Here is a 144,179-nt window from a genome sequence, read left to right as displayed (position 1 = left end):
TGGAGGCACTGTGATGGTCATATGATCACCTGACTTCACAAGAGGAAATCTCTGTATTGAGGAACCAATATGAATATCATGTTAGAATCCCAGAATCCTCCTCACCTCTCCGGTCAGGTCTGTGTTTTATTAATAGAGATAAGAGTGATGTCATGTGACCTCCCAGAATCCTCCTCACCTCTCCGGTCAGGTCTGTGTTTTATTAATAGAGATAAGAGTGATGTCATGTGACCTCCCAGAATCCTCCTCACCTCTCCGGTCAGGTCTGTGTTTTATTAATAGAGATAAGAGTGATGTCATGTGACCTCCCAGAATCCTCCTCACCTCTCCGGTCAGCAGGTAGATTATCTCCAGGGTGAGGTTTAGTATCTTCTCAGTCATGTGACTCCGGTCCTCCATCCTCATTGGTGCCGTCATTTGATCTATACAGATCTCCTTGTAGACGGAAAAGTAAGAATTATTTGGATGGTATTAGTCACACAATAATAGGATGTGGATGTGAGGGGGTAATAGGAGGGTTTCTATACATATAAGAAGTACTCCCCCCATGGGAACACATTTAGTTTGGGCTGTTTAGAGTATGATATTTTTTTTGGGGGGGGGGGGGGCTCCTGGGACCCTCTTGTCCTGTCAGATCATATATTCCATTTTCCCTGTTGGGTTTGTTTGGTTTCTGAACTGGTTTTGTTTATTTTTAGATCTGCAGACAAGGAATGATAAATACAATCCTTTCATTGACTTGTTTGCTCTGAGGCAGTGCTGTAAGGACAATATTAGGTCATCATGATGTCCAAGAAGGGGAACGGCTAATCAGGATAATTGCCAGAACTCCGGCTGCAAGGCTCCAATCTCCGGCATCCTGCTGACTGACAGGAGTGATGTTGCTCTCTGCAATAAGAGAAGGCATTGGATTGGATAGCAGGAGGTTTCTGATGGTGGAGTACAGAACTGCGGGGGAGGAGTCTGTTCTGTGCTCTCCAATAGCAATTCAGTGTGGGTAGGAGGAGGACGACCGGGGGGAGGGGTTTGTTCTCTTAGTCTTGGTGTATTTTGTGTTGTGGAACATTCTTCTTGACCAGTGATATGGTGAGGTGAAGCTTCCTTCACTTACTGAAGAGAAATGTCAGAGAGACGACTCAGTGCAAAGTGTCACATGAGGAAATCCTGGGAAATAATTCCCGACTAATAGATATAAATAAATCGATCAGCCAATGATTTGATAAATGATTAATAAATTATAAATTGTATACGGAGACAACGGCGGTTACAGAATGGAGGATAATAATGGAAGGAATATGACATCGCATATAACGGTCTCTTTTCATCATCAAGTCCTGTGTGACTGAACTATTGTCTTATTTCCACTTAGAACTTTACTATTGTCCGGCTCCGACCTCTGATCATTGATTTTGGTTCAGTGGAATCACTCCGATTAATCACTACAGCCTTATTGATCAATCAGCTGCTGATTTGGATTATGTTCAGTGTAAAGGATACACAGCTTGTTATTATCTACAGCTTGTAGGACTTTGCATATCTGCAGTTGCAGATGGCTCCCTGTTTTCATCTCCCCCTTTTCTCCAATCCCCTGGACTCATTTTGTCATTTTACCCTGCAATTTCTACCACGGACTGTTATATGCAATGTCACATTGCTTACATTGTTATCCTCAATTCTGCAATAGCCGTTGCCTCTGTATACAATTTATAATTGATTAGGCTTGGTGGTGATGTTCCTTTTACTGTCTATTACATTTATAGCGCTATTTGATGAATTTTGTTGGTGGTGTCTTGTCGCTGTCTTATGTGTGTCTTTGTCTTTGTCCCCAGATCTTTTGTCTTTTTTTTGTGTAAGGTGTGGAATTACTGTAATTTTAACAATTGATCCTTTTTCAATAAATTAAATTAATAATTTATCAAATCATTCACTAATCAATTTATTTATCCCTATTAGTCGGGTATTATTTCCCAGGATTTCTTCATGTGACACTTTGCACTGAGTCGTCTCTCTGACACAGAGCACATTTTTCTTTATGTTCCCATTTAATACAAGTGTGCGGTACAATACCGGTGGGTACCTTATGTACCACAATGTTTTGGTTCCCTTCCATCCCCCTTTTTGTTATATTCCTTCATTTGCTGGCAGGAGTTCTTTAAGAAGGTCAGAAAAGTAAGTGCAGGTGGGGTGGGAGGACCTTCAGAGACCAAGAGCCCCTATGAGCCCTGAAGCCCCCTCTTACCTCAGAGCCTTACAGCCTGACTACCCCCTTCAGAGCCCCCACAGCCCTTCAGCCCCACTAACCTCTCAGAGTTGTTCAGTCCTATTACTTCCTAGGAGGCCCAGAAAGTCCTTCACCTACACTTCCTCCTCAGGGGTCCCAGAGTCCTTCAGATGAGGTAAACTCTTTAGAGGCTTGCAGAATCCATTAGTCACACTACGGCCTCAGAGACCCCTCAGCTCCTCTAGTTTACTCAGAACCAGTGGCAGAACTATTACGGTCACAAAGGTCACACTTGCGACAATGGTGTTCCGCTAATAAGCGGGGGGGGGGATCACTGAGACAGCAAAAAAGGGTCTTGTTGCCAGAGTAAAGAGTGTCAGAATGAGGGGAGGTTCCCCTGGTGATCACCAATTAGGATTGCTGAGAACAGAGTGTGAAGCACATTCAGCCTTTGCAGAGCCCCCTTGCTGTGTCTGATCTGCTCCCAACACGGGGGCACAGCACCCTCCAACATCAGCCAACTCCTCCCCAGACACAAGCTCCAAGTTCTCCATACCAGCCAGGTGAGTGCCTGTATGAGGTGTGGGGGACCTCGGTGTGTGGGGGAGGGGCAGGATCAGCTCTCTGCACATCTCAAACTCCTCTCCTACCTCTGCCAGCTGCTCTCTGGAGTTTCTGCCCAGCCCTCTGCCCTCCCCATCTCCCTCCCAACACCTATGTGCCTCTTCCAAGGCTGCCCATATTATTGCCCCTTCATCTGTCCCACCCATTCCTATCCATCCTCCTTATCTCATCTCTCTGCCACCCCTGCCCATAACCCCCTCTGACTGGCACCCCAGTACAGACCCCCCCATTCATGCACCTCATCTCAGCCTTTGTCATCACTTTGGAATCTCAGTGGCTGCAATGTGCCATGTATGGGGTCACCGAGAACAAAGAGCCTCACTGGGCACTGCTGGAAGTGATCGGCGGAGGTGAACCCGGTGTGTGTAAATAGAAAATAAGATTTTATTACCTCCTTTGCTGTTACTTTCAACAATGTCTTCTCTTCCCTGCCAAATGGAATGTCTTGTCTTTATTTCAGATCACTTCCTGTCTGTAACTGACATCACTTCCTGTCTGCATTCCATAGAAACTTCCTGTCTAAATATGAGTGAGATCACCACCTTGTGGAGTTCAGCAGAACTGCAGCCCCTAGAAATGTCTCATAGTAACCACTCCTGTGAAATATCTTACAGAGCTACTACAGAAGTTCAAATATAACGCAAAAAAAAAATGTAAGGAAAAATATATACAGTTCATATGTAACAAATTGTTTAAAACCTATATTTTTATTACAAGTAGAAATGTCTTAAAGACACAGAACACAAGGTCACAACAAATGTATAGCTAATTAAACAGATACCCCCCAAAACTGATACTTTTGGTGAAAAAAATACAAAAATATATCTAAAAGCATAAATATATATATCTACCAATCCACTCATATTGAAGATGTTAAACATAAATTGCAATTATGTATTGGTCAGATAGGAATGGTAGTGGAGATCTCTCAAAGTAAGAACACTTCCTTCAATGCTTATATAAATAAAATAATTAAACCTGGAGTGAAAAAAGCTGTAAAGCAATAAATAATATATAAACTGAGTCATCCACTTCATCCATAAAGTCTTTGTGATTCAAGATCTTCTAGATCACATAGGAGGAGGACTCATCAAGGATTTCATACATTTGTTTGGAAGGATAGAAGAATCCTCAAAAGGGACGTTATCCAAGAACTCAGCACACTCCAGGTGTGGAGAAAGTCTAAGGTGGATTTATCTTGTCATTTCTCATAGGTAGAAATGTCCACACATGGACTTCCACAGGGACCACGAGACTACAGATATAACGTGTACAGTGTCCCTGTCAGAAACCACGAACCAGGCCAAGACAGAAGTACAATTAAATCACACTTGTTTATTAATAGAAAATAAAAAGTTAAATAGAGTAAGCGTAGTCAAAGCATAGCCAGAGTCCAGTAACCGGATCGAGTAGTCAGCCAGGCCAGAGTTCAATAACCAGATCGGGTAATCAGCCAGGCCAGAAGTCAGGGATCCAAGTGGAGGGACAGCAAGCAGGATAAGGAGCCAGAAGGGATGTCAGCAAGCCAGTCTTTGAACAGGAATGCAGGAGATGGTTTCTTGTGATGTGACCAAGGCAAAGGCAGGGATGAAGTGAGCTGGACAGCTTTAAGTAGGCAGGTCAGATGAGCAGGATCAGGAACAGCTGGGTAACCGTGGAGAGAGATGAGAGCTGGCAATTAGCCGGCAGCTGGGCAGCCAGCCCCCAGAAGGAAGGGCTAAGCCCGCACTGACAGTAACCCCTCCTCAATGAACCCTCTCCCTCTGAGGGCCACCAGGCTTGAGGGGAAAACGTCTATGGAAATCGCGGAGGACAGGGGCATGTATGTCCGAGGATGAAACCCAGGAGCATTCCTCCAGATAGTACCGCTTCCAATGCACCAGGTACTGTATGTGCCCACGGAGCCTACAGGAGTCAGCAATGGATTGTACCTCATACGCCTCATGGTTCTCAACCTGTATAGGGTGAGGAAGTGGCACCGAGGTGGTAAATCAGTTGCAGACCAACGGTTTCAGTAAGGAGACATGAAACACATTTGAGATGCGCATACTAGGAGGAAGGTCCAAAGCGTAAGCCACTGGGTTAATCCTGCAAACGATACGGAAAGGCCCAATAAACTGATGTGCAAACTTCAGTGAGGGAACATGAAGTCGGAGGTTGCGAGATGACAGCCAGACCCTGTCCCCAAACTGGTAGGAAGGCGCAGACACGTGTCTGCGGTCAGCATGGAGCCTGTACCTATCATTAGCATGATGAAAAGCCTCCTGAACTTGTACCCAATTGAAACGAAGACCACGGAGATGTTCCTCTAACGCAGCAATACTCTGCGGAACAAACAAGTCAGGCAACATGGAAGGTTGGAAACCATAATTCACCATAAATTGAGACAATCAGGAGGCAGAATTCAAGGCACTGTTGTAAGAAAACTCTGCCCATGGTAATAGGTCTGACCAGTTGTTATAGTGGTCAGAAATATAGCAATGTAGGAATTGCTTCAAGGACTAATTGGCTCACTCTGCGGCCCCATTAGACTGCGGGTGATACCCAGAAGAAAAAAGCAAGCTGAATTCCCAATTGTGCACAAAAGGCTCACCAGAACTGGGAGAAAAACTGACTGTCCCTGTCTGAGACAATCACCTTGGGTAGCAAATGTAAGCGAAAGATCTCCCAAGCAAAAATGGAAGCCAGTTCCTTAGAAGTAGGCAACTTCTTAAATGGAATACAATGATACATCAACCGGTCAACCACCATAAGGGTAACAATGTTGCCTTGGGAGTTGGACAACTCCACAATGGAGTCCATAGACAGGTGGGTCCAGGGCCTCTCTCCATTGGGTATGGGTTGTAGGAGGCACACTGGAAGGTGTCGTGGAGTCTTACTCTGAGCACACATGGAACAGGCAGCTATGAAGGCAGTTACATAATACCGTAGACTAGGCCACCAGAATTGTTGGGAAATTCCCAGGATGGCCAGCTGCCTTGGGAGAATGGTAACTCTGGAGCACGGCAGTACGGAGACTCTCTAGGACAAAGCAGTGGTCACAAGGTTTCTCAGGAGGAGCATGGACCAGAGCAGCAAGAATTTTGTCACCCAAAGGAGAAGTAAGACTAGTACGAACCATAGCCAAGATACGATCAGGAGGAATCATAGGAACCGGAACCGACTCCGACTTGGAAGTGGAGGAAAATTGTCGTGACAAGGCATCAGCCCTTACATTCTTAGTACCAGGTAAGAATGAGACAATGTAATTAAAACTTGACAAGAAAAGAGCCCATTGCGCCCTTATGGGAGAGAGGCGCTTAACCTCAGACAAGAATGTGTGATTCTTATGGTCAGTAAGAATGAGGACTGGCACAGTGGTACGTTCAAGTAGATGTCTCCATTCTTTTGGGGCTAAAATGATCACCAACAGCTCTCTGTCACCAGTCTCCTAATTGCACTCAGCAGGTGACAATTTCTTGGAAAAGTAGCCACACGGATGCATAGCACTCTCAGAGTTAGGCCATTGAGACAGAAGAGCGCCAACTCCAGTCTCAGAAGCATCAACTTCTATGATAAAAGGCAGCGTAGGATCATGATGTGCCAACACAGGAGCAGAAACAAAGGCAGCCTTGAGACTCACAAAGCCCTTAACTCCGGAGACCAAGTCTGTGGGTTACCGTCCTTTCTGGTCACATCAGTCAGGGGCTTTACCAGAGACTAATGCCCCGTACACACGAGAGGAATTAAGTCTGACAGACCTCCAAAGGAGTTCCGCCGGAGTTCCGCTGGAGTTCCGACGGAGTTCTGGCGGACTTTTCGACCGAACGGACTTGACCACACACCATCACACCAAACTCCGACGGAGTCGAACGTGATGACGTACGACTGGATTCGACGTAGGAAGTTCATAGACAGTAGCCAATAGCTGCCCTAGTGTCGGTTTTAGTCCGTCGGAGTAGCACACACACGAGCGGATTTTTCAAAGGGGACCGGGTCCGGCGGAGTTCCGTCGGGAAAATTTAAAGCATGCTTCATTTCTAAAGTCCGTCAGACTTTAGCTTCGCTAAAGTCCGTTGCAGCCCACACACGATCGGATAGTCCGCCGGACTCAGTCCGTCGGAGTTTGGATGTCGAAAAGTCCGCTCGTGTGTACGGGGCATAAAAGTTAAGAATAAACTTCCGATAGTAGTTGGCAAAGCCTGGGAAATGCTGCAGAGGACGTAAACCCATAGGTCGAGGCAACTGTAAGACTGCTGCAAGTTTCTCTGGGTCCATCAAAAAAACAGCAGTGGAAATGACATAGCCCAGGAATATAGCATCTCAAAGTAAATCTCAACCTGGTTGAGAAACCCTCTGCATTGAACTGAATTGCCCCCAAATTGCTGGGGAAGTGGAGCGGAACCAGACATACCTCTTATAGAGGTAATACTTGAGGCGGGTGCCTACACAGAGATGGCACAGCAGTAGGGATGGCCTGCACCTCAGGTTGTACCATAGCAGCCACAGTGGGGGATTCGCTCTGGAGCATTTGTATCGCTATGGCAAACTGATCCATGAAGTGATCTTGCTCATTCAATCTGGAAAAAATATTACCGACAAGTGGATTGACTGTATATTGTGAATTCATGGCCTTCGCCTACTGTCAGAAACCACGAACCAGACCGAGACAAAAGTACAATTAAATCACACTTGTTTATTAATAAAAAATAAAAAGGTAAATAGAGTAAGCGTAGTCAAAGCTTAGCCAGAGTCGAGTAGTCAGCCAGGCCAGAGTTCAATAATCAGATCGGATAATCAGCCAGGCTAGAGTTTAATAACCAGATCGGTTAATCAACCAGGCCAGAAGTCAGGGATCCAAGTGGAACAACAGTAAGCAGGATAAGGAGCCGGAAGGGATGTCAGCAATCCAGTTTTTAAACAGAACCTGCAGGAGATGGTTTCTTGTGATGTGACCAAGGCAAAGGCAGAGATGAAGTGAGCTTGACAGCCTTAAAGCGGGAGTCCGCCGGGACTCCGCGTTTTTTTTTTTTTAAAAGCCAGCAGATACAAATACTGCAGCTGCTGACTTTTAAAATAGTGACACTTACCTGTCCAGCGCGCCCGCGATGTCGGCACCCGAAGCCGATCTCTAGATCGTCTTGTCGGGTGCTGCCACCGCCATCTTGGGTATGGGAATCAGGAAATGGAGCCTTTCGGCTTCATTTCCCGGTTCCCCTACTGCGCATGCGCGAATCGCGCTGCGCAATAAGGATGGTCCCCGCTGCCTCTGGGATCTGTGTGTTTCCCAGCAGGCAGCGGGGCACTTGCGGAAAGGGGCATAATCTACGCCCCTTTCCGCAGAGAGCTATCCCAGAAGTGGGTGCAGAATACCTGTACTGTACAGGTATCTGCACCCCCCTCCCTCCTGAAAGGTGCCAATTGTGGCGCCGGAGGGGGGGAGGGTTCCGATGAGCGGAGATCCACTTTAGGGTGGACCTCCGCTTTAAGTAGGCAGGTCAGACAAGCAGGATCAGGAATAGGGATGAGCTTGGTGTTCGAGTCGAACGCATGTTCGACTCGAACACCGGCTGTTCGCCCGTTCGGCGAAGCCAGAACTCTGTGGACCGTTCGCGCCAAATTAGTGTGGCAATCACGGCCCACAATGCACTGCGCCATCGCAGTGCATTGCTGGCTCATGATTGGCCATGCATGCACTGTGACCCCGCATGCTTGGCCAATCACAACGCCAGCAGCGAGGAGAGCCATGATTGGCCACAGGCAGGATGCCTAGGGCCAATTATAGCTCAGGCTGTGTAGTACACGCCCCACACTATATAAGGCCGCCAGCGAGGCGGCCTTGTGTAGTGTTCTGGCGTCTGCAGGAGTTAGTGTGTGTTATCTATGTGCCTTCAGTGCAGTATACACCTGTATCTGCATATATTGCTATATTACTCTTCTCTAACTGAGCCATCAGTCATCTGCAGGAGTTTCTGGGTGTTGTCTGTGTCACTGTGTGCCTTCAGCGCAGTATACACCTGTATCTACATATATTGCTCTTCTCTAATTGAGCCATCAGCCATCTGCAGCAGTTTGCGGGTGTTGTCTGTGTGCCTTCAGCGCAGTATACACCTGTATCTACCTATATTGCTCTTCTCTAATTGAGCCATCTGCAGGAGTTAATGGGTGTTGTCTGTGTGCCTTCAGCGCAGTATACATCTGTATCTACCTATATTGCTCTTCTCTAATTGAGCCATCTGCCATCTGCAGGAGTTAGTTGGTTTTGTGTGCCTCCAGCACAGTATACACCTGTATCTACCTATATTGCTCTTTTCTAATTGAGCCATCTGCCACCTGCAGGAGTTAGTTGGTGTTGTGTGCCTCCAGCACAGTATACACCTGTATCTACCTATATTGCTCTTCTCTAATAAAGCCATCTGCAGGAGTTAGTGGGTGTTGTCTGTGTGCCTTCAGCGCAGTATACACCTGTATCTACCTATATTGCTCTTCTCTAATTGAGCCATCTGCCATCTGCAGGAGTTAGTGGGTGTTGTCTGTGTGCCTTCAGCGCAGTATACACCTGTATCTACCTATATTGCTCTTCTCTAATTGAGCCATCTGCCAGAGTTAGTGGGTGTTGTGTGCCTCCAGCACAGTATACACCTGTATCTACCTATATTGCTCTTCTCTAATTGAGCCATCTGCCATCTGCAGGAGTTAGTGGATGTTGTGTGCCTCCAGCACAGCATACACCGGTATCTACCCTTTATTGCTGGTGTTCTATAATAAAGACATCTGCAGGAGTTAGTGGGTGTTGTGTGCCTCCAGCACAGCACAATATACACCTGTATCTGCCCTTTATCGCTGGTGTTCTATAATAAAGGCATCTGCCGGAGTTAGTGGGTGTTTTGTGCCTCCAGCACAATATACACTACCCAATTGCTGGTTTTCCCATCTCCCTGCAGGCCATTACCATGTCTGGAAGGCTAACAAGGAGAGGCAGACAGTCACAAGCCAATAAAAGAAGGCAAGCAGGCTCTGTGTCTAGAGACAACAGTGCTGGTCGTGGATGACGCAGTGCATCGTCATCAGCACGTGGCCATGGGACACGCTTGTCCTTATTTTCAGCAGCTGGACGTGTTGAGCCACATCATGCCAAAGACTTGGTAGAGTGGATGACGAAGCCCTCTTCATCCTCCTCATCCTCTCTCACCCAGTCTCAGGGTACTAGCAAAGTAGCTGCCAATGCATCCTCTTCCCTCGTCTCAATGTCATCATCAGTGACTCATTCCCTAGACCCACCACATCCTCCTGAGGAGTCCCCTGAACTCTTTGAGCACTGTGTTGGGTACATGCTCCAGGAGGAAGCCCAGTGTTTTGTAGGCTCTGATGATGATACTCAGCTAGAGGAAGTCAGTAGCGTGAGCGCAGAGAGAGGGGATGCTCAAGAAGGACAGCAATCTAGCAGTCATGTTCCACAAGCTGCAGCATACTGCCAGGTTTTCTCCAGTGATGAAGAGGTGGGGGATGATGAGGGCACTGACTCATTGACTGATTGGGCCACATGGGTGCCTAATAGGAGGGAGGAGGAGGCATATCTCCAATGAGGCAGGATGCCCTCCGGGGGCCAGCTTAGGGGCAGGACACCGACTGAATCACACCGCAGAGCTCCGCCTGTGCAGGGCGCTGCCTCTGCGCGTTATTCTAAAAGTTCTTTGGTGTGGACCTTTTTTGAAACGAGTGCATTAGATCGCACCGCTGCTATTTGCAACATATGTCTCAAGCGTATCTCGCATTGCCAAAACATCAGCCGCTTGGGCACCACATGCTTGACCAGACATATGTTGACCTGCCATGCAGCTCGTTGGCAAGCTTACCTTAAAGACCCACAACAAAGAACAAAGCGGACCTCTCCTTGCTCCTCATCAGCTGGGATCTCCAACCCCACTAGATCTTCAGTCCTATCTGAAACCTGCACTGAGAGGAATGAAGGTGTAGAATTAGGTGTGTCACAGCCAAGTGCTTGCGGGCACTCTGCTAGCAGTACACCCACGTCCGATTGTAGCAGGCAAATTTCACTGCCCCAGCTGCTGGAGTGTAGAAAGAAATTCACTCCCAGCCATCCACATGCCCAGTGGTTGAATGCTAGCTTGGCTAAATTGCTAGCACTTCAACTGCTACCTTTTCAGTTGGTAGACTCGGCCCCCTTCCGTGAGTTTGTGCAATGTGCGGTTCCTCAGTGGCAGGTCCCCAAACGCCACTTTTTCTCGCGGAAGGCGATTCCGGCTCTCTATCGGCATGTGGAAGGCAATGTCCTTGCCTCGCTGGACAGGGCGGTCAGCGGTAAGGTGTATATTACCGCTGACTCATGGTCCAGCAGGCATGGACAGGGACGTTACCTGTCTTTCACGGCCCATTGGGTCACTCTTCTGGCAGCTGGGAAGGATGCAGGACAAGGTACAGTAGTGTTGGAGGTTGTTCCACCACCACACTTCCAAAATGCTACTACTGGTTGTGACACACCTCTCTCCTCCACCCCCTCCTCTTCTTCTTCCTCCATGGCCTCTTCCGGTGCTCTGTCCTTGGAACTACTGGTGCTCCGTAGACATTCAAGGGGCTACGCAAGTACGCAGGCAAAACGATGCCTGGTTTGTTTGGGGGACAGGAGCCCCACTGGGGCGGATGTTTTGTCAGCTCTGCAGGGGCAGGCCGAGAGGTGGTTGACGCCACGCCAGCGTAAGCCAGGATTGGTGGTTTGCGACAATGGCACAAACCTCCTCTCCGCCCTCCGACAGGGACAACTGACCCATGTGCCCTGTGTGGCTCACGTCATTAACCTGGTGGTGCAGCGGTTCTTGGGCAGGTACCCAGGCTTACAGGATGTCGTTGAACCTGCCCAAGAACTGCCTTATATGTGCCATGTCCACCAGGTGGAACTCAACGTTGGCCATACTGCAGCAGCTGCACAAGCAGCAGAGGGCCATCAATGAGTACCTTTGCGACTACGGCACCAGGACAGGGTCAGGGGAGCTCGGTTTTTTTCTCACCACGCCAGTGGGGCAGGATCAGGGATGCATGCACTGTCCTGTCACCATTTGAGGAGGCCACAAGGATGGTGAGCAGTGACAGTGCATGCATCAGTGACACTGTACCTCTTGTCCACCTGTTGGAGCATATGCTGCGTGGAATAATGGACAGGGCACTTGAGGCAGAACAGAGGCAGGAAGAGGAGGACTTCCTTGCCTCTCAAGGCCCCCTTTATCCAGACAGTGTCCCTGCTGTCCCACCCATCACACAGGAAGAGGAGGAGGAGGAGGTGGAGGAGGATGATTATGCCAGCATTGAGGTGGAGCCTGGCACTCAGCATCATCAGCAGCAGTCTTGTAGGGATGATTTACAGTCCCAAGAAACCTGTGGACTTGTAAGTGTCTGGGAGGAGGTAGCTGCGGATCATGTTGTCCTTAGTGACCCGGAGGACTCCGAATCGAATGCCTCAGCTAACCTACGGTGCATGGCCTCCCTGATCCTGCAAAACCTGCGGAAGGACCCTCGTATTCTTCGGATCAAGGAGAGGGACCATTGCTGGCTGTTCACTCTCCTTGATCCAAGATACAAGGGTGAGGTTTGCGGACCTTATCTTGCCATCGCAGAGGGAGCAGAGGATGAGACATCTCTGGGAGGCCTTGCAGAAAGGTTAATGGGTGTTGTCTGTGTGCCTCCAGCACAGTATACACCTGTATCTACCTATATTGCTCTTCTCTAATTGAGCCATCTGCAGGAGTTAGTGGGTGTTGTCTGTGTGCCTTCAGCGCAGTATACACCTGTATCTACCTATATTGCTCTTCTCTAATTGAGCCATCTGCCATCTGCAGGAGTTAGTTGGTGTTGTGTGCCTCCAGCACAGCACAGTATACACCGGTATCTACCCTTTATTGCTGGTGTTCTATAATAAAGGCATCTGCAGGAGTTAGTGGGTGTTGTGTGCCTCCAGCACAGCACAATATACACCTGTATCTGCCCTTTATTGCTGTTAGTTGGTGTTGTGTGCCTCCAGCACAGTATACACCTGTATCTACCTATATTGCTCTTCTCTAATTAAGCCATCTGCCATCTGCAGGAGTTAGTTGGTGTTATGTGCCTCCAGCACAGTATACACCTGTATCTACCTATATTTCTCTTCTCTAATTGAGCCATCTGCCATCTGCAGGTTAGTGGGTGTTGTCTGTGTGCCTTCAATGCAGTATACACCTGTATCTACCTATATTGTTCTTCTCTAATTGAGCCATCAGCCATCTGCAGGAGTTAGTTGGCGTTGTGTGCCTCCAGCACAGTATACACCTGTATCTACCTATATTGCTCTTCTCTAATTGAGCCATCTGCAGGAGTTAGTGGGTGTTGTCTGTGTGCCTTCAGCGCAGTATACACCTGTATCTACCTATATTGCTCTTCTCTAATTGAGCCATCTGCCATCTGCAGGAGTTAGTTGGTGTTGTGTGCCTCCAGCACAGCACAGTATACACCGGTATCTACCCTTTATTGCTGGTGTTCTATAATAAAGGCATCTGCAGGAGTTAGTGGGTGTTGTGTGCCTCCAGCACAGCACAATATACACCTGTATCTGCCCTTTATTGCTGTTAGTTGGTGTTGTGTGCCTCCAGCACAGTATACACCTGTATCTACCTATATTGCTCTTCTCTAATTAAGCCATCTGCCATCTGCAGGAGTTAGTTGGTGTTATGTGCCTCCAGCACAGTATACACCTGTATCTACCTATATTTCTCTTCTCTAATTGAGCCATCTGCCATCTGCAGGTTAGTGGGTGTTGTCTGTGTGCCTTCAATGCAGTATACACCTGTATCTACCTATATTGTTCTTCTCTAATTGAGCCATCAGCCATCTGCAGGAGTTAGTTGGCGTTGTGTGCCTCCAGCACAGTATACACCTGTATCTACCTATATTGCTCTTCTCTAATTGAGCCATCTGCAGGAGTTAGTGGGTGTTGTCTGTGTGCCTTCAGCGCAGTATATACCTGTATCTACCTATATTGCTCTTCTCTAATTGAGCCATCTGCCATCTTCAGGAGTTAGTTGGTGTTGTGTGCCTCCAGCACAGTATACACCTGTATCTACCTATATTGCTCTTCTCTAATTGAGCCATCTGCCATCTGCAGGAGTTAGTGGATGTTGTGTGCCTCCAGCACAGCACAGTATACACCGGTATCTAACCTTTATTGCTGGTGTTCTATAATAAAGGCATCTGCAGGAGTTAGTGGGTGTTGTGTGCCTCCAGCACAGCACAATATACACCTGTATCTGCCCTTTATTGCTGGTGTTCTATAATAAAGGCATCTGCCAGATTTAGTGGGTGTTTTGTGCCTCCAGCACAATATACACTACCCAATTGCTGGCTTTCCCATCTCCCTGCAGGCCATTACCATGTCTGGAAGGCTAACAAGGAGAGGCAGATAGTCACGAGCCAATAAAAGAAGGCACGAGCCAATAAAAGAGGATGGATCACTGGCCAGAGTTTGCATAGTATGCAATTGAGCTACTGGTACAATTTTTGATGCAATGCTTTGCAGCAGGGCTCATTCCTGCCTTCTAACTAGAGTATATGGGAGAGGTTGCAGTGTATAGGCCCAATTTTTCAGCCCCTGTTTAACAGGGGCATGTAATACATTTTTTGATGCAATGCTTTGCAGCAGGGCTCATTCTTGCGCTCCAACTAGAGTATCTGGGAGAGGTTGCAGTGTTGTGGCACCAGCAAGCAGTGCCTAAGGCCCAATTTTTCAGCCCCTGTTTAACAAGGGCATGTAATTACAATTCTTGATATAATATTTCACAGCAGGGCGCGTTCCTACGCCCACCGAGAGTAACTGTGAGGACTTACAGTGTTGTGGCACCAGCACCACTACCACCACCACAACCACCAAAGGACCTATTTTTCTACCACTGTTCAACAATGGCATGTAATTACAATTCTTGATATAATTGTTCACAGCAGGGCTCTCCAGTGCCTACCAAGAGTCACTTTGAGGGCTTACAGTGTTGTGGCAACACCTTAGGCGCAAATTTCTGCAGAGCATATAGGGCAGGCCCCTACTTTCAAACATCCAACTTACAAACGTCTCCTACTTGTAAACGGAAGGAGACAACAGGAATTGAGATGAAAAAAGATGGGCGGACAAAAAAACTATACAGGGGTGATAACCCTTCCCTGTGTTTTCCAAAAAGCTTAAAAATAGATTTTTTGACTGGAGCTACACTTTAAAAATGTACCAGTTCAAAATTACAAACAGATTCTACTTAACACAACAAACCTACACAGTCCCTGGTCTTGTTTGCACTGCCTGTATACTGCTGTTCTGAGTATATAGGGCCTGGGGGCCCCACGCCTTTCCTTTTTTTAATATGGGTATGGGGTTCCCCTTAATATCTATAAAAGACACAAAGGGGCTGGTAATGGGTAGGGGGGGCTACCCATGCCATTTTTCTCAATGATTTTCATCCATATTGCCGGAACCAGATATTACATTAAAACCGCAAGCAGTTTTAAATTACTTTTTTTCGTTAAATGTCATTTTGTGCAGGGACTGTTCTAAACACGAGAAACACATGTCCCTTCACAGGCATACTATAGACACCCCCCAGGCATGATATTTAAAGGAATATTTCACCTTTTTTTTCACTTTAATCATCATTAAAATCAGTGCTCCCAAAAAAACTGCATTTAAAAAAAAAAAAAATTGCTATTGACCCATGTCCCTTGGGGCAGGAGCCAGATCCCCAAACCCTTTTTAGGACAATATCTTGCATATTAGCCATTAAAATTAGCACTTTTTATTTTGAGCGTTCGAGTCCCATAGACTTCAATGGAGTTCTAAAGTTCACACAAATTTTATTTCTGTTCGAAAGTTCTGGTGCGAACCGAACCGGGGGTGTTCGGCTCATCCCTAATCAGGAACAGCTGGGTAACTGTGGAGAGAGATGGGAGCTGGCAATTAACCGACAGCTGAGCAGCCAGCCCAGAGAAGGAAGGGATAAGCCAGCCCTGACAGTCCCCAGCACTCCAGGTAGATTTAGACTGTAAGTAGCTGCTTCCCATCAGGCCTATAGCAGAACGATGGCCAAGTGGGAGCTCTCCCATCCTGGGTAGACATCATACGAAGTCTAGTAGCTATGCTGCAGCTCCACCAGATGGCAAATCATTGTCCCGGGCTTGTCCCACTACTGTGTGATCTCTGTGACCAATCATAGTGATCACATGACAGTTGTACACAATGAATGGCTTTCATTCATAGCTATTCATTGTGTACTATTGTTAATATCCCTGTGATTGGTCACAGTGATCAAATGGTACATACAGGGCATATCACATCTGTTCCATATGATAGCTGTGACCAGTCACTGCTATCACAGTAGTACACCCTGTGTCATTCCTAAAAAATGGTTGCTTATAACAGTAATCATGAAAAAAATCCTGATTCCCTCCCCAGACTAATACAGGGTCAATATGTTAACACTACAAGTGTCACTATGTAAAAAAAGGAAAAATTATTATTTTTTTTTGATATATATATATATATATATATATATATATTTTACATACTAACACCAATCAGTATGCAATGGGTAAAAAATTGTGCACCGGCCTATATACACTAACCTGTATGTTGAAGATTCTGAGAAATGGGAACAGAGGGGCGCCAGACTGAGTGCAGTATAAATCATATATTTAATAAAAACAAGTAGTAACTCACAGGTTAAATTAGATTACACTTTTGGATTTCACTATCCAGATACAGAGAATGGTATCTCAGTTTTTGCGTTGATATTGGGCTGCTTTGAGGTGTTTGTATGTTTAATGTAAGGTACATTATTTGGGTGCTAGTGTTTGGTGTTTGCTGGCTTCCATGTTCCAGTTCGTCACTTTGGGTGCCCCCCCTTCCTCAGGTTTGGTCTGCCTTATGGACTGGTAATTCTCCCTTTTAGCCACATGGGGTAGTATATAAGGTAATGTTGTACTTTGCCCATCGTAACATCACCTACGCATGTGCGTCATGATAATTTTGTACATTGTCATTTTTATGGTGTTGTGGTGCTTCTGCTGTGCAGATACAATGATGTTACACCCCGATGTGCCTTTGGCTTGATTTTCCTGGTGGGAGGGAATGGGTTTAAAGATAGAATACCCTGTTATTCAGAGAAAAGGGGCAGGAAGGCTATTTTCCATCCTCAGTGTCTCTGAGTGCCATCTTTTCTACCTGGTCTGGTATTAAAGGGTGGTGTATACTACTGTGGGCAGGGCAGTCCCTGAGGAAGTTTGGATAGCCATAAAACTAGTCAGACGTCAGTCTTTCCCCATCTGATTCTATGGTAGTGCTCTCTATATCTCTCCATTGAATAGACTTTTGTTCTCAGGCCGCGTACACACGCGGGGACTGTTCGCTCAACTTTGTCCGCTGAACAGTGTTTCGGCGGACAGTCCGCTCGTGTGTGGGCTTTCAGCGGACAGTTTCAGCGGACAGTCTGCTGAACAAAGTTTTTCGGAAATTCCGAAAAACTGTCCGCGGAAACTTTGTTTCAGCGAAGAGTCCCCTCGTGTGTAGGCTTGTTCGTCAAACTAAGTTCCGCGCATGCTCAGAAAGGATTTACACGCCGAAGTTTGCATTGCAGTGTATAGGACGTCGTTTTCTAGTCCCGTCGTACGTGCCGTTCACGTCATCGCGCACAGTTTCAGCGGACTGTTCGTTCGTCGTGTGTGGGCAAGTCCGTCCATGCTAATTTTGAGCGGACTGTCCGCTGAAACTGTTTGACGGACAAAGTTGAGCGAACAGTCCCCGCGTGTGTACGCGGCCTTACACCTGGAATGAAGGTCCTTTGATCTGAAGCTCCATGACAGTGAGTGGACTTTTATGGGCTCCTAGTAATATGTGTGACATCCAAGCCATGCATAGATAGTGTAGCAGATGACATTTTGGACAAAATGTCATACGCATGTAAATTTAGTTTTATCCTCAAAACAATAAAGGTTCTGAGGGTTGATTACGTAGGTGAGCCTTAACACCAGTCTGGTCAGGCTGTGTTTAGAAGTTCTGCCTGGTCATGTGAGCAGTGAGGTGCACATGACAGGCCATAACTAGGTCTGGTTGGATGTTTGGGTATCGGCCTTCTCTGAGCCAATCAGTGGGAGTGCCGGGTCCGCTGAGGAGTCTGGGAAGGGGGTACTTAAGCAGTGTGGGTCACGTGTTCAAGGAGAGGTGTTCGTGAGACCCGTGTGGTCTGTTCTTGCTCCAGGACCGGGGTAGCCCCTTGAGGGGTCCCGATCATGGGGTGTTCGGCATCCTGCAACATGTTCCTGTTAGTGGCCCCTGATGGACCTGCCTGTTCTGGGGTGGGGATCCGTCTGTTCCAGAGTCTCTGAACCTGCTGGTTCGAGACACAGTAACTGAGGGAGGATTCAAGGTGTGCTCTCGGCTTGGAGGGACACCACACCTTGTGGAAGTGACCGGGGGAGGACTCTTCGGAGGAGGGCCGGCAAGTGGCATCCTGAGAAGTGCCTGGTTACTGAGTTGGGAAGGGCATTGGCGAATTCACACTTTTACAGTACCATTGAGGAGATGGGAAACGTTCCAGGTACGGCAGAAAAGGATTCCTGTTCACCCTTAGTTGATTGATCAAGTTTGAGTCAACGTGCTGACTGCCCTGATCTCTGGCTAGAGATCTGTTCAGCCTTGAAGTACCCAGCCATGAGCGGCTACTCTCTGGGTGGAAATAGAGACTTTGCTAGACCTGCAGTTCAAGGTGCCTGAGTTCTTCACCTGTGCCCTCTGTTCCCTAAGAGACTGTGTTGTTTGAAGGTTCTTGATGCAAAATAAAACCTTTTAAAGAGGACTTCATCTGTGTTCGTGTTCGAGTCGTTGGGTATCAACCCTGGGAACCCCTAGACGTGGAAAAGCAGGCCACAAGAAGGTAACTGGTAGGCCCATTAAGTCAAGGCCACCCTGCAATGGGTTATGGCTACTACATGTGGGGGCCCATAGTCCGGGATTTACCGTTACCTCACAGGGCCTTGGAACCCGAGGGTTAAGAATGTTTTTTTTGAACTGCGCCACAAAGATCAGCGCCATTTTGGAGAGACTTTCACTGAGGTGCGTAAGCATGGGAGGAGCCTATATCAAAAGCCTGCGAAAATACACAGGAGCCAGCACCCAGTGGGAGGAGTCTAGGCTGATCTTTTCCCCCGTGAGTGTGTGTTGGCACCGCATGAGTGTGTGTTGCGGAAAGAAGCGGTGAGGTTGTTTTCTCTGAGTTTGGAGAAAAATCAGAAAATGTCCCAGCCTTTGCATGCGCAGTCAGCGCCTGGACCCAAGATGTCTACAGTGAGGGGTCTGGCGAGTGTGCAGATGCCAGAGATGGAGGTCACGGATACTGGCATCCAGTTGTTGCCGAGGGGAAGGTTCGTCCTGTGCAACATAGGGGAGGTTGAGGCCCTCGGGATGTTGCGTGGAAGGTGTGAGGGGCTGGTTGCAAATCCCTGACCGTTCTCGAGATGCCCCAAGTGTGGGAACTATGTGTTCCAAGTGGAGCAGCCTGTTGTTCCTCCCCGGGCCTTTTCGCTACAATTGGGCCATGGGTGTCACCACGGAAGAGACAGTTGATACACCGTCGTCGTCTTTCGGGGGGTCCGGCTACTACAAGTGACCCTGCCCTTTCTGAAGCCCGAGTAACCTTTACCGAGGTAGTGGATGAGGGTCAGTGGAAGAAGGCCGCTGTTGCAGCGTGGGCTGTACAGGCAGAGGAGCTGATCGAGAAACCCCACCATTGCAGAGGCAGGCCTGCCTCCTGCACCCCAAGGCCAGATATCAGGGGAAAGGTATTCAGGTGCAAGCCGCGGGGTAACACCAGAATTAATATGGGGAACTATCTGCCTGCCGGAGACTCTTCACCTGGCTCACCAGCGGAGACCGGTTCTGACGATGGGATAACTGGTACTTTGAGCCGAAACTTCCGTGAGTAACAGTTTTAGACTTTTAAATTCTTTTATATTAAACAGACTGTTGCCGCTGCATGGACACTGCCCAGAATGAAGGGGCTGCCAAGCCCCTGAGACTTTTATTAAGCGGGCGGCAACAGAGTATGGACTTGGTTTCTCCTGTGTTGGGTGAAGTCTTGGACATTACGAAGGTGACATAAGGGAAATGCTGGGACCGTCCAAAGGTCTCAGAGTCACCGTAAGAGATGTTTTCATATGAGAAGTGTTGAATGGATTACGGGACTGTTGTTACACTGGAGTTATGGTCGACACATTTACAGTGACAAAATCATAATATGCCGACCGGATAAAGAGAGCGCCATTTACACTACAGTTGATGCTCAAGGGAAAGATCTGACTCTACCTGACCCAAGGTTGTATTGGTGAGCTGTTCCTGGAGTCAAGTTTTTGAGAAGCTTGCAGAAAGAAAAGGAGAAGAGTTTTCTCGTGTCTTTAATTTTTTTTCAGTGTTTCTGCAATCCACAAAGACTCTAAGGGGGTTAGACAGGTAGTTCTACAGCAAAATGCACGTCAAGTTCTTCAGGCTTTTGGCCCAACGTGTTCACTTGTTAAGGGACTTGCAGTTACATTGGCTCTGACCACTAGTGGCATGAGTCACCAGAAAATAGTGGTAGTGCGCAGAGACTTTTCTTTTCACCAGTGATTAGCGTGTGTTAGGAAAGATATTTCACATGCTTGTGAAGGAGGAAATTCCACTGTGACAACGCCGGCATTTTGCCCTTCAAAACCTAGAGTGTAGCGTACAGTATTGGTTTTTGCATTATGTTTCTTTTTCAGGATGCATCGAGATCGGCTATCAAGGTCATCAGAGGAGTCCGGGTGGGCTTAGATAGTTAGCTGGGTGGTATGCATACAGTATTCAATGTGTCATTGTGACAAGTGTTAATGTTTAAACATGTTTCCCTTTCTTTCCCTTCCCCAACACCTAAATCAAGAACTCAGGCACTACTTTGTTTTTTTCGTTTGTTGTTGCATAGGATTTTTACCCTGGTTGTTACCTGGACGATGGGGACATCGTCTAAAATGCTGGGGGGAATGTGTAGCAGATGAGGGCCGGCAAGTGGCATCCTGGGAAGTGCCTGGTTACTGAGTTGGGAAGGACAATGGCAAATTCACATTTTTACAGTACCATTGAGGAGACGGAAAACGTTCCAGGTATGGCGGAAAAGGATTCCTGTTCACCCTTAGTTGATTGATCAAGTTTGAGTCAACGTGCTGACTGCCATGATCTCTGGCTAGAGATCTGTTCAGCTTTGAAGTACCCAGCTGCGAGTGGCTACTCTCTGGGTGGAAATAGAGACTTTGCTAGACCCGCAGTTCAAGGTGCATAAGTTCTTCACCTGTGCCCTCTGTTCCCTAAGAGACTGTGTTGTTTGAAGGTTCTTGATGCAAAATAAAACCTTTTAAAGAGGACTTCATCTGTGTCCGTGTTCGAGTCGTTGGGTATCAACCCTGGGAACCCCTAGACGTGGAAGAGCAGGCCACAAGAAGGTAACTGGTAAGCCCATTAAGTCAAGGCCACCCTGCAACGGGTTATGGCCGCTACATGTGGGTGCTCGTAGTCTTGGATTTACCGTTACCTCGCAGGGCCTTGGAACAGAGGGCGAAGAATGTTTTTTTGAACTGCGCCACAATTTTTGGAGAGACTTTCACTGAAGTGCGTAAGCATGGGAGGAGCCTGTATCAAAAGCCCGCGAAAATACACAGGAGCCAGCGCCAAGTGGGAGGAGTCTAGGCTGATCTTTTCCCCGCGTGAGTGTGTGTTGCGGAAAGAAACGGTGAGGTTGTTTTCTCTGAGTTTGGAGAAAAATCTGTCCCAGCCTTTGCATGCACAGTCAGCGCCTGGACCCTTGCTGTCTACAGTGAGGGGTCTGGGGAGTGTGCAGATGCCAGGGACGGAGGTCACGGCTACTGGTATCCAGTTATTGTCGAGGGGGAGGTTCGCCCTGTTCAACATAGGGGAAGTTGAGGCCCTCGGGATGTTGTGTGGAAGGTGTGATGGGCTGGTTGCAAATCCCCGACCATTCTCGAGATGCCCCAAGTGCGGAACTATGTGTTCCAAGTGGAGCAGCCTGTTGTTCCGCCCCGGGCCTTTCACTACAATTGGGCCATGGGTGTCAATGGAAGAGACAGTTGATACACTGTCGTCGTCTTTTGGGGGTCTGGCTTCTACAAGTGACCCTGCCCTTTCTGAAGCCAGAGTAACCTTTGCCGAGGTAGCGGATGAGGGTCTGTGGAAGAAGGCCGCTGTTGCAGCGTGGGCTGTACAGGCAGAGGAGCTGAGCGAGAAACCCCACCATTGCAGAGGCAGGCCTGCCTCCTGCACCCCGAGTCCAGATATCTTGGGAAAGGTATTCAGGTGCAAGCCGCGGGGTACCACCATAACTACTATGGGTAACTATCTGCCTGCCAGAGACTCTGGGTGGAAATAGAGACTTTGCTAGACCTGCAGTTCAAGGTGTGTGAGTTCTTCACCTGTGCCCTCTGTTCCCTAAGAGACTGTGTTGTTTGAAGGTTCTTGATGCAAAATATAACCTTTTAAAGAGGACTTCATCTGTGTCAGTGTTTGAGTCGTTGGGTATCAACCCTGGGAACCCCTAGACGTGGAAGAGCAGGCCACGAGAAGGTAACTGGTAGGCCCATTAAGTCAAGGCCGCTCTGCAACGGGTTATGGCCGCTACAATAGTATCGGTGGTTCCTGTAGAAATTCTTATATGGACATTTGTGCATTATTAATTACAGGCTAAATCTGCCTGGAGGCCTGGGGAAACTGTATAAATTATAAATGTAGTCTTGTGGCCCTCGTGGAAGACCATGTGCGGATGATTTTAACTATCATTATCATTATTATTATAAATCTACAGTATTTAAATAGCGTCAACAGATTGTGCAGTGTTTTACAATCTAAAGGGAGACAGTACAGTTAAAATACAAGAGGGTTAAGAGGGCCTTGCTCATAAGAGCGTACAATCTAAAGGGGTGGGGCAGATTGTAGAAAAGATTCTAACTGTGGGGGATGAGCTGATGAAAGAGTTAAAAGTTGGAGGTGTATTAGGCTTCCCCTAAGAGATGATTCTACCTATGATAAATGACAGGCTAAATCCACCTTGAGACTTTCTCCACACCTGGAGTGTGCTGAGCTCTTGGATAAAGTCTAATCAGTGTTTAAAGATTGACGTTATCACCCCAATGATCTCGCTCCAGTTCATGGATGTAAATCATTATGTCTGGATGATCTCACCAGTCAGGAAACGTTCCTGTCACCCTACACGCTCCCTTCAGAAGAGAATGAAGAAAATCAACAGCCACGCTTTCCACTGGAAAGTTGAGTAGGGCAATATGGGGAGATTTGAGTATAGAGAGACCTGTAATCTTATGTATCAAATAAAAAAATCTTATTCCAGTACCCTCTAATTTTAGGGCAATCCCACCATGTGTGTAAAATCAAGTGTTCACAACCTCTGGAACAAAAGGTGGATACTGATGGGTAAAGTTGATCTAATTTGGACAGAACTAGGAACCATTGCATCAGTACCTTCAGACTCACCTCCACCAAGGTAATGTGTAACAACTCTTGGTAGGAGCGAGAGAAGGCCCCATGCCATTCCTCCAAGTCCCGTACCTGCAAGAGGTCTCTCTCGCATTCCACCATATAGAGGGGCTTAGTGAGATCAACAGATAGTGACTTGTAGATCACAGATATTCTCCCCTCTTCTCCTTGGTCTGGTCACACCATTGTTAATAGGCCAAGATTCTGGGAGGTTCGGGTTTAGTCACCCATAAAGAGTGTAAAAAATTGAAGATTTGGAGAAATCTGAACTTCTCTGTCAGGGGCATATCCAGTCTACTTATACAAAAGCTCAGAGAGATCGGACCTCAAGACTTGAAAAGTGACCACTCCTATACAACCCTTTGTTCAGCCACCATTTAAAAGCTTTGATGTCCATGCCTGGAGGAAATTGAGGGTTAGGAAACAGATGGACTAATGGGTGACTATCAGAGACCAACTCTGGGTGACCTCTAAGTCCACCCCATAGGGTTATTGAATGAGAGAGAGTTGGAGCTAAGATAGAGGGACAAGGAGGACACCACATTAGGTAGTCCAGAGTGAAATGGGGTACTGCCTGTCCTTCCATATGCATCCGATTGGATTTAGTAACTCGGGAATATATGATTGAGATGTGGGCTAGTTGAGCGGCTTGATAGAACCATAATAGGTTTGGCAGACCAAGACCGCCTTTATCACGAGTGTGAAATAGGACCCTCTTAGCCACTTGATGCCCTTTCGAACCCCAGATGAAGTGAATAATTTTCACTTGAAAATGCTGCAGATGGTCTTTAATGATAGGAAAGGTAGAGAGCAGAAGAGGAACAGTACACGGGGCAACAAAATCATCTTATTGGAATGAACCCAACCTCACCAGGACAGGTAGAGCTGTGCCACTTGTTTTAGATCTGCTTCTAATTTCTTGTATATCGGGGGGTTGGCTGCATACAGTTGGTCTATGCTGGCGGCTAGATTCGTCTCCAGGTAAGCAATGATGGAATCACTCCAAGTGAAGTCAAAATGATCTTTTAATCGTGCAGCTAGTGTGTGCGGGTCCGTGATATTTAATGCCTGCGATGTGGACATGTTGGCATACTGCCCAGAGAACGCTCAGTGCTCCCCACTGTGCCAGCTGTAGTGTAGCCATGGCCTTCTTCCACCTCTTGTACGCGTGATGATGAGGGCGCCCCCTTACTGGTTATTTTTATTAATTTGTAGATTTTTATTTTTGCAAAACCCGTTTTTTGAAGTAGATGCAAAGTGGAAGCAGTGGACTTGGAGATAACAATATATTGAGCGCAAAATATTATATGATTATATGAATTTGTATAAGATTTTACTTTATTTAATATAGCAGCAAATATCATACGGTTAAAGAAGTAGATGGAAAGTGGAAGCAGTAGACCTGCAGAGAATATTATTTGAGTCCCTAGCACTTTCTATATGAATGTCTCCACATATTTTAGTGTATTTGTGATTATTTATGTGCACACACAATAGGACAGCGCTGTGACACATAATGCTCTTCTAGGTGATAAAGGGAACCCTTACCTTTGTTACAGCAGCAGTCCGGTATAAGTTATTTCTGTAGGTATTTGAGTTGTTACACATAGCGCGGGTTTTATTCTATTTATATTGGTGACATAATTGCCCAAATCTGGGGATCAGGAGCCATTTCCACCCTTTACTCTCGGCTGGGGCTCTTTGTATCCATATAACAGATGTTCTACATCAGTGGTCATCAACCCTGTCCTCTGGGCCCACTAACAGGCCAGGTTTTAGATATTACCTTGGGGAGATGCAGACTAGAATACTGCAATCACTGAGCAGCAAATTATATCACCTGTGATATATTTCAGTTATCTTGAAAACCTGGCCTGTTAGTGGTCCCCGAGGACAGGGTTGATGGCCACTGTTCTACATGACTAAATCTGACATCAATTTTACTGCAAAATCAAAGGGACCAAAATGTCTCCCCCCCCGAGCAGTAATATATTTCTATCCCCCTTGGTGGGAGTGGAGATGATCCATCTATAAGGATATACAGTACATACACACAGCACAAGGCCGTGTTCACACTACATGTTTCTCAGGGCCGCAGTTGCTCTGACCTCCACAAGGTGGTGATCTCACTTTTACCCAGACAGGAAGTCTCTATGGAAGACAGGAAGTGATGTCAGATACAGACAGGAAGTGATGTCAGGTACAGGGGACATTCCATTTAGAAGGACGTAGAGAGGAGACGTTGCTGGATCTGGTGGCAGAGGAGGTAATATGTAGATTAACCCCGTCAGGGGGATCAGTTGATGATGAATATATCTTCCTTCCAAATCTGGCCATACATGGTTCAGTTTTATCGTTCATCTAGCGGCAAGAGAGGAAAAACTGGAGTGATTCCCCCATCCACACATTGGAGGGGGATGGGGGAATCCTCTCCGCTGCACTATTGTATTCTGACAATGGGGGGTGCTCCTCTGCTCTCAGAATACACATGTAGCACTGACCCCCGAAGGAGCTACTGTTTTTTTATTGGGCTTACCGTTACCTCACTTGCTCACTGTGTCCGTCTTAGGGGTCCCGTTGTAGAGTGGATTAAAGAATGTTATCTCCGACACTTAGTCCTTTTTCCAAAGATTTATTTTAAAGAAACATGAAGTTTTGCGATAGAGGGTTAAGGGGAGTTCAGGTACCTTGTAATTGCGGGTTAGAGGTATTTCCTTGATCCAGAGGACAAATGGCTTCCACAGGCTGGATCCAGCCACCACCGGATAGGCCTCTCTCAATGACCTAGCAGCCGGTGAGATGCTCCAACAAAGTCTCTGCCACAGACTTGTCAATTCAATGGAATCGTTGTGCAATCCTCTGCTACAGGAAAGCACAACCAGCAATTAAAGAGTTGTCACACATTACCAGTTTCTTTCAGCCGACCCAGCAATACAGTGTGATAGGTGACCCGGGATGCATCCTCCAACTGAGTCTCCAGGCTCTTCCAGAGATACCGGCCTTGTTGCTCGGTCCTCTCCTGATAAAAGTCCTCCCCTGGATTGTGCAGTTGCTTGGCTTCTCCCCGCAGGCAAAACAGCACAGGACCACCCCGCTGGATCGGTAGGCCCCTGGGCCCACCACTTCAGTTGCAAAGCCTCGGGCCAGCCATAAAAGGCAGCACACACCTCAGGCCAGAAGGGCCATGAGGTCAGGATAATGAACCCAAAAATATGGCGCCTGTACCTTAAGTACCCTTACCCAGAATTCACAGCAGGTGGACCACTCCCACTGGGCTATTTCTGAGTAAAAGTAGTACCCAATGCACTCAGCCTGTTGCATTTACAACACTTACCGGTGGTGACAGCGACACCCACAGCCAAGTGGAAACTAGCACAACCCAGCTGAACTGATACAGAAACCAGAACTTTTGCATAATTAGTCTGAGCCAAACTGTAGCTTCATACAAACTTAAATTTACAAAACAAGAGCGTCTGCTCATTAGGAGCAGGGCGCTACATACAGATGAGTGATGAAGCTATTGGGTGCAGCCGCTGATGGAGTGACTTTTATCCGGCAGTGACCACACATGGATGGAAATGTGACCGATCCCTGCTGAACCAGCTGAATTTCCATGTCTCTATGGTCACCATAAGTGACTTCCTCCCCTCCCCCTCATCTCCTTCATTATGTAAGTCATGCTGAGATCATCTCCCATTGGCTGAGCAATATTCTCATTTGTCTCTGAGCTCCTTCTTGCTATTCCTCGTCCTGCCTGTTGTTTCCTTGGATTGATTTTCTGTGTAGTGACCCCGGCTTCATCTCTTGGATGCGCTCGTCTGTTGCTTGTCCTGACCTTTATCCTGATTCCTGGATCTCCTCCTCATCTCTCCTCCATATCCTCTTACACAGCTTTTCTCCACACCTGCAGTGATCCTGGGGGGTGGAAACTTGGCACCAGCACTCAGCAAAATCCATCCCCACCATTAGGAGCTCTGGAGAAAATTGTCTGCTATTTACACTCCGTTCCTCCGCACGTCACCTGATCACATGAGAGCTTACTTTCACACATTCCTGACAGATTTCTGTATGGTAAAGGTCAAAGTTCACTCTTCAGTTCAGGAGAGGAAGGACACATCTAGGAATAATTATTTGGTTTGCATGGGAGCCTCATATAGAGGACCCCTCAAATCTCCCAATCCAATGTCCCTCCATCCAGAGTCTATATGTCCTATGACATCACACTGACCTCACAGCTCCTTGTCAGGTCACCTTGAGGCATGGTGACAGATGCACCCCATAGGGATCAGGAGTGCACCGCAAGGTTGTTGACCCTATGGCTGACTGCTGCAGACAGGGGACAGATCCCACTGGGGTTAGAGCGTAAGATTCCCTGGAAGCGCGGAGTTTAAGAGCCATCAGATTTTCACCAGTGACTCGAGTGGTGAGGATGGACTGGGCTGCAACTGGCTCCAGGTCGAGACCCCCAGGGTCCCCCAGCTCACACACAAAGCAGGCAACAGGAGGACAGGGATGGTGAGGGACAAAGCCAAGGTCGGGCCACAAGCAGACAGGAATAGTCAGGGATATGCCAAAAGGTCAGGATCACAGGCAGACAGGGATAGTCAAGGACACGCCAAAGTCGGTAAAGGAATAACAGCAGAGCACACGGCAGGTAACAGGAAGCTAACACACAAAGGGTGATCAGCAGGGCTGGCCTGCAGTGCACAGGTTAATATAGATGTTTCTGATAGGAGCTAGGGTGGAGCCATGCCAGAGGATGGATTACAAAAGCAGACAAGTGAGGATTGGGCTGGTCTCTAGATGAACACATGGGAACAGGTAAGCAGACAAACTATTGCATAACCATGACACTCCTCCTCCAAATGTCCCTCCATCCAGAGTCTATATGTCCTATGACATCACACTGATCTCACAGCTCCTCCTCCCAATGTCCCTCCATCCCAAATCTATTTCCTATGACATCACACTGACCTCACAGCTCCTCCTCCCAATGTCCCTCCCTCTGGCTTTTTTCTGATGCTTTTAGGATGTGGGCGGACCCTTGGCATCCTCACTAGCACTGTTGGTCCTGCATTGTATGTAATGACAACAGAATGCCTGCAACAAGCTTTAATCCTGCATAGTGTGGGGGTCCTGTGTGGGTAAATTATACCTCAGCCTGAGGTGTATCTTTAATAAAATGGAGACCTGAATGGTGAGGAGGATTCTGGGAATATCATTTGATTATAGTATTTGTGTTCAGATCTAGAGTTTTCCTCCTGTGAAGTCTGGAGATCATATGACATCACATTGCCTCCACCTCCCTCCCTGATAGAATAGAGAAATACAAAGTAGATTCTAGAAGTCACCAGAGAGATGATGGAGGAGAGGTGAGGAGGATTCTGGGAATTCTGGGACATTATCCAGTAACAGACAAGGGATGTGTCTGGATGGTGACTGTATCATTGTGTGTGTCAGGTTCCTATAAGGTGTCAGGATGTCACTGTCTATTTCTCCATGGAGGAGTGGGAGTATTTAGAAGGACACAAGGATCTCTACAAGGACGTCATGATGGACAATCAGCCGCCCCTCACATCACCGGGTAAGAGGAGACTTTATTGTAAAGGAGAGAGCAGTACGGAGGCTCCACCTAGATCCCCCATCATCTGATAAACACATAGAAACAATGTATTCAGTCAGTGTGTGTGTTTCCTACAGATGGATCCAGTAATGGGAACCCACCAGAGAGATGTCCCCGTCCTCTGTATTCCCGGGATTCCACACAGGAAGGTCACACCATCCCCCACCATCATCAGGTAGATGAGGAACAATCACTGATAGTATCATTAGGATCTGTACATTATCTGCATTGTTACCATTGATGTCATTTTTATTCTATATTCAGAGTGGAAACCTGAGAGATTCTAAAGTTGAAGTCAAAGAAGAGATAAAAGAGGAGGATGATGAGGATGGGGTGATGGAGGAGTCAGAGTCTCTAAAAGAGCACAAAGATCTGTACCAGGACACCATGGTGGAGTCATCCAGCTACAGAAACCCACCAGAGAGATGTCCCCGTCCTCTGTATTCGCGGGATTCCACACAGGAAGGTCACACCATCCCCCACCATCATCAGGTAGATGATTGACAATTATTGGTAGTTCTGATTTATACACAGCATGATTGTTACAATAAATTCTTTATTATATATTCAGAGTGGAAACCTCGGGGATGATAATATTGATGTTAAAGAAGAGTATAAAGAGGAGGATGAGGAGTATGGAGTGATGGAGGAGTTATCAGAAGGACACAAGGATATGATGGAGCCACCAAATACCAGGAACCCACCAGAGAGATGTCCCCATCCTCTGTATTCCCGGGATTCCACACAGGAAGATCACACCATCCCCCACTGTCACAAGGTTGGTGGGATGGAGATCATAAAACACAGACTCCTGGAGACAATGTGTAGATTTTTTATGTGATGTCACAATAATAAATCTTCTATCTTACAGATGATATTCTCTCTCATTTTCTTGGTTTAGAGTGGAGATCCAATCGATATAGAATTTGAGGTGAAAGCAGAAGAAGAAGAGAGGTATGTGAGGGATGATCAGCAGTCTATGGAGGAGGATGGAATAACGGGGACATTTATAGAGGAGGACACTCCTACAGAGATCAGCACAGGTGAGTCATTAACACTAAATACATTCCTCCACCCATACTGCTCACTGATTGGTCCAGAGTAGGGCGGGGGCTGGGTGATATCAGCCTGTAATCCCCTGGTCACTTTCCTGAGCTGTGTTCCCTGTCCTGTATTCCTGGATTTCTCTCCGATAATCTTCCTTCTCTGTGCTGCCGACACAATTTATGTATCTAGACTGGATTTATGGAGATTCTGGGGTTCAGCTGGCAGCAAAATGTTCATTTTTACCATAGATGTTACTAGATCTAGGCACCTGGGGTATGTGCTTTGGGTCTTCTGCCCCATACCCGGGTATGACAAGATCTCTGACAGAACATTCCCCCCAGGATTACTTGTTGTGTTGTCTGCTGGCTGTGCCGGGTGGAGGGATATGTCTGTATAGTCTCAGACCCAAGTCACTGAGTGCAGTCTCAGGAGATGGGAGGCAGCGGTGTGGGACCTCTGCAACTTGTCTCATGTAATCATTTCATCTTCCACTGATTACTGAATACCAATATTATGAGTCCTGACCCTTACACTGTATAATTTATATTCTACATGACATACTCCTGACCCCTGCACTATATACCCTATGTTGTACATTATATACTCATGACCCTTACACTATATAATTGATATTGTACATTACATACTCCTCACCCCTGCACTATATACCCTATGTTGTACATTATATACTGGCCAGGGTCAGTGTGGGGATTTTTGTCTACTTAGGCGAAGGTGCATTTTGGTGCACCCCCCCCCCCCAACCATCCTGTTACCTCCCTCCCCTCCACAATGCAAACCCCCACCCCCATATGACATACACTTTATTTGCCTGACATTACATCATCAATGTTGCCTTGCATTCATCCATGAATATAATGCAGTGTACATCACATCACGTTACATTCTTTCCCGGCCTTCATGGCTGGGGGAACTGTCAAAGTCCTTTCCAGGTCATAAACAAGAAGGGGAGGAGAGCGGACCTGTGTCTGTTCTTCTCCCTCCCTTCTTCCCGGCAGCACCCACTATGGGCAAGTGGAGCCCTGGATATATAGCAGGGGGGTGATCAGCAATTTGTAGTGGGACTGTGACATTGCGGCAGACAAATCAGATACCTAACTGAGACTTTTGACTTTTTTTTGGGGACCAGTGACACCAATACAGTGAACAGTGCTAAAAATATGCACTGCCACTGTACTAATAACACTGGCAGGGAGGAGTTTAACATCAGGGGCGATCAAAGGGTTAAATTAGTGCCTAGGAGATGCTTGATAACTGTGGTGTGGGGGGTGGACTGACTGGGTGAACACAGATCTGTGTCCCTGATTAGCAGGAACACTAGATAGATACCTGACAGAATGGCGATCTGCCTTGTTTACATTGGCAGACCACCGTCTTGTCTCTCTGGGGAAGAATCCCGGGTGGCCGGTGGACATCGCGTCCGCCAGACCCACTGACTGGCTCCCCCTGTGGTCACTCGGTGCAAGAGCCCCTGCTGGATATTGAACAGAATAATGTACAGGTATGGTGCTTCACGCAATAGAGCCAAACGGCCGCATTATATGCACTACGGCTGCTCGGCAAGTGGTTAAGTTATAACAAAAGGCAAAAAACATATTTCTCCAGTCATCTTCCAGGACGGCACACCTGAGAGATGACTGGTCCACCTGACAGGAAACACAATCAACAACAAGTTCTTTATTGTGTTTCCCACAAGTGGCAGCGAAACCAAGTTTCTTCATGTTTTATTCTTTAACTGGAAGGGTCTGGAAGGACCCTTTTCCTCTAAATCCTTCCCCAGGCTTCGAGCAGACAGGGGATCTGCAGTAGTCTCAAGTGAGGTCGGACGCTAGGAATTGCAGGCTCACAAGACAGGGGAGTTGTCTTGGTTAGCGCTGCCTCCCGTCTGTTTGCCCCTTAACTCTAAAGGGGGGACCTTTAGAGATGGGTCGGGGACCCTTTGTTCCTTTAAACCCTTTCCCCCCAGGCTAGGTCACTCAAGTAGGCAGGGAGCCTGCGATAGTCCCAGGGAGGTCATAGAAATTTGGGGACCTTTGGGGGGGGGGGTTCTTGCCTTGTTGCAGCAAGAGTTTTTACAGGCTGCATAGGCAGGGGAGTTGTCTTTTGTAGCGCTGCTCCCCGTTCGTACTGTTTTGCCCCTCCTTTACCTTAGGGCACTGCTGGCATCCCGGGTAGCGTTGGTGGAGATCGGTGAGTTTCCTCTCCCTCCCCGGTGCAGCGGTGGCTGGATACGAGCGGCATGCTTTCCAGCGTCACTGCGCATGCCCGGAAGTCCGTGGCGCCGTCCGACGTCACTTCCGGGCGGCGGACTTCTTGAAAGATGGCGCCAACCACCGGGACAAGACGCTGTAGCTGGTGCAGTGGAAAGCACCCAGACAGCACGGACAGGGCTGGAGATGGATTGGCCGCAGATCCAGACCCTCGATCACAGCACTTCGGCAGCAAACAGGAGGGGACGCTCAGGACAGCACCCGGTCCAGTTTAGCAATCCTGCGGGGCAGCAAAGACGCCATGGACGTGGAAGGGGCATCTGAGCAGACAACCAGTGAGATGGCCACAGGGGGTGAGTGATCCACTGTATATGGTAGGAGCAGGGTACTCTGAGATAGATCCCCTTCTCCTTTAGGACGTATGTAGCTAACTGGGACTTTTTTATTGTCTCCAGGGACCTAAGATTCTGCCCAGGGGTCAGCCAGTAGGTCCCAGGGAAAGGCTACGTCTAAGTCCAGGCGCTGTGGATATTGTAACTCTAATGCCACGTACACACGATCAAACAATCCGGTGGAAAAGTCCGGCAAACTCAAGTCCACCAAACAATCCCCCCGTGTGTAGCCTCCGGCATACTTTTTTGACCCGAAAGTACGGCGGACTTAGAATGCCGTGTTGCACTCCAATCTTCCCGCCGGACTCGCATTTCGGCGGACAATCCGGCCGTGTGTATGCCAGTCCGCCGTACTTTTGAAATGAGCGGACTTTTCCCGCCCGGAGAAAAGTCCACTCATTTTGAGCGGGTCTCCAGGTAGGCAGGGCCCGCGAAGGAGACGTCGCTGGCCCCGCCGTCTGGTATGGACTTAAAGGGGAACCCCAACGCCGAAAAAAAATCGGCGTGGGGTCCCCCCCAAGTCCACAACAGACCCTTGTCCGAGCACGCTACCCGGCCGGCCAGGAAAGGGGGGGCGCTCGAGCGCCCCCCCTCCTGAGCCGTACCAGGCCACGTGCCCTCAACATGGGGGTGCCTTGGGGAAGGGGGGGCCGTGCGGCCCCCCACCCCAAAGCACCTTGTCCCCATGTTGATGAGGACAAGGGCCTCTTCCCGACAACCCTGGCCGTTGGTTGTCGGGGTCTGCGGGCGGGGGGCTTATCGGAATCCGGGAGCCCCCTTTAATAAGGGGGCCCCCGGATACCGGCCCCCCACCCTATGTGAATGAGTATGGGGTACAATGTACCCCTACCCATTCACCTGTAAAATAAAAGTACAAAAAAAACACAACACACGAGATAAAATACTTTATTGCACAGCTCCGGGGGTCTTCTCGTCGGACTCCTCCGCTATCTTCTTGTAGCTCTTTTACTAGCGGAGGAGCCCGGCATTCTTCTTCGTCGCCGCGGCCTCTTCTTCCGACTTCGGGGGTCTTGTCCCCCTCTTCGGTTCTTCTGCCGGGCCACCGCGCCTTCTTATAGCTCTTTTACAGGAGGTGGCCTGGTCTTCTGTCGCCGCCGCCTTCCGTTCTTCTTCTTCTTCTTCTCCAGGAGATGTTGACTCGACGATCTCTCCGGCCGCAATGCCAGGGAAGCGCTGCGCTGCCACTTATATAGGGACAAGGGGCGGTGTCACATGGGTTTATGTCACATGGGTTGATGTCACATGGCGACAGTCCCAGCATCCTCCGGGACTGTGACATCGTAAGGGGGCGGGGTCACCATGTGACACCAACCCATGTGACATCAACCCATGTGACACCGCCCCTTGTCCCTATATAAGTGGCAGCGCAGCGCTTCCCTGGCATTGCGGCCGGAGAGATCGTCGAGTCAACATCTCCTGGAGAAGAAGAAGAAGAATGGAAGGTGGCGGCGGTGACAGAAGACCGGGCCACCACCTGTAAAAGAGCTATAAGAAGGCGCGGTGGCCCGGCAGAAGAACCGAAGAGGGGGGACAAGACCGAAGTCGGAAGAAGAGGCCGGCGGCGAGGAAGAATGCCGGGCTCCTCCGCTAGTAAAATAGCTACAAGAAGATAGTGGAGGAGTCCGGCGAGAAGACCCCCGAAGACGGAAGACCCCCGGAGCTGTGCAATAAAGTATTTTATCTCGTGTGTTGTGTTTTTTTTGTACTTTTATTTTACAGGTGAATGGGTAGGGGTACATTGTACCCCATACTCATTCACATAGGGTGGGAGGCCGGTATCCGGGGGCCCCCTTATTAAAGGGGGCTCCCGGATTCCGATAAGCCCCCCCGCCCGCAGACCCCGACAACCAACGGCCAGGGTTGTCGGGAAGAGGCCCTTGTCCTCATCAACATGGGGACAAGGTGCTTTGGGGTGGGGGGGGGGGGCGCGCCCCCCCCCCTTCCCCAAGGCACCCCCCATGTTGAGGGCACGTGGCCTGGTACGGCTCAGGAGGGGGGGCGCTCGCTCGCCCCCCCTTTCCTGGCCGGCCGGGTAGCGTGCTTGAACAAGGGTCTGTTGTGGACTTGGGGGGTTCCCTTTAAGTCCATACCAGGCGGCGGGGCCAGCGACGTCTCCTTCGAGGGCCCCGCCTACCTGGAGACGCGCTCGAAATGAGCGGACTTTCCTCTGCGTGTGTGGGCGAGTCCGTTCATTTCAAAAGTACGGCGGACTTATTACGCCGTATTAGTCCGCTCAAAAAGTGCCGTGTGTGGGCAAGTAGCCCGTTCGGAAAGTCCGACGGACAGTCTGGCGGGAAGTCCGCCAGACTAAGTACGTCGGACATACCGCTACGTGTGTACGCGGCTTAAGCTTCCACAAGACCACAGCAAGCCCTTTTGCGAGAAGTGCATTTTTAAGCTTGCTGGCAAGGAGACCGCTCAGGTAGAGGAGTGTCGTGCCTTACAGTCAGAGATGTTACCCACCCTCCAGTCCTTCCGTACCACACTTGAGAAAAGTCGGGATGAGGGCCCCTCTGGGAGAGATACCCCTCTTTCACAGGAAGACTTATCCACGTCTTACACGGAAGGTTCCCAGGGCCAGGTCTCCTTTCTATCTGAGGTGGAGGAAGGTCAGGTCCCAGATTTCAGTACTGGGGAGGAGGTTTCAGACCAGGATAGCCAAGGGGAGGCTAAGCCCGGTGGTCTCTTCTTCTCGGCAGAGGACATGGAGGGCTTATTAAAAGCCATTTATGCCTCGGAGGATATACAAGTACCCTCTGCTCAGGTATCAGCCCAGGATAGGGTGTATAGAGGTCTAGGAAAGTTACAGGCCAGAACCTTTCCTGTTCACGAGTCCCTGAAGGACATAATCCTCAGGGAATGGAAAGAGCCTGAGCGTAAGCTTCTTAGGCTAAAGGTCTGGAAGAGAAGGTGTCTTTTTAAGGACGAGGAGGAAGAAAAGTTTTTTTAAGACTCATTTGGACGCAGCCCTAGCACAGGTGTCCAAAAGGTCTGATCTGCCCTTTGAGGATTCAGGAAGTATTCAGGACCAGATGGACAAGAAGTCTGAGATTTTACTCAGGAGGGCTTGGGAGGCAAATGCGGCGGCAATGGCTCCTGCCCTAGCCTTGGCCTGTGTAGCCAGAAATACAGACGCGTGGCTTGACAGATTAGTGGAACACGTCTCGCGTAGCAAAGAGGCTAAAGAAATTGTAGACTCGCTTGAGGTAATCAGCAGAGCAGTAGCATATGTGGCAGATGCAGCAGTGGAGACTGTCAGAACCACAGCCAAGTCAGCGACACTTCTAAACTCCGCTAGGAGGGCCCTATGGGTAAAGACCTGGGACGGGGACTTCACCTCTAAGTCTCGTCTGTGTGGGATTCCCTTTGAGGGCTCCCTGCTCTTTGGTTCAGGTTTGGATCAGGTCCTCTCCCGGTCCACAGAGAGGGGAAAGAAATTCCCGGTGAAGCCTAAAAAAGAAAAGGGCAAGAGATTTTTTTGTGGCCCCCAGTCAAAAGGTCAACATAAGGGGAAAAGTGACCAGAGGAAGAAGTGGGGTCTTGGAAAGGGAAAGTAAAAGAGTGCGATCCTTTTTTCCAGTTCCGGTTCTTCCCATAAGGAAGCCAAATGACGCCACTGTAAAGGTAGGCGCAAGGCTCTGCAGGTTCCTTTCCGAGTGGGAGAAGGTTACGCAGAGTCCATATATTTTAAGCCTCTAAAGAGAGGGGTACAGACTAGAGTTTCAGCTGTCCCCTCCACAGAATTTTAGTGTCACCTTTCTCCCCAGGGACCCTACCAAGGTGATGGGTCTGCTGGGAAGTATACGAGAGCTGGCAGAGCAAGACGTTATTGCCCCGGTGCCAGCCAGTCAGTTGGCCCAGGGCTTTTACTCTCACGTTTTCGTGGTTCCGAAGCCCTCAGGCAAGGTGGTTCCGAAGCCCTCGGGCAAGTTTCGGTTGATAATAAATTTAAGAGGACTCAACCGTTACTTATTACACAAAGAGTTCAGAATGGAAAGTATCTATTCTGTAAGGAAACATCTTCAGGCAGGAGTTTTTATTGTCACTCTGGACCTGAAAGACGCATATTTACATATACCCATTGCTCCAGAACACCAGAAATACCTACGCATGCAGCAGAAGGTAGAACACTGGCAATTCAGGGCACTCCCTTTTGGACTGGAGGCCAGTCCAAGGGTTTTCACAAAGGTAATGGCCGACGTGGTAGCGTACCTGCATCTCCAGGGAATAGGTTTGATACCCTACCTGGACGATTTACTGGTCTACAGTGTGGATCAGGCGCAGACTTTGAGAGACAGGGACACGGTGCTACGGACCCTGGAGACCTTGGGTTGGATGGTCAGCCGGGAAAAGTCCTTGCTGACTCCATCTCAGTCCAAGCTTTATCTGGGCTACCTGATAGACTCACAGGCACAGAGGGTGTTCTTACCAGCAGAAAAGGTAGCGAAAGTCCAGGGTGCAGTTATCACCCTCCTCGAAGGGGGGGGGGGGGAAGTCTCTCTGAGGTATATCATGAGACTGCTGGGTCTCATGACCTCTTGTATACCGGCAGTGACTTGGGCGCAGCTCCATTCTCGCCAGCTCTAAGCCTTCCTTCTTGCCTCTTGGGGAGGAAGAAAAGAAGCACTGGAGAAAAGAGTCTCTCTCACAGAAGAGGTCGGCCTCTCTCTATGGTGGTGGCTCGACTCTACGGTCGCCCCTGGTCCCAGATAGACCCGCTGGTCCTAACCACCGACGCCAGCGCCTGGGGTTGGGGGGCTCACTTGGGAGACCGGTATACCCAGGAGTCCTGGAACCGCAGCCAAGCCAGGGAATCCTCCAATTTCAGGGAACTTCTGGCAGTAGGCAAGGTGCTAAGCTTCTTTCAGAAGCAGCTTCAGGGCAGAGAGGTACAGGTCCTCTCGGACAACCTGGTCCCGGTTGCCTACCTGAACCACCAAGGGGGGACAAGGTCAGGCAGGCTGAGGAAGTTAGCGCAGCAGATCCTAGAAGAAGCAGAAGGGAGAATCCTTTCACTTTCAGCGGTACATATAAAAGGGTCGCTCAATCTTCAGGCAGATTTCCTAAGCAGACAACCCATCCTTCAGGGAGAATGGGGGTTGAACAAAGAGGTTTTTGCCCTGGTGTGCAGGCATTTCGGCAGGCCAGAAGTAGATTTATTCACTTTCCAGAGGAATGCGAAAGTCCGCATATTTTTCTCCCTCTACAAGGAACAGGGGGCAGAGGGGGTAGACGCCTTTGTACAGATGTGGGATTTCAGGCTGGCTTATGCCTTTCCCCCACTAGCAGTCATTCCCAGGGTTCTGCAGAAGTTGGCTCAGTCAAGGACAGACCTGGTGCTGATAGCACCCTGGTGGCCGAAGAGGGTTTGGTTCCCCACCATTCAGAACCGCTCAGTACCTCCCCCGCTGCGCCTACCGGTACAACGAGACCTGCTCATCCAAGGACCAGTCTTTCACCCCGACCCGGACCATCTCTCTCTGACAGCATGGCTCTTGAGAGGGAAATCCTCCGTGACAGGGGTTGCTCAGAGAGAGTGATAGATACTTTTCTCCTCAGTAGAAATGGAGTCACCAGGAGAATTTATGCAAAGGTCTGTAAAGTTTTCTCCCATTGGTTGCAGTCTAAGGAGGGGGCTCTCCAGATGATACCTACCATCCTAGATTTTTTTCAAGAGGGGGTGGACCAGGAATTGGCAGTTAGCACTCTCAAGGTCCAGGTGGCAGCCCTGTTGGTGTTTTTTGATAGGAGGCTAGGACAAGAACCCCTGATAAAAAGATTTCTGTTGGCCAGGGAAAGGATAGTTTCAGTCAGGTCAGTCAGTTGCCCTCCGTGAGACCTGTCCCTGGTGTTGGATGCCCTAACAAAAGGGCCCTTTGAGCCGGTGGCTCAAATTTCTATTAGATTATTATCATTTAAGTTTGCCTTCCTTCTGGCTATTACCACGGCCAGAAGGGTTGGTGATATACAGGCTCTTTCAATTAAAGAGCCGTTTTTGCGCATCTTAGAGGATAGGGTAATCCTCACTCAGGATCCCCTTTATTTGCCAAAGGTAGCTTCGGAGTTCCACAGAACACAGGAGATTATTCTCCCGTCCTTCTGCCTGAATCCTAAGAATAAGAAAGAGGAAAGGTTCCATCTCTTAGACGTCAGGCGCTGTCTCCTAGTTTACTTAGAGAGAGTAAGAGAATTTAGGAGATCCAGTCACTTACTAATCACCTTCTCAGGGAAGAGAAAGGGTCTGCAAGCTTCTAAGCCAACGATAGCGAGATGGATCAGACAGACCATAACTATAGCTTATGGGCAGGCAGGTGAGCCAGTACCAACCCACCTTAAGGCGCACTCAACCAGGTCCCTGGTGACCTCCTGGGCAGAAAGGGCAGGCGCCTCAATCGACCAGATCTGCAGGGCAGCAACATGGATGAGCCACAAGACATTTCTGAGGCACTACAGAGTGAAACTGTTGTCCCCTCAGGACTTGGCATTTTCCAGGAAGGTCCTACAAGCGGTTGTCCCGCCCTAAGGTAGGCCTGAACTTCTTGCTCATCATCTCAGGTGTGCCGTCCTGGAAGATGACTGGAGAAAATGACCAGTTACACTTACCGGTAACGGGTTTTCTAGGAAATCTTCCAGGATGGCAGGCCTACTTTCCTACCCTTGTTTTGTTGGTGTGGTATATTCACTCCTCAAAGAATGTTACCTCTGACACTGGTGTGGGGTTTTTCCTTTGCCATAACTAAGGGTCTGAGGGAGGGGTGGGAACTTTTAAACTTGTTGTTGATTGTGTTTCCTGTCAGGTGGACCAGTCATCTCGGGTGCGCCGTCCTGGAAAATTTCCTAGAAAACCCGTTACCGGTAAGTGTAACTGGTCATTTTCTCCAATCGCATGAAGGTCAGATTAATATAACCCAACACAGGGTTCTCCTTTATAGTGTAAGGGGGGACTCTGTGGACCCTGATGTAAAGGAGAACTCTGTGGACCCTGATGTAAAGGAGAATGCTGGGAAATATGATGTAAAGGAGAACTCTGTGGACCCTGGTGTAAAGGAGAACACTGAGGAATCTGATGTAAAAGAGAATGCTGAAGAATCTGATGTAAAGAAGAACTCTGTGGAATCTGATGTAAAGGAGAACGCTGTGGAATCTGATGTAAAGGAGAACTCGGTAGACCCTGATGTAAAGGAGAACTCTGAGGAATCTGATGTAAAGGAGAATGCTGTGGAATCTGATGTAAAGGAGAACGCTGTGGAATCTGATGTAAAGGAGAACTCTGGGGAATCTGATGTAAAGGAGAACTCTGGGGAATCTGATGTAAAGGAGAACTCTGTGGACCCTGATGTAAAGGAGAACACTGAGTAATCTGATGGCTGACTCTGGTGTAAAGGGAAACTGTGATCCTGATTTACTGCGCCCATGGGAGGTCAGAGTCTGCGTACATGGGAGGTTAGAGTCTGTGGACATGGCACATGGGAGGTCAGAGACTGTGGACATGTAAGGTCAGAGTCTGTGGACATGGCACATGGGAGGTCAGATTCTGCGGACATGTAAAGTCAGAGTCTGTGGAGATGGGAGGTCAGAGTCTGTGGACATGGCACCCAGGGAGGTCAGAGTCTTCGGACATGGCATCTGGGAGTCCACAGTCTTCGGACATGGCATCTGGGAGTCCAGAGTCTTCCGACATGGCACATGGGAGTCCAGAGTCTGTGGACATGGCACATGGGAGTCCAGAGTCTGTGGACATGGCACATGGGAGTCCAGAGTCTGTGGACATGGCACATGGGAGTCCAGAGTCTGTGGACATGGCACATGGGAGTCCAGAGTCTGTGGACATGGGAGTCCAGAGTCTGTGGACATGGGAGGTCAGAGACTGCAGACATGGGAGGTCAAAGACTATGCATATGTGAGGTCATAGACTGTGAACAGGGCACATGGGAGGTCAGAGTCTGCGGTCATGGGAGGTCAGAGTCTGCGGACATGGCACATGGGAGGTCAGAGACTGTGGACATGGCACATGGGAGGTCAGAGACTGCTGACATGGGAGGTCAGAGTCTGCGGACATGGCACATGGGAGGTCAGAGACTGTGGGCATGGGAGGTCTGAGACTGTGGACATGGCACATGGGAGGTCAGAGACTGTGGACATGGCAGGTTACAGATTGTTGCCATGGCACATGGGATGTCGGAAACTGTGCACATGGGAGGTCAGAGACTGGACATGGCACATGGGAGGTCAGAGACTGTGGGCATGGGAGATCAGAGACTGTGGACATGGCACATGGGAGGTCAGAGACTGTGGACATGGCACATGGGAGGCCAGAGACTGTGGACATGGCAGGTTAGAGATTGTTGGCATGGCACATGGGAGGTCAGAGTCTGTGGACATGGGAGGTCAGAGACTGTGGACATGGCACATGGGAGTTCAGAGACTGTGGACATGGGAGGTTTGAGACTGTGGACCTGGCACATGGGAGATTTGAGACTGTGGACATGGCACATGGGAGGCCAGAGACTGCAGACATGGGAGTTCAGAGACTGCAGACACTATATTCTCTATGTTGTACATTACATCATTCTGATACTATATAGTCCTATCTCTTGTATCTCATACAATATGTTGTACATTTCATAGTCCTGACTTCTTTTACACCCATTTTCTACCAGCTGGTCTGTGACGGATCTCGGATACCCCGTATGGGAACCTCCACCAGACCTGTGTCTCCTGTCCTCCAAACGCACCCACAGCCTGCAGACTCGCCATAACCAGCCCTTATCTCCTCAATCATGAGACAAGCCACACCGGGCTTGAGGGTTAAACATGCAGAGCATAAACTCTGTATTCAATACAAATTATACACCTTTAAACACAGTTAGGGAATCTCCCCTTAGCCTTTTCATAGAGGGGGAGGGGATAAGTAAGGAACCAATGGGAACTCAACACTTGTACAATGAAACAGAAACTAGAGTTGAAACACACAAAGAGATTATGATAAGCAGGCAGCCCCTCCTTACACATCCCCTCCTGAGATGTCTCCAGGCCATAACCCAACACAATTACACCACTAACAAGAGGGGGGATGGGATGCAGCTGATATCGGGACCTTCTTTACATTATCCCATTGCCATTTTGTCCCCAAGTCTCATAGCCCCGCGCTTTGGGCATGCCGCCATCTTGTATATGTCTTTATCAGCTAAAAGTACATTGTTTGTGGAATAAAAGTATATATATATATAGCCCAGCTGGGCCAATAGGTTTAGGTAGCCGGAAACTCCACAAGCACAGCCACAGATGCCACGTTCTCCCGGTTCTGATGAACTGGCGACCGCGGACACAAATGTCTGGAGGCTCATGTCTAGTAATAATCTTTTTATTTCTATTTTAGTAGATGGACGGGAGATGAGGAAAACCTCAGAGGATTGTCTCACTTTGTCTCCAGACTGTAAAGTAGAAGATGAGGACATCACACAGTATAGTCCAGGAGAAAACCCGACTACCTCAAATGTCCATCCGGCACCACACAGTGTAGATGGACCATCGTATTCCTCTTATCCTGAGGAACCTCAGACTGTGAGGGACAGGGCCGTCCTTCCAACAGAGAAGAGGCTTTCCTGTACTGAGTGCGGGAAGTGTTTCCGTTATAAATCCCAGCTCAATGTGCATAAAAGATCTCACACAGGAGAGAAGGCGTATTCCTGTCCTGAGTGCGGGAAATATTTCCCTTCTAAATCCCATATTATTGTGCATATAAGATCTCACACAGGGGAGAAGCCATATTCCTGTCCTGAGTGTGGGAAATGTTTTTCAGTGAAGTCTCATCTTTCCACACATCAGAGATCTCACACAGGAGAGAAGCCGTATTCCTGTCCTGAGTGCGGAAAATGTTTCTCAGAAAAGTCCATTCTTAACAGACATCAGAGATCTCACACTGGGGAGAAGCCGTATTCCTGTCCTGAGTGTGGGAAATGTTTTTCACTGAAGTCTCATCTTTACACACATCAGAGATCTCACACGGGGGAGAAGCCATATTTCTGTCCTGACTGCGGAAAATGTTTTTCAGATAAGTCCATTGTTAACAGACATCAGAGATCTCACACTGGGGAAAAGCCGTATTCCTGTCCTTTGTGCGGGAAATGTTTTTCAGATAAGTCCTATCTTTACATACATGAGAGATCTCACACGGGGGAGAAGCCATATTCCTGTCCTCAGTGCGGGAAATGTTTTTTACGGAAGGCCATTCTTAACCAACATCAGAGATCTCACATGGGGGAGAAGCCATATTCCTGTCCTGAGTGTGGGAAATGTTTTTCACAGAAGTCCAGTCTTTACACACATCAGAGATATCACACAGGAGAGAAGCCGTATTCCTGTTCTGAGTGTGGGAAATGTTTTTCAGTGAAGTCCAATCTTTCCTCACATCAGAGATCTCACACGGGGGAGAAGCCGTATTCCTGTCCTGAGTGTGGGAAATGTTTTTCAGAGAAGTCCAATCTTTACAGACATCAGAAATCTCACACGGGGGAGAAGCCGTATTCTTGTGCTGAGTGCGGGAAAGGTTTTTCAGATAAGTCCATTCTTAACAGACATCAGAGATCTCACACGGGGGAGAAGCCGTATTCCTGTTCTGAGTGCGGGAAATGTTTTTCAGTGAAGTCCCATCTTTCCACACATCAGAGATCTCACACGAGGGAGAAGCCGTATTCCTGTCCTGAGTGTGGGAAATGTTTTTCAGTGAAGTCCCATCTTTCCAGACATCAGAGATCTCACACAGGGGAGAAGTCGTATTCCTGTCCTGAGTGAGGGAATTGTTCCTCACTGAAGTCCAGTCTTCCTGTACATCAGGGATCCCACACAACCCTTGAGGTGTATTAGTGCCTTGAGTGTGGGAAATGTCTTCTATATGAATGTTGCTGGACATCACAGCTCTCATGTGGGGAAGAAGCACACCCTGATATACACCTCAGATATACTCCATGGCTGATCTTCATCATGGAAGAAACTGTTGATAAGGAGATCAGAGATCACCAAAGACATGGATGAAGTGTTGATCTACAGATCTACATTTTAAAAATAAAGTTTTATTTGTTTCTGTTATAAACTTTTGTTTTCTCCTTCACTGACGGGCACTGATGGGTTGGCACTGATATGCAGAATTGCTGGGCACTGATGAGCACTAACAGACGGAACTGATGGGAACTAATAGATGGCACTGATGGGCAGCACTGATGATAAGGTACTGACAAGTTTTATTGATGGGCAATGATTGGAACTGTTGTGGGCACTGATAGGTGTTTCTGATGGGGCACTGATTGACATGGTTCATCCACTGATCGGCTCTCACTGTAAGCATGAACTGAGGAAAGCCGTTTACCGGCACTTCCTGGTTTACGCTGTGATTGGTCACAGCTGATCATGTGGTAAGGCATCTCCATCAGAGGCTTACCACGGTCAGAGATGCGTTGTATCAGAGTGACACACAGCACCACTGATCGCCGTGCTGCGCGCCCCCACGGGAGTACACGGAGTACTGTGTTCTGTCAAGAACTGTCCGTCCATCGGATAGTGTCCATCCCGTACTGGGCAGGCACAGCGCTTGCGCAGTACGGAGGAGAAGGAGACTCCAAAAGTCTCCAAAGGCGAATGGCGCCTGCGCACTGAGTCCAGGTGCAAGCCCCACTATCCAAGTGGACATACGGTAGCACATAGTAACAGGGCCCCTCGCGGGCTCGCATTGCTCACCACGCTTCGGGCAGGGCCTCGTTTCGTTCGGCTATTTTTTATTCTAACTCTATGTCCACTTGGATGGTGGAGCTTGAACCTGGACTCACGGCGCAGGCGCCGTTCATCTTCGGAGACCTTCTGTGTCTTCTTGTCCTTACTGCGAAAGCGCAGTACAGGGCGGACACTATCCGACGGGGGCAGTATTCAACACATCACCGGCATATTATCCTGCTGGTCGTCAAATCACTCCTCTGTTTTATTTTGTAAACACGGGGAGCTATCTTGCAAATTCTTCTTTTCCTGAGTCCTTTTCGGTTCAGGAAGAGAAAAGAACACCACAATGTGAGTATAATCGCCACACGTTACACCCACACACGTGCTCGTCCCCACCCCCTTTCCTGACCGGCCGGGCTGCTTGCTCGGATAGGGGGTCTGATATGGACTTTGGGGGGACCCCCATGCCGTTCTTTTGGCATGGGGCTTCCCCTTTTAAGTCCATACCAGGTGACGGGGCTAGCGACGTGTCAATCTCACCGATGGAGGTGGCGACATTGACTTCCTTCGCTAGTTCCATCTACCTGGAGCCACGTTCAAAATGAATGGCCTTTTCTCCATGTGTGGGCAAGTCCATTCATTTCAAAAGTCCGGCGGACTAGCACACAGATGGGCTTATTTCCCGGCGGACAATTTTGAATCAAAACTTCTTTCTAAGTCTGCCGGACTTTTGGGGAAAAAAAAGTCAGCCGGACCCCACACACTGGCGGATTGTCTGGCGGACTCTGGATAGTCCAATCGTGTGTACGGGGCATATAGATCGCTGATCACCAACATTACTAGTATAGTGTCTGTATAGAATAAAAGACTGATAACCGACATTACTAGTATAGTGTCTGTATGGATCAATATCCTGATCATGAACAGAACTATATTAGTGTCCCCCCTTAGTATAGTGTCTGTATGAATCAATATCCTGATCATGAACAGAACTACATTGGTGCCCCCCCCTTAGTATAGTGTCTGTATGGATCAATATCCTGATCACGAATAGAACTATATTAGTGCCCCCCCTTAGTATAGTGTCTGTCTGTATGAATCAATATCCTGATCATGAACAGAACTACATTGGTGTCCCCCCTTAGTATAGTGTCTGTATGGATCAATATCGTGATCACGAATAGAACTATATTAGTGCCCCCCCTTAGTATAATGTCTGTATGAATCAATATCCTGATCATGAACAGAACTATATTAGTGTCCCCCCTTAGTATAGTGTCTGTATTTCAATATCCTGATCATGAACAGAACTATAATGCCCTGTACACATGATCGCACATTCCGACAACAAAATCCATGTTGGCTCCAACTTGTCTTGCATACACACGGTTACACAAATCTTTTTGGAAATCCCAAATGTCAAGAACGCAGTGACATACAACACGTACGACGGCACTAGAAAAGGGAAGTTCAATATCAAGTGCGCCACCCTTTGGGCTCCTTCTGCTAATCTCGCATTAGTAGAAGTTTGGTGAGTGACAATTTGCGCTTTTCAGCCTCGTGCTTTTCCGATCGCTGCTGCTCTTCAGTTTGTGCTTGTGGGTTTGTATCTGTTTGTCAGTGCTTGCCCACCTAAAGCGCAAGGCGAGGTCCGTATAAAAAATATGGAGTACTTGGCGGGTGGGGGGGGGGGCATTGATATGCCAGAAAATGTTTAATAAACATTTTAAAAATATTTTTTTATTTAAACTGAAATAATATTTCCTTTGATTTACTGATTGTGTTTCTTTTAGCTGTCTCCTAGGTTCTCCAATGGGCTTTTTTTTAACATTTTCTTCAATAGTGCAAATGTAATTTATTTGATACATGAGGGGACACTCTTCTTCAGCAAACTATTATTATGTTGTGGGGCTGCTACAAATTTACCTTGTTGAATGAATTTTGCAGAGTCACAAAAATGTCATGATTGTGGTAAATTATAAAGCACTGTGGGAGTTGTTTACTAAAGGAAAAGCACTTTACACTACAAGTGCACTTGAAACTGCACTGAAAGTGCACTTGTGGTGCAAAGTGGATTTGCCTTTAGTAAATAACCCCTATTTCAGTGTAAACACCAACTTAGTCCAAAAAAATGATATTGAGCATTGAAAGAAGAAGCCACACATTGCTGAGTAGAAAACTTTTTACTCTGTGCACATTCACATGTGCGTTCGAAAAGGGTTTTTTGAACAAACCAACATATTTTAGTAATAACATTTCTTGTTCATAAATCACGGGACACAGAACCTTCATTACTTAGTGGGTTAGATAGTCACCTGTGCTGATTGGACACTGGTTGACCCTAACTAAGGAGAGTTCCTGCTCTATATAACCCCTCCCTTATGGGGAGCACCTCCGTTTTTTGGCCAGTGTCTAAGGTGGTTGGTCACGTAAAACATGTGCAAAGAAGAGAGCTCTGCTTGATGATTCCTGCAGGAGTCTGGGAGCTATACAACCCAGATCCATATCTCGGGCCGATATTTGACACCCAAGAGGGTATGGTACATGGGCCTCGTGGTCGGAAGAAACAAGGTTTTGCCTGTAATGTCTCTCTTTGGAGAACTGGGCTCTGGGAGAACCAGACTTGGTGTACTATACAACAGTGGCATGAAAGTTTCTGGAGTCTTTTACAGGTCCAGGCAGTGGCGGCTGGTGAAGTTTTAGGATGGGGGGCCAGGCCCCTCCATTGCTTTTTGACACCTCCCACTTGGTGAAAATGGGCGTGGTTTCGGCGAAATAGTGGGCGTGACTCTAAGGCGGTGTGGTTAGCGTCTGAGATGAACGAGGGATGGAGGGAGAGGGATGGAGGGACAGCAGGCCCAGATTGTACACAACAATAGAAATATGTGTATTCTAGAAAGTTTACCAATCAGCAGATAAAGAAACACATGGTGTTGGCACTTCAATCATCCCGACACCATGGTTGTTATAGTGTCAGGATGATTAAAGCACATTATTTCTATTATTATATTGTAATATACAATTAAATCATTCAACTCACCATAATACAGAATAAGTGGGAGCCCTGAGCATGTCACTAGCCACGTCGCCTGCCATCAGTTGTCCCCAGCGAAGTCCGTCCTTACATCAGGTGCCCCCAGCGGAGTCCCTGCTTACATGCAGCCTGTGTCTCATCAAATGCAGCCTGTTTCACATCAAATGCAGCCTGTGTCCCATCAAATGCAGCCATCCTGTGTTCCACCATATACAGCCAGCCTGTGTCCCATCAAATGCAGCCACTGTGCCATCAAACGCAGCCACTGCATTTGATGGCACATTATTTTTGGCAATTATTTTTTTCTAAATATAGGGAATTGAGAAAAATCATGTATCGGGGGAACCAACAACCAACCCTTGGAAAGGTGGTATAAGCTATTCCCTACTCTACAAGCAATTTTTTTCCAAGAATATGAACCCAAAGTGACCATATTGAAGTTGCACAGTACGCTATGCGACCAGTGAAATCGCACAGACATTACAGGGGCAGCAATAATGTTCTGCATGCGAAGGCACACCATGCCAGCAATGTGCATTATACAGAAATGCACAGAGACACTATACGGTAATATTCACTATACACAGATACTACACGGTAATGTCTCCTATACACAGCTACACACTAAACAGTAATGTCCCATATATATACAGTGGTGTGAAAAAGTGTTTGCCCCCTTCCTCATTTCCTGTTCCTTTGCATGTTTGTCACACTTAAGTGTTTCGGAACATCAAACCAATTTAAACAATAGTCAAGTACAACACAAGTAAACACAAAATGCAATTTGTAAATGAAGGTGTTTATTATTAAAGGTGAAAAAAAATCCAAACCATCATGGCCCTGTGTGAAAAAGTGATTGCCCCCCTTACTATAACTGTGGTTGTCCACACCTGAGTTCAATTTCTCTAGCCACACCCAGGCCTGATTATTGGCACACCTGTTCACAATCAAGGCATCACTTAAATAGGAGCTGCTTGACACAGTAAGGTCCACCAGAAGATCCTTAAAAGCTACACATCATGCCGAGACCCAAAGAAATTCAGGAACAATTGAGAAAGAAAGTAATTGAGATCTATCAGTCTGGAAAGGGTTATAAAGCCATTTCCAAAGCTTTGGGAATCCAGCGAACCACAGTGAGAGCCATTATCCACAAATGGCGAAGACATGGAACAGTGGTGAACCTTCCCAGGAGTGGCCGGCCGCCCAAAATTACCCCAAGAGCGCAGCGACGACTCATCCAAGAGGTCACAAAAGACCCCACAACAACGTCCAAGGAACTGCAGGCCTCACTTGCCTCAGTTAAGGTCAGCGTTCATGCCTCCACCATCAGGAAAAGACTGGGCAAAAATGGCATGCATGGCAGAGTTCCAAGGAGAAAACCACTGCTGAGCAAAAAGAACATCAAAGCTCGTCTCAATTTTTCCACAACACATCTTGATGATCCCCAAGACTTTTGGGACAACATTCTGTGGACCGATGAGACAAAAGTGGAACTCTTTGGAAGGTGTGTGTCCAAGTATATCTGGCGTAGAAGGAACACTGCATTTCATAAAAAGAACATTATACCAACAGTAAAATATGGTGGTGGTAGTGTGATGGTCTGGGGCTGTTTTGCTGCTTCAGGACCTGGAAGACTTGCCGTGATAAAAGGAACTATGAATTCTGCTGTCTACCAAGAGATCCTGAAGGAGAATGTCCGACCATCTGTTTGTGTACTCAAGCTGAAACGAACTTGGGTTCTGCAGCAGGACAATGATCCTAAACACACCAGCAAGTCCACCACCGAATGGCTGAAGAAAAACAAAATGAAGACTTTGGAGTGGCCTAGCCAAAGTCCTGACCTGAATCCTATTGAGATGTTGTGGTATGACCTTAAAAAGGCCGTTCATGCTCGAAAACCCTCTAATGTAACTGAATTAGGACAATTCTGCAAAGATGAGTGGGCCAAAATTCCTCCAGGACGCTGTAAAAGCCTCATTGCACGTTATCGCAAACGCTTGGTTGCAGTTGTTGCTGCTAAGGTTGGCCCAACCAGTTATTAGGTTTAGGGGGCAATCACTTTTTCACACAGGGCCATGATGGTTTGGATTTTTTTTCACCTTTAATAATAAACACCTTCATTTACAAATTGCATTTTGTGTTTACTTGTGTTGTCCTTGACTATTGTTTAAATTGGTTTGATGTTCCGAAACACTTAAGTGTGACAAACATGCAAAGGAACAGGAAATGAGGAAGGGGGCAAGCACTTTTTCACACCACTGTATATATATATATATATATAAGGATGTATATATATATATATATATATATATATATATATATATATATATATATATGTATACATATATATATATATATATATATATATATACACACACACTATACAAAATTTCCCCTATAGACAAATACATAATACGGTAACACCCACTATACACAGATACACATGCACTATACTGTAATGTCTCCCCTACACGTATACACACACAATACTATAATGTCCCCTATACACACACTATACAGTAATCTATAATGTCTCCTACACAGATACACACACACTATACAGTAAAATCCCTTATACATATACGCTATAGGGTAATATCCCCTATACACTGATACAAGCACACTATACCGCTTATGACCCCTATACATAAGTCAGAGGCGTAACTACAACCTTCAGGGCCCCGGCGCAAGAAATCACAAAGGGCTCCCCTGACCCCATTCCGGGGCCCTTAGCATTGGTCCTAGGGCCATTTACTCCCGTCGCAGGGCCCTTTATTATGGTACACAACAAAAGAGAAGAAAATGTGGCCAAGGAGACACCAACTCAGGGTACCCTGTATTAGAAATGTAAAAAGGCTTATTATCAAATAATCATAAATATACCCAAAAAATAATAGATATGATCAAAATAGAAAACCACAAGAAAAAAATGAAAATAAATTAAATACTACCCCTGGTCGTACCCAAAGGAACCCTCCCAGCAACCTCTCATCCCCCCAAGAGACACCAAGTGACCCACCACAGTCAGGGCCGCTGATAGGCCAGTACAGCTGACCCTGTTGTACCAGGCCCCACCAGCAGGGGGGCCCGGGCAACCTGAACAGAGAATTCATGTAAAAAAATAAATCCTCCAGCCACCATGACCAAACGTTGTTTCAACCAACAACAAACCGCCCCTACCCCACCCCACCAAATTTTTACATTTTTTTTATTCCAATAGCTCAACGTGTTTATGTAGGTGGCGGCAGGGGAAGGGACTATTTCTCCTATATCGGGTGCGGAAGAATGTCAGAATGTCTCTTCCGTGCCTGCATCCTCTATAGTGCCTTCCCTGGCGCCACGGAGTGATTCCTCCCCCTCTGCTCTGTTCCTCACTTGGCCTGAGAGAAGAAGCAGTGAGGCAAGTGGCGGCGCCGGCGGGAGAAGAAAAAAAAAGGCATCTGACCGGAATAGTTTGTGGGCACTCGCACTTCAGTCCAGGCAGCAGCAGGATCAGGGAGGAAGTGACTCCTGGGGCTCGGCTAACACAGGTATGTGCTTGCTGGGGGGGGGGGGAGGATTCAAGATCCATTACTACTGCAGCAGCATCTATACATTATGGCATTGGCGGCATGGGTGGAACTGTCTGCAGGTAGTACATGCATTATGCTTGCAGACAGTGCCACCCATGCCGCCAATGCCATAATGTGCTGCAGGCAGTGCCACCCTTGATGCTAATGCCATAACACATGTGCTGCCTGCAGAGACAGTACCCCCCATGCCGCCAATGGCATTATTGGCAGCATGGGTGGCACTGTCTGCAGCACAATATGGCATTGGCGGCATGGGTGACACTTTCGTCAGGCAGCACATGCGTTATGGCATTAGTGTCATGGGTGGCACTGTCTGCAGCACAATATGGCTTTGGCAGCATGGGTGCCACTGTCTGCAGGTAGCACATGCGCATGTGCTGCCTGCAGAGACAGTGCCACGCATGCTGCCAATGACGTAATGTGCTGCAGAGACAGTTTCAAGGCGGGGTCTGGGGAGGGGCCAGGGGTGGAGTCTGAGGTGGGGCTGAAGGAGGGACCAGGGGTGGAGCTGAAGGGGGCCCCATCAGGTAGGCTGTACGGGGCCCCATGATTTCTATCAGCGGCCCTGACCACAGTCCCTGCTAAACCAGCCTGCGTGGAAAATACCCAGTAAAACAATACATAAAGGCAATGCACTAATACCTCTGTCAGAATAGCAACTGGGTGCAACTTTATAGAAGTCCCAATTAAAAATATAAGTGGACTAAAAGTCTGTGTGGTGTAAAAATTACATGCCAAAAAGTTATCCTCCGGTGGGTGGACTGCTATTCACATCACTGTGGCTAATCTGTAATATATTGCGCATGCAGATTGTGATAGACCACCAAAAAAGTGGTGTTAGCCTTCAGTTAGCTGGTCCAGTCCACCAGGAACTTTGATTGTGGCTATGAACCTCTTGCAATAGCTAGGGAGCCAATGTAGGTTATTGGGGATTGAGCTGAATGAACGCGTCAGCTGCACTCTGTGAGTGATATGCAGCAGGTAAGCTCACAGTGTGCAGATAATGCTATGAAAATGTCTCAACTGCCCTCCTCTAAGTGTATAACTGAAAGGCTCACTGTAAGTGCTCTAAACTGGATGGCTGGCTGGACTGCAATTATTCTGTAAACAATGACAAGAAGGCTCATCCGACCCCACCCCCCTCCTGGGGACTTGTTGCCTTGTAATGAGCTGTAACCTTATGCTACTGATAGAACGGGGAGCCCACACACCATGTGTGCCTCCAGTATGGGATGAGCTCACTGTGTGTGCTGCTAGACAGGGAGCCAACACACAAGCGGAGTGAGCTCTGCAGATGCCTACCTGTGCGGAGCCCTCTGTGTCTTCACCCCACCAGGGATATGAATGGACGATCAAAGTGCTGCTTAAGCTTCTCTCAGATGCTGGGTCACTTGTGAGAAGCTGGATCCAAGCTGTGAGATCTTTAAAAACACTCATCTGCACTGAGTTTCTTTAGCTCTGTACAGTGCCGAGTATTGTTTGTATCCAGGATCATCTCCTCACCAATACTGTTGCCAGACACTACATTCACCCTACATACCTCTCCAACCATATTACACAATGCCAGGCCAATGTTTAATAAAGCTGAAGTAGCTTACCTTCCAGCAGCTCCGCTCCGGCCGAAGAACGGAGCTGCCGAAGTCACTTACGTTTTTTGTCTAGTACACGAAACCCGGAAGTAACCTCTAGAATTAAACAAGAATGCTCCCGCCTGTAGAATCACAGTGATTCTATGAGCGGACGCTACTCGGCGCTTTGTATTGCACCGCAATGCGGGTAAAAAGCCCGCAAATGAAGCGACACATCTGCAATCTCGTGATTGCATTGATGTGGTGCTTCCCATAGTGCACTGCGTCCGGTGCTCGGACACAATGCACTTAGTTAAAGGACATTTTTTTTTCTTAAAGGGCCGTTTTAAAAAATTATTATTTATTTTTTAATTTTTTTTGTGACTACAGGAGGGGGGCCGTGCCCAGACACCCCCTATGGACGGGCCTCCACTGTGAAAAGCATTCCCCATTCAATCACTGTGGCCTTGTGCAGCGTTAGAGTTTCAAGACTACCAAATAGACTCCATCTGTAGTTTATCTACCAGTAACACAGTATGTTATGTTTAAGACTGTTCACAATCTGTTTTTGGGCTGTTTACACATTTTTGGATTGAATGTAAAAAAAAGGGAGATGTTATGGAGTTCTTATAAAAATACGGGGACACTATAGTAATATATTCTATGGTAATATTGCATTGCTTGTACTTCCTGTTTCCTGTTCTGTGTTTGCTGTTCCTGTTATACAGTTCAATATGACACCTCAAACAACTTGCAGTGTCTTCATTTCTATACTGTAAAGCATTGCATAAACTGTTGGCGATATATAAATCCTGTATAATAATAATATTACTTATTAGTTTCACTCTCTACTTGTCTGCCTCTTCCTTGCCTTCCAACTACCAAACTATTACCCGTAGAAACCTTCGCCATCTTAACCCTTCTCTTCTGTTTTCTGCTACAGATTGTCTCTCTGACAAAATCTCATCCTTGTCCTACCCCAACTTGGCTACTTCTGTCTACAACAGTTCACTGTTATCCACCCTGGATACCTTCGCCCCCCTCACTACGCACAGAATCAGGCCCGACCACTACAACCCTGGCAGACAGACAATACCAGAAGCCTCAAAAAACATAGCCATGCTCTTGAGCATCTGTTGCGTAAAACTTATGCCGCATACACATGATCGGACTTTCCGGCAGACTTGGTCTGGCAGACAATCCGCAGGACTTTGCAGCGGAGGTCCGCCGGACTTTCCGAATGAGCGGACTTGCGCACACACGATCAGACTTTCCGGCGGACTAAGTCCACCTGACTTCCCGTCGGACGAGACTAGAGAAGGAAGTCAATCTCGCTGGTTTCATCTGCGAAACTGAAACCTTGCGAGCCCCATCACTGTTATGCATCTTAAGGGTAACCCCCTATGCCGATAAAACGGCATGGGGGTGCCCCCAAATCCATACCAGACCCTTATCCGAGCAGGCAGCCCAGCTGGTCAGGAAAGGGGGTGGGGACGAGCGAGCCCCCCACCTCCTGAACCGTACCAGGCCACATTCCCTCAACATGGGGTGTGGGTGCTTTGGGGAAGGGGGGCGCCCTGCGGCTTCCCACCCCAAAGCAGCTTGTCCCCATGTTGATGAGAACAAGGACCTCTTCCCGACAACCCTGGCCGCTGTCGAGGGTCAGTGTGCGGGAGGCTTATCGGAATCCGGGAGCCTCCTTTAATAAGGGGGCCCCCAGATCCTGGCCCCCACCCTATGTGAATGAGTATGTGGTACTCATCGTACCCCTAACCATTCACCTGGGGGAAAAGTGGCAATAAAAAAACACTACACAGGTTTTTAAAGTAGTTTATTAGATAGCTCCGGGGATCTTCTTCTGACTTATCCGTGCTTTCTGGTTCTTAACGCCGGGCTCCTCTGCTGTCTTCTGCTCTTTTGCCGCTCTTTTGCTAGAGGAGCCCGGCTTTCTCCTTCGCCATCACCGTCTTCTTCTTGTTCTTCTTCCTTCTTCTGTTCTTCCGATGTTGGCACAACGCTATCTCCCGCTGTAATGCCATGGACATGGTTTTATCAACATAAGGGGCGTGGTCACCGGGTGATATCACACAGTGACCACCCTTATGACGTCACAGTCCCGGGGTACTTGCTCTTCCCCATCCCCTTTCCTCACCAGCTGGGCTGCCTGCTCGGATAAGGGTCTGGTATAGATTTTGGGGGGACACCCAAACACATTTTTTCGGTGTAGGGGGTTACCCTTAAGATCCATACCAGACCTAAGGGCCTGGTGTACAGTACCCTGTAGCCAAGAACCAGCACGCTAGGTTCGCACTGGAAACATTCTTGCGGGCAGGTGCTGTAGTTGCCGTTGCGTCGTAGTTGGTCCGTCGGACCAGCATACAGACGAGCGGACTTCCCGACAGGATCTGGGTCCGTCGGCCTTTTGGTGGAAAGATTTAAAACATGTTTTAAATATAGGTCCACCAGACTTTGGGGAAGAAAAAGTCAGCTGGAGCCCACACACGACCGAAAAGTCCGATCGTGTGTACGCGGCATAAGTCATAGCACTCTACAGAAACTGCCCTCCTAAAATTCACAAATAACTTACTAACAGCCAAAACCAACGGTCATTATTCCATACTCTTGGACCTTTCTGCTGCCTTTGATACAGTTGACCACCTCCTCCTCCTCAAAAAATTCAATTTGCTTAGTCTGCATGGCTGCACTCTCCGTTGGTTTGAATCTTACCTATCTCATCTCACCTTCAGTGTCACTTACAACTCCACTTCCTCTTCTCCAACTCCCCTTTCCGTTGGGGTCCCCCAAGGTCCTGTCCTTGGACCTCTACTATTCTCAATCTACACATCCTCCCTGGGTCAGCTGATAGCCTCCCATGGCTTCCACTACCATTTATATGCTGATGACACCCAAATCTATCTCTCTGCCCCTCAGCTCAACCCATCAATCTCCTCACACATCACTGATCTACTAACAGACCTATCAGCCTGGATGTCAAACCACTTCCTCAAACATAATCTATCTAAAACCGAGCTCTTAATATTTCCTCCCCCTAGTGCCCCTTCCCCTGACTTTTCTGTCAAGATCAATGGCACAACTATCAGTCCGTCCCTACATGCCAGGGTACTAGGGGTAACCTTTGACTCTAAACTGTCCTTTCAGATCCACATACAATCCCTATCCAAATCATGCCACCTTAGCCTCCGCAACATTTCCAGAATACGCCCCTTTTTAACTAATTACACCACCAAGCTTCTAATTCACTCCCTGGTCATCTCTCGCCTCGACTACTGCAACTCCCTTCTCATTGGATTACCTTTACATAGACTATCCCCCCTTCAGTCCATAATGAATGCTACTGCCAGACTCATCCACCTTAACAGTCATTCAGTGTCCTCCACACCTCTCTGCCAATCCCTCTACTGGCTTTCACTCACCCAATGAATACAATTCAAAGTACTAACAATAATTTACAAAGCCATCCATAACTCTGCCCCAGCTACATCACTAACCTAGTCCCAATATACCAACCAACCGCTCTCTTCCTCATCCCAAGACCTCCTGCTCTCTAGCTCCCATGTCACCTCCTCCCATGCTCACCTCCAGAAATTCTCCAGAGCTTCTCCCATCCTTTGGAACTCCCTACCCCAATCTGTCCGACTGTCCCCTAATTTATCCACCTTTAAGTGGCTGAAAACCCTTCATTTTAAAGAAACATATCCTGCTTCTAACTAACACTGTTCTACTTCCTCCATCAGCTCATCCCCCCATAGCTATTACCTTTTGTGTCAATTGACCCTTCCTTTTTAGATTGTAAGCTCTAACTAGCAGGCCCTCTGATTCCTCTTGTACCAAATTGTAATGCAACTGTAATGTCTGCCTTCATGTTGTAAAACCTGTATAATAATAATAATAATAATAATGCTTGAAACAGCTGTGTTCACACTATGAGACGTTTCTTAAGATGCAGTTCCTCTGAGTTCCACAAGGTGGTGATCTCACCTCTACCTAGTAAAAAAGTCTCTATGGAATACAGATAGGAAGTGATGTCAGATACAGACAGGAAGTGATGTCAGATACAGACAGGAAGTGATGTCAGATACAGACAGGAAGTGATGTGAGGTACTGACAGACATCCCCCTTGGAAGGATATAGAGAGGAGACGTTGCTGAATCTGGTGGCAGAGGAGGTAATATGTAGATTAACCCCTTCAGGGGGATCAGTTGATGATGAATATATCTTCCTTCCAAATCTGGCCATACATGGTTCAGTTTTATCGATCATCCAGCGGGATGAGAGGAAAAAATCTGAAGTGATTCCCCCATCCATACGTTGGAGGGGGATAGGGGAATCCTCCCCGCTGCACTATTGTATTCTGACAATGGGGGGGCGCTCCTCCGCTCTCAGAATACACAGATCAGTGATGAAGCTATTGGCTGCAGCCGCTGATGGAGTGACTTTTATCCGGCAGTGACCACACATGGATGGAAATGTGACCGATCCCTGCTGAACCAGCTGAATTTCCATGTCTCTGTGGTCACCATAAGTCAGGGCTCAACAAATCCCAGGTCACCATGGTGACTAGAAATGGTGTCCTGGCCCCTGGGCTCTTGTCAGCCCATCCTCACTGTTGCTCTGAATAATGTTTCTGCCTGAAACCCGGACACATTATTCAGACAGGAATGTGGCTCGGAGTGGGGCCAGGTGGGAGGGTGAGGGGAGGAGGAGATGATGGCCCCCGATCTGTGAAGTCAGGGGTGTCCCTGCAGAGCCCTCCGGCAGAACAGAGGAAGGCGTGGGCCCGAATCTCCAACATGGCGCCACCTCGGCCACAAAGATCCCCACAAGGTGCTGAGAAACAGGACTACAGAGTCCTTACAGGAGTAACCAGGACAAGCCTGCAAAGCAGCCAGCTAAGAGACCAGCCAGGGAGGGACATGCTGCTTTATGTACACAAGATGACCTCTCCATCCACTCTGCTCTCACGCACTGCTGGGGAGATGTACAGGACATGCAGCAGGACCCAAGGGAGGGGGATTTTATTACTGTCCTGAATTCTGCACCCTTGTCCTGTGTTCTGCACTGTTCTCCTGCATCCTGAAGGTCCTGAGGTGACCTACACCCTTTCTGGTACCCTGTACCCCATGTAAACCATTCTGCACCCTCTACCCTTCCTCTGCACTCCATTTCCTGCATTCGGCACCCTTCTTTCCCATGTCCTGCAGTGACCTGCTCCCTTCTCCAGTACCTTGCACCCCATGTCCTGTATTTTGTGGTGACCTGCACCCATTTCTGGTACCCTGTATCCCATGTCCTGCACCACATTTCCTTCACCCTTTTTCTGCACCTTGCTCCCCATGTCCTGCACACTGTACTCTTCCCCTGCACCCCGTGTCCTGCATTCTGCATCCTTCTACATCCCATGTGCTGTGGTGACCTGCACCCTTCTATGGGGGGAGAACCTCTGGGGAGAGTCAATAATAAAGAAAGATCGGGGGGTCCTAGTAGAAGACAGACTGAGAAATAGCATACAATGCCAAGCTGCAGCTACCAAATCCAGCAGAATATTAGCATGCATAAAAAAAGGGAATTTTCTGAAGTTGTCTTCAAGGAAGGCACCCTGAGAGATAGCTGGTCCCACCTGACAGGAAACACAGTTAAAGAAGAGGTCAAAAACCCCCCGCCCCTCCCTGTGCTCCTTAGTTTTTTGATTGTGTTTCCTCATAGTAAAACTTTTTGTTGTTTTCTAATAGACCTGAAACAGAGGGCTGGTGGTTCTCCCCCTGGGAGCTGGACCGTAGGCTTGTGAAGCGTTTGGGTCTGGTAGGGCTTACCCTTCCTGGGGCAGTTTCCCCATCTTCCTTGGGGGGGCAGCAGAGCTTGGAAGAGCCCCCCTGAGTGCTGAAGGACCCTGGGTACAGTGGGGTACCCAGAACTTCAGGGACCGTTGTTTCCTGCTTCTTTCCCCTTACCTGGCGGGTGTCTGTTTAGTGGGGGGAGCTGGCGGTCGGATTTCCCGTGGGGCACACTGTGTGGTGGTCCCTGACTCCTGGGCCTCTGGGTTGCGCAATGTGGCTTGCAGGGGAGAGGAGATGGTGCCGGCTGATGCTCGGGCGACATCTTGCCAGTGGCAGGAAGAGGAATGCCACAGATTCTTCCCTTGCACTGGAAATGATGCCACCACATGTGCAACGAGGGCTGATTACTTCCGGGTCTATGAGACTTTGTCAAAAGGGAGGCATCCTAGGACACTAGGAGTGGAGGTCTGGCCAGCATCAAGTGGAGGCATCAGTGGAAGCAGGCGTCTACAGCCTGCTCTGGCCAGCATCAAGCACCACTCAGCAGGACAAGCTGTGGTGTAGAGATGGAGCAAGAGGAGGGGCCAGCAACAGCAGTGGAGGAGACCACAGGGGGTGAGTTTACCTAGCTGGTGGGGGTAATGAGGAGAGGGGTCCCCCCTAACTCTTACCCCTGCAGGTTACAGTAGCAGGTGATTTCTGTTTGAAGTAAGCGTGAAAATGTGTCTCTTTCAGGGGAGGACGTTACTGCTCAAGTGGTCGCCAGCCATCCTAAGTCTAAGACCCCTTCCCATTCCAAGAGGTGTGGATACTGTAATGACAAGTTGTCACAGGACCACATGAAACCTTTTTGCTACAAGTGTATCCACAACTTAGCTGGGAAGGAGACCTCTCAGGTCATGAGGAACTTTCTCTCTGTACAGACAGATATGTTAACGACCTTCAAGGCTTTTCAGGCAATCTTGAAACCCAGGGAACTCGAGCCCCACTCTAGTAGAGCCCAGACAAGGGGCGTTTCATCCTCACAGGAGCCCCCCCCACTAATAGAGCAGAAACTTAGGATCCAGGTGGAAAATTTAGACACCCTGAATCCCTGCGGTCACTGCTTTCTCAGGACTCTGAGGCGGAGAAGGCAGAGGTCTCCGACCGGAGATTTTCTGATAAGGGGGAGGAAATAGAGGACAGCCAAGAGGAGGAAGAGGACTACAGACTAGGCAGACACATAATTTCCGCAGATTATATGAAGGGTCTCCTTAGAGCAGTGTATGGGTCAGAAGAGATCCATGAACCTACAGCTCAGTTTTCTGCCCTGGACAGGATGTATAGAGGCCTGGTTAAACCCCAATTCAGGGTTCTCCCAATCCACCAGGCCTCAAAGACATCATTCTGAGAGAATGGATGGAGCCTGAGAGGAAGCTATTAAAATTTAAGACCTAGCAGGTGCCCCTTCAAAGAAGAAGAGGAGGAAAGATTTTTTTTAAGACACCCAGACTAGATGCTCCCCTACCTCAGGTGTCCAAACAATCTGACCTCTACTTTCGAGGATGCAGGCAATATCCAGGACCAAATGGACCGACGATCTGAGATCCTTCTGCGCAGGCCCTGGGAGGCCAGTGGTGCAGCCATGAGTCCAGCCCTGGCATCGGCTTGTGTGGCCAGGAACACAGACATGTGGGTCACAAAGTTGATGGACCATGTGTCACAAACTTCTAAGTCCAAACAGGTCTTGGACTCATTGGAGGTGATTGGTAGAGCTGTGGCGTACTTGGAGGACAAAGTGGTCGAAAAACAGTACGTGTGACCACTAAGTCTGCGGGTCTTCTGAATTCCGCAAGGAGCGTCTTGTGGGTTAAGACCTGGGATGGGGAAAACACATCCAATAACACGTTTGTATGGTCTACCTTTTGAGGGTTCTTTACTCTTTGATTCTGGGTTGGACCAGGCCATTTCTAGGTCTACAGAGAAGTTTCTGGTAAACCTAAGAAAGATAGGGGAAGAGGCCCTCAGTTTAAGAACCGGTTCAGGGATAAGAAGGAAAGCAAGAAATGGGGAGTTGGTAAGGGCAAGCAAAAAGGAGGCCTCCTCTTTTCTGGCCCCAAATCCACTGACAAAGATAAGAAAGGTCTCCATTCCAGGAGGGGTAAAGGAGTCTTTGCAGTGGTGGCTCAACCCTCAGAGGTTGGGGAGAGGGTCAGCTCTGGGCTCAGCTCCAACCCCTCAGGGTGATGATGGATGCCAGCGCCTGGGGTTGAGGGGGCCCACCTGGAAGAGCTGGAGGGCCCAGGGTGTCTGGGACCCAATTCAGAGGGGCTCTTCCTCCAACTTCCGGGAGCTATTGGTGGTCAGTGAAACCTTAAAGGCTTTTGAAGAAAGAATCCAGGGAAAGAGGTTCAGATCCTTTCCGACAATTTAAGCACGGTGTCCTTCCTGAAACACCAGGGGGGTACCAGGTTCTCTTTTGGGCCTGACTCAGGAACTCCTGGAGTGGGTGGAACAGAGGATCCCCTCAATTTCAGCAGTGCATATAAAGGGGGTCTGCTTTATCGAAGCAGACTGCCTCAGTCGACAGCCGATTCACCAGGGAGAGTGGGAATTGAACCCCGAAGTGTACTCCCTTGTGTGTTGATGCTTCGGCAGTCCATAGATAGATCTCTTTGCGCTCAGAGGGAACGGGAAGGTGAAGAGGTTCTTTTCACTGTCCAGGGAGAAAGGAGCCGAGGCAGTGGCCCAAGACTGGGACTTCCACTTGGCCTATGCCTTTCCCCCTTGGCTCTGATCCCAAAGATAGTGCAGATGCTGAGTCAGTCCAAGGGCAGACTGATTTTAATCGCTCCCTGGTGGCCCAAGAGGACCTGGTTCCCTACCCTGGGAAATTGGTTTGTGTCCCCTCCATAGCATCTTCCAGAGCATTAGGACCAGGGTCCAGTCTGCCACCCAAACCCTAGTTTCTTCAAGCTAGTGGCTTGGCTCTTGAAAGGGAAAGCCTGCGGCAGAGGGGGTAACAAATTCTGGGGAGTCTTCTTGCGTTGGTGTTAGGCGAGGGGGACTTCCCAGCATGAGATCCCTGCAATCCTGCATTTCTTTCAGGACAGCACAGAGCAGGGTCTAGCTGCTAAGACGCTCAGGGTGCAGGTGGCAGCCTTGTCCAGTTTTTTAGGCATGAGACTGGCACTGAACCCACTGATCAAGAGATTTTTGTCAGCTAGGGAGAGGATATCCCTGGTGCAAATGAACCAATTTCCAGCATGGGATCTTACCCTAGTCCCCGGGGCCCTGACCAAGGCACCGTTCAAGCCGTTGGCTTATATCCTGCTTAATCTACTTGCCCTTAAGACAACCTTCCTGCAGGCCATTAACACCCAGGAGGATAGATGATCTCCAGGCTCTGTCTGTAAAAGAGCCCTTTTTCTTATTATTTGAAGACAAGATTATCCTCAGGCAGGATCCCCTATACCTTCCGAAGGTGGCCTCATGATTCCACAGGACGCAGGAGATCATCCTTCCTTCATTTTGTGCCAATCCTCAGAACAATAAGGAAAGTTAATTTCATTGTTTACATGTCAGATGGTGTCTGTTAGTCATTTCCGTAGCTTGTGAGCAGGCTGTTAAAGCGGGTCCCACTAGCCTTAAGGCAAACTCTACACGGTCTCTGGCGAACCTCTTGGGCAGAAAGGGCTGGAGCATCGGTAGAACAGATCTGCAGAGCAGCTACATGTAGAAGCCAGAACACTTTCCTGAGGCACTACAGGGTGGAACTGCTGTTACCTCAGGATTTGGCATTCGGTAGAAAGGTTCTTCAGGCTGTTGTCCTGCCCTAAGGTAGGCCTGAGCTACTTGCTCTTCTCTCAGGGTGCCATCCTGGAGGACGAGTTGAGAAAATGACCAGTTACCATTACCGGTAATGGTGTTTCTGGGAGGTCTTCCAGGGCGGCAGGCCTACTTCCCACCTGTTTTTTGTGTGTTGGTGTTGTATGAACATTTGGGGTGGTTCTCACTCTTATGCACTGGTGTGGGTCAATACTTTTTCACAACTGAGGAGCACAGGGAAGGGCCGGGGTTTTTGACCTCTTTGATTATGTTTCCTGTCAGGTGGGACTAGTCATCTCTAAGGGCGCCATCCTGGAAGACTTCCCAGAAACACTGTTACCGGTAAGTGTAACCGGTCATTTTCTCCAGAGATAAAACTATAATTCTACCACTTTATAAAAACGCTGGTCAGGCCACATCTGGAGTATTCCATCCAGTTTTAGTCACCAGTCCTCGGAAGGGATGTGCTGGAGCTGGAGAGAGTCCAAAGAAGGGCAACTAAATAAATTAGGGGGATGGAGGACCTCAAATACGAGGAGCAACTGCAAGCGCTAAATTTATTCTCGCTGGAGAAAAGACACTTAGGATGAGATATGATATCTATTTACAAATATCTCAGTGGTGATCCCAGCATAGGAAAAAAGCTATTCAATCTCAGGGGGTGTGAGAGGACACGGGACACACAATGAGATTGGAGGAGAATCGGTTTAACCTTAAGCTGCGTAGGGGTTTTTTCGCTGTCAGGGCAGTAAGAATGTGGAACTCTCTTCCACAAGTGGTGGTGGCTGTGGGGAGTATTTATATTTTTAAGAGACTCTTGGATGTGCATCTTAATCTCTTAACCGAATGACAGCTACAGCGCGGACCTTTATAGCCGTGCACGAGCGCTCATGGTGAGACTCGCCCTATGAGACTTGCTGGATCACAGATTGGAGTAAGGAGTCGATCAATGACAGCTAATCACGGGATGTCAACACAGCCGGTAAGCAGTGAGCGGGACATTAGTCCCGCTCACTGCAACGTGCCCAGATCCTCAGTGCCCACCTGTGCCCCCATAAAAGTGCCACCTACCAGTGCCCACCAGCGCCACCTGTCAGTGCCCACAGTGTCACCTATCAGTGCCTGGACAGTGCTGCACATCAGTGCCATCTATCAGTGCCCATCAGTGTCACCTACCAGTCCCCATCAGTGCCATCTATCAGTGGTACCTATCAGGGCCCATCCGTGCCACCCATCAGGGCCCATCAGTGCCATCTAATCAGTGGCCATCAGTGCCGCCTTATCTGTGCCCATCAGTACCGACTTATCTGTCCCCATCAGTGCCACCTTATCTCTGCTTATCAGTGCCACCTTAACTGTGCCTATTAGTGCCCACGAGTGCAGCCTATTAGTGCCCACCAGTGCCGCCTCATCAGCACATATCAATGAAGCAGACAAATTACCTGTTTGCAAAATTTTATAACAAACTATTAAACTTGATTTTTTTTTCAAAATTTTCCATCTTTTTTTGTTTGTTTAGCAAAAAATGAAAACCCAGCTGTGATTAAATACCACCAAAAGAAAGCTCTATGCGTGAGGAAGAAATGCTAAAAATTTCATTTGGGTACAGTGTTGTATGACCGCGTTATAGTCATTCAAAGTGCGACAGCGCCGAAAGCTGAAAATTGGTCTGGGAAGGAGGGGGGTTTAAGTGCCCAGTAAGCAAGTGGTTAAAGAACACAACATACAGGGATATGGGAAATTATTGACACTGACACACGTGCACCTACACAGGTCAGACTGGATGGACTATTGTCTTTATTCAACCTTACCTACTATGTAACTATGTCCTGCAATCTGCACACTGTACCCTTCTCCTGCATCTCATGTCCTGTGGTGACCTACACCCTTCTCTGGTACCCCGCACCCCATGTCCTGCATTCTGCACCCTACACCCCATGTCCTGCATTCTGCACCCTGCACCCCATGTCCTGCATTCTGCACCCTGCACCCCATGTCCTGCATTCTGCACCCTGCACCCCATGTCCTGCATTCTGCACCCTACACCCCATGTCCTGCATTCTGCACCCTACACCCCATGTCCTGCATTCTGCACCCTACACCCCATGTCCTGCATTCTGCACCCTACACCCCATGTCCTGCATTCTGCACCCTACACCCCATGTCCTGCATTCTGCACCCTGCACCCCATGTCCTGCATTCTGCACCCTGCACCCCATGTCCTGCATTCTGCACCCTGCACCCCATGTCCTGCATTCTGCACCCTACACCCCATGTCCTGCATTCTGCACCCTGCACCCCATGTCCTGCATTCTGCACACAGCACAACATGTCCTGCACCTTGCACCCCAAATCCTGTGTTCTACACCTCGCAAATTACTTGCCCGTTCCCCAGGCGCTGAAAACCCACACTTCCCTTAAAAACTCTTCTAACTTTTTTAGCTGGTTCCTAGATTTAAAGCAAATTTGTCAAGCCCCACCTTAAGTGACTTCCTCCCCTCTCCCTCATCTCCTTCATTATGTAAGTCATGCTGAGATCATCTCCCATTGGCTGAGCAATATTCTCATTTGTCTCTGAGCTCCTTCTTGCTATTCCTCGTCCTGCCTGTTGTTTCCTTGGATTGATTTTCTGTGTAGTGACCCCGGCTTCATCTCTTGGATGTGCTCATCTGTTGCTTGTCCTGACCTTTATCCTGATTCCTGGATCTCCTCCTCATCTCTCCTCCATATCCTCTTACACAGCTTTTCTCCACACCTGCAGTGATCCTGGGGGGTGGAAACTTGGCACCAGCACTCAGCAAAATCCATCCCCACCATTAGGAGCTCTGGAGAAAATTGTCTGCTATTTACACTCCGTTCCTCCGCACGTCACCTAATCACATGAGAGCTTACTTTCACACATTCCTGACAGATTTCTGTATGGTAAAGGTCAAAGTTCACTCTTCAGTTTAGGAGAGGAAGGACGCACCCAGGAACAATGATTTGGTTTGCACAGGAGCCTCATATAGAGGGTCCCTCAAATCCCCCTATGCAAATGTCCCTCCATCCAGAGTCTATATGTCCTATGACATCACACTGACCTCACAGCTCCTCCTCCCAATGTCCCTCCATCCAGAGTCTATGTCCTATGACATCACACTGACCTCACAGCTCCTCCTCCCAATGTCCCTCCATCCAGAGTCTATATGTCCTATGACATCACACTGACCTCACAACTCCTCCTCCCAATGTCCCTCTATCTGGCTTTTTTTCTGATGCTCTTAGGATGTGGGGGGGCCCTTGGTATCCTCACTAGCAAAGTGGGACTGTTGGTCCTGCATGTAATAACATAAGAATGCCTGCTACAAGCTTTTAACTTGCATAGTGTGGGGGTCCTGTGTGGTTAAATCATAACCAGATATTTCAGATTGAAGTGGGGCTTTAATACAATTGAAACCTGAATGGAGAGGTGAGGAGGATTCTGGGAATATCATTTCATTTTACTATTTGTGTTCAGATGTAGAGTTTTCCTCCTGTGAAGTCTGGAGATCATATGACCATCACATTGGCTCCACCTCCCTCCCTGATAGAATAGAGAAATACAAAGAAGATTCTAGAAGTCACCAGAGAGATGATGGAGGAGAGGTGAGGAGGATTCTGGGAATTCTGGGACATTATCCAGTAACAGACAAGGGATGTGTCTGGATGGTGACTGTATCATTGTGTGTGTCAGGTTCCTATAAGGTGTCAGGATGTCACTGTCTATTTCTCCATGGAGGAGTGGGAGTATTTAGAAGGACACAAGGATCTCTACAAGGACGTCATGATGGACAATCAGCCGCCCCTCACATCACCGGGTAAGAGGAGACTTTATTGTAAAGGAGAGAGCAGTACGGAGGGTCCACCTAGATCCCCCATCATCTGATAATCACATAGAAACAATGTATTCAGTCAGTGTGTGTGTTTCCTACAGATGGATCCAGTAATGGGAACCCACCAGAGAGATGTCCCCGTCCTCTGTATTCCTGGGATTCCACACAGGAAGGTCACACCATCCCCCACCATCATCAGGTAGATGATTGACAATTATTGGTAGTTCTGATTTATACACAGCATGTTTGTTACAATGGATGTTTTATTATATATTCAGAGTGGAAACTTTGGGGATGATAATATTGATGTTAAAGAAGAGTATAAAGAGGAGGATGAGGAGTATGGAGTGATGGAGGAGTTTTCGGAAGGACACAAGGATATGATGGAGCCACCAAATACCAGGAACCCACCAGAGAGATGTCCCCGTCCTCTGTATTCCCGGGATTCCACACAGGAAGATCACACCATCCCCCACTGTTACAAGGTTGGTGGGATGGAGCATCTAGAACATGGACTCCTAGAGATGATGTGTAGATTTTTTATGTGATGTCACAATAATAAATCTTCTATCTTACAGATGATATTCTCTCTCATTTTCTTGGTTTAGAGTGGAGATCCAATCGATATAGAATTTGAGGTGAAATCAGAAGAAGAAGAGAGGTATGTGAGGGATGATCAGCAGTCTATGGAGGAGGATGGAATAACGGGGACATTTATAGAGGAGGACACTCCTACAGAGATCAGCACAGGTGGGTCATTAACACTAAATCCATTCCTCCACCCATACTGCTCACTGATTGGTCCAGAGTAGGGCGGGGGCTGGGTGATATCAGCCTGTAATTCCCTGGTCACTTTCCTGAGCTGTGTTCCCCGTCCTGTATTCCTGGATTTCTCTCCGATAATCTTCCTTCTCTGTGCTGCCGACACAATTTATGTATCTAGACTGGATTTATGGAGATTCTGGGGATCAGCTGGCAGCAAAAGGTTGATTTTCACCATAGATGTTGCTCTACCTAGGCACTTGGGGAATGTGCTTTGGGTCTTCTACCTCATGCCCAGGTATAGCATGATCTCTGACAGAACAATCCCCCCAGGATTACTTGTTGTGTTGTCTGCTGGCTGTGCCGGGTGGAGGGATATATCTGTATAGTCTCAGACCCAAGTCACTGAGTGCAGTCTCAGGAGATGGGAGGCAGCGGTGTGGGACCTCTGCAACTTGTCTCATGTAAACATTTAATCTTCCACTGATTACCAATATTATGTGTCCTGACCCTTACACTGTATAATTTATATTGTACATTACATCCTCCTAACCCCTGCACTATATACTATATGTTGCACATTACATACTCCTGACCCCTGCACTATATACTCCATGGTGTACATGATATACTTTACGGTGTACATTACATATATACTATATGTTGTACATTACATACTACTGACCTCTGCACTATATACTCTATGTTATACCTTACATACCCCTGACCCTTTCACTATATACTCTATGGCAGTGGCGGGTGATGCTCCATTTTTTTCCGGGGGGCGCAAACAAACTGAAAAATGTAACTGTTGGTAATGCAGGCCTGGTCTGTACACCTGCTGTTCCCAGTATTAGAGGTTCCCACCATCCTTGTGCTGAGTTCCCGGGTCTGTACACCCGCTGTGCCCATTATGAGGGGTTCCTACCATCCCTGTGCTGATTTCCCGGGTCTGTGCACCCGCTGTGCCCATTATGAGGGGTTCCTACCATCCCTGTGCTGATTTCCCGGGTCTGTACACCCGCTGTGTCCATTATGAGGGATTCCCACCATCCCTGTGCTGAGTTCCCGGGTCTGTACACCCGCTGTGCCCATTATGAGGGGTTCCCACCATCCCTGTGCTGAGTTCCCGGATCTGTACACCCGCTGTGCCCATTATGAGGGGTTCCCACCATCCCTGTGCTGAGTTCCTGGTTCTGTACACCCGCTGTGCCCATTATGAGGGGTTTATTTTGTTTATTGAAAATCTTACAAACAACAACATATATACAATAAAACCATAATAAATAAATAAAACATATTTACAAAATAATTGAATATGACTATACAAAACAGAAAGAACAAGAACAAAATAAACAGTGCAAACCAAATTGCGCACAATATAATCCCTACGAGAGACCCAGACTAAGGAACATCACTGTCACCATGCATGTAGCCTTTTATCAAAAATATGTTTGATCTAAAAATCTAGGGGAATGAAGCAAGGACAGAAAGAAAGCCGCACACCCCAAGATCAAATGGCAGCAGCTACAGAGTCCTGATATTCCTCCACGCCCTTATCCAGACCTCCTGCTGCCACCTGTTTTTCTCAAGACCCTGAATCTTCCCAACCTCACCCAGCATCACAAGGAGGATTTTACTCAGCAAGGGTACCTGACACTGTGCATTCCACGTGAAATAATGGACTACTAAACTAACAAAAAAAAGTGTTTCCAAATCATAATCCCGACGAGTCTGGAATGCCCCATACACCCACTCTGCATAACTCATATGGGGGAGGAAGGGTATACTCAGAGCCCTCCCCACCCTCTTGTACACCTCTATATTAAAAGGGCACTGAAGTAGAAAGTGATCCATGGACTCCACTCTCAGGCAGCCCCGATCACTCATGGAAAGAAACTTCAAGTTGCCCTTCACATATAGTTTTCCATGAAAGGCAAGCCAAGCCTGATCCCTAAACTTCATTGGGATTCTCTCCAAATGAATCAATCGCAAACCCACCCCCAAAACCAGGCTTGGGCAATCCCTTAAAACCAGTGGCTCACAAAAAGCAGAGCTCATGATCCGTTTCTCAAGAAGTTTCCTTGGAAGAGATCTGACTTCTCCTCCTGTTACTTGCCACTGCAAAGCATTTTCAAACATGGGGCAACATAAGCTTTTCACTGGCCCACCATTTTCACAGTCTCGCAGAAAGGGCTTAAACCAGGACTGGAAAATTCCAACCCACCCAGGCGGTCTCTTTGCCAACATGTTACCAAGATTGTACTTCACAAACATCAGAAAGAAAGACTACAGGGTTGATCATCCCTATACCACCGTCCCGCCTAGGAAGGTAAGTCACATTCCTTTTGACAAGGTTTATTTTGTTCCCCCATAACAGCTGGAAGAAACAACTATAGACCCATTATGAGGGGTTCCCACCATCCCTGTGCTGAGTTCCCAGGTCTGTACACCCGCTGTGCCCATTATGAGGGGTTCCCATTATCCCTGTGCTGAGTTCCCGGGTCTGTACACCTGCTGTGTCCATTATGAGGGGTTCCCACCATCCCTGTGCTGAGTTCCCAGTTCTGTACACCCGCTGTGCCCATTATGAGGGGTTTCCACCATCTCTGTGCTGAATTCCCGGGTCTGTACACCCGCAGTGCTCATTATGAGGGATTCCCACCATCTCTGTGCTGAGTTCCCAGTTCTGTACACCCGCTGTGCCCATTATGAGGGGTTTCCACCATCTCTGTGCTGAATTCCCAGGTCTGTACACCCGCTGTGCTCATTATGAGGGATTCCTACCATCTCTGTGCTGAGTTCCAGGGTCTCCTTTACATGTCCACCACTCTCTGTACGTCACCTCCCTTCCTGCACATGTTACCCCTCTCCCTGTACATACTACCCCCCTCCCTATACATACTACCCCCCTCCCTATACACATTACCTCCCTCCTGTACATATTACTTCCCTTCTCTGTAATTCCCCCCTCCTGTACATGTTACACCCCCCTTCCTGTACATTTGTACAGATGTTGCACTAATTACTGCTCAGCCTGACAGGGGTTAAAGCGGGGTCCACCTATAAAAAATATTAAAAGCCAGCAACTACAAATACTGCAGCTGACTTTTAATAAATGGACACTTACCTGTACCCGGGGTCCAGCGATGTTGGAAGCCGATCAATCGCTCGGCTCTTGGCAGCTGCCGCCGCCATGCTCGGTGAGGGAATCAGGAAGTGAAGCGTTGTGGCTTCACTTTCTGGTTCCCCACTGCGCGTGGGCGAGTCGCGTTGCGCGTCCTAACTGGTCCCGGATATCTCCTGGGACCTGTGTGTTTCTCAGGAGATAGCGGGGTGTACTGGAAGTCTATTCCCGGAAGTGGGTGCAAATACCTGTATCTGCACCCCCCAGGTATCTGCACCCCCCTGAAAAGTGCCAATTGTGGGACCGGAAGGGGGAGGAATCAGATGAGCGGAAGTTCCACTTTTGGGCAGAACTCCGCTTTAAAGCTGATGCTGTCATGCTGGCCTGGGCTGCACACTGAGGACCCTGCATAACAAAGGGCTGCAGTAAATCGGGCTATCTCTCCTTACATTTCAGAGATCCCGGCCGGCCGGGACTAATCTGCCGTCCTGTTATCTTTTTTTTTTTTTCACTTCAGCGAAATTTCCAGAGACTTATTTCAACTTTACAGTTCAATTTTGTCTCTTCTCGTTTTCACATTATAGTGGTTTATTCTCCAATATTTTAATTATTTTATCGAGTAAATTTTTAGTTACATACAAAAAGAGAAAATTTCCCCTATATTCTTTCCACCCCTTGCCCCCTACTCCTCCCTCCCTTGCCCCCCCCCCCTTTCCCTTGTTTGTTTTATTTTAGATCGCTTCTGTTCCTGGCTTACATTCCTCTGCCTTCCATTATGTTCTCTAGGTATTTATCTGAGGATTTGAATCTTTCCCAACTTTCCCAGGTACTGATGTATCCATCCATTTTATTATAATACTCTATTTGGTCAAACCATTCTCTCATACCTGTTTTTTGCTATTTAACCATTTTTTTGGAATCAGCCCTTTCATGCCATTCAAACGTTTTGGAATAATTATTTTCCTATTTTGTTTCTTTGGAGTTTTGGAATCATGGAATAAGCACGTCTGTATGTTGTATTCTAATTTCTCATCAGTTATCTCCTTTATCTCCTTTATGATGCTCACTATTTCTTGCTAATACTCCTTGCTAATACTCCTTTATTTTTGGGCATTCCCACCATATATGTGCCATTGTTGCCCTTTGATTGCAGTTCCTCCAGCATAGTGGTAATCTCTCCGTTTGGTATTTATGGGTTCTCTCTAGGGTCAGGTACCATCTAGCTAAAAGTTTATAATTCGTTTTGATGGTACACATATCCCAAGCGTTGTTGTATACAACTCCTATCATCTTCTCCACTTGATAGTCATCAAATTTTAAGTCCAATTCTTTTTCCCATTGGTTTATATAGGCCAGTCTTTCTTGTCCTTCTAAGCCCTTGTACACACGGTCGGAGAATCTGTCAGAATGAGTCTTATCGGACCGCGTCGTCAGATAATCCCACTGTGTGTGGTATGCATCGGACTGATTCCGTCCGAATCTCCGTCCGATCCAAATTTCCAACATGTTGGAAAGATTTCCCGACCAACTGGGCCGGACGGACCTAATCCGATCATGTGTAGAGCATTTTGATCGGACCAAGTGCCACGCATGCTCAGATCAAATTCCTACATCAAAGCTATTGGCTACTAGCCTGAATGTAGTCCCATCGTAACGAAATTACGTCATCACGTTCTGAAAGATCGGATTTTTCGCCAACTTGGCCCGACCGTGTGTATGCAACAGTTTCGGACTAAATCCGACGGGCAAAATCTGACGGATTTGGTTGGCAAAATCTCCGACCGTGTGTACGTGGGCTAAGTCTGTCAGTGTTCCATACATTTTTGATATTCCATTTTTTTATGGCTTTTGTGTATAGCAGAGTTTTACCAAGAACATCATATCCCCTTCATCCCATATTGGTTGTGGGAGTGTTTTTACAAAGTGTTTTAATTGAAGCAAATTCCATTCACTTATCTTCCATCCTTTAGATTTTTCTAATTCTTGTCCTGTTTTCATCTTGCCCTTTGTGATAAAATCTTTCAGTTTTGGATTTTTTATTTTCTGTGCAGTAAAAATCTCTCTCCCCCGCATAAAAAAATGTGTTCTCGTGAGGGCCATTAAGAGTGAATTGTACTCCCATTTTTCTTTCCGATACACTGTGTCCCAGATTTTAAAAACATTTTTAGTCAAATCATGTGTATTCTGATCTAATACCCTAAATTTTCGTGGTACCCAAATATTTTTGTGTAATGTGCTTCTACTTATTGTGTTTTCTATCTCCTGTTTTTCGCTATTATCATTTGTCCACTCTATCATGCATGCTAAAACTACTACTTTGTAATACCTATTTATATCTGGGGTTGCCAGTCCCCCTTGTTCCCTTTTCCTAGTGATGAGTGTGAATTTTATCCTTGGCTTTTTATTTTGCCAAATATATTTTATCAACATTTTTTATTATCTTGAAAAAACTATAGCTCTATTGAAGCTCTTGGTAACATTTGAAATTTGTACATTATTTTTGGTAATATAACCATTTTGAATGTATTTATTCTTCCTATCCATGATATTGGATGTGAACTCAATTTCTTTAATTCTGCCTTAACCTCGTTTATGAGTGGAATATAATTTGTTAGATAAAGTTTTTCAACCGTTGATGTTAGTTTGATTCCCAAATATTTTAATTCTTTTTTTTACCCACGTAAATGGGAATTCTTTTTGAAGAATCAGAGCTTCACTTTTCCCCTATCCTATGTTTAATATTTCAGTTTTTATTGGATTAATTTTAAAATTAGAGAGTTCCCCATATTTTTTTACTTCATTGATTATACTTGGCAGAGTCACTTTGGGCTTGTCACGTACATTGTCTGCATATGCCTCCTATACCCCTCCTATATCCTGGTTATTCCGTAGTGTAGCCAAAAAACGTTCCATTGATAGAACATATAAGAGAGGCGGGAGTGGCCATTTTTGGCGTATTTCATTGCACATCTCAAACCCAGGCGACAATCTCCCATTAACCTTCACCATACGTTTTTGATCCACTTCATGTATTTTGGTCCTATTCCTAAGTGCCGCAATGTGTCCATCATAAATCCACAGTCTACCCTGTAAAATGCCTTTTCTGCATCTATTGACCGGAGTAGAGCTGGGGATTTCTCTCTGCTTTCTCTTACCTAACATCAGGATTGTTTTCATACTGTTATCCCTCCCTTCTCTGCCCGGGAGAAATCCGGTCTGGTCAGGGTTTATCCAAATAGTATTAATTTTTTTAGTCTAGTGGCCAAAATCTTTGCATAGATTTTTATATTAGCATTTAATAGAGCAATAGGTCTGTAACTCGAACAGTTGGTTTTATCTTCCCCCCCTTTTAAAGCGGGAGTCCGCCGGGACTCCGCGTTTTTTTTTTTAAAAGCCAGCAGCTACAAATACTGCAGCTGCTGACTTTTAAAATAGTGACACTTACCTGTCCAGCGCGCCCGCGATGTCGGCACCCGAAGCCGATCTCTAGATCGTCTTGTCGGGTGCTGCCGCCGCCATTTTGGGTATGGGAATCAGGAAATGGAGCCTTTCGGCTTCATTTCCCGGTTCCCTACTGCGCATGCGCGAATCGCGCTGCGCAATAAGGATGGTCCCCGCTGCCTCTGGGATCTGTGTGTTTCCCAGCAGGCTTGTGGAAAGGGGCGGGCACTTGCGGAAAGGGGCGTAATCTACGCCCCTTTCCGCAGAGAGCTATCCCGGAAGTGGGTGCAGAATACCTGTACTGTACAGGTATCTGCACCCCTCTCCCCCCTGAAAGGTGCCAATTGTGGCGCCGGAGGGGGGGGAGGGTTCCGATGAGCGGAGGTCCACTTTAGGGTGGACCTCCGCTTAAGGTATAATTGTAATGTGTGCCAATAATGATTATTTTCTTATTTCTTCCTCTTCGCCTATACTATTTAAATATTCACATAGCCTAGGGATCAGGTGTTCTTGATTTTTTTTATCTTTGATCGTAAAACCGTCTGGTCCTGGGTTTTTTCCAGATTGGGCTTATTTCATAGCCTGTTTAATCTCTTCTTACGTTATTCTTTTTTCCATTTCTTTTATTTGCTCATGTTGGATTTTTGGTAACTTTGCTTCTTTTAGGTAGCTTTGTATCTTCCCTTTTCTATATCTTCTTGTTGTTGTGACTCCTCCTTTTTTATTGAATTTAGTGCACTATAATACTTTTGAAATGCTATTGCAAAATTATTTACTATTTCTCCTTTTTGATCTTTTCTATAAAATTGAGAGACTTCCTTTTTCTTACCAAGTTTGCGAGATATTTTCCTGGCTTATTACCCCACTTGTATCTCTCCTGATCCGCTCTATTAAAGTTGCATCTCACTTCTTCTTCCATCACATTCTTTAATTGTTCATCACTGGTGCATGATCTGAGGCTGTTATCCCTATTTTGTTTCCAATATTTCCTCCAGAATTCTGTTTTCCACCATGATGTAGTCCAACCTGGAGTATATTCCATGTGCTGCTGAGTAAAATGTATAGTCTTTTATACTTGAGTGTTGTAATCGCCACAGATCTACCAATTGATGTTCCTGCAGATTTTTTTTATTTTCATTGATTGCCTTATTTCCCTATCTATTGCGTCCAAAGTACCGTCTATTTTATGGTCCATAGAGAAATTAAAATCCCCTGCTAGTATTAATTTGCCTTGCTTAAATTCCATTAGGTCTTTCAATATTCTCACCATATATTTTTTAGGATTTTTATTTGGGCAGTAAACATTAGCAAGCGTGTACTTTGTGTTATGTATAGATCCTAAGAGAAAAAAAAAATGTCCTTCTGGGTCCACTTTTCTTTTTTCTATTTCAAACCGAATATTCTTTTCAAAACCTATTGCCACCCCCTTTTGCCCTTCTAATTGGCGAATCTTTGTAGAACCATGATGGTATGTTTCTTGAATAAATTTTAATATTTGAGTCCTGGGTAATATGCGTCTCATGGAGGAATACGATTTCAGCCTTATACCTTTCCAATTCTCATAAAATTATATGTCTCTTCCCTGGTGAGTTTAATCCCCAGACATTGTAGGTCATATTTTTTATACTACTCATATCCTCCATTCCTATTCCATTCCTAGCGCGTTCCCTCAGGCGATACCCCTCCGGCCCCCAAGGGGGGTACGGGCTGGGGTCCTCTGAGGCAACATGCGGGGATATCTTCCATTTTAACAAGGTAAGAGTGGTCCATAAATCTTCCTAAAACAAACCTCATCCCTCCCTTACCTCCCTTTCCCCCCTCCCCTCCAATTCCCATCCCCCTCCCCCTTTGTTGTTGGTATTTTGACCCTATGGTCTTCAGAGCAAAGGATAATTTTCTGCTCTCCTTTATTTGAGGTAGAAATCTATTTGGCGTGTTGGGCCTACTTCTTCTATTTTTCGAGGAAGGTGGCCTCACAGGCCCGCCATGTCCACCCAACCCCTCCCTCCATACTTCCATTATATTCTCTCCTCCCCATCTCAATCCCCCCACTACAACCATCCCACCTCTTCCCCTCCCTACCTGGATTTTATCTTTTATTCTACTTTATTGAGCACTATTGCTGTCATATTTCAGCTTTTGGCAGTTTTTTTTTGGCCCTCCATTTCTTGAGAACAATTGCCATTGTACATCGTCCTGTGTCCTTATTTGTTCTTGTCTGAAGATTGGACCTCTGGGAATTTCTGGTATTGGGATTTCTATTTTTTTACAGAAATCTGGAATCTCTTCAATGAATCTTAATCTAGCACTTATTCCATTTCTCTTAGCAATCAGACAAGCAGGAAAACCCCAATTATACTGTGTTTCCTGATCTTGAAGGATTTTCAATAAAGGTTTTAACGTCCGCCTTCTTAAAGCGGGATTCCACCCTAAAGTGGAACTTCCGCTGATCGGAACCCTCCCCCCCTCCGGTGTCACAATTGGCACCTTTCAGGGGGGAGGGGGGTGCAGATACCTGTCAAAGACAGGTATTTACACCCACTTCCGGTCATAGACTCCCACGGGAGTCTATGCCTCTTCCTGTCCCTGCGCACTGTCTGCTGGGACACACACTGGTCCCAGGGACAGCGTGGACAATTCCTATTGCGCTGTGCGACTCGCGCATGCGCAGTAGGGAACCGGGAAGTGAAGCCGCTTCGCTTCACTTCCTGATTCCCTCACCTAGAATGGTGGCGGCAGCAGCCGAGAGCTGAGCGATCGATCGGTCTCGGCTTCTGGCATCGCTGGACCCTGGGACAGGTGAGTGTCCATTTATTAAAAGTCAGCAGCTGCAGTATTTGTAGCTGCTGGCTTTTTAATTTTTTTTTCCGCAGTGCAGTCCCGCTTTAAGGTTTCTTGTGACAAATCCTGGAACATTTGTATCATTTTTTCTTTATATTCAATTGGTGGTTTCCTCTTCAGGTTCCTCCAAATTAGGTTTTTTTCCTCCCACCTTTTAAAATGGACAATTACATCTCTTGGTTTTTCCATAGGGAGCCCAGATGGTCTTCTTAATCTATGTATTCTTTCAAATTCTATTATATTGGTTTCATCTTTTCCCAATATTGGATTAAATATCTTCTTATTTCTGGTAGATTTTCTTCCTGCGCAGATTTGGAAAGACCTCGGATTCTCTGATTTTTTTCTTCATTCCCTGTTTTCTTGATCTTCAATTCTATACATTTGTTCCTGTTGTTCCTTTTTTATTAAGTTTATTTCTCCTCTCAGCTCCTTTATGATTTTTATGTGGGAATCAGCCGTTGTCTCTGCTTCTTCTTCTATTCTTGAGCGCATATGACCCAAGTCATTATGGATTGTTGTCATTTCTGCTTTTAGAGAATTTTCTAGGGCCGCAAACATTTTTTCCATGTCCAATTTTGTTGGTAATTGAGCTGTAGATTCATCTTCATTCCCTCCAGTAGCTCCTTCTCCATCCACTTCCAAGTCATGGTCTATTCTAGACTCTGAGAGTAGACTACTTTCCACTGTTGTCTTATTCTGGCCCTTTTTCTCCTTTTTTTCCTTCTTTTCTTTAATTTCGGTCTGCCGACCTTTTACACTCTGTTGTCTTTCTCCCTCCCCTTCCCCTTGTGTTAGATATCTATTCATTGAGCCAGGGCTAGGGCTAGGACCTAAACTAGGCGGCGGTGATTTAACAACAGCTCCTCTGCCTTTTGTCACTTTTCCCCTCATTCTAAAAGAAAAACCCCAACAAAGAGTGCAGTGCAGTTAGGCAAAGCAAGACAAGAACAGGACAATGAAGACTGTTAATCTGTTGGTCCTTTCTACCTAGTTATTTCGAAACTTATGAGATTTATGAGATTTTTAATTCTTTAAAGTGGAATCCTCCAGATATAGCAGTCTATTCCCTTTCACACTTTAAACCAGAAGTTTGCCCAAGGAACGAGCTATCTGTATCATTCAGATGTACCAAGTGTTTGTGCAATTTGTTTCCTTACACTTCCAACCTATTAATCGATCGTTCCAGCGATCCATTCAAACTCTACTAGATGCCTTTTAGTTTACACAGTCCTTTAAGCAGTCAATGGATTTGGTTTCATACTCTCAAAAAGATGCTTTTTAGTTTACACAGTCCTCTAAGCTGTCAGTGGATTTTGTTTCATACACACAAAAAAAAAGGGGGAACCCCAAACGGGGAGTGAGGTAGAATTTGGGCAGAGCAGAGCCGACCAAGTGTTTGTGTTCTTACCTTACACCGCCAACCTTAAATTGATTGCACAGTGATCAGTTCCTGCTCCACTAAATGCCTTTTAATTTACACAGTCCTTTAAGCAGTCAATGGGTTATGTTCCATATTCCCTCCCAAAAAAGGATCCCTATAAATAATTCAAATTATAGCTTCACCTTCTTCCATAATAATAGTATTTAGCATTTTTAGCATGTCCTTACTCTTTCTTTTAACACTTTTCCCCCGAAGCTCAATTGCAAGTAGAAAAAAAGAATTTTACTTATCTGCAGGCAGCCATGTAAGGAGAACACATCCACCTGCTACAATTTTATCCAGCCCGCAGTCTCAGCCAGTGCCGCCCTCCCATCCAGATCTCTTCGGCTCTTCTTGGGTCTCACCGGATCTCCTCGGCTCTTGGGTATCTCCGGAGCTATCCGGCTCCACTTGGGTCCGCTCTGTCGACTCTCTCTTTGTAGTCCTCCTTCGGCTTCCTCCGGCACCCAAGAACTGCCAACAGGTCACGGCAGGTCGGCCGCAGGGAGATTTCCCGAAGGGACCACTCGGCTCTCCACGCTTAGAGCGCTTCAAGCGACTTCTCACCTCCTCGACCCCAATGGGGTGATCCTCAACAGATGCGGGTGCTGGAAGGGTGGTGCGCTGTGTTCCGAGCAATGTATGGGGGTATGGAATCAGAGACAGCACTCATTTATTTTCATCCCTGGAGGGAGGGGAGAGGTCCTGGACTCCTCATGGTGTACAGCCTGTTGGCGGCATTGTCAGACTCCTCCCTCCAATCTGTCCCAACCTGTTATCTAGTCCCATAACAGAGTAGTAGAGAAACTTGGAGTTTTTCCAGAAATAGGTCTGTTGCTTACCTGCACACAGTCACAGCACCAGAGACAGAGCGGCTGCAAGTTCAGGGATACTGAAGAAAAAAAAACACCGCTCAGGCACTTCCGGTTTATCACTGGCACAGAGAAGCTGGAAGTGACACCGCACCTCAGAGGGAAATAAAAAACAAGGCTACCATATTAACAGGAGGAAGTACAGGTGCATTGGATTGCGCCACAAGACAGGTCAAAAGCACGCAAATGAAGCACCTCGTCTGCAATCACGTGATTGCAAAGATGTCACAATTCCTATAGTGCACTGTGTCCGGCGCTCAACTTAAAGGACATTTTTTTATTTTTAAAGGGCCCTTTTTAAAAATAAAAATAAATATTGGAGGGGGGCGCCCTATGGACGGACCGCTACTGCTCTATGGTGTACATTACATAAGCCTAACCTCTGCACTATATACTCTATGGTGTACATTACATACTCCTGACCCTTGCACTATATACTCTGTTGTACATTACATACTCCTGACCCCTGCACTATAAACGCTGTTGTACATTATATACTCCTAACCCCTGCACTATATACTCTGTTGTACATTACATCATTCTGATACTATACAGTCCTATCTGTTGTATCTTATACGATATGTTGTACATTACATAGTCCTGACTTTTGCTCTCTCCCCTCTACCCACTGCAATATATACACATAATATGTATTCTTTTTTGTTACACCCATTTCCTACCAGCTGAACATTTTACATCTGATGATTTGATTGGAGCACAAACGTTTACATGTTGATAATAATGTGATAACATCCTCAAACTTTGGAACCTTAAACAGAAAGTGATAATGAGGGAGGAGTCTATAACCCAATGATGGAGGTCTTCAGGATCAGTCCAGTCTTCATCTTGGTTGTTCTCCCCCCATCCTCACTCTCTGGCCTCTGGTGGGGCTCAGCCCTGCTGTTATTCACTCCTAATAAAGACAGTTCTCGTTGTTTCCTCACTCTATGGCTAAGGTCCATAAAGAAATGAACTGGAAGGAGATCAGAGATGTAGGGCTGAAACAGCTAATCAATTATGAAAATAGTTGTCAACTATTTTCAGAATTGATTAGCTAGTCAATTAATTGGCCTGCATACAGAATGCATTATTTCTTTATATATCAGAAAATACAGCTCAGTACACCATCCATACATGTCAGTAAATGCCTGAGAACTTGAATGTGTGAGGAGCAATGCCTCAGGGGACATGTAGTCCTGGGCAAGAGAAGGAAGCAAGTGATTCTAAAGAAAAAAGTATGTATAAGGGCACTCTGAGTAACAGACCAAGCAGATATCAGTCTATGTAGAGATAGAAGAGGATCTTCATGCATTTCCAGCACCACTTGAAGAAATAATCAACCTCTGGAAGTAAAAGAAAAGAAGGCGCCTCTAAGTGCAGGAGTAAAACTTTATATTCCCAAAAGGGTTAAAAACACTTCCAAAAGGGTGGATGGGTAGGAGTACATCCATATTAGTAATATGGCAGAATATTCTGAAGTGGCCGACAGATGGAAGCCACAAGTCTCCTGGATACTGGGAAGACAGCTAGGCTGTCTGAGACAGCATGGAAGCCGAATCCAGGAAGTGACCTCAACAGGAAGGATGCAGCAACCAGCGTGGACAGCAAGCCGGAAGTGATGTCATCAACATGCAACTTGTTTTAGGAACAGCCAATTGGTTCCTTCTTCAAGCAATAACTAAAGGTTACTAGAAGCAGAGATTCTTATGGTCTATAGGCGGACATGAGCAGGACAAAGGGAAGCACTGAGCTTATAAAATAACATAATAAATATAAAAACAGCATACTGGGGACACAAAAAGGAAAAACAGAAGATTGACATAAAGGGCAAACTGATGCAAAGATATGATGCAAAAACAGCAAGAGTGATGTGCAACGCAATTATCTAATATCACTGCATGCAGATTGTACATAGCAGCTTGATGGCATGTCACTCGCTGTGTATGTATACATCAAGGTATATATACTGTAATTTCTATAAGGGAACTCTATACTATACTTTGCGGCTTCCTATAGGAGAACTCTATACTATACTTTGTAGCTTCCTATATGAGAACTCTATACTATACGTTATACCTTCCTATAGGGGAACTCTATACTATGCTTTGCGGCTTCCTATAGGGGAATGTTATACTTTACTTTGCAACTTCAGATAGGAGCACTCTGGCAGGAGGAGTCAAAACTGTGAGAGGAGGGGTCCAGAAGAGGAGAATCAGTGCTGCTCTGTGCAAAACCATTACACAGAGCAGGTAAGTATGACAAGTTTGTTTAAAAAAGTAATCCAACATTTACAATGATTTTAAGGGCTCTGTGCAGGGAAGATCAGCATCTGACCCCAGAGGTGAAGGCTGATAGACTGGAGGTAATAGAAGACATCACTGTTACATAAAGAAAAAGTTTTTACTAGTATTGTGCATTATATATAAAATTGTTATATCCATGAAAAAGTCTCAGTTTTCAGTACTACTTTTATGTAAAAAAATGTTCCCCTCTAACCTCCATATATCTTCATGTGTGACTCACAGGTAAAATCAATATATATCTAAGAGCCCTTTCACACTGGGGTGGTAAAGCACCGCTATTTTTAGCTTTATAGCACCTTAATGTGAAAGGTTTCTTACTTCTGGGTATATATATATTTTATATATATTAGATTACTTTCAGTATATCACAGTATAAATGAATCCCTTATAGTAGTGATGATGTGCTGTTTTTGTACTATAAAGGACTTTTTTTTAACTCCATCATAACAGATGATTAAAAAAACTCATGCTGTTGCTACTAAATGTCCTACACTGGCCATACATGGATCGATTTTTGGATGAGAATTTTCACACAAATATTTGTATAAAAATTATTTGTACATTCGATGAATGGACGAGTGTAGTTCGAAATTTCCACTTGCTTTTACGTTCAATTTTAAAATGAATGTAACTTCTAAGTAAAAACCACAGACACAATGTGAAAATTTGTTGGATGGAGACGTTTTCTGCGATTTGACCCACTAATGGTTAGAAAATTGAATGAATGTTTTTTTGAAAGACAAATTAGTTTGTGTACGGCCAGCATAAGTGGCATCAGGTGCAGGGAGCTTGTACCCACCTACCTGTCTATGACAAGGGAGTCTGTCATCCATCATATTATATTACACTCCTGTCTGATCCTCTGCAAAACAGATTGATTCTGATATGTAGCAGATTCTCCCTCTAATAATACATCTATCTGTCTGTTATTCTCAGAGTGGATTAAATATCCAACTATATATCTGGATATTTATATTTACCGCTGTATATAGATATTTAAGAATATTAAATAAATTATACACCAACCTTTTTTGAGGTTTTTATCCAATTAGTTGATTATTCAAAACAATAATCAGCCAACTAATCAGTTCTGAAAATTATTATTAGTTGCCGCCCTACAGAGGACCCATTTACTAGTTACCTTGAGGGGGGGAATTGTAAGATCCTCAGAGAAAAAGCTGCCTGATGTGGGCAGAGTCCTGGTTTAGGGGAACCAATCAGCTCATGTCTAGTAATAATCTTTTTATTTCTATTTTAGTAGATGGACGGGAGATGAGGAAAACCTCAGAGGATTGTCTCACTTTGTCTCCAGACTGTAAAGTAGAAGATGAGGACATCGCACAGTATAGTCCAGGAGAAAACCTGACTACCTCAAATGTCCATCTGGCACCACACAGTGTAGATGGACCATCGTATTCCTCTTATCCTGAGGAACCTCAGACCGCGAGGGGCGGTGCCGTCCTTCCAACAGAGAAGAGCTTTTCCTGTACTGAGTGCGGGAAGTGTTTCCGCTCTAAATCTGGTTTTAATAGGCATAAAAGAACTCACACAGGAGAGAAGCCGCTTTCCTGTCCTGAGTGCGGGAAGTGTTTCCATTCTAAATACTATCTTAATAGGCATAAAAGATCTCACACAGGAGAGAAGCCGTATTCCTGTCCTGAGTGCGGGAAATGTTTCTTAGTGAAGTCCAATCTTTACACACATCAGAGATCTCACACGGGGGAGAAACCATATACCTGTTCTGAGTGCAGGAAATGTTTTTCAATGAAGTCCAGTCTTTACACACATCAGAGATCTCACACAGGGGAGAGACCATATTCCTGTTCTGAGTGCGGGAAATGTTTTTCATTGACGTCCCAGCTTCACACACATCAGAGATCTCACACAGGGGAGAAGCCGTATTCCTGTTCTGAGTGCAGGAAATGTTTTTCTGTGAAGTCCCAGCTTCACACACATCAGAGATCTCACACGGGGGTGAAGCCGTATTCCTGTCCTGAGTGTGGGAAATGTTTTTCACAGAAGCCCCATCTTTACAGACATCAGAGATCTCACACAGGGGAGAAGCCGTATTCCTGTTCTGAGTGCGGGAAATGTTTTTCAGTGAAGTTCAGTCTTTACACACATCAGAGATCTCACACAGGACAGAAGCCGTATTCATGTCCTGAGTGTGGGAAAAGTTTTTCAGTGAAGTCTAGTCTTTCCACACATCAGAGATCTCACACGGGGGAGAAGCCGTATTCCTGTCCTGAGTGTGGGAAATGTTTTTCAGATAAGTCCAGTCTTTATTCACATCAGAGATCTCACACGGGGGAGAAGCCGCATTCCTGTCCTGAGTGCAGGAAATGTTTTTCAGTGAAGTCCAATCTTTACAGACATCAGAGATCTCACAGCAGAGAAGCCATATTCCTGTCCTGAGTGAGGGAATTGGAATTGAAGTCCTGTCTTCCTGTACATCAGTGCGGGAAATATCTTCTATATGAATGTTGCTGGACATCACAGCTCTCATGTGGGGAAGAAGCACACCCTGATATACACCTCAGATATACTCCATGGCTGATCGTCATCATGTAAGAAACAGTTCCAGGGGTGTGGACATTTTTTGAAAAAACTACTTGCCCAAGGGACTAAATTAAGGTCCCAATCTCCTCGTCCCTTATGGCAATCTCCTTGTCACTTATGACAATATCCTTGTTCCTTATCTACCAGAGAGCTCAGCAGCGGTGTGGGAGTTTATTGAAAACTACAAGCCGACATTGGCAAAGGACAGAACTCTGAATGAATGGCACAGCCGTGCTCTTTTCATAAAGTGACAGCCGGTACAGGAAACTTCTCCCCGCACTGCTGTCCCACAGAGGACTCAGATCACTGAGCTGCTGCAGGAACATGTAACATCTTCCCGAAGGTAAACTTATCCTTTAACGCTTTCACTGCCAGAGATGGTTTTGTAGGGGTCCCCCCCACATGCTTAACACCTTCAATACCGGCCACTTTCACCCCCTTCCTGCCCAGGCCAGTTTTCAGCTTTCACACTCTTACACTTTGAATGACAATTGCGTGGTCATCTAACACTGTACCCATATGACATTTTTATAATTTTTCCCACAAATAGAGCTTACTTTTGTTGGTATTTGATCACCTCTGGTGTTCTTTTATTTTTGTGCTACAAATTTAAAAAAAATGATGGGCACTGATTGGCATACATGGTGGGAACAGGTGGCCATCACTGGTGATCACCTCTGATTTGCCTGTATTGATAATCAGTGCTGATTATCAGTGCAGATGCCCCCTGTCAGGAGATCCGCTGATTAGCTCTCCTCTGTCACCTTGTCAGCATGAATAAAGGAAAGTCGATAACCGGTATTTCCTGGTTACGATGTGATTAGCTTTGAATGGACACGGCTGATCACATGGTCATCAGCCTACAAACCTACATTATAGGCTCTTTTCCGAGATTGGAGATGTGGTGTGTCAAAGCAACACACCACAAGACCGATCGCCACACACCCGAGCGTCTTATCCTTCTGGATTTCATATGATGTCCACTCAGGATAATGGAACCCCTGCCTGGCCGTCATTCTGCTATAGGCTGGGCAGGAAGGGGTTAAAAATCATTTTAGGCCTGAAGAGTATATAAAACCCCCAAAATATGATTTCTTTTTTGAAAGCAGACACCCTAGAGAATAAAATAGTGGTAGTTCCAATTTTTTATGTCACACAACATTACCGCAAAAGTCTAGGAAACACTATTTTTTTTGTAAAAAAACACAATAAAGTTAATTTCAGTGGCATAAAAACAATAAATTACCCAACGTGGGTAAAATATAAAAGCCGAGGTTGCCCCGAGTAAATAGATACCCAACATGTCAAACCTTAAATTTGTGTGTGCCTGTGAAATGGTGACTAATTTCAGTACTCTATATTTTCTATAGGTGATGCTCTAAAAGCCCGCTATAGGTCATCAGTTTAGTGTTACGGAGGAGGTCTGGTGATAGAATTATCGCTATCATTCAGGTGTGCACGGCGATATGTAACATGTATTACAATCAAAGTTTTCAGGGTGTAGGCGCCCCAATGTGTGCGTTTATGTTTGTACATGCGTATGTGTGGGGGGGAGGCTCAGCTTTCTATTGGGGGTTATGTGCCTAGGTTTAAATTAAATTTTGTAAAATTTAAAAAAGTATTTTTCATCACATAGAGCAGCCTTTTTCAACCAGGGTGCCTTGAGGTTTCTTCAGGGGTGCCTTGGCAAAATGCCAAACAATTGCCCCAAAATTGTATACAAGACGGAGGGTGGATGAAGCCTTTTAGTTACACAAAGCCTCAGGTTTTCATTGTACACCATTACAACCTTCTAGCTGCCAACCTCCTAATGACCAATGACATCATGAGTTGATAGGGAAGATGTCAGTTGCCTGAATATCTTCCTTGTGTGACCCTCCCCCGCCGCTCTCCATCAGCTTTGGGGTCTCATTAGCTGAGCAATGGAGAAAAACTGAGGGAGAAGAGAAACATTGGAATACTAGTCAGTACCAGTTTACAGAAGTGTATTTGCTTTGGAAGAATAAATCACTCATAAAGTTGGGTGTCCTACATGTGTGGATGTTGTTGCATTATGTAGAACTATTAGAATTGTTTTTACATTTTAGATTGGGATGCCTCAAGACTCCATCATTTTAAAGGGTGCCTTAACTGAAAAAAAGGTTTAGAAACACTGACATGGAGGACCAAAAGTCCCCTATGTGATGATTCTTTGGTGAAAGGTTCTCTTTAATGAGACATCCAGGGTCTAAAATACCCTCCAATGTCCCCTCTGTGCTCCAGTGAATGTAATGGAATACAGATCACACTGCATTATATTCTTTCCCATGGTGAGGAAACTGTCACCAGGGACCTGGACGGGATGTCATACATGTCTCTTACGGGTCAGGAATAAGAAGTGAAGAGGGGATGTGTGTCCTCTCTCCTCCCTCCCTCTACCCATCATCACCCGCTATGCTGGTCCCGGGTCCACAGATGGGTAAGAGGAGGTCGGGATACATAGCGGGTGTGTGTCTGGGTGGGGGCACATTACCGGGGGGTGGAAACATTCACTCAGCCACCTGAATGCTTCCATGCGACACGTAAACCTCATTGCTTGCCCACAGCAGGGCTAAATGTTAAAAAAAATTACCTGTCCGGCCCTCAGAACTGCATGCCTCGGGTGTCAGGCGATAGAAATTGTACATCCATGAGTTCATAAGGAGATCAGAGATCACCAAAGACATGGATGAAGTGTTGTACCGTGTTGGCCATTGATAGCAGGAGAAAAATAAAAATGGAGTCATTACCTTTCATTGGCTGAGTACATTTTGTGGTGTAAGATTTCACAAACACTTAGGCCGCGTACACACGGGCGGATTGTCTGCCCAACTAAGTTCGTCAGACAATCCGACAGACAGTCCGTTCAACTTTTGAATGAACGGACTTGACCACACACGATGAGCAGACAGTCCGCTGAAAGCTTGCGCGATGACGTGTACAGCACGTACGATGGGACTAGAAATACGACGTCCAATACACTGCAATGCAACCTTCGGCGTGTAAATACTTTCTGAGCATGCGCCATACTTAGTCCGTCCAACTTGCCTACACACGAGCGGACTGTCCGCTGAAACCAAGTTTGGACGGACAAAATTACGGAAATTCCGAAAGACTTAGTCCGTCAGACTGTCCGCTGAAAAAGTCCGCTGAAGCCCAAACACGGTTCAGCGGACTAAGTTGGGCAGACAATCCGCCCGTGTGTACGTGGCCTTAGAGTTCTGTTTTTTTTTTTTAGTTGAACAAATGTGAGCAGCATTCACCCAGCTGTGATGAATATTGGATGTATTTTATTTCATACACTGATTTCCTTGGCTCCATCTAGTGGCCATAATGCGGTATTGTGCTATTTTTACTAATGGCGGTATGTCAGGAAAAATACCCCATTATGGTCACTAGATGGAGCGGACAATCATAGGAAATCACTTTGCTTCATTATGTCCAGAATATGTAATGGCTGGATGAGTAATTTTCACATTCATCCCATGAATTTTCTATAAGTAGACCCTTAATTTCCTTCATCAGACATGTCTTCATACTAATATCTGAGATCATACTTATACACTTATAATTACCAAAACTTCACACAGACCCCCCAAGGTTCTTCTATGTATTTGGGGGACCTTTGGAGGGCCTGTGTGGAAAAAGGAAAAGGACCTCATCCTCATAACCCAGGCCTGGTTTATGGGGGGGTTGGTGGGCAGGGGGCTTATCAGAATTTGGAATTGCCCAGATACCCCCACATGAATGAGTTTGGGAAACATAGTACATAGCACCTCTACTCATTCACAGAAAATAAAAGCACTCAATGTCCTTTATTGAGAGAAAGAAAAAGTCTCTCGTAAATCCATCATCAATGCCAACTCCCACTGACACCCCAATACCCCCCAATGACCCGTCGCACAGGAGCGACTGATAGTGTCCTGAGCTGTCATCAACTATATAAAAGAAGGGGTGGGGATAGTGGTGACATCATTGCCCAGATATGGTCATATTCAGACAATGACGTCATGATCTATGCCCCACCCATTTGCCTACGTGGCCATGTAAGGGAATGGGTGGGGTGAAGTCAGTGGTTGCTAAGGACACAGCTGTTTCAGGCAGCTGTTGCTTAACTAGAAACCAGGGACAGCCAGAAGCCATCACATTTGTCTGCACCAAATGCCATAAACGTTGGATGTTCAGAAGAATGTGGGAGGAGCCAGTGTTCATCCAATCGTCTGTTCAGACATGGAGCTCCTCCCTAATGAAGATTATTGTCAGTGTGTGGAAGTGATTGTATCTGGCAGACAGGGATCTGTATGTGTGTATGTGTATCACTGCCAGAACATCACTAACATCACACACTTCAGCCAATCTGCCCTAAATCAAGACAGGGCGGGGCAGTGGAACAAGTCATCGCACCAGGATTCTAGATTTAAGGATAGCTTGGGGGATCCTCTGAAGTGTGTGGGGATCACTTGTCTGTGCCACACTCCTTAGATTGTATCAGATTGTATGAAAGATTTGTATGTGCCTGTGTGTGTCCAGCCAGATAAATGTGGGAGAGTCTCCCCCCAGTGGTGGTCAGCAGTATTGCAGGCTGTGATAACGGCATCATAGTTAGTTATATCTCTCCCCTCATTCTTCCTCCACCAATCAAGGATCTCACTCCAATTGGCAAATCACCATGGGCATGATTTCCTTGTCATCCATTGTTGGTGTCAGTGCGAGACAAAACAAAACATTGTTGGTGTCAATGTGATCAAATAAGCCCCATTGTTGTCAGTGAGATAAAATAAGTAAACAACATCATTGTTGTCATTGAGATAAATAATATATAACATGCTCCACAATGCAGACCAGTCCCATAAGATAATGTCCTTCATTCAAAACATTATAATGCTCCTTCAATGTCCAATAAATCGATGTTTCCTCCACCACTGTGATGTGATTTATCTCTTCCTTCCTCTTCTATCAGACTCGAGGACACATGCACACACCCAGTGATAATATGTGATCTCCTTATGCATGGACCTCAATACAGATCAAGGTCACAACCCACCTGAGGCCTCCTGAGGAATTTCTGGTACAGGAGGGAAACACACAGGATTTGTAGCCGCTCTGTAGGTATGAGATCCCTGGCTGTATTAATCACTATGACCCATGTTTATTCATCCTGAGGTACTCTATGTTATATTACCAAAAGTATTGGGACACCTTCCTATAAACACAGATGAACTTTAATGGCATCCCAGGCTTGGTCGGTAGGGTTCCATATTGAGTTGGCCCACCCATTGCCGCTATAACAGCTTCAACTGTTCTGAGAAGACTGTCCACAAGATTTAGGAGGGGGTCTATGGGAATGTTTGACCATTCTTCCAGAAGAACATTTGTGAGGTCAGGCACTGATGTTGGACAAGAAGGCCTGGGACATAGTCTTGGCTCTAATTCATCTCAAAAGTTTTCTATCAGGTTTAGGTCAGGACTCTGTGCAGGCCAGTCAAGTTCTTCCACCCCAAACTAGCTCATCCATGTCTTTATGGACCTTGCTTTGTGCATCCCCAAACTGTTCCCACAAAGTTGGGAGCATGAAATTGTCCGAAATATCTTGCTATGCTGATGCCTTAAGAGTTCCCTTCACATGAACTAAGGGGCCAAGCCCAACCCCTGAAAGACAACCCCACACCATAATCCCCCCTCCACCAAATGATTTGTACCAGTGCACAAAGCAAGGTCTGTAAAGAAATGGATGAGCAATTTTAGGGGGGAGGGACTTGACTGGCCTGCACAGAGTCCTGACCTCAACCCGATAGAACACCTTTGGGATGAATTAGAGTGGAGAATGCAAGACAGGCATTCTCATCCAACATCAGTGCCAGACCTCACAAATGCGCTTCTGGAAGAATGGTGATATATACCCATAGACACACATCTAAACCTTGTAGACAGCCTTCCCAAAAGAGATGAAGCTGTTTTAGCTACAAAGGGTGGGCCAACTCAATATTGAACTCTACAGACTAAGACTGGGAATTAAAGTTAATGTGCGTGTAAAGGCAGGCGTCCCAATACTTTTGATAATTAAGGATGAGCCAAACAACCCCAGTACCAGAACTTGCGAACAGGCAAAAGATTTGTTCAAACACATGAACACTGTTAAAGTCTATGGAACACAAGAATGAAAAACCAAATGTTAATTTTAAAGGCTTCTATGAAAGTTATTGTCATAAAAAGTGTTTGGGGACCGGATCCTGTTCCAGGGGTCATTTTTTTAATGCTTAAAGTGAAACAATAAAAGTGTAATATTCCTTTAAATTTTGTACCTGGGGGTGTCTATAGTATGCCTGTAAAGTGGCACATTTTTCCCATGTTTAGAACAATACCACAGCAAAATTACATTTCTAAAGGAAAAGAAGTAATTTAAAACTGATCGCAGCTGAAATTTATTGTCGGGTCTCGGCCATATAGATGAAAAGACCCATTGAGTCTGGTATGAATATTAAGGGAAACCCAGAACCAAAAATAAACAAAAAAATTGCGTGGGGGTCTCCACAAAATCCATACCAGACCGAGCACACAACTTGACAGGCCACATGAAAGGAGAGGGGATGAGAGAGCTCCCCCCTTCTGAAGCCTACCAGGCCACGTGCCCTCAACATGGGGAGGGTGCTTTGCCATACCTCCCAAAGTATCTTGTCCCCATGCTGATGGGGACAAGGGTCTCATCCCCACAAACCTTGCCTGGTGGTTGTGGGGGGGTCTCCGGGCAGAATCTGGAAGCCCCTTTTAACAAGGGGACCCCCAGATCCCGGCCTCCTCCTATGTGAATTGGTAACAGGCACATTGTACCCCTACCATTTCACAAAAAAAAGTGTCAAAAATCGTAAAAATGACAGGAGACATTTTGGGACAAGTCCTTTATTAAAAAATAAAAATGTCCCACGATGTATATCCATCTCACACCACCCGATAAACATGGCGTCAGAGGAAGGTGGGGTCACCCGTTTACATCACTGAATGGCCCTGCCCTGCTATATAACAGCTGCAGCTTTTTTTAATTCTTTTTTTCAGCTTGTCGGGCGGCGTGAGATGGATCTACATTGCGGGACATTTTTATTTTTTAATAAAGGACTTGTCCCAAAGTGTCTCTTGTCTACTATACCCCAAAATACATTCTGTTGCTTCTCCCGAGTACAGGGATACCACATGTGTGAGACTTTTTGGGGGCCTAGCCGCGTACAGGACCCCAAAAAACAATCACCATATTCAGTATTTCTAAAGGCCTAAAATGGTGATTTCACTTCCTCACTACCTATCACAGCTTCGGAGGTCATAAAATGTCCAGATAGCACAAAATCCCGCCAAATTCCCCCATTTTGGAAAGTAGACACCCCAAGGTATTTGCTAAGAGGCATGGTGAGGATTTTGCAGATCTCATTTGTTTTTGAAAATGAAGAAAGAAAAGGAATTATTTTTTTTTTTTCAATTTTCAAAACTTTGTGACAAAAAGCGAGATCTGCAAAATACTCATCATGAATCTCATCAAATACCTTGGGGTGTCTACTTTCCAAAATGGGGGAATTAGGGCGTTATGGTGCTATCTTGACATTTTATAAAGATTAATTACCTCAGTAGTGGGATTTTAAAGGCAATATAAGAAAACAAAATGTTTTATGTAAAAGTAAATTATTTTTTGATACAAAAAAAGAGAAAGATAAATTGTACAGTTTATACAGACAATCCATACAATAATTATATTTTTTTTACATGTAGTAGACCATAGAAGAGCAGCAATTTCCAACTACAAATCAATAAAGAGGCACAGGATAAATCATGACTCTGCAAGGTAAGTCGTTTAAAAAATTCCAACGCGTTTCGAATAGTGCAAGTGCAATAGTCCTCAGGGAAGCCACACTCTGAAAACACAAATTATGAAATAAATACAAAGATCGAACAAACATATTTGTTTAAGCATATGGATATATAAATAGGCATATGTAAAAACACCCTTACAAAAATACTCACAAATCCACCTATTGATCCAGGACATGGACATTCCCCACCCTGGGCAAAGAATATATAAACTTTTCCTCAAGGAAATCACTCTGAAAACACAAAATATGAAATAAATACAAAAATCAAACAAACATATTTGTTTAAGCATGTGGAGATATATAGGCATATGTAAAAACGCCCTTACAAAAATATTCACAAATCCACCTATTGATCCAGGACATGGACATTCCCCACCCGGGCAAAGAACGACTCAGCAAGGTAATAGTCAATTTCACAGCAAAATGGGGCCCAAGAGTAAAAAAATTCTACAAGGATGTATCAACATGCTCCATCACATGCAATTCACCACCCGCCAGATAAAAACACATATCTGGGCAGGAAGGGGTGTAAGGGACCTAAAAATATATATATAAAAATATAATTAGTTTGGTAAAGGATCAATCATATATATGAACAAAAATATATATATATATATATATATAGAAATATGGTTAATGGTAAAAGATCAATCATATATATGCTTATATGTTTAGACGCACACATATACATGACCAAAAAAAAAAAAACCCTTACATGAATCCCAAAGAGGAGTGATAAACCGAGGTCTCACTACCATCAAAAATCCTGGTTTCACACGGAGACAATCTACCATTGAACCAGCGATATTGTTCCCTACACCCTGCAAACAAGCATGGAGCAGACATCCCCTGGGCTCCTGGGGTTTGCCTTAAATACTCCCACAGGTGGGTAAAACAGCATCAGACATATGACGCAATTGCGGCAAACAAGACACAGCTGCGGCACCTAACCAGCAGTGGGAGGAACAATGGATGGCCGCCCGGCATAGATGGCTGATGAGGGGGGAGCTGGAGCTTGAATACCAATCCGCTCTGTCCCCTCATCTGAGCGTCAGTGCGGCATCGCCATTGCCCAGATGACAGCGTCTGCTCCGTCAACCACCAGCAGAGCTTCGGCATCGTTACCATGGCAACGGTGTTGCCATCACACAGACGACTTCGTCATTGTTTACTGACTAGAGGGTCGGGGCGGCGTCATCACCTAGGTTTTTTTCTCCACTGGAGTTTTACAAACGGTCACGGGTTCAGACTAACGTTTGACCACTGGCTTTTTGTTAGTGAGTGTGGATACTCTATTATTCCCCTGTTTTGAGGGAAGGAGTTCCCCGCAGTCACTTCCAATCCATCATGGGTTTCCTAAGGGGGTTGGGTTTTTTTTTTCTCTTATTCTCCAGGTTGGCCTTGTATTTTCTTCCCCCGCCACATGGCATATCTCCAGCTAGTTGTTGTTAGTGGGCCTACTGGCCATAATTACAATGGTGGTCTATAATGATTTCATCACTGCCACCCATAGGGAGCGGTGGCAATTTTGCATATTTGTTGCCACCAGCCTCCCATATGGGGTGGGCACCAATCGGCGAGTGATAGTGTTGTCCCCTTGATTGCAACTCTAGTCTGCCCACTGATTGTTTAAAAACCCTGTCCTTTCCATTGTTTTGGGGAGGGGGTTCATTTGTTTCCGCATTTTTGTTCCATTGTCACTGCAATGGTTTTTCTTGTCCGTTCCCCTTTTGGCTCCTACATCAGCCCGTTCACGGTGGGAGAATGGCAGCGTCGTTGCTATGGCAGCTGCGCTGTGCCTTTGGGGTTTTCTTTCCCATCCGTGTGCCTAGCCTCACTATCAGTGGGGTTATTTCCGGTTTCGGATTTGTTTGTCCATTTGCGGTGGCCACCTGGGACGGAAGGCAGCGTCGTCACCCGACCTTCTAGTTAGTGAACAATGGCAAAGTCGTCTGTATGGTGGCAATGCCGTTGCCATGGTAACAATGCCGAAGCTCCGCTGGTGGTTGACGGAGTGAACGCTGTCGTCTGGGCAACGGCGACGCCACACTGACGCTCAGATGAGGGGATTGAGCGGATTGGTATTCAAGCTCCAGCTCCCCCCTCATCGGCCATCTACGCCGGGTGGCCATCCATTGTTCCTCCTACTGCTGGTTAGGTGCCGCAGCTGTGTCTTGTTTGCCGCAATTGCGTCATATGTCTGATGCTGTTTTACCCACCTGTGGGAGTATTTAAGGCAAACGCCAGGAGCCCAGGGGATGTCTGCTCCATGCTTGTTTGCAGGGTGTAGGGAAAAATATTGCTGGTTCAATGGTAGATTGTCTCCGTGTGGAACCAGGATTGTTGATGGTGGTGAGACCTCGGTTTATCACTCCTCTTTGGGATTTATGTGTTTAAGTGTTTTCGTTTTTTTTCATTTTTTGGTCATGTATATGTGCGCGACTAAACAGACACACCTGTCCACATATATATATGATTTTTTACCAAACTAATTATATTTTTATATATATATTTAGGTCCCTTACACCCCTTCCTGCCCAGATATGTGTTTTTATCTGGGGGTGGTGAATTGCATGTGGTGGAGCAGGTTAATACATCCTTGTAGAATTTTTTTACTCTTGGGCCCCATTTTGCGGTGAAAGTGACTATTACCTTGCTGAGTCGTTCTTTGCCCGGGTGGGGAATGTCCATGTCCTGGATCAATAGGTGGATTTGTGAATATTTTTGTAAGGGCGTTTTTACATATGCCTATATATATATATATATATATATATATATATATATATATATATATATCCACATGCTTAAACAAATATGTTTGTTTGATTTTTGTATTTATTTCATATTTTGTGTTTTCAGAGTGATTTCCTTGAGGAAAAGTTTATATATGCACTATTCTAAACGCGTTGGAATTTTTTCAACTACTTACCTTGCAGAGTCATGATTTATCCTGTGCCTCTTTATTGATTTGTAGTTGTAAATTGCCGCTCTTCTATGGTCTACTACATGTAAAAAAAGTTATATTTATTGTATGGATTGTCTGTATAAACTGTACAATTTATCTTTCTCTTTTTTTGTATCAATAAATAATTTACTTTTACATAAAACATTTTTTTTCTTATAATACCTTTAAAGATCCACTATCGAGGTAATTAATCTTTATGCATGTTAAGGTATGATGGCAATTACATGCCGCTCCACATGAGCCTAATTAACTTATATCTTGACATTTTATGGCCTCTGAAGCTGTGATAGGTAGCGAGGAAGTGAAATCACCATTTTACATCCTTAGAAATCCTGAAGGCGGTGATTGGTTTTTGGTGCCCCGTACGCTGCTAGGCTCTCCAAAATCGGTTTCCCCGTACTCAGGAGAAGCAGCAGAATGTATTCTGGGGGTAATTCCACATATAACCATGCCATGTGTGAGCAATATATCATTTAGTGACAACTTTGTGTACATTTTTTTGTCTTTATTTCAATCACTTTTTTTTCACACAAATTTTTTCTTAATGTGCTGATCATGCCCCTCAGCAATTTCCTTGGGGTGTCTACTTTCCAAAATGGGATAATTTGGGGTGAGGGGTTTGTAATGCCCTGCCATTTTAGCACCTCAAGAAATGAGATAAGCAGTCAAACTAAAAGTTGCGTAAATTCCAGAAAATGTACCCTAGTTTGTAGCCGTTATAACTTTTGCGCAAACCAGTATACGCTTATTGAATAAGTATACGCTTATTGAATTATTTTTACCTGAGACATGTGGCTGAATACATTTTGGCCTAAATGTATGACTAAAAACGGAAAATTCCTATCAAAATACTTACCGTAATTTTCCTTTCCTGATGGACTCCATGGCAGCAACATGTGGGGTTAAGTCCCGCCTCCACTACCCTATAGGACACTACTCCCATAAATCTTTGCTCCCTGCCCATGGCCGTGTTCGGTAACTAGCCTACTCCCGCCATTTTGGGAGGGAACTCCTGCTGCCATGGAGTCCATCAGGAAAGGAAAATTACGGTAAGTATTTTGATAGGAATTTTCCATTTTCCTGACAGACTCCATGGCAGCAACGTGTGGGAAATAACTCGCCAAACACACCCGGGTGGGCAAAAATGCTGAACAAAAATTTAACACTGTTAACCGACAGCACCTTTAAACCAAAATCAACGGAAGATAAACTGGCAGGTTCGACACAATAGTGAGCCATAAATGTATGAATGGATGACCAAGAGACAGCTTTGCAGATAACCTCAGGAGCCACATGACGTGAAGCTGCCAAAGAAGTAGAGAGACTTCTCGTGGAATGTGCCGTAACCTTCTCTTTATAAGCCCACTGGATCGCCTGAACCACCCACGTGGAGATGGATCTGACCGAAGCCCTAAGGCCTTTGCTTTTACTGTGAAAAAGAACAAAAAGATAATCCGATTGCCGGAAAGAAGCTGTCGCCTCCAAGTATCGTTTCAGAATAACTCCCATGTCGAGAGGATGAAGATCCTGACTCCCAGCAGAATTAAAGGTAGGAAGAGTAATATCCTGATTTTCGTGGAAGACTGAGGTAACCTTTGGATTCGACCCCAGCATTGGCACTAGGACCACTCTGTCAGGGAAAAATGTGAGGAAAGGTTCCTTTGATCCTAAAGACTGTATCTCAGAGACTCTCTTTGCCGAAGATATGGCTACCAAAAAAAGATGTCATTAGGGACAATTCTTTGACTGAAAGTGGTCTGTCCAGTTGTGAGAAGAAGTCGAGAACAAGCGGTAAATCCCACTTGGGGAATCTAGGTTTCCTCTGTGGTCTAAGTCTAATTGCTCCTTTAAAGAATTGCTGAACCAAGGGATGTTTAGCCCAGGATACTCCAGAAAAGGCCGAAATCGCCGAGACTTGTACACGAAGAGTGCTGACAGATAGGGGAATGTCTAGTCCGGACCGTAAGAAACCCAAAACATCCTGAACCGTCAGATTACCATCAGAGCAAGACCTGGAAGACAAGTGACTTGTGAATCTAGACCAAATCCTCTCATACACCTGGTTGGTACTTTTCCTCCTTGCACTCATGAGAGTAGGAATGGCCTCCTTGGGACAACCCAGAGCCTCTAACCTTGCCCTCTCAAAAACCAGACCCTCAGACATAGATGGGCCGGACAGGGATGGAGCTTCAAGCCCTGGGATAGAAGATCGGGTCTGAGAGGTAAGGGAATCGGGTCTCTGACACTGAGGAGCATTAGTAGTGGAAACCATGGCCTGTTGGGCCAATAAGGTATTACAGCTATCACCTCCACTGCTTCTGATTTGAGTCTCCGCAGGAACTGTACAATAATAGGAGTCGGAGGAAAGGCGTAAGCTTTGTTGAACCACCAACGATCCGTCAGTGCATCCACTCCATAAGCCTGAGGATCCCCGAAACCTGGAATAATACCTTGCCAGTTTCTTGTTGCAAGGGGAGGCAAATAGGTCGACCTCTGGGGAGAACCACAACGTTAGAATCCAACTGAAAACTTCTTTGTGAAGGGACCATTCGTTGTTGTCCAGACTGACTCCAGAAAGGAAGTCCGCCTGGACGTTCTGCGTTCCTGGAACATAAGTTGCTGTAATGTTGACCAGGTTCTTCTGAGCCCAAGACATGATAGGCTCTACCTCCTGAAGAAGGGACAGACTCCGAGTACCTCCTTGTCTCCTTATATATGCCACTGCCGTTGTGTTGTCTAGTCTGAGTAGAACCAAGGTTCCTGAGATCAGATGACGAAAGGCTAGGAGCGCCCGGAAGGCTGCCCTTAATTCTAGAATGTTCGACACCATCCTCCTGGAAGGGAAGTCCCAGGTGCCTTGTGCTACTTCTGTCAAACAGTGGGCGCCCCAGCCCCTGTTGCTGGCATCCGAAGTTATTGTTATCCATGAGATGGGGAGAATGGAATGACAATTGAACAGATTCTCCTTCTGAAGCCACCAGGGCAGAGAGATTCTCATTGAAGATGTGATCTGGATAAGTTGAGTTTTGTCGCCTAGCCATTGGTGAAGAAACCCTTTTTGGAACGGTCTCATCTTCCATTGGGCCCACTTCACCAATCGTGGCCACCATAGTGCCGATAAATCTCAGGCACTGAAGAGCCAGGAGATGGGAGGCTGAGAGGGCCGGACGAATTCTGTACCGAATTACCGCTACCTTCTCTTCGGGTAATGAGATGGTACCCTTCACTGTGTTGAAGAGTGCTCCTAGGAATACAAGAGACTGAGAAGGGATTAACTGACTCTTTTCTGGATTCAGGATCCAACCGAATTCTTGAAGAGTGGAGATAACCTGATCCTTGTGCAATAACAGACAGTCTCTGTCCTGGGCTAGCAGCAGAAGATCGTCCAAATAGTGGTGAAGACGAATTCCCTTGGTTCTCAATAGAGCCACTACGGCTAACAACACCTTTGAAAAAACTCGGGGGGACGTTGAAAACCCGAACAGGGGACATAAGAACTGAAGATGTAATTTTCCTACTGAAAATCGCAGAAACTGCTGAAAATCTTCTGCCACAGGGACATGAAAGTAAGAGTCCTTTAGATCTATTGAAATCATCCAATCGTCTGACTGGACTGACTGTTGTATTGTTGACAAGGTTTCCATCTTGAACCTTTCCTTTTTGATAAAACGATTCAGATGTGTAAGGTCTATGACTGGCCTCCAAGAACCATTTTTCTTTTGGACCATAAAAAGAGGAGAATAAATTGCTCTCCCTTGTTGATCGTCTGGCACGGGAACGGCAGCGCCTTGAGCCAATAAAGATTTCACGTAGGCCAACAGGATCTGCCTTTTTTCTTCTGAGGCCGGAAGGGAGGTGGGAACATACTTTAGTCTTGGGGACCTGCTGAAGGTCCAAGAATGGCCTGAAGAGACCGTTCTGACGGTCCAGAAGTCCTGGATTGAGGCCGCCCAGACATGCAGAAAGTGTAGAAGTCGAGCCCCCACCTGGCCTATCCGAGCGGGCCCAATCTCAAAAAGATTTAGTTGGTTCCCTCTCTTCTGTCAAACCTCTCTAGGCGGATTTCTTAAAGGAAGACTGCCTTGACTTCCATGACCTGGATTATTCCCGACCCGGTCTATAGCTACGGGCCTCCCTGGCCTGCTCTTGATATTGCTTTTTAGGAAAAAATTTCCTCTGGCTTTTTAAACGTCTATCCTGAGGAAGAAACCCCGGCTTCCCACCAGTGGCCCGGGTTATGGCATTATCCAATTTATTTCCAAAAAGGGAAGAACCCTCAAAAGGGATATGGCACCACACCTGTTTAGACGCTGGATCAGCCAGCCAGGGACGGAGCCAAAGAGCCCGTTTGGCCGTGACAGCTGAAAGCATAACCCGAGACACTAAGCGGATGATGTCAATCGAAGCCTCCCCCAGAAAAGCCGATGCAAGCCGTAACTCCTGGATAGGAGAGTTTCTTGTGACTTCATCCGAAATGTTTCTGAGGGTATCATCCACACCGTCCGTCCAAACTTCCATGGCCTTGGACATTGCCGCTAAAGCCAATGCTGGCTTGCATGCCATACCAGCAGTGAGGTAGACTCTCTTTAAATCGGAATCAATCCGCCTATCTAAGGCATCCTTGAATGAAACTGTATCTTCCAATGGAAGGGTCACATGTTTTACTAGTCTCATCACCACTGCATCCACGAGTGGAGCTGATTCCAGATACTTGACCTCATCCTCCTTAAAGGGATATAGCCTTAGGACTTTTGAAAGCATACTATTCATTTTCTCAACTTTACTCCATTCATCCGTGATGACCTCACCAAGTTCAGACAGGAATGGAAAGTTAAGACGCTCCCTTTTAAGTTGCTTAAAATACTTCCTTTGTTTGGAAGGATTAGCCACCTCATCTTCCCAGTTCAAAGCCTCTCTGATAGCCTTCACCAAGGGGGAGAGTAAGGCAAAGTCAAACCCCACACAGGGACTATCTTCCTCAGATTCACTGTCTGATGCAGCAGCTGAAGGGTGGCTTGTTAGAGAGGACTCCCAGAGCTCTTGAGCATGCGACTCCCTGACTGGAGACTGAGGTGACTCTGACTGAGGCACAGGAGCCTGACTGGCCCCGATCCCCTTGAGGGATTCTTTCACCACTTTTTCCACAAGGGATCTTAGTTGCTGGTCCATACCCCCTCTCTCACTAGAAGCTTTGGAAAAGCAGAGTTCACACAGGGATTTCCCAGTTTGAACTTGCGATCTGCATCCCCAGCAAGTATTGATAACTGAACGGTTGGAATGAGCCCTGGAGGAGCGAGATCGATCCTCGCTACAGCGCCCAGATCTTGAGGGTGAGCCATAATGTTTAGACTTAGAATATGAATGCCGGTGGTAAGACTTAGAAGAATCGCTTCCTCTATGCTTGAGCTGCGTTGCTGTTCTGATCTAGATGGGCTAAGACAGAGATAGAAGAGACATACAGATAAGGAAAGATAACAGACTGACTAATACCGGACCCCCCCCTACTTCCCCCCACAGACAGTACCTATTATGAGAGGGCTGACCACATACAGGCGGAGGCGAGTCCATATCTCTAGGGGTTTCCATAATTGCTGCAAAGATATATAAGTAAGGCTGAGAGCACCATACACACACACACACGCCCACCCCCCTCTTCCCAGAAGGCCACCTACCTCCACAGAAGAAATCCTGGACAAGGGGAAGTCACGTAATAGCCTGCAAGCATTCCCAAAGCCTGCAGGCTATTTCCTATGTTTAAATAGGGCGCCTTAGTGACGTCATCACCGCGTCGTGTGCGCCGCTACTGCGCATGCGCGAATAGCGTCATTTTGCCGCTATCGCGCATGCGCGAACCAAGCCTCGTTCCTGTGCCGTACTCGCGCATGCGCAGAACGAACGTACTAACGAAAACCCAGGAAGTAAGCGGCGGCTGGAATGCAGGCTAATCCAGCCGCCATGCCTAGACCCACATACATGGACACATAAAAACGAACAGAAATGAAGGAAAAGCAAGGAACAAACGAAAACTTCTGCCATGAAAAAGAGGAACAAGCTTACCGCTCCCACGCGATCGTCTCCAGGCCAAAGGTAAGAATAATACATACCGGACTTCTCAGGGCAAAATAGGTCACCTGCTATTTAGCTGGGCTATCCAACCAAATGCGCAGCCTGCCTGCCAGTGGCTAGGTTCCTGGCTTCCTCTAGCGCTTATATCCAATGCCCACTCCATACCCTGCTAGTAGCTAGGGCTTAACGAAGTCATGCGACAATTCCATCCACAGTCGCTATTCGGCCAAACCAACAAAGGAACCGTGTGGGAGCAATCTTCAGGTAGAAAGACCGTAATGGGTCCTACGGAGAAGGACAAAAAAAGAACACGGCCATGGGCAGGGAGCAAAGATTTATGGGAGTAGTGTCCTATAGGGTAGTGGAGGTGGGACTTAACCCCACACGTTGCTGCCATGGAGTCTGTCAGGAAATTGAGTTTATTGTATTTTTGTTTATAACAAAATGTAGAAAATATTTTCATTTTCAAAAATGTTGGTCTTTTTTTGTTTATAGCGCAAAAAATAAAAAACGCAAAGGTGATCAAATACCACCAAAAGAAATCTCTATTTGTGGGTTAAAAAAGTATGTAAATTGTGTTTGGGTACAGTGTTGCATGATCGCGCAATTATCAGGTAAAGCAGCGCAGTGCCAAATTGTAAAAAGTGCTCTGGTCAGGAAGGGGGAAAATCCTTTCCGGGGCTGAAGTGGTTAAGCCTGATGTGAGGGGTGGAGAGGGGCAGGAATATCCAGCTCAAGTATAGTCAGTAACCCATCTCACCCCTATAATTTATGAAAGAAAGCGTTTGTGGAATCCATTACACTCATGGAAAAGCATTCATAGTAAAATTCAAAGAGCTTCTCAAAAACAATGTTATAAACAAAATATATAAAATACAGTATATATATATATATATATATATATATATATATATATATACATACACTGATAAAAAAATCCATAATAATCAATAATGTTGAATCATGAATAAATAAATAACAAATAAAAAGATAAAAAATAATAAATGATGATAATAAAATAGATATATGTGAAAAAAGGGGGAGGAGTTGATATATAAAAGGAATAATGATGGTTGGATGTGAGGGTAACTCTACCTGTATATACAGGGCCGGATTCCCCACAAGGCCACCGAGGCTAGGGCAGCAGTTGTGCAGGAGCGGCGATGCTTCTGCGGCGACTTCTCAGCTTTTGCAGAAAACTCCCGCCCGATAGCCAGCCTGTTTCGTCGGCACCGCTGTTTATTTCACGGGGACCAATCGGGCTTGTGTACTCCCACTTCCTGGTGACTGGAACGCATGATAGTGTGGACATGATGTCATCAGCCGGAATTGATGGCCACGCTGCCTTCCATGTCTTGCATCATTTCCGGCTGATCAGATCAAGTCCGCCCTATCGTGCATTCCACTGCTACCAGGAAGTGGGAGTACACAAGCCCAATCTGTCCCCGTGAAATAAGCAGCGGTGCTGGCGAAACAGGCTTAATAGTGGGCGGGAGTTTGCCGCCCCCTTGAATGTGCCACTGAATGTCCCCTGTCCACAGAGTACCTTCTTGGTCCAGAAATGACAGCCACTAAAGTGGGCATCAGGGCTTCTGTTAGAAATCATGGGGCCCCGTACATCCTACCTGACGGGGCCCCCTTCGACACAGTGGCAGGCAACGTGGCAAGTGACACCCTGCATCTGCTGACAAGTGACTGGCTAGTGACACCCTGCATCCGTTGACAAGTGACGTGGCAAGTGACACCCTGCATCCGCTGACAAGTGACGTGGCAAGTGACACCCTGCTACTACTGACAAGGGACGTGGCAAGTGACACCCTGCATCCGCTGACAAGTGACACCCTGCATCTGCTGATAATTGACATGGCAAGTGACACCCTGCATCCACTGACAATCTGCAATGTGTGGCAGGTGGTGTTGTGGCAAGTGACAGTCCGCAACATGTGGCAAGTGACAATCCACATGTGGCAAGTGACAATCCGCATCTGAAGGCAGGTGACATTGGCAAGTGACACGTTCATGCTCCGGCTGATTCTGCTTATGGCGAGTTGAACTATTTTATTTTATATAACAATGTAATAATATAAATATTGCACTTTAATCATTTTTTTCCAATATGACACTGCGTCAATTTAACTGACAATTGCGCAGTTGTGTGATGCTGTACCCAAACAAAATTTAGAATAAAGTTAGAACTAAAAAATTGTAGGGAATTTCTTACCGCTATAATCTTTAACCACTTGAGATCCGCGCTATAGTCAAATGACGGCTACAGTGCGGATCTCGAATTCCAGGACTACGTCTATTGACGCTGTCCCCTTTAAGGGCTCCCCGTGTGCTCCCGGGAGCGCGCATCGGGGAAAATCTGTGTTGGCCGTGTCCCCTGGACACAGCCAATCACAGATCGCTGTAAACGGCCAATCACAGCGGCCGTTTACAGCACGATTGCCGCCTCCAATGGGTGATGATCTCAAATGTAAACAAATGAGATCATCACCCATTGCCGAATCTGTCTCCTCACACAGCGATAGCGTGTGAGGAGAGAGATACTGTGAGTGGAGAAAAAAAAAGTGTTTTGTGCCATCTGTGCCCATATCTACCCTGCCAGTGCCCATATCTACCCTGCCAGTGCCCAGATCTACCCCGCCAGTGCCCATCTCTACCCCACCTGTGCCCATCTGTGCACCGCCAGTGCCAATCGGTGCCCATCTGTGCCACCTCAGCAGTGCCCATCTGTGCCACCTCAGCAGTGCCCATCTGCTGCCTCATCAGTGCACATCTGCAATAAATCTGCACATCTGTGCAATAAATCAGTGCACATCTGTGCCGACCCATCAGTGCCCATCTGCTGACTCAGCAGTGCCCATCTGTGCTGACTCAGCAGTGCCCATCTGTGCCGACTCAGCAGTGCCCATCTGTGCCGCCTCAGCAGTGCCCATCTGTGCCGCCTCAGCAGTGCCCATCTGTGCCGCCTCAGCAGTGCACATCTGTGCAATAAATCTGCACATCTGCGCAATAAATCAGTGCACATCTGTGCCGACCCATCAGTGCCCATTTGTGCCGCCTCAACAGCGCCCATCTGTGCCACCTCAAAAGCACCCATCTGTGCCACTTCAAAAGCGCCCATCTGTGCCACCTCAAAAGCGCCCATCTGTATAATCAGTGCACATCTGTGCCACCTCTGTGCTGCTTCAACAGTACACATCTGTGCCACCTCATCAGTGCACATCTGTGAAGGCTTAACCAGCAACCATGGCTAAACGAGTCTTTTTCCGCCGAGGAGGCGTACCAAATTATTTCCACGGCCGACGAGAGCAACGGGGAGCTCTCCTCTTCAGATTCCTTTTCAGATTCGGATTCTGAAGCCGACATAAATTATGAGCCAGTCCTCAGCAGTGAAACACTGACTGAATCCGAGGAGGAAGATATCCGGCCCATCAAACGAAGGTGTTATAGTGAGGCAGTGCCGTCCACCAGCACCGAAGTGCCGTCCACCAGCACCGCAGTGCCGTCCACCAGCACCACAGTGCCCCGGCAAGAAAGGCCAAGTACCAGTGGGGTGTCATCTCAGCCCCAAAGTGTTAGGAGCCATGCCGGCCTTCCCTATGCCCTTCAGAACCCCTTGTGGCTTCCTCCTAATTCAGGAGAGGCCAATGTTCCCCCTTTCACTGCCCAGCCAGGAGTGCAGGTGGACACGGAGAATTTTACCCCAATAGATTTTTTTAATTTCATTTTTACGGAGGATATGTTGTCGTCAATTGTGGCCCAGTGCAACCTGTATGCACAACAATTTATTTTGCAAAATCCGACCTCTTGTTATGCCCGTCCCTACGAATGGAGAGACCTAACGGTGGAGGAGTTCAAGGTTTTTTTAGGCCTCACATTTAACATGGGACTCAACAAAAAAAATCAATTGCGTACCTATTGGTCAACCCACCCCCTCCACCACTCACCGCTCTTCTCCGCGGTAATGCCCAGAACCAGGTATCAGATGATCCTGAGGTTCTTACATTTCAGCGACAATTCCCAGTGCCTTCCACGAAATGATCCAAATTACGACAGGCTTTACAAAATTCGACCAATACTTAATTATTTTTCAGTAACATTCCCCAAATTGTTTACCCCGGACCAACACATATGTGTGGATGAGTCCCTTATTAAATTTAGCGGCAGGCTTAAAATGAAGCAATTTATGCCCAGCAAAAGGGCCCGCTATGGGGTGAAGGTCTACAAATTATGCGACCGAGCCACAGGGTACACATATTCATTCACAGTGTACAAAGGGAAAGACACCCAGCTGCAGCCCCCTAATTGTCCGGACTACTTGGGATCCAGCGGAAAAGTTGTTTGGGACCTCATATACCCCCTATTGGATAAAGGCTACCACCTGTATGTAGATAACTTCTACACATCTCTGCCCCTGTTCCACAACCTTCACCGGAAGAAGACGCCAACATGTGGCACCGTAAAAAGGAATCGGAAGGGCTTTCCTCAAAGTCTTGTGAATAAGAAGCTGCGAAAAGGAGAAACCGCAAGTCTGAGAAACAAGGAGGTTCTGGCAGTGAAGTGGAGGGACAGAAGGGATGTGTATATGTTGTCTTCTATCCACAATGATACCTTCGTGGAAATCCCCAGAAGGAATGGCCCCGTAAAGAAACCAAAATGCATTTACGAATACAATTTGTTCATGGGGGGAGTCGACTTCAACGACCAAATGATGGAACCATATCTTGTCACAAGACGGACATACCATTGGTACAAAAAAGTAGCAATTTATTTTTTTCAATTGCCCATTTACAATTCCTATGTAATTTACCGCAACTCCACCCAAAACCCCAAACGTTTCTTTGGCTACCAGGAGGAAGTTTTCACTGCCCTTATTTTCCCAAACGGCCCACCAGAAAATATCCGATCAGATGTTATTAGTCGACTCTCCGAGCGCCACTTTCCCGATAAAATCCCTCCCAAACCAACAGGCCAAAGACGTCAAAAAAGATGTAAGGTGTGTACCAGAGCAGGAGTCAGAAGAGACACATCTTATTATTGTGCACAATGTCCTTCCCAACCAGGCCTCTGGCGTTACCATACTTCAATAAATTTTTAGTGAAGTATGGTAAACATAATCCTCAGTTCCTGCCTTCATACACCTTCACACCCCTTATGCCACTGCCTGCTCTGTAACTGACCCTGGCTTGTTATTTGACCACTCTTATGCCTGCCGATTCTGTACATCCCCCTGCCTGATCTGGAACTGACCCTGGACTGTTATTCGACCATATTTCTGCCTAACGATTCTGTACATACCTCTGCCTGATCTGGAACTGACCCTGGACTGTTATTCGACCATGCTTCTGTCTAACGATTCTGTACATATCTCTGCCTGATCTGGAACTGACCTTGGACTGTTTGACCACGATATTTGCCTGCCTCTTGGACTGATCTTGTATTCTGCAACTGGACTAGTGGGATTCAACACGGGGTCTCACATATGTGAGGGGCTCCAGTATAGTTTTTCTGGAAGAAGAAAACAATTTTCTTTGTATTCTTATTCCTAGATTAGGGTCTGGAGACTCGGAGGCTTCAAAGAGATTTGGGAGGGAGAACCCTCTACCCCTATCCCCATTCTGTCCTGAACGAGGCTCTACTTCTGTCTGCTGCCTGTAGGACTTACTGCAGTCATGCCGCACTGACCACACCACAAGGACCTGCCTACTACCAGGACCAATATTTTTGGCACTGCTGACATCTCTGCACTGACCCTGGACTGTAATATGGACAGTATCCCTGCCTGCTGCCTGAAAAACTGTGTTCGCTGTTGCTGACCAAGTCCCTGCCTGCTGCCTGGACCAGGGATATCCTCATGTGGACAACTGCGCTTCTAAAACCACAGGTAATCTTTTCTTTACCCTTTGCTCAGCATAATGTATTTGGGGGTGTAATTCTTGGTATGTTCAGGCTATGTGTACCTGGAACGCCGACGGTGTTCCTTGCATGTTGCGCCTCTGTATGTGGCCAGGCTGTGTAAATGTCTCACACATGTGGTATTGCCATACTCAGGAGGAGTAGTAGAATGTATTTTGGGGTGTTATTTTTGCTATGTAAATGCTATGCGTTGGAAATATCTTATAAACGGACAACTTTGTGTAAAAAAAAATGCGTTTTCATTTTTTTCCAAAAACTTCTGGAAAAAAATGAACCATTGAAAAGACTCATTATGCCTCATAGATTATACGTTGGGGTGTTAGCTTTCCAAAATCGTTATACTCAGGAGGAGTAGGAGTATGTATTTTGGGGTGTTATTTGTGGTATGCACATTCCGTGTGGGAGAAATAAGCTATTACAATGAAAATTTTGTGAAAAAAAAAAATCTTAATTTTGCAAAGAATTGTAGGAAAAAATGACAACTTAAAATAACTCACCATGCCTCTTACTAAATACATTGGAATGTCTACTTTCCAAAAAGGGGTCATTTGGGGGGGCATTTGTACTTTCCTGGCTTGTTAGGGTCTCAAGAATGGAGATAGGCCTTAGTACATCAGATGTGATCTTTTTTTGCAAATCTTTATGATTTGCACCATAGCTTGTAGACTCTATAAATTTCACACAGATCATATAATATGCAATAATTTGGGTTATTTTTACCAAAGATGTGTAGTAGTATAAATTGTGGCCAAAATGTATGAAGAAAAATTGCTAATTTGCTAAATTTTGTCACAGAAACGAAGAAAAATTTTTATTTTTTTTTAATTTTCGGTCTTTTTTCATTTATAGCGCAGAAAATAAAAAACCGAGAGGTGATCAAATACCACCAAAAGAAAGCTCTATTGGTATGAAGAAAAGGACAAAAAAATCATTTGGTTACAGTGTTGCATGACTGAGTAATTGTCATTCAAAATGTGAGAGCACTGAAAGCTGAAAATTGGTCTGGGACTGAGGGGGGTTTAAGTGCCCAGTAAGCAAGTGGTTAAAAGGCATTTTCTGCATTACAGAGTATTTTCAGTCTGTGCAATTAAACCCAGTTATTTTCAGTGTTCTTGTGTGTGTAGATATGTTTTTAATTGATCTATTGTAGCAGTCATCGATAAATGGTGGTTTGTGTGTGTGTGTGGGGGGAGGGGGCGGCATTGAAGGACCCAGGCCTTGGGGCAGCAAAGGGAGTAAATCCGGGCCTGTGTATATATCTGTGTATACAACGTGAGAGTAAATCTACAATGTGAGGGTAAATCTACATGTAATAGTAATAGTGTATACATATATAACCATGAACCTACCAATACCTACAAAAAGTATATATAGAACTGGGACAAACCTATTTCTTAGAACACCTGACCCAGTTAGACTTGAACTAGCTGTATGAATGTTACACCATATAAAGGGGTGGGTCCTGCGCAAATCGTGCCACTCAAATAAAATACACAAATTCAAAATAATATAAATATGTGCATACATACAATGCCGTGAAAAAAAAATATAGTCCAAAAAACAGCACGCATAAAAATATATAAAAAATATATTAAAAAATGGAAAAAAGGTTTAATGATAGAACAATAATAAAATGTCCGCTACTCAAGGCTCCCAGAACTCTCACCTTTAAACGAAGTGAATAAGCAAATCAAACAAACTCCAGGATTCTCTTATTTCATTCATAAATAATAAATAATAGCCATCAGGAAATCCAAAGGAGGGATGCAATGATACAATTCCGCCACTAGAGGGCCAGTCCCAGCTTCCAGAATAGGTGAAATGGATCTTCACTTCTATTTCACAGTGTATGGCTCAAAATAAGAGAGAGGAGGGGGAGAGAGAGAAACAGGAGACTTCCATAGTGTAGTAGTTTAAAAAACGGCAGGTAGATTTATTAAAAAGCAGTAAAGACTCTCACATTTTAATTGCAAAAACAAGCACAATCAGGAAGAGGGTATATTATGGATTATACCCTCTTCCTGATTGTGCTTGTTTTTGCAATTAAAATGTGAGAGTCTTTACTGCTTTTTAATAAATCTACCTGCCGTTTTTTAAACTACTACACTATGGAAGTCTCCTGTTTCTCTCTCTCCCCCTCCTCTCTCTTATTTTGAGCCATACACTGTGAAATAGAAGTGAAGATCCATTTCACCTATTCTGGAAGCTGGGACTGGCCCTCTAGTGGCGGAATTGTATCATTGCATCCCTCCTTTGGATTTCCCGATGGCTATTATTTATTATTTATGAATGAAATAAGAGAATCCTGGAGTTTGTTTGATTTGCTTATTCACTTCGTTTAAAGGTGAGAGTTCTGGGAGCCTTGAGTAGCGGACATTTTATTATTGTTCTATCACTAAACCTTTTTTCCATTTTTTTATATGTTTTTTATATATTTTTATGCGTGCTGTTTTTTGGACTATATTTTTTTTTCACGGCATTGTATGTATGCACATATTTATATTATTTTGAATTTGTGTATTTTATTTGAGTGGCACGATTTGCGCAGGACCCACCCCTTTATATTCATTATTTGATAGTTTGTGCTCACTATTTTGTCCTGCTGCATTTTTTAGTTAGCATTTGCACTTTATATCACTCAGGCTCTTTTTCACAGCATCTGTGTTTCATTATATCTGATTTTGGATTTTGTTCCACTTTAGTCACTTATTACCACTTAGCGGCGCGAAGGCTGACCACTTTTATTTTAATGTTACACCATGCTATGAATATCAAGTTCTTCATCGAGGCCTTCAGGCAAAAGAGATCATAACATATAGATCTGAAAGTTTTCCCTCCTGCACACAAAACCTCTTGTGTAGGAAGTGTACCTCTAGGAATGGATTTGATCGTGAATACTTCCAGACATTTTATATATTTGTTATGTATCTAGAGAAAATAGTGTGGGACACTGTGTTTGTCAAATCCCTTTTTAATAAACCTCCGATGCTCTCCAACCCTCGTGCGCAAGGTACATATCGTACAGCCTACGTACAAGAGGTTACAAAGGACACCACAGGATATACAGTAAATAACAAAATCCGTTCAGCAAGTAATAAACTGACTAATCTGGAAAGTAGTACCCTTATTGGTGGCAGTCTCAGGGCGACCATGAGTAATAAATTAGCAGGTGAGGCAACCTCTGTTGCAACATTGAAGTATAGTATAAAAATAGGCATTAATGTCAAACAGAGGTCTTTTATTGGAACTTTGTAACTTGCTTGGAGCAAAAATATTTTGTAATGTTTATTGATGATCTTTAAAATAATCCTATATTTAGTGTTGAAAGTGGACACAAATCTAGCTGTATTATCTGGTTGTCTATCAGTAGTGTCTTTGGGTTTTGATGGCATATCCATATGAGAAACAAAAGCATCCTGGACCATATCTCTGGGGTAGTTCTTCTCTTCAAATTTTCTCTGCATGTGCTTGCCTTGTTTAGTATAGTCTACCAACCTGCAATAGTTCCTCCTCAACGTATAAAACTGCCCATTGGGGATGTTCATCTGCTGGGTGGAGTGAGGTGGGTGGTAGAAGGGGGGTGAAAGTGTCCTTTATTGAAGGGGTTAAATATGTGGGCAACCCCCCCCATAAAAAACTGTCTCTGGCAGTGAAAGGGTTAAAGGAAACGTTGTCCTTTGGGAAGATGTTACATGTTCCTGCAGCGGCTCAGCGATCAGAGTCCTCTGTGTGACAACAGTGCGGGGAGAAGTTCCCCATACCGGCTGTCACTTTATAAAAAGAGCACGGCCGTGGCATTTATGCCCAGAGTTCTGTCCTTTGCCGAAGTCGGCTTGTAGTTTTCAATGAACTCGTACACGCTGCTGAGCTCGCTGGTAGATGAGGAACAAGGATATTGTAATAAGGGATGAGGTGATTGTCATAAGGGACAAGGAGATTAGGCCCGATTTAATCCCTCGGACAAGTCATTTTTTTTTCCAAAAAATATCCACACCACTGGAACTGTTTCATCCATGATGAAGATCAGCCATGGAGTATATCTGAGGCACATATCAGGGTGTGCTTCTTCCCCACATGAGAGATGTGATGTCCAGCAACATTCATATAGAAGATATTTCCCGACTCAAGGCACTAATACACCTCGAGGGTTGTGTGGGATCCCTGATGTACAGGACTACAGGACTTCAGTGAGGAACATTTCCCTCACTCAGGACAACATTACAGCTTTTCCCCCTTGTGAGATCTCTGATGTGTGGAAAGATGGGACTTCTGTGTAAAACATTTCCCACACTCAGGAGAGGAATATGGCTTCTCCCCTGTATGAGATCTCTGATGTGTGTAAAGATTGGACTTCACTGAAAAACATTTCCCACACTCAGGACAGGAATATGGCTTCTGCCCTGTGTGAGATCTCTGATGTGTGTAAAGACTGGACTTGTCTGAAAAACATTTCCCGCACTCAGGACAGGAATACGGCTTCTCACCCGTGTGAGATCTCTGATGTGTGTAAAGATAGGACTTCACTGAAAAACATTTCCCGCACTCAGGACAGCAATACGGCTTCTGCCCTGTGTGAGATCTCTGATGCGTGGAAAGATGGGACTTCTGTGAAAAACATTTCCCACACTCAGGACAGGAATACAACTTCTCTCCCGTATGAGATCTCTGATGTGTGTTTAGACTGGACTTTCGTGAAAAACATTTCCCACACTCAGGACAGGAATGCGGCTTCTCCCCCGTATGAGATCTCTGATGTGTGTAAAGATTGGACTTCACTGAAAAACATTTCCCACACTCAGGACATGAATGCGGCTTCTCCCCTGTGTGAGATCTCTGATGTGTGTAAAGATTAGACTTCACTGAAAAACATTTCCCGCACTCAGGACAGGAATGCGGCTTCTCCCCCGTGTGAGATCTCTGATGTGTGTAAAGATTGGACTTATCTGAAAAACATTTCCCGCACTCAGGACAAGAATGTGGCTTCAACCCAGTGTGAGATCTTATATGCTCATTAAGATAGCATTTATAATGGAAACACTTCCCGCACTCAGGACAGGAAAATCTCTTATCTGTTGGAAGGACGGTCCCATCCCTCACAGTCTGATGTTCCTCAGGATTAGAGGAATATGATGGTCCATCTACACTGTGTGGTGCCGGATGGACATTTGAGGTAGCCAGGTTTTCTCCTGGACTATACTGTGTGATGTCCTCATCTTCTACTTTACAGTCTGGAGACAAAGTGAGACAATCCGCTGAGGTTTTCCTCATCTCCCGTTCATCTACTAAAATAGAAATAAAAAGATTATTACTAGACATGAGCTGATTGGTTCCCCTAAATCAGGACTGCACCCACATCAGGCAGCTTGGTCTCTGAGGATCTTACAATTCCCCCCTCAAGGTAACTAGTAAATGGGTCCTCTGTAGGCCAGCAACTAATGATTATTTTCATAAATGATTAGTTGGCTGATTATTGTTTTGATTAAATCAACTAATTGTATAAAAAACTTCAAAAAAAGGTTGGTGTATAATTTAGTTAATATTCTTGAATATCTACAGTATCTCACATAAGTACACCCCTCAGTCACATTTGTGTAAATATTAGATTCTATCTTTTCATGTGACAACACTGAAGAAATTACACTTTGCATATGCTATGTAAAATAGTGAGTGTACAGCTTGTAGAAAAGTGTAAATGTGTCCCCTCAAAATAACTCAACACACAGCCATTAATGTTTAAACTGTTGGCAACAAAAGTGAGTTCACCCCTAAGTGAAAATGTCCAAATTGGGCCCAAAGTGTCAATATTTTGTGTGGCCACCATTATTTTCCAACACTGCCTTAACCCTCTTGGGCATGGAGTTCACCAGAGCTTCACAGGTTGCCACTGGAGCCCTCTTCCAATCCTCCATGACAGCATCACAGAGCTGGTGGATGTTCGAGACCTTGTGTTCCTCCACCTTCTGTTTGAGGATGCCCCACAGATGCTCAATAGGGTTTAGGTCTGGAGACATGCTTGGCCAGTCCATCACCTTACCTTGAGCTTCTTTAGCAAGGCGGTGGTCTTCTTGGAGGTGTGTTTTGAGTCCTTATGTTGGAATACTGTCCTGCGGGCCAGTCTCTGAAAGGAGGGGATCATGCTCCGCTTCAGTATGCCACAGTACATGTTGGCATTCATGGTTCCCTCAATGAAATGTAGCTCCCCAGAGCCGGCAGCACTCATGCAACCCCAGACCATGATACTCCCACCACCATGCTTGACTATAGGCAAGACACACTTGTCTTTGTACTCCTCACCTGGTTGCCACCACACACGCTTGACACCATTTGAACCAAATAAGTTTACCTTGGTCTCATCAGACCACAGGACATGGTTCCAATAATCCATGTCCTTAGTCTTCTTGTCTTCAGCAAACTGTTTGTGGTCTTTCTTGTGCATCATCTTTAGAAGAGGATTCCTTCTGGGATGACAGCCATGCAGACCAATTTGATGCAGTGTGCGGTGTATGGTCTGAGCACTGACAGGCTACCCCACCACCCCTTCAACCTCTGAAGCAATGCTCACAGCACTCATACGTCTATTTCCCAAAGACAACTTCTGGATATGATGCTGAGCCACACTCAACTTCTTTGGTGGACCATGGCGAGGCCAGTTCTGAGTGGAACCTGTCCTGTTATATCGCTGTCTTGGCCATTGTGCTGCAACTCAGGTTCAGGGTCTTGGCAATCTTCTTATAGCTTAGGCCATCTTCATGTAGAGCAACAATTCTTTTTTTCAGATCATTAGAGTTCTTTGCCAATGGGTGCCATGTTGAACTTCCAGTGACCAGTATGAGTGAGAGCGATAACACCAAATTTAACACACCTGCTCCCCATTCACACCTGAGACCTTCTAACACTAACAAGTCACATGATACCGGGGAGGGAAAATGGCTAATTGGGCCCAATTTACACATTTTCACTTAGGGGTGCACTCACTTTTGTTGCCACCGGTTTAGACATTAATGACTGTGTGTTGAGTTATTTTGAGGGGACATCAAATTTACACTGTTATACAAGCAATACACTCACTACTTTATATTGTAGCAAAGTTCAGTGTTGTCACATGAAAAGATAGAAGAAAATATTTACAAAAATCGTGACTGAGGGGTGTATTCACTTTTGTGAGATGCTGTATATGCAGAGGTAAATATAAATATCCAGATATAAAGTTGGATATTTAATCTACTCTGAGAATAACACACAGATAGATGTATTATTAGAGAGAGAATCTGCTACATATCAGAATCAGAGATCAATATTATTAAAATGTAAAAAAGAGGTAAAACGCTGTTTTGCAGATGATCAGACAGGAGTGTAATAAAATATGATGGATGACAGACTCCCTTGTCATAGACAGGTAGGTAGGTACAAGCTCCCTGCACCTGATGTCATTAGTGGGGTAAAATCGGCGTTCATTTTCCACCACAGTGATGGGAAAATTCATAGGACCAGAACAGAAAATGTGAATATTAAAAGCAAGTGAATTTTCAAACTACATACGAATAAGTACATTTCGAATAATTTTCATATAAATATTTGTGTGAATATTCTCGTCCAAAAATCAATCTTTGTATGGCCAGCATAGGACATTTAGTAGCAGCAGCATGATTTTTTTTAATCATCTGTTATGATGGGGTTGAAGAATATATTCCTTTATATTACAAAAACAGCAGATAATCACTACTAGAAGGGATTAATTTATACTGTGAAATAATGAAAGTAATATATTTTATATCATATATTTAATAATAAATATACTCAGAAGTAGGATATATGGGGATTTTACCTGAAAATCACACATGAAGATACATGGAGGTTGGGGGGGGGGGGGGGACGTTTATATATTAAAGTAATACTGAAAGCTAAAACTTTTGTCATGGATATAATAATTTTATATATAATGCACAATACTAGTAAACTTTTACTTTATGTAGTAGTAATCCCTGCACAGAGACCTTAGTCATTGTAAATGTTGGATTTCTTTGTTAAACAAACTTGTCATACTTACCTGCTCTGTGTAATGGTTTTGCACAGAGCAGTCCTGATTATTCTCTTCTGGACCCCCCTCCCTCACTGACTCCTCCTACGTCAGAGTTCCCCTATAAGAAGATACAATGTATAGAGTTCTCCTATAGGAAGTCACAAATTATAGTATAGAGTAACCCTATAGGAAGCAGCAAAGCATAGTATATAGTTCCCCTATAGGAAGCTACAAAGTATAGTATTCTCATATAGGAAGCCACAAAGTATAGTATAGAGTTCCCCATAGGAAGCCGCGAAGTATAGTAGAGTTCCACAATGTATAGTATATTATATAGTCCCCCTATCGGAATTCACAAAGTTTAGTATATTGTTCCCCTATAGGTAGCCACAAATTATAGTATAGAGTTCCCCTATAGGAAGCCGCTAAGTATAGTATATAGTTCCCCTATAGGAAGCTACAAAGTATAGTATAGTTCTCCTATAGGTAACAAAGTATAGGATAGTGTTCCCCCATAGGAAGCCACAAAGTATAGTATAGAGTTCCCCTATCGGAAGCCACAAAGTCTAGTATAGAGTTCCCCTATCGGAAGCCACAAAGTATAGTATAGAGTTCCCCTATCGGAAGCCACAAAGTATAGTATAGAGTTCCCCTATAGGAAGCTAGAAAGTTTAGTATAGAGTTCCCCTATAGGAAGGTACAAAGTATAGTATGCAGTTCTCCTATAGAAAGCTACAAGGTATAGTAAAGTTCCCCTATTGGAAGGTAAAAAAGTCTGCCTTTAGAATCACTTGCTTCCTTCTTATGCCCAGGACTACATATCCCATGAGACATTGCTCCTCACCTATTCAAGTCTAAGGCATTTACTGATGTGTATGGGTGGTGTACTGAGCTGTATTTTCTGATATGTAAAGAAATAATGCATTCTGTATGCAGGCCAATTAATCGACTGACCAACAAATAGATTATGAAAAATTGTTGACAACTATTTTTATAATCGATTATCAATCGATGATGACGATTAGTTGTTTCAGCCCTACATCTCTGACATCCTACCAGTTCATTTCTTTATTCACAGACTTTAGTCAGAGTGAGGAAACAACGAGAACCGTCTTTTATAGGAGTAACAGCGATGAGGGGATTATAGGACGAGTGTCCCCACCCCCTCTATCACTCATTGCCATCTTCCCAACACAAGAAGTCCTGCTGTTCATTATTTAGTCATGAACAATAGCAGGGCTGAGCCCCACCAGAGGTCAGAGAGTGAGGCTGGGGGAGAACAACCAAGATAAAGATTGGACTGATCCTGTAGACCACCATCATAGGATTACTGACTCCTCTCTCATTGTCACTTTCTGTTTAACCACTTCAGCCCCAGAAGTTTTTACCCCCTTCCTGACCAGAGCACTTTTTGCGATTCTGCACTGCTTTAACGGACAATTGCACAGTCATGCGACATTGTACCCAAATAAAATTTACGGCCTTTTTTCCCACAAATAGAGCATTATTTTGGTGGTAGGGATGAGCCGAACACCCCCAATTCGGTTTGCACCAGAACCTGCGAACGGACCGAAAATTTGTGCGAACTTTAGAACCCCATTAAAGTCTATGGGACTCGAACATTCAAAGTCAAAAGTGCTAATTTTAAAGGCTAATATGCAAGTTATTGTCCTAAAAAGGGTTTGGGGACCCGGGTCCTGCATCAATAGAAAAGTTTTAAAAACGCCAGTTTTTCAGAAGCAGTGATTTTATTGATTCTTAAAGTGAAAAATTCCTTTAAATATTGTACCTGGGGGTGTCTATAGTATGCCTGTAAAGTGCCATGTGTTTCCTTTGCTTAGAACAGTCCCTGCATTTCTAAAGGAACAAAAGTCATTTAAAACTGTGGCTTTAATGTAATGTCTGGTCCCGGCAATATGGATGAAAATCAGTGAGACAAACGGCATGGGTACCCACCTCAGTCCATTACCAGGCCCTTTGGGTCTTGTATGGATATTAAGGGGAACCCCGCACTTAAATAAAAAAAGAAAAGGCTTGGGGCCCCCAGGCCCTATATACTCGGAACAGCAGCATACAGGCGGTGGAAATAAGACAGGGGCTGCAGGTTTGTTGTGAAGTAGAATCGGTTTGTAATTTTGAACAGTTTTTTTGGAAAACAAAGGGAAGGGTTATCGCCCCTATAACATTTGTTTTGCTGTCTGTGCACCTCTTCAGAAGATTTCACCTCACTTTCTGCCCCAATGACAAATGTTTTTGGAAAAAAATTTTTTCTTTTAGTGAAACAAGGATTGGTGATAAAGCATCAGTGGAGAGTAGACACGTTTTTCCCATATCAACTCTTACACGAGAGAATTTCCCTTCCTAGGGGTAGATTTCATCTCACTTCCTGTTGTCTCCTTCTGTTTGCAAGTAGGAGTCATTTGTAAGTTGGATGTTTGAAAGTAGGGGCCTGCCCTACATGCTCTGCAAAAACTTGGGCCTAAAGTGATGGTGTTGCCACAACACTGTAAGCCCCTTACAGTTACTCTTGGTGGGCGCTGGAACACCCTGCTGTGAACTATTATATCAAGAATTCTAATTACATGTCATTGTTGAACAGTGGTAGAAAAATTGGGCCTTTGGTGGTGGTGGTGTCACAACACTAAGTCCTCACAGTTACTCTTGGTGGGCGCTGGAACGGGCCCTGCTGTGAAATATTATATCAAGAATTGTAATTACATGCCCCTGTTAAACAGAGTCACAAAAATTGGGCTTTAGGCACTGGTACCACAACACTGCAACCCCTCACAGATACTCTAGTTGAGTGCAGGAAGGAGCCCTGCTGCAAAATATCACAGCAAAAATTGTAATTACATGCACCTGTTAAACAGGAGCAGAAAAATTGGGCTTTAGGCACTGGTGTCACAACACTGTAACCCCTCACAGATTCTGTTGAGCGCAGGAACGAGCCCTGCTGTGAAATATTAGATTTAAAAATTGTAATTATGCGCCCCTGTTAAACAGGGGTGGAAAAATTGGGCCTTAGGCACTGGTGCCACAACACTGCAACCCCTCACAGATACTCTAGTTGGAGCGCAGGAATGAGCCCTGCTGCAAAGTATTGCATTAAAAATTGTAATTACACGCCCAGAACCAAAACTGTTCTTATAAGCTATTAGCATGATCATTGAGGAGGAAGAGGATAGTCACTCAGCATAACAGGATAGTCACTCAGCATCAGCATAGGCAGTCTTGAAGGGATCTGACATTTCAAAAAAAAATATTCGGTTACATCAGCATCAGGTGCTTGGTAGCTGGTGGTGATCCAAGACTGATTCATTTTTATGAAGGTCAGTTGATCAACCGAGTCGGTGGACAGGAGCACCCTGTGATCAAAGCCTCCAGCAGCACTGAATGTGCGTTCCGAAAGAACTCTGGATGCAGGACAGGCCAGTAGCTCAATTGCATACTGTGCAAGCTCTGGCCAGTGATCCATCCTCAAGACCCAATAACCCAGAGGCTTTTCGGTGGGAAAGGTGTCCAAGTCTGATCTTGCCCCTAGGTATTCCTGCACCATGTAAATCAGACACTGGCGATGGTTGCTGGAACCGATCATACCTTGGGGCTCCGGACTAAAAAATTGTCTGAATGCATCGATCAGACGGCCACCTTCTCCACCGCTCCTTCTGTGACTGACCAAAGCCTCAGCAACACGTTATCCAGGACCAGGAATTTGTAACCTCCCAGTCTCTGGGAACACGTTACACAGACCTTTCTGCAAGGCCTCCCAAAGATGTTTCATCCTCTGCGATGGCAAGATAACGTCCGCAACCTTACCCTTGTAACGTGGATCAAGGAGGGTTGCCAGCCAGTAATGATACCTTGATCTGAAGAGTACGAGGATCCTTCCACAGGATCAGGGAGGCCATGCAGCGTAGGTTAGCTGAGGCATTCGGTCCGGAGTCCTCTGGATCAGAGGACTCCAGACCGCAGCCACGTACAAGTCCATGGGTTTCTTGGGACTGTAAATGACCCCTTAAAGACTGCTGCTGATGCTGAGTGCTAGGCTCCACCTCCATGCTGACACAATCCTCCTCCTCCTCCTCTTCCAGTGTGATCGGTAGGCCAGCAGGAACACTGTCTGATAAAGGGGGCCTTGAGAGGTAAGGAAGTCCTCTTCCTGCCTCTGGTGCCCTGTCCATTATTCCACACAGTGTGTGCTCCAACAGGTGGACGAGAGGGACAGTGTTACTGATGCATGCACTGTCACCATCCTCGTGGCCTCCTCAAATGGTGACAGGACAGCGCATGCATCCCTGTTCATGGCCAGCTGGGATGGGGAAAAAAACCAAGCTCCCCTGACCCTGTCCTGGTGCCATAGTCGCACAGGTACTCATTGATGGCCCTCTGCTGCGTGTGCAGCTGCTACAGTATGGTCAATGTTGAGTTCCACCTGGTGGGCATGTAGCATATAGCATTTTTATTTGCTCGTAATGGCAGAGATCTGCGATTTTTCACTCGCATCAGCTCTGGGGGCAAGCAGCAGGTGCATGCGTGTCCCCTAGTGGCCACCTAAGGAAGCAAGGTGACATAACGTTGATTCGCCTGACCATGCCATTCTGTAAAACTGTGGCGGCTGGGCAGCAAATGGTTAAAGGAGTTATAAAGGCAGAAGGTGCATTCTATGCATTAAGATAACAACCTTCTGTGTGTAGCAGCCCCCCAAAACCATTTAGTTACTTACCCGAGGTCCTTCTCTCTGCAGCAATGTCCACGAGTGCTTTAGCTGTCCTGATTGGCTGAGACTAAGCAGCAGCACCATTGGCTCCCATAGCTGTCAATCAATCAGGGGAGAGAGGGGGTGGGGCCGGGTCAGGGCTCCATGTCTGAATGGATACACAGAGCTCTGACCCGGCTCGGGTGCCCCCTGTAGCAAGCTGAGGGTCACTCGATAGGAGGAGGGTTCAGGAGAGCAGAAGTGGGACCTGAGAAGAGGAGGATCCAGGCTGCTCTGTGCACATCCAGCTGCACAAAAGAGGGAAGTATAACATGTTTGTTATTTAAAAAACAAACAAAAACAAGCCTTTACAATCACTTTAGGCCCCTTTAACACGGAATGGATTCATGATGATCAGGCTTGTGGACATCCGCTTGCTCAGTGAGGATCGCTCTGTTTATCCCCGCTGAGCTGGCGGATGTCAGATCTCTGCCCTCCGTCTGCAGAATCGGACCATAGTGGAGACGGATGATATCGGGTGTCAGTGGATATTCATCTGCTGACACCCGCTTTCCCATAGGGATGCATGTATGTCCGTATTTCATCCAAAAACAGATGGATGAAATACGGACATACGGTCCGCATGTGTGAAAGGGGCCTTAAGGTTCCAAAGTTTGAGGATGTTATCACATTATTATCAACATGTAAAAGTCTGTGCTCCAATCAAATCATCAGATATAAAATGTCCAGCTGGAAGGAAATGGGTGTAAAAGAAGTCAGGACTATGTAAAGTACAACTTATTTTATGGGATACAACAGTTAGGATTTTAGGATTTTTAGAGTGTATAGTGATGGGGTCAGGAGTATGTAATGTACAAAAGAAAGTAAAACGGGACTCATAATATTGGTGTTCAGTAATCAGTGGAAGATTAAATGTTTACATGAGACAAGTTGCAGAGGTCCCACACTGCTGCCTCCCATCTCCTGTGACTTGGGTCTAAGATTGTACAGACATTTCCCTCCACCCAGCAGACAACAGAGCAAGTAATCCAGGGAGAATTGTTTTGTCAGAGATCTTACTAGACCCGGGTATGGGGCAGAAGACCCAAAGCACATACCCCAGGTCCCCAGATCTATTAACATCTATGGTGAAAATGAACATTTTGCTGCCAGCTGAACCCCAGAATCTCCATAAATCCCATCTAGATACATAAATTGTGTCTGCAGCACAGAGAAGGAAGATTATCAGAGAGAAATACAGGAATACCGGGTCGGGGAACACAGCTCAGGAAAGTGACCAGGGGATTACAGGCTGATATCACCCAGTCCCAACCCTACTCTGGACCAATCAGTGAGCAGTATGGGTGGAGGAATGCATTTAGTGTTAATGACCCACCTGTGCTCATCTCTGTAGGGGTGTCCTCCTCTATAAATGTCCCTGTTATTCCATCCTCCTCCATAGACTGCTGATCATCCCTCACATACTTCTCCTCTTCTTCTGCTTTAACCTCAAATTCTATATCAATTGGATCTCCACTCTAAATCAAGAAAATTAGAGAGAATATAATCTGTAAGATATAAGATTTAATATTGTGACATCACATATAAAATCCACACATCTCTATAAAAGTGTGTTTGATAACTTCCATTCCACCAACCTTGTAACAGTGAGGGATGGTGTCTTCTTCCTGTGTGGAATCCTGGGAATACAGAGGACGGGGACATCTCTCTGGTGGGTTCCTGGTATTAGGTGGCTCCATCATATCCTTGTGTCCTTCTGAAAACTCCTCCATCACGCCATACTCCTCATCCTCCGCTTTATACTCTTCTTTACCATCAATATTATCATCCCAGAGGTTTCCACTCTGAATATATAATAAAACATTCAATGTATCAAACATACTGTCTATAAATCAGGACTACCAATAATTGCCAATCATTTACCTGATGATGGTGGGGGATGGTGTGATCTTCCTGTGTGGAGCCCCGGGAATACAGAGGACGGGGACATCTCTCTGGTGGGTTTCTGTAACTGGATGACTCCACCATGGTGTCCTGGTACAGATCTTTGTGTTCTTTTAGAAACTCGGAGTCCTCCATCACACCATCCTCATCATCCTCCTCTTTTATCTCAACTTTAGAATCTCTTAGGTTTCCACTCTGAATATAGAATAAAAATCACATTGAAGGTAACAATGCAGATAATGTACAGATCCTAATGATACTATCAGTGATTGTTCCTCATCTACCTGATGATGGTGAGGGATGGTGTGACCTTCCTGTGTGGAATACCGGGAATACAGAGGACGGGGACATCTCTCTGGTGGGTTCCCATTACTGGATCCATCTGTAGGAAACACACACACTGACTGAATATATTGTTTCTATGTGTTTATCAGATGATGGGGGATCTAGGTGGACCCTCCATACTGCTCTCTCCTTTACAATAAAGTCTCCTCTTACCCGGTGATTTGAGGGGTGACTGATTGTCCATCATGACGTCTTTGTAGAGATCCTTGTGTGCTTCTAAATACTCCCACTCTTCCATGGAGAAATAGACAGCGACATCCTGACACCTTATAGCAACCTGACACACACAATGATACAGTCACCATCCAGACACATCCCTTGTCTGTTACTGGATAATGTCCCAGAATTCCCAGCACCACTCACCTCTCCTCCATCATCTCTCTGGTGACTTCTAGAATCCCCTTTGTATTTCTCTATTCTATCAGGGAGGGAGGTGGTGGCAATGTGATGGTCATATGATCTCCAGACTTCACAGGAGGAAAACTATAGATGTGAACACAGTTAGTAAAATCAAATGATATTCCCAGAATCCCCCTCACCTCACCACTCAGGTTCACATTTTATTAAAGCCCTACTTTAATACTGAGATATAATTTACCCACACAGAACCCCTACACTATGCAGGTTAAAAGCTTGGTGCAAGCATTCTGGTGTCATTACATACAATGCAGGACCAACAGGGCTAGTGAGGATGCCAAGGGTCCGCCCACATACTAAAAGCATCAGAAAAAAGCCAGAGGGAGGGACATTGGGAGGAGGAGCTGTGAGGTCAGTGTGATGTCATAGGGCATATAGACTCTGGATGGAAGGACATTGGGAGGAGGAGCTGTGAGGTCAGTGTAGAAGCATAGTATGATATGTAGAAAACTGGCAACAACATTAAACAATACATTGTTATGACAGAACCGATCCCACACTCCGATTGAGTGCTTCCGTCAGTATACCGCTTCCTAAGTCTGCTAGGTCTATCACAAATGTATAATAAATATATGACCGCTACCAAGATAATATACTGCAGGATAATAACTTAAAGTGATTGTAAAGCTTTGTTTATTTAAAAAAAAATTATGTATGACTCAGCTCGCCCCCAGCGTCATTGGATTTGATTGACAGCAGCAGGAGCCAATGCCTGCACTGCTATCAATCTATCCAATCAAGAGCTGAGAACTCCGGGCACAGAGGTACAGCGTGTCTCCACCAAGGGAGCGAATGGGCTCAGGTGAATAAAACAGGGGGTGGGGGGCAGTCAGTGTCAGAAGTTTTTTCACCTTAATACATAGGATGTGAAACACGAGGGTTTACAACCAATTTGAGAAGTCCGCTGTTATTAGTCTATCCAATCAAGAACCCCGGGCAGAGAGACAGCGCGAGGGCCAAGTTTCAGGGCTCAGGTTAGTAAAATGGGGGGGGGGGGGGTTGGGGGGACGGTCACTGGCAGGGATTTTTTCATCTTAATGCATAGGATCCACAAGGGTTTACAACCCCTTTAACAGCCATCCTAGAGGACACGGACCACCTCAGAAACAGTATAGAAGTAAAGTTTGTATATCTAAAATTGGTTAATCCATCCAATGAGCCCTACGCGTTTTGTGGATTTAAAGCGGAGTTCCACCAAAAATGGAACTTCCACTTTAAGTGCAGGTGACACCCTGACATGTCACATGTGGCATGTCATTTTTTTGGGGGGGCGAGGTTACCCAGTTTTTACGGGCACCCAGCTCCCACTTCCTTCCCTGGCGCCACAGAGCTGGAAGGAAGATCACCAATCCCCCTTTCTCCCTGCAATCCCAGAAGATTGCCCGCCCATTCACAGCACGCAGAGTGAAGCCACAGCCAGGCACCCACAGTTAGAATTCCGGCACCACAGAGAGGAGGGGAGAGGAGCGAGGCTTCATACGCCCGCATAGCTGGACCGTGGGACAGGCGAATGTATGATTATTAAAAGTCCCATTTAATCCACTCTTCAGTGGCAAATGCATTAAATATCTGTGAAAAAAACACAAATATGTAAAATAGATAATATTGTATAAAACAATCTAGCCAGAATACCTGACAGATGACTACTACTGTAACCACAGGGTGGGAAGAGGACTTCTCCCCCGAGGGTATTTACATATCAGCTAAATATGAAGTGGTGAAACTGCAACAAAGGTGGCGCTCAAGGAGCCTGTCACGGGAGCTGAGGTACTGGGACACAAGGAATGGAAAAGGAGCACAAAAGGAACCTCCACAGAAAAGAAATATCCAGAGGTGATTTGTATAGACTCCAATACTATCATTTAATAAAATGTATTAAGAGTGATTGCACTTTTGTCAAAACATAAATGAAGTGGATGGAGACCTCCACCAAGGACAAGCTGAAGGAAGAGTAACAAGAAAAGTTCAAGAGTGGACTAAATCCATGAAACGCGTAGGGATCATTGGATGCATCTCATCTTCATTGGATGGTTTAACCAATTTTATATATACAGATTTTACTTCTATACTGTTTCTGAGGTGGCCCGTGTCATCTAGGATGGCTGTTATGTTCTTATCCTGCAGTATATTATCTTGGTAGCAGTCATATAGTTATTATACAATGTGTTGTTTACTGTTGTTGCCAGTTTTCTACATATAATGCTTGTTATATGCTGTCATTATGGACACAAATATTACCTGTTATGTTTTATTCAGCAATAAACATTGTGTGTTTTTTACATTGACTGCGTTTCTGCTGCTGCTGCCGCACATACCTCATATAAAGTCCCACTATAGTTCTCTTTTTGAATTCTACTGAATCAGGGATGGAGACATATTCACACACATTTCATATAAAGTCCCACAAAGTCCCCCCCCCCCTTTCCCCTTTTTTTCTTATATGATGAAGAACATGGATATATTCAAAACGGTCAGTCGCTTTTCTCAGATTACCTATAATGTATGTAAAGATTTGAAGTAAAAAGATTAATGCAAAGATGGGGATTGCCTCTTCAATTTTTATATATAAAATTGAAAATTCCTATCAAAATACTTACCGTAATTTTCCTTTCCTGATGGACTCCATAGCAGCAACATGTGGGTTAAGTCCCGCATCTACTACCCTATAGGACACTACTCCCATAAATCTTTGCTCCCTGCCAGCGGCCGTATTCGATACTAGCCTACTCCAACCATTTGGGAGGGAACTCCTGCTGCCATGGAGTCCATCAGGAAAGGAAAATTACAGTAAGTATTTTAATAGGAATTTTCCATTTTCCTGACAGACTCCATGGCAGCAACGTGTGGGAAATAACTCGCCATACACACCCGGGTGGGCAAAAAATGCTGAACAATGATTTAACACCGTCAACCGACAGTGCTTTTAAACCAAAATTGACAGAAGATAAAGTAGCTGGCTCAACACAATAATGAGACATAAAAGTATGAATTGATGACCAGGAAGCTGCTCTGCAGATTACTTCAGGTGCAACATGACTTGAGGCCACCCATGAAGTTGAGAGACTTCTGGTTGAGTACGCCGTAACCGCCTCAGGAGGACTCAAGCCCTTCTCTTTGTAAGCCCATTGGATAGCTTGAACCACCCATGCAGCAATGGATCTGACGGAAGCCTTGAGACCCTTGTTTTTTCTGTGGAACAGAACAAAGAGATAGTCAGATTGTCGAAAAGAAGCTGTAGCCTCCAACTATAGCCTCGAGGTAACTCCCATATAGAGGGTATGTGGCTCTATACTTCCGGCAGAATTACAGGTAGGAAGTGTGATTTCCTGGAAGACTGAAGTGACCTTGGGATTGTCCCTAGCATCGGGATTAGGACCACTTTGCCTAGAAAACAATGTGAGAAAAGGCTCCTTTGAACCTAGAGACTGAATTTCCGAAATTCTCTTCGCCAAAGTTATGGCTATCAGAAAAGAAGTCTTGAAGGTAAGCTCTCTGACCGAGATCGGCTTGTCAAGTTGTGAGAAAAAGTCAAGGACTAGTGGCAGATCCCATTTGGAGAACCTAGGTTTCCTCTGTGGTCTGAGCCAGACTGCCCCCTTGAAGAATTGTTGGACCAGAGGATGTTTGGCCCACGACACCCCAGAGAAAGCTGAAATTGCTGATACTTGAACACGGAGAGAACTGACAGACAAGAAGACCTCTAGTCCCATTTGCAGGAAACTTAAGACATCCTGAACTGTCGGATTGCTACCAGAGTTGGACCTGGAGGGCATATGGTTTGCAAATTTAGCCCAAATCCTTTCAAATACCCAATTGGTACTTCTTCTTCTTGCACTCATGAGAGTGGGGATGACCTGCTCGGGGCATCCTAAAGCCTCTAACCTTCCCCTTTCAAAAACCAGACCCTTAGGCGCAGGTGAGCCAAGCAGGGATATAGTCTCGAGTCTTGAGATAGAAGAACTGGTCTGAGTGGTAAGGGTATCAGATCCCAGACACTGAGGAGCATTAGTAGGGGAAACCAGGGTCTGTTGGGCCAGTAAGGTATTATGGGTATCACCTCCGCTACTTCCAACCTGAGTCTCCACAGGAACTGGAGAATAATGGGGGTTGGTGGAAAGGCATAAGCTTTGTGGAACCACCATCGCTCTGTCAGGGCATCCACCCCATATACCTAAGGATCCCGGAACCTCGAGTAGTACCTCGCCAGTTTCTTGTTGCAACGGGAGGCAAAAAGATTGACTTCTGGGGAGATGCCCAAGGTCATGATCCAACTGAATACTTCCTCGTGGAGAGAACACTCATTGTCCAAATGATGACTTGGTAGAGAGGATTCCCAGGTGTCCTGTCCTTGCGATTCCCTTACCGGTGAGCTTAACCGCTCCGAAGGAGGATCATGGGTCTGGCTGGTCTCTATACTTCTTAGAGACTCCTTGACGACCCTTTTGACCAGGGATTTCAGCTGCTGGTCCGTACCACCTCTTTCGCCAGCTGCTTTGGCATAGCAGAGATCACACAGGGATTTTCCCACAGGTACCTGAGTCCTGCACCCCTAACAGACACAGTCGGATGAATGGCTGGAGTGAGCCGTGGAAGTCCGACACACGTCTTTTTTTCTTTAAAGATATTTTTATTAGTTTTATGACAAACAGAGGAACCAAAAAAAAACAATATGCTTACAAAAACAAAACTTGGGCAATCATAGGTATACAGCATCAAATACTAGGCTCATGCATTTGGGAGATTTATGATATTGCATTGTTTAAGCATCATACAATCGTATGTAGAATACAATCAGGGTGTCAGTTACTTAGCACCGGTAAAATTCTATTTATACAGTATATAGATTGGCACGACCTAATAGCAATCTGAAATGTATGTCTATTGTGAGGGGAGGGTCAGGGGGCTAGCCAGCTACCTGCTCCATATTTTGTGGAATGTTTTTCTTCGTTTCTGAAGTTCAAAGGTAAGTTTGTACATTGGGATAGCTTCGTTGATTAGCTTCAGCCATAAGGTTTTTAAAGAGGTCTGTGTTCCCTTCCAAGACAACAATATAACTTTTCTAACATAAAAGTAGAGAATGCAGAGTAGCCTTTTGCAGACGTCGATATTTGCAAGTCACCAAAGATGCCCAGCAGACAATTCTTGGGGTAAATAATGTTAGGGAGGCTTAGGGCTGTGGAGATAAAGGAGCCCACCCCTGCCCAGAGGTCCCGAACCATTGGGCATGCCCAAAAACAGTGTAGTAAGTCAGCTTCTTGGCTGCAGCCATGTAAACATTCAGCCGTGGGTGACAAACCCATCTTTTTCAACCTGGTTGGGTTGAGGTGAGATTGATGGAAAATGTTTACCTGTATAATGCAGTCTCTTGATGAAATAACTGATGTTTTGTATGTGTCACTAAACTCCGTCCAGTCCTCATCTGCAAGGGAGATGTATATAGAGATCAATTTTTCCTGGGCCCTACTAAATCTGGGGTTAAGGTCAGTCATTAGGGCAGCGTACTAAGTAGATATAAGTTTAGTAGGGTCAGGTTGTCTCAGCATTTTCTCTAGTGGTGGTAGGTTAGTTGGGTCATCTAAGAAGCCGAACTGTGCTCTGATAGCATGTCTGAGCTGATAGTAGTAAAACAGGTATGAGTGTGGCAAGTCAAAGCTGATGGAAGGATTTAAAGCCTTGCGCAGTATATAGGTGACAAAGGTATTTCATCCCTTTGGAGTACCAATGTTTAGGGTCAGGAAAAGAGTAAAGTTCCTGCAAGGTGGGATTGAACCATAAAGGGTTATTCAGGGATACTGACCATGTGTGCCGTGTTATTTTTGTGGTGATGTATTTGAACAATGAAAGGGATGTGGCCCGCAAAGAGGTCCCGGGGCAGGGTGGGACTTTTCCCCTATAAACAATATTGTGAAGGGTTTCAATGGAGGAAGCAATGGCCACCTCAGTGGTAGTACATGCATTTGCTGCTATTGGGTGTAGCCAGTCATGGATATGGACCAGTTGAGATGCTAGGTAATATAGAAAGAAGTTTGGGAATGCCAATCCTGCCAGGTGTGTAGGTAACCTAAGTGTCTCAAGCGCCACTCTGGGGAATCTGCCATTCCACGGGAACGTTTTACAGATTGTGTCTTTACGTTTGAAAATAGATTTAGGTATTTTGCATGTGGAGTTGTATAGCAGTCTTGGTAAATAGATCATTTTGAGGGTATTTGCCCTCCCCATAATATCCAGGGGCAGGTCCATCCACTGTTTAGTTTGCTTCTTTAAGCAAGTTAGTAGTGGGTCTAAGTTATTGGCAATGTAAGTGGACAGAGGTGTCTGCACCAGAACCCCTAGATACCTAAAGGAGGATACCACCTGCAGAGTCTGGGTGAATATGAAAAGTTGCGTCCGGGTCCAGGGGGAAAAGTCTGGATTTCTCCCAATTCACCCTGAATCCGGAGTAGTCTCCAAATGTATTGATCTTGGATAACAATGTTTGGAGTAACACATCGGTGTCCGCCAGGTACACCAAGGTGTTATCCGCATAGAGCGAGATTCGTTCCTCAATGGTAGCAATGAGACCTTTTATTGATGGAGAGGATCGGATACGTACCGATAGTGGCTCCATGGCCAGGGCAAAGAGGAGGGGGGACAGTGGACACCCTTGTCTTGTGCCCCTATTGATTGAGAAGGACTCAGTGACTGTTGAGTTAACCCGAATACAGGTCCTCGTGGAAGCATAGAGGAGTTTTACCCACACCACCATTCTGGGGCTAAAGCCATACATTTTCAACACCTGAAAGAGGTACGGCCATTCCACACTGTCGAACGCTTTACATATATCTAGGGATACTGTGGCCCTTGTAGGAGGACAGTCGTGTGGGTATTGTAGATTGTGGAATAGTCTGTTCATTCTGGTGGACCTTCATAGTCTGTTCATTCTGGTGGACCTGGTGGACCCTCTGGATATAAATCCCCCTGGTCACTGTGTAACTGTGTGTGGGTCATCACTACAGTGTTTAAATGATTTGCCAATACTTTGGCCAGGATCTTAACATCCACATTTATGAGTGATATCGGGCGGTATGATTCACATTTAAGTGGGTCCTTGCGGGGTTTTAGTAAAAGTATAATCAAGGCTTCTTGCATAGTAGGGGGGAGGACCCCTATATCTAAAGCCTTGTTGTATGTGTGTAAAATAAATGGGGATAGTATGTCTTTAAACTGTGTGTACCATTCGGTTGGATAGCCATCCAAACCGGGAGTTATATGAGCAGGCATTTGTGAGATAGCCATTGACATTTCTTCAACTGAGATAGGTGCCTCTAACTCCTCTTTCTGTTCAGTTGTGAGGGAGGGGAGAGGTATGTCGGCTAAGTTTTCAGCTAGTTGGGCTTCGTTGTAGTCAGCTCTGGAGGTGTATAGGTTTTTGTAGAAATGTAAAAAGCTTTCCATGATGTCCCATGAAGAGGGAAAAGATCTACCACCACCTCTCAAGCAGTCCATGGCTGTGTCTAATAGGGCATTAAAGTCCCCTATATAAATTATCGGTCCAGGGGGTCTAGTCAGTAGCTTAAGGCCGCGTACACACGGGCGGACTGTTCGCCCAACCTTGTCCGCTGAACAGTGTTTGGGCGGACAGTCCGCTCGTGTGTGGGGCTTCAGCGGACAGTTTCAGCGGACAGTTGGCCGAACAAGGTCTTACGGAAATTCCGAAAAACTGTCCGCTGAAACAAGGTTTCAGCGGACTGTTCGCTCGTGTGTAGGCTTGTTCGGCCAACTAAGTCTCGCGCATGCTCAGAAAGGATTTCCACGTCGGAAGGTTGCATTGCAGTGTATTGGACGTCGAAATTTTCGATCCGTCGTGCGTGCCGAAACGTCATCGCGCACGGTTTCAGCAAACTGTTCGTCCGTCGTGTGTGGCCATGTCCGTCCATGCTAAGTTTGAGCGGACTGTTTGCCGAAACTGTTGGACGGACAAAGTTGGGCGAACAGTCCGCGCGTGTGTACACGGCCTCAGTGACAATTTAGATAGTACCTCCACCAAAAATGGGGGAGGAATATAAACATTCACAAGAGTAAGCATCACAGAGGAAATTTGTAAGCTTAGTATAATAAATCTCCCCTCTGGGTCTGTGGTTACTTGTAAGGTCTCAGTGGGAAGGGATTTAGTTCAGGGCGAGGACCATCTGCACGTTCAGGGAAGCCCACGAATCGCAGGTTGTTCCTTCGGGAACGATTTTCCATCAATTTTGGCATGAAGGGCCGCCATTTCCCCTGTATGATCCCTCAGATAGGGGATGGACAACTTCCTCAAGCGAGCTGATGCGTTCCTCTGCTTCCCCTGCCCTATCTCTTAAGTTTTGTATGTCTTGCTTCAGGAGAGAAAAGTCCATGCATACTGACGCTATCTGAGCAGTGAGAGAGGCTTTGCAGTCCTGAATAGCAAGCATAATGAAGGCTAGGGTAAGTTCAGTGGAGGGGAACCTGGGCTGGAGCTATCTTCACTGTCCATGTGGAGGCTCCGGGACTGCTCTGGGACTGCAGTGGGTCAGGCTGTGTGTCTCTAGTAGAAGGGGCAGAGTCACTCACCATTGCAGCCTGTTGTTTTTGGAGAGCAAAGATAGGTGGCTGCAGCAGCTGTCTTGCCATCGATAATGCCGCAGGGGCCTGTATTTTACCATAGATGCCAACCTGGAACATTCCCACAGCTGTGGGGAACAATTTAAGACCTTTCTGGAGCAAATCGGGCTCAGGGTGACTGCAGGAATGCCGCTCGGAAGCTGGAACTTTGGATTTACACTTCACGTATGCTGTGATCACCTTCTGAAGAGGGAACTAGATCAGCGCGTCTCTTTCAACAGCACAAAGCACCTTTTTGAACACTAATCATTTCAATTAATGGGACTAGAGTGCTATATGGGATTTATATATTTTTACTTTTTATATTTTTTCATAATTATTTCCCTACATTTATTTATATTTTTCATTATAAATTTCATTTCTTTTGGCATATTCATATCTAATTCTTGGTGTTTTTATGATCACTCATGCACTTTGTGTGTTTTATTTGCACGTACCTATTTAATAAAAATGTTTGGATTGGTTTATATTGTATGATTAACCACTTGCCGCCTGCCATATAGCAGAATGGCGGCTGCAAAGTGGTTTCAATATCCTGACTGGGCGTCATATGACGTCCTGAGGATATTAAGCTGCTGCGCGCATCCGTAGGGCGTGCATCGTGGCGATCGTTGTTGCAGTATGTCAGTCTGACACACCGCAACTACGATCTCAGTAAAGAGTCTCTGACGGAGACTCTTTACCACGTGACGGCTGACCACAGTGTAAATAGGAAGAGCCGTTGATCGGCTTTTCCTCACTCGCGTCTGTCAGAGCTGATCGGCTGCTCCTCTGACAGGGGGTCTGTGCTGATCGATTATCAGTGCAGCCCCCCGAGGATGCCCACACTGGACCACCAGGGATGGCCAGCACCAGGTATGCCACCCTAGACCACCAGGGATGCCAGTCAGTACCCACAATGGGCATCACTGATTGGCATCCATCAGTACAATAGATTACAATGCCACTTATCAGTGCCCATCCATGCCGCCTATCAGTGCCCATCCATGCCGCCTATCAGTGGCCGTCCATGCCGCCTATCAGTGCCCATCTGTGCCACCAATCCATGCTAATCTGTGCCGCCTATCCATACCGTCTATCCATGTCCATCTATGCCGCCTATCCATGCCCATCCGTGCCGCCTATCAGTGCCTATTTGTGCCACCTATTACTTCCCATCCGTGTCGCATATCAGTGCCGCCTATCAGTGACACTTCATTGGTGCCACCTCATCAGTGCCTGTCAGTGCAGCCCTATCAGTGCCCATCAGTGAAGTAGAAAACTTACTTATTTACAATGTTTTTTAAAAGAAATAAAAATGTTGGTCTTTTTTTATTTGTTTTTAGCAGAAAATAAAAATCCCAGAGGCAATCAAATGCCACCAAAAGAAAGCTCTATTTGTGGGAACAAAATGATAAAAAATTTAGTTTGGGTAGAGTGTAGTATGACCGGGCAATTGTCATTCAAAGTATACTAGGTTATATTACCCCCAGTAAGATTTGAACTCACGACCCCTGGTGCTCTACAAGCTGAGCTATGGAGCTTTATAAACATTACAACATAACACACTAATTACATTTTAGATATTTTTTGTGTATAGAGAAAACAAAAAAATTACATTTGAGAGAAAAAGAGAGAAAAATAGAAAGCTAGAGATATATAGAGTGGGGGGAAGTGAAGGAAAGAGGGGGGAATATATATAATGTGAGAGAGAGAGGAGATAGAGAGAGGGGAGGGAGGGGGAGAGAGGGGGAGAGAGAGAAAGAGAGAAAGAGAGAGAGAGAGAGAGAGAGAGAGAGAGAGAGAGAGGAGAGAGAGAGGGGAGAGAGAGAGAGAAATGAAAGAGAGTAACGAGAGGGAGAGGAGAGTAAGGAGAGGGAGAGAAAGGAGAGGGAGAGAAAGGAGAGGATGGAATATATATCTATATATCTATATATATATATATATATATATATATATATATATATATATATATATATATATATATATATATATCTATATAGTGAGAGAGAGGAGATAGATAGAGAGAGGGGAGGGGAGAGAGAGAGAGCAGATGAGACAGAGAGCCGAGGAGAGGGAGAGAAAGGAGAGGGTGGAATATATATATATATATATATATATATATATATATATATATTGTGAGAGAGAGGAGATAGATAGAGAGAGGGGAGGGGAGAGAGAGAGAGCAGATGAGACAGAGAGCCGAGGAGAGAGAGAGAGAGAAAAGAGAGAGAGAAAAGAGAGAGAGAAAGGAGAGATGGAGAAATGAGAGGGGGAGAGAGAAAAAACAGAATGAGAGAAAAGGAGAGAGAGAGGGGAGAAAGGAGAGAGAGAAAATGAGAGAGAGAGAGAGAGGGGGAGAGGGAGAGAGAAGAGAACGAGAGAGGGGAGAAAGGAGAGAAAGAGGGCGGTGGATGGAGAGGGAGAAAGAGAAGGTGGGCGAAAGAGGAGAGAGAGAGACAGAGAGAGAGGAGGAAGAGAGAGAGATTGAGAGGAGAGAGGGGGAGAGAGGAGAGAGGGGGGAGAGAGGGGAGGAGGAGGGAGAGAGAGAGTGAGGGAGGAGAGAGAGAGGGAGGGAGGAGAGAGAGAGGGAGGGAGGAGAGAGAGAGAGGAGAGAGAGAGAGAGAGGGGGAGGAGGAGAGAGAGAGGAGGAGGAGAAGAGAGAGAGGGAGGAGAGAGGGAGGAGAGAGAGAGAGAGAGAAGGAGGCGAGAGAGAGAAGGAGGCGAGAGAGAGAAGGAGGAGAGAGAGAGGAGGAGGAGAGAGAGAGGGAGGAGAGAGAGAGAGAGGGAGGAGAGAGAGAGAGAGAAGTAGGAGAGAGAGAGGGGGAGAGAGAGAGGGGGAGAGAGAGGGGGGGAGAGAGAGGGGAGAGAGAGAGGAGAGAAAGAAAGGAGCGGGAGAGAGATAAAGGAGAGATAGCGAGAGAGAGAGAAAGAGGCGGCGGTTGGAGAGAGGGATAGGAGATAAAAGAGAGAGAGAGAGAGAGGGGGGGGGAGATAAATGAGAGAGGGGAGATAAAGAAAGGAGAGAGAGGAGAGAGGGAGAAAGGAGAGAGAGGGAGAAAGGAGAGAAATGAGAACAAGAAAATAAGGAGAGAGAGAGGAAAGAGAGAGAAAGGAGAGAAAGAAAGGAGCAGGAAAGAGAAAGGAGAGAGGGGGAGGGAGAGAGAGAGGGTGGTGGTTGGAGAGGAAGAAAGAGATGGAGAGAGGGAGAGAGAGAACAAGAGAAAAGGAGAGGAGAAAGAGGACAGTTAAAGAGAGTGATGGAGAGAGGTACAGAGACAGAGAGATAGATAAAGAGAAAGAAAGAGAGAGGGGAGAGAGAGAGACACACAGAGAAGGTTCCTATGGTGGAGATAAGAGGAGATTAGAGGAGACAGTGGAGGAGGGGCCGGGGGAGGAGAGGAGACAGTGGAGGAGAGGGGGGGGGAGAGGAGACAGTGGAGGAGAGGAGGGGGGGAGGGGGTACAGACAACATCTTGTAGTTGTGGAGAAATGGAACCATGAAATATACAATCAATTCTTCATTCGTTATAAAATCTGTATGTAGGTTTCCATAATGAATTCTTATAATACAATTCAAAAATATATTCATTTTTATTTTAACCTCTCGCTTACCGGGCACTTAAACCCCCTCCTGCCCAGACCCATTTTCAGCTTTCAGCGCTGTGGCACTTTGAACGACAATTACGCGGTCATACAACACTGGACACATTACATTTTTATCATTTTTCCCCACAAATAGAACTTTCTTTTGGTGATATTTAATCACAGCTGGGATTCTATTTTTTGCTAAACAAACAAAAAAAAAAAGTGGAACGTTTTGGAAAAAAATCATGTGTAATAGTTTGTTATAACATTTTGCAAACAGGTAATTTTTCTCCTTCGTGGATATACGCTGATGAGGCGGCACTGGTGGGCACAGATAGGGCGGCATGGATGGAAACAGATAAGGCGCCACTGATAGGCACAGATAAGGTGGCACTGATAGGCACAGATACGGGGGCACTGACGGGCACAGATATGGTGGCACTGATGGGCACAGATAAGGTGGCACTGATGGGCGGCACCGATAGGTACCACTGATGGGCACTGGTAGGTGACACTGAAGTGCAGCACTATTGTTGAGGCACTGATAGGTGGCACTGTGGGCACTGATGGGTGGCGCTGGTGGGCACTGATAGGCGGCACTGTTGCCTATTGTTAGGTGGCACTGGCAGGGGGCACAGGTGGGCACTGATGAGTTGGCGGCAGCCCGCTGTGATCGGGACTGATGTCCCTCTCACAGCCACCGGTGATTGGCTCTTTTCTTTCTCCTCACACTGTCAGTACGAGGAGAAAAAAGCCGATTGGGATGGGGGAAATGGATGGCCCCAGGATTGGATGGGGGAAATGGATGGCCCCAGGATGGAATGGGGGAAATGGATGGAGCCAGGATGGGATGGGGGAAATGGATGGAGCCAGGATGGGATGGGGGAAATGGATGGAGCCAGGATGGGATGGGGGAAATGGATGGAGCCAGGATGGGATGGGGGAAATGGATGGAGCCAGGATGGGATGGGGGAAATGGATGGCCCCAGGATTGGATGGGGGAAATGGATGGCCCCAGGATTGGATGGGGGAAATGGATGGCCCCAGGATGGAATGGGGGAAATGGATGGAGCCAGGATGGGATGGGGGAAATGGATGGAGCCAGGATGGGATGGGGGAAATGGATGGAGCCAGGATGGGATGGGGGAAAGGGATGGAGCTGGGATGGGGGAAATGGATATATATGGTGTAGCGCTTTAAAGTGACTAAAACAATAACATGACTGAACACATGTCAGTGCCATTGTGTGTAAAAAAGTGACAAAGACTAATAGTCAGTATTATGGCACACTAGGTAGTAGCAAACAATAGCAACCACTCTTATGACACACCGAATAGTGATGGGTACTGGCAAAAATACTTGTGATGAGAGGATATCAAAGAAAATGATAAACAATGAAAAGTGACTGGTGTAATAACCCTGAAATCACATATATATATATATATAAACACAAAAAGAAAATGAACAAAAATGAAGCCGTCCGAAGACGGATTACAACATTGAAGCGAAAAGCACAAAAAGAAAATTAAGTGGCAAAAATAAATATTTAGGTGAGAAAGTCCATTGAGGATCGTGCCAAAAGTCCCAAAAAGAAGCTTGCACACTCTTCAAACCACCAAAAAACAAAGTGTCTGGCAATCATCAGCGTGACAAGACCACCACCAGAGACGATGTGAGCTTACCAGATAGCTCAGACCCACCAGAGCGTACGTTCTGTGAGTCCATAGAGCTTAGAATGTCAGCAGACAACCAAAAAAAAAACAATCCCTGCCGATGTGTCCCAAAACTTTTGGAGAGAGGTCCGTCTCAGCATAGGTAAGTATGATGTCAGGATGCAACCGATATGTAGAAAAGGATAAAGAAGACCATATAGTGTTAATTCCATAGGACAAAAGGAAATTTATTAAAAGCTAGTACACTTACATTAAAAAAGTGTTTTCAAGCGCTTGTGGAGTTCTCCCGACGCGTTTCGTGTCAATACACTTTGTCTGGGGTGTCTCTCCACTGCAGCCTTACATTTATAGAGAATATAACCCTTCTAACCAGAATCCAGCTCGTAGTGTCACCAGGTAAATGTAACTTCCGGGTTAAGCCAAAATGGCGGACTGGCGTGTGTTTGCGTTCCACCGGGCCATCCAACTTCCGGTTGGTGTGAAATAGATGGCCGGATACCAAGCCTCAATGTGAAGGCAGAGCTTGCGCTCCACAGCGCGTCTCAAATACAGTATTATGGTGGACAAAGCTGATATATAGCAAGAAATACTCGTCGTCCGCAGAACATTTATCACATATTCTACAAACACAGACTTACAGCATTTAACAGCGAATAGAGAGATAGGCATTTTACATGCCCGGAATGCAAGATGTCAAAAGTTTTGGGACATATGTCAGAAAGTCGCAGAAGGTGGCAATGAGCCACCAGCTAGAATCAATACCCGGAATGTCAGATGTCAAAAGTTTTGAGACGCATGTCAAAAATATTTAGACATATGTCAAAATGTCGTAAAAAATTACAATAATAAGCCACTGGTTCGTGATTGGACAAAAGGGATAGGCATCTTACATACCCGGAATGCAAGATGTCAAAAGTTATGGGACATATGTCAGAAAGTCGCAGAAGGTGACAATAAGCCACCAGCTATGATCAATACCCGGAATGGCAGATGTCAAAAGTTTTGAGACATATGTCAAAAGGTCGCAAAAAATGACAACAAGCCACTAATTCGTGATTGGGCAGAAGGGATATTATATCAGAGTTTAGTAACTATGGACAGCCGACTATAATTTACAACCCAAAATACAATGTGTCAAAAGTTTTTGGACATATGTCAGAGATGGATTCTTTTAAAGAGGTTTTACAATAGTAATAATCTTATCGTGATGTTTAGATACATACAGCCAAAAGGCCAAAAAAACATATATTATAATTTCAATGTGACTAAATGAAAATTATAATACCGGATTCAAAAACAAAAAAATAAATAAATAAAAAGGAAAAGAAAAACGCCTACTAAATTGTATAGAAGATGAAAATCGATCTGAAAATATCAATAATGACTACCACACCTAAGACTTCTAAGCTCTATGGACTCACAGAACGTACGCTCTGGTGGGTCTGAGCTATCTGGTAAGCTCACATCGTCTCTGGTGGTGGTCTTGTCACGCTGATGATTGCCAGACACTTTGTTTTTTGGTGGTTTGAAGAGTGTGCAAGCTTCTTTTTGGGACTTTTGGCACGATCCTCAATGGACTTTCTCACCTAAATATTTCTTTTTGTGCTTTTCGCTTCAATGTTGTAATCTGTCTTTCTGACGGCTCCATTTTTGTTCATTTTATTTTTGTGTTATATATATATATATATATATATATATATATATATATATATATATATATATATATATATATATGTGATTTCAGGGTTATTACACCAGTCACTTTTTCATTGTTTATCATTTTCTTTGATATCCTCTCATCACAAGTATTTTTGCCAGTACCCATCACTATTCGGTGTGTCATAAGAGTGGTTGCTATTGTTTGCTACTACCTAGTGTGCCATAATACTGACTATTAGTCTCTGTCACTTTTTTACACACGATAGCACTGACATGTGTTCAGTCATGTTATTGTTTTAGTCACTTTAAAGTGCTACACCATATATATCCATTTACCTTTGAAACAATCTTATCCAGTTGTTGTGTTAGAAGCTATTTTTCTATTTTGGTTTAGGCAGCGCAGTGTTTCCTTGATTTTACAGGATGGGATGGGGGGAAGGGATGGAGCAAGGATTGGATCGGGGAATGGATGGAGCAAGGATTGGATCGGGGAATGGATGGAGCCAGGGTGGGATCGGGGGAATGGATGGAGCCAGGGTGGGATCGGGGGAATGGATGGAGCCAGGGTGGGATCGGGGGAATGGATGGAGCCAGGGTGGGATCGGGGGAATGGATGGAGCCAGGGTGGGATCAAGGGAATGGATGGAGCCAGGGTGGGATCAGGGGAATGGATGGAGCCAGGGTGGGATCAGGGGAATGGATGGAGCCAGGGTGGGATCAGGGGAATGGATGGAGCCAGGGTGGGATCGGGGGAATGGATGGAGCCAGGGTGGGATCGGGGGAATTGATGGAGCCAGGATGGGATCGGGGAATGGATGGAGCCAGGGTGGGATCGAGGGAATGGATGGAGCCAGGGTGGGATCGGGGGAATGGATGGAGCCAGGGTGGGATCGGGGGAATGGATGGAGCCAGGGTGGGATCAAGGGAATGGATGGAGCCAGGGTGGGATCGGGGAATGGATGGAGCCAGGGTGGGATCAGGGGAATGGATGGAGCCAGGGTGGGATCGGGGGAATTGATGGAGCCAGGATGGGATCGGGGAATTTATGGAGCCAGGATGGGATCGGGGAATTGATGGAGCCAGGATGGGATCGGGGAATTGATGGAGCCAGGATGGGATCGGGGAATTGATGGAGCCAGGATGGGATCGGGGAATTGATGGAGCCAGGATGGGATCGGGGGAATTGATGGAGCCAGGGTGGGATCGGGGGAATGGATGGAGCCAGGGTGGGATCGGGGGAATGGATGGAGCCAGGGTGGGATCGGGGGAATGGATGGAGCCAGGGTGGGATCGGGGGAATGGATGGAGCCAGGGTGGGATCGGGAAATGGATGGAGCAAGGATGGGATCAAGGGAATGGATGGAGCCAGGGTGGGATCGGGGAATGGATGGAGCGAGGATGGGATCGGGGGAATGGATGGAGCAAGGATGGGATCGTGGGAATGGATGGAGCAAGGATGGGATCGGGGGAATGGATGGAGCAAGGATGGGATCGGGGGAATGGATGGAGCAAGGATGGGATCGAGGGAATGGATGGAGCAAGGATGGGATCGGGGGAATGGATAGAGCCAGGGTGGGATCGGGGGAATGGATAGAGCCAGGGTGGGATCGGGGGAATGGATGGAGCCAGGGTGGGATCGGGGGAATGTATGGAGCCAGGGTGGGATCGGGGGAATGGATGGAGCCAGGGTGGGATCGGGGGAATGGATGGAGCCAGGGTGGGATCGGGGGAATGTATGGAGCCAGGGTGGGATCAGGGGAATGTATGGAGCCAGGATGGGATCGGGGGAATTGATGGAGCCAGGATGGGATCGGGAATTGATGGAGCCAGGATGGGATCGGGGAAATTGATGGAGCCAGGATGGGATTTGGGGAATGGATGGAGCCAGGATGGGATCGGAGGAATGGATGTAGCTGGGATGGTGTCAGGTGGTGGATGGAGCCAGAATGGGATCGGGGGAATGGATGGAGCCGGGATAGGAATGGGGGATAGGGCTGGGATGTTTGATTTGGGGGGTTAAAGGATGTGTGCTAGGGGGTGCTTTGGGAGGGGAGAGGAATTGTGCTGGGGGCTCTCCTCCTTCTAGCACAAATACAATCCTACCCAAAACAAAGCACCCCCTAGCACATATCCTTTAACCCCCCCCACCCTATTGTGGAAATTTTTATTAATGTATGGTTGGCAGATGCCCCCCAGTGTCAGTTTTGACTGTAATACGCTCATGCGAGGGTATTCTCACATACAGACGTTGGTGGAAGACCATTGGCTGCAGAAACCTTCCCGTGGACATGGCGGATCTGTTTGCTCTTTTAAGGATGTTTGTTTATGCCTCACCAAGGGACTGGCCACTCCATGGCGACCGCATCTAAACTCCTAAGTAAGCAGATCTGCATATATGGGAACCATAGTATAACCATACAAAATCATGGCCCACTGAGCCATGACAGAGTACGGCTCTCTTCATTGGTAGCAGTGGGAGTGTGCACAAGATCGTGTTCAAAGTCATGTGCTTGCTGCATGATTTTGCACACGACCATCTGGCATCTGCACATGTGCGTGTGATTGGTTCTTTTGATTGAATACAAGTATCCGATTGGCTGATTCTGAAGCCACCACCTTCTTTTGTTATCCATGTTGTTAGTATAAAAAAAAGGAGCCTGGCTAATCTCTGGAGGATTTTGCTGAGCTCAACGTGATACCAGCATCTGTGTTTGTGTTACTGAGAGACATACAAAGCGCACTTTCCCGGGATTATATGAGAGTGCTGTATTTGTGCTTTTAAGCGCAAAGAAATGATATGCTTATAGGGAGAAGCTTAAAATTTCCCTGACAAACCCCCACCCCCACATCCCCCCAAAATCATTCTTGGCAGCACAATTGTTACCTGTCCAGGCCCCCCAGATCCCCCACTTCCCAATCCCCATGTAAGACTCCTGTTGTTATTACAGACCTCGTAGGTTAGGTGTCCCTCCTCTGCCTCCTCCCCCACTCTTCCTCCTGGCCAGTGTATGTGAACATCAGAGCCGAGGAGGATCCTGCAGGCTGCAGTGGAAGAGAGATGTGATTGTGGGGGGACAATAGGGCACCCCGTCTGTCAGTGTCATTCCCTCTACCCCCACCCTCCCCCGCACATCGCATACAGCTGAAGGGATTACAGAGATCCAGGAAAGGAAGAGGAGCCACGATGTTCAGCATCAGTCCAGGCCTGGTGTCACCCTCTGGCGGGTGTCACCCGGGTTCTGGGTGCACCCCTTGCCGCCTCATAGCAACACCATTGCATGTCCCTTTAACTTGCTATACCATTCAAGTTTGCCTGCAAAAAAGTTGATCTACATTCTCCTCTATGGGCCTTTCATTCCTTAGAAAACAATTATAATCCAATTACTCTCCATATTAAAGATCATCAGTGAACATGGAGAGAATGTCTGCTAAGGATTGATCTGATATGTCCAATGGTTCTGACTCCGGGTCACATCTCTCCTTCCCATTATACTCTATGGACATTCCTTTCTATCATTTATCTGTCATTCCATAGAAAACAGCTGTAATCCCAAATAATGACAATCATACAATCTGTTACTCTACTGGAGGAAGACCTGTGGGAAAGGGGAAATTGCTGAGCTTCTCAGATTTCTCTGCAAATGACTTTATATTTTCCTTCCCATTATACTCCATGGACATCACCTTCTATCATCCACCTTTGTCATTCAATGGTGTATTTAGGTTTTGTGCTGCCCTAGGCCTGACTAAACTCACCATACCCCCTAATTTAAACATGGCCCACCCCTTCCTGTCAAGGCCACACCCCTTCCCTTTTAAAAAGAAAAAGAACCCACTCTGTCATCTATGTGGGAGGACAGAGGGGGACGCCACGGGGAGGAGGACACAGAGGGACGCCTCGGGGAGGACACAGAGGGACGCCGTGGGGAGGAGGACACAGAGGGACGCCGCGGGGAGGAGGACACAGAGGGACGCCGCGGGGAGGAGGACACAGAGGGACGCCGCGGGGAGGAGGACACAGAGGGACGCCGCGGGGAGGAGGACACAGAGGGACGCCGCGGGGAGGCGGAAAGAGAGGGACGCCGCGGGGAGGAGGACAGAGGATCCCTTTTTTTTCCATAGCTCCTAGTGGTGCGGATGGATTTTGCTGGGTGCTGGTGCCAAGTAAGGATGAGCTCCGGCGTTGTTCGCATACGCCACTTGCAGAGCCCGCCAGGAAGTCGGCGCAGTGCTGCGCTAATCACAGGCAGTGAGACATTTCCTGATCTCTGCAGCCGCACATCGGGGCAATGTCTCACTGCCTGTGATTAGCGCAGCTCTGCACCTACTTCCTGGCGGGCTCTGCAAGTGGCATATATGTGAACACGCCTGAGCTCATTCTTAGGGCCAAGTTTCCACCCCCGGGATCACTGCAGGTGTGGAGAAAAGCTGTGTAAGAGGATATGGAGGAGAGATGAGGAGGAGATCCAGGAATCAGGATAAAGATCAGGACAAGCAACAGACAAGCGCATCCAAGAGATGAAGCCGGGGTCACTACACAGAAAATCAACAGAGATCGGTCACATTTCCATCCATGTGTGGTCACTGCCAGATAAAATTCACTCCATCAGCGGCTGCAGCCAATAGCTTCATCACTGATCTGTGTATTCTGAGAGCGGAGGAGCGCCCCCCATTGTCAGAATACAATAGTGCAGCGGGGAGGATTCCCCCATCCCCCTCCAATGTGTTTTTTCCTCTCCTCCCGCTGGATGAACGATAAAACTGAACCATGTATGGCCAGCTTTGGAAGGAAGATATATTCATCATCAACTGATCCCCCTGAAGGGGTTCATCTATATATTACCTCCTCTGTCGCCAGATCCAGCAACGTCTCCTCTCCACTTCCTTCCAAATGGAACTTCCTGTCTGTATCTGACATAACTTCCTGTCTGTATTCCATAGAGACTTTTTTTACTGGGTAGAGGTGAGATCACCATCTTGTGGTACTCAGAGAAACTGCAGCTGAAGAAACGTCTCGTAGTGTGAACACGGCTGTTTCATGTATTATTATTATTATTATACAGGATTTATATAACACCAACAGTTTACGCAGCGCTTTACAGTATAGAAATGAAGACACTGCAAGCGGTTTGAGGAGTCATATTGAACTATATAACAGGAACAGCAAACACAGAACAGGAAACAGGAAGTACAAGCAATGCAATATTACCATAGAGTATATTACCATAGAGTCCCTGTATTTGTATAAGAACTCCATAACATCTCCTTATTTTTTTACATGCAATCCAAAATATGTGTAAACAACCTAAAAACAGATTGTGACCAGTCTTAAACATAACATGCTGTGTTACTGGTAGATACACTACATATGGAGTCTATTTGGCCGTCTTGAAACTCGAACGCTGCACAAGACCACAGTGATTTTTTTCAGCTCCAGAAGGTGTTGAAGAGCTGCTCTCTTTCCTGGCAGGTGTGTTTGGTACAGAAGAACTTACTGGTATATGTGGTTTCATTATGTCATCCTCTTGGTGTCCTTCAGATATGACCAAAGTATTGTCTCTGCCTTGTGTAGCACTAACCCCCGAAGGAGCTGCTGGTTAGATTTGGGCGTGTTACCTCCTGTTTTCCTCCTTGTACATCTAGGGGTTCCCGTGGTAGATGGTCCAGTAACTTAGAGACTAGACATGTGCATTCGTTTTCGTCCGAATGCATATTCGTCCGAATTTCAGCTATTTTCGGTTTCGTTTTGACAAACGATAACGAAAGCACAAAATCCGAAAAAACGAAAGGTCCGACATAAATAAATGCTTTATTTTTGTTTTCATTGTTACAACAGTTCGATATAGAATAGGAGATTCGACATGACTCTGACAATAACAATCTGTCTATAGAACCTGTGGTCGAATGTGCCTAACCTTACCTCTATTAGTCCAAGATTATATAGAGAAAATATTCGACAGAGAGAAAAGATTCTGCAAGTTACTGTCCTAAAAAGTGTTTGGGGACCCGGGTCCTGCCCCAGGGGACATGGATCAATGCAAAAAAAGTTTTAAAAACGGCCGTTTTTTCGGGAGCAGTGATTTTAATAATGATTAAAGTGAAACAATAAAAGTGTAATATTCCTTTAAATTTCGTAGGGGGGGGGGGGGTGTCTATAGTATGCCTGTGAAGGGGCGCATGTTTCTGGTGCTTAGAACTGTCCCTGCACAAAGTGTCATTTATGCAGGAAAAAAGTCCTTTAAAATCACTTGCAGCTATTATGAATTGTCGGCTCCCGTAATACAGAGAACACTCATTGAAAGTCATTGATAAAAAAAAATAAAAAAAAAAGCGTGGGGGTCCCCCAAATTCAATTACCAGGCCCTTCAGGTCTGGTATGGATATTAAGGGGAACGCTGCCTCAAATTTAAGAAAAAATTTGACGTGGGGGTCCCCCTAAAAATCCATACCAGACCCTTTATCCGAGCACGCAACCTGGCAGGCCGCAGGAAAAGAGGGGGGACGAGAGAGCGGCCCCCCTCCCTCCTGAACCGTACCAGGCCACATGCCCTCAACATTGGGAGGATGCTTTGCGGGTCTGTGACCCCTCAAAGCACCTTGTCCCCATGTTGATGAGGACAAGGGCCTCATCCCCACAACCGTGGCCGGTGGTTGTCGAGGTCTGCGGGCGGGGGGCTTATCAGAATCTGGAAGCCCCCTTTAAGAAGGGGACCCCCAGATCCCGGCCCCCCCCTGTTTGAAATGGTAAGGGGGTACAAAAGTACCCCTACCATTTCACAAAGAAAGTGTAAAAAATAGTTAAATAAAACAAACACACTTTTGAAAAATTCCTTTATTAAAAAAATAAAAATAAATAAAAGATTCCAGCGGCGGTAATCCACTCTTGCTATCCAGCGACGGACGGTCATCTCTCCAGCGATGGCTCATCTCATCCAGCGCAGCGAATACATCCTTCTTCTGTCTCCGCAGAGGAGACACTGCAAGGATTCCGTCGGCCTGACGTTTCTTATA

The 144,179-nt window shown here is 46.1% G+C and overlaps 4 protein-coding genes across 7 annotated transcripts in view; 2 read left to right on the top strand and 2 right to left on the bottom strand.

Annotated features, from left to right (window-relative positions):
* Window positions 1–3,310, bottom strand: part of LOC143989320 (uncharacterized) — a 15,697-nt gene extending 12,387 nt beyond the window's left edge. The window contains exons 1-3 of the mRNA XM_077489407.1: window positions 3,237–3,310; window positions 325–435; window positions 1–51 (exon numbers count right to left, since the gene is read on the bottom strand). The exon at window positions 1–51 is cut by the window's left edge and continues 84 nt beyond it. Coding sequence (XP_077345533.1) covers window positions 1–51; window positions 325–417 — 144 coding nt within the window. The 5' untranslated portion in view covers window positions 418–435; window positions 3,237–3,310. The remainder of the gene's footprint in view (window positions 52–324; window positions 436–3,236) is intronic.
* Window positions 3,311–25,598: 22,288 nt separating this feature from the next.
* LOC143989566 (uncharacterized) lies at window positions 25,599–43,811 on the top strand. Of its 4 annotated transcripts, XM_077489745.1 has the most exons (8): window positions 25,599–25,674; window positions 28,654–28,780; window positions 28,869–28,992; window positions 29,109–29,206; window positions 29,296–29,523; window positions 29,603–29,809; window positions 29,933–30,074; window positions 42,099–43,811. In XM_077489745.1, exons 3-8 carry the CDS (start codon window positions 28,908–28,910, stop codon window positions 43,511–43,513), a joined length of 2,175 nt encoding a protein of 724 aa, XP_077345871.1. In that variant the 5' UTR covers window positions 25,599–25,674; window positions 28,654–28,780; window positions 28,869–28,907; the 3' UTR covers window positions 43,514–43,811. The 4 variants fall into 4 exon arrangements, with proteins under 4 accessions (XP_077345871.1, XP_077345872.1, XP_077345873.1 ...); XM_077489746.1 differs by lacking the exon at window positions 28,654–28,780; XM_077489747.1 differs by lacking the exon at window positions 29,296–29,523.
* Window positions 43,812–66,605: 22,794 nt separating this feature from the next.
* On the top strand, window positions 66,606–88,317 carry LOC143989743 (uncharacterized). Its single transcript, XM_077490015.1, has 2 exons — window positions 66,606–66,805; window positions 82,080–88,317. The coding sequence occupies exons 1-2, from the start codon at window positions 66,742–66,744 to the stop codon at window positions 83,234–83,236; spliced, it is 1,221 nt and encodes a 406-aa protein (XP_077346141.1). The 5' UTR covers window positions 66,606–66,741; the 3' UTR covers window positions 83,237–88,317.
* A 21,110-nt stretch (window positions 88,318–109,427) lies between these two features.
* On the bottom strand, window positions 109,428–142,107 carry LOC143986900 (uncharacterized). Its single transcript, XM_077485307.1, has 8 exons — window positions 142,012–142,107; window positions 121,594–121,713; window positions 121,384–121,507; window positions 121,170–121,267; window positions 120,865–121,080; window positions 120,579–120,785; window positions 120,317–120,458; window positions 109,428–111,486 (listed from the first exon to the last, which is right to left on the bottom strand). The coding sequence occupies exons 1-8, from the start codon at window positions 142,105–142,107 to the stop codon at window positions 110,423–110,425; spliced, it is 2,067 nt and encodes a 688-aa protein (XP_077341433.1). The 3' UTR covers window positions 109,428–110,422.
* Window positions 142,108–144,179: the final 2,072 nt, after the last annotated feature.

Source organism: Lithobates pipiens, unplaced genomic scaffold, assembly GCF_037356315.1.
Source record: "Lithobates pipiens isolate NorthernLeopardFrog02 unplaced genomic scaffold, aLitPip1_a1.2 Scaffold_18, whole genome shotgun sequence".
Taxonomy (NCBI): Eukaryota; Metazoa; Chordata; class Amphibia; order Anura; family Ranidae; genus Lithobates; species Lithobates pipiens.
This window is presented reverse-complemented; position numbering and strand designations above follow the sequence as displayed.

Coding starts and splice junctions, on each gene's coding strand:
- LOC143989566 (XM_077489746.1), top strand. CDS start 28,908: ATGGAGGAGTGGGAGTATTTAGAAGGACACAAGGATCTCTACAAGGAC. Junction 29,524..29,602: donor CCATCCCCCACCATCATCAG/GTAGATGATTGA, acceptor TTATATATTCAG/AGTGGAAACCTCGGGGATGA. Junction 30,075..42,098: donor TCCTACAGAGATCAGCACAG/GTGAGTCATTAA, acceptor TTTCTATTTTAG/TAGATGGACGGGAGATGAGG.
- LOC143989743 (XM_077490015.1), top strand. CDS start 66,742: ATGGAGGAGGATGGAATAACGGGGACATTTATAGAGGAGGACACTCCT. Junction 66,806..82,079: donor TCCTACAGAGATCAGCACAG/GTGGGTCATTAA, acceptor TTTCTATTTTAG/TAGATGGACGGGAGATGAGG.
- LOC143986900 (XM_077485307.1), bottom strand. CDS start 142,107: ATGGAATACAGACAGGAAGTTATGTCAGATACAGACAGGAAGTTCCAT. Junction 121,508..121,593: donor AGAGAGATGATGGAGGAGAG/GTGAGTGGTGCT, acceptor TGTGTGTGTCAG/GTTGCTATAAGGTGTCAGGA. Junction 120,786..120,864: donor CCATCCCCCACCATCATCAG/GTAAATGATTGG, acceptor TTATATATTCAG/AGTGGAAACCTCTGGGATGA.